At 42.9% G+C, this 144,179-nt stretch overlaps 3 protein-coding genes and 2 pseudogenes across 13 annotated transcripts in view; all 5 read left to right on the top strand.

Moving 5' to 3' along the window:
• Positions 1 to 23,777, top strand: part of LOC102790489 (uncharacterized) — a 120,205-nt gene extending 96,428 nt beyond the window's left edge. For 2 of the 10 annotated variants that reach the window (XM_087845821.1, XM_087845825.1), the window contains 11 exons: positions 5,728 to 6,629; positions 7,201 to 7,455; positions 8,636 to 8,810; positions 8,898 to 8,960; positions 11,584 to 11,873; positions 12,546 to 12,602; positions 14,428 to 14,520; positions 15,193 to 15,274; positions 15,399 to 15,511; positions 18,997 to 19,189; positions 19,346 to 19,473. In XM_087845821.1, coding sequence (XP_087701947.1) covers positions 5,728 to 6,629; positions 7,201 to 7,455; positions 8,636 to 8,810; positions 8,898 to 8,960; positions 11,584 to 11,873; positions 12,546 to 12,602; positions 14,428 to 14,520; positions 15,193 to 15,274; positions 15,399 to 15,511; positions 18,997 to 19,189; positions 19,346 to 19,353 — 2,231 coding nt within the window. In that variant the 3' untranslated portion in view covers positions 19,354 to 19,473. Of the gene's footprint in view, positions 1 to 5,727; positions 6,630 to 7,200; positions 7,456 to 8,635; positions 8,811 to 8,897; positions 8,961 to 11,583; positions 11,874 to 12,545; positions 12,603 to 14,427; positions 14,521 to 15,192; positions 15,275 to 15,398; positions 15,512 to 18,996; positions 19,190 to 19,345; positions 19,480 to 19,512 lie in introns of those variants that run through there. The other 8 variants (XM_087845822.1, XM_087845829.1, XM_087845824.1 and 5 more) reach the window with 8 other exon arrangements.
• A 19,084-nt stretch (positions 23,778 to 42,861) lies between these two features.
• On the top strand, positions 42,862 to 73,326 carry LOC148101133 (NLR family CARD domain-containing protein 3-like). The gene is made up of 9 exons (XM_087845736.1): positions 42,862 to 42,991; positions 46,588 to 46,714; positions 46,799 to 46,897; positions 46,966 to 47,079; positions 56,267 to 56,345; positions 56,506 to 56,692; positions 56,850 to 58,650; positions 59,386 to 59,559; positions 73,128 to 73,326. Exons 2-9 carry the CDS (start codon positions 46,626 to 46,628, stop codon positions 73,324 to 73,326), a joined length of 2,742 nt encoding a protein of 913 aa, XP_087701862.1. The 5' UTR covers positions 42,862 to 42,991; positions 46,588 to 46,625.
• LOC148101134 (uncharacterized) lies at positions 70,710 to 71,466 on the top strand (annotated as a pseudogene).
• Positions 73,327 to 81,424: 8,098 nt separating the features above from the next.
• On the top strand, positions 81,425 to 108,281 carry LOC102792843 (ribonuclease inhibitor-like). Its single transcript, XM_087845735.1, has 6 exons — positions 81,425 to 81,669; positions 93,596 to 93,697; positions 98,201 to 98,377; positions 102,209 to 102,382; positions 106,842 to 107,015; positions 107,640 to 108,281. The coding sequence occupies exons 1-6, from the start codon at positions 81,425 to 81,427 to the stop codon at positions 107,647 to 107,649; spliced, it is 882 nt and encodes a 293-aa protein (XP_087701861.1). The 3' UTR covers positions 107,650 to 108,281.
• Positions 108,282 to 133,208: 24,927 nt separating this feature from the next.
• On the top strand, positions 133,209 to 136,819 carry LOC118455944 (E3 ubiquitin-protein ligase TRIM21-like; annotated as a pseudogene). The gene is made up of 2 exons (XR_015719598.1): positions 133,209 to 133,357; positions 134,891 to 136,819. The product of XR_015719598.1 is annotated as an E3 ubiquitin-protein ligase TRIM21-like (transcript).
• The last annotated feature ends 7,360 nt before the right edge of the window (positions 136,820 to 144,179 follow it).

The following is a 144,179-nucleotide window of genomic DNA, read 5'->3' as shown; positions in this document are numbered from 1 at the left end:
CCCGTAGTGTTGTTGCTACCATGTGCTTTTTGTTTAGTTTGGTTATTTTACCCCTGCTTTTAATGTCAGTGCCCTCGACCTCGATGCAATAACTGAAGAAGGAAGTAATCTAGGATTTTCAAATTAATACCCCCATATGGAAAAGATATATATAAATCTTATAAAGTTTGTATCTGTCTTGCGGGAAACTTGTATGAAAAGCACACAAGAGTGAAAACAGATATAAGATCCCTAGAAAAATTATATAAATGAAACTTGTATGTTTTGGATAAGCCTTATATGATTCACTATATGAAGCAAGCTAAAGCTGATGCAAGTCTTTCATAAAAGGAGGCTGGGGGGTAGCACAGGTGGCCACCAGCATTTATTTATTTATTTATTGTTAAATGAGGCAGTAGTAACGATATTTAGACCAGAGGATGGAGTGCTAAATTCTTTATTAGCATTAGCATCGACTCCACTTTCACAGGTGGTGGTTAGAGGAACTGCAGTTGTTCCTCTTCCGTGTCATATGTGCATATACAAGCAAACTTTTGTATGCCATAAGAAATGATTTCAAACAGGTCCTTGACAGCAAGTGACAGGATGTGAGAGCAACCTCATTTATGCCAACAGTTAACCTACGCTAATGTAACACGCAGCGGTTATGCCGCAAGCCTGTAAAGGAGTTAAAGCCAAGTGCACACCGTGTTCATTGATTAAGTGGTGTTAGCCTGGACTCTTGTGAAGCCCAAATGTTGCAGAGTAAAATCACAAAGTCTGTTTTCTGTGCTGCTACAACTCCATAGCGTGTTTTCTACCAAAAGGCCGAACACGACACTAAAACCATTGTTGACGATCTCTCAGCCACAGAGCTTGTGCTGAGTAGTGAGGTGGAGCAGGGAGTTTTAATGAGGTGGCATCTGAAAGAGCTGATTTACATAATCCACTTGAGGAGCAAAAGGACGGCTTTACACATTAATGCTGAATCGTTTATTAATGGCTGAAGCCTCGGTTATTAACACGATTTCATCTTGAGCGATTCATTGGCTAAAGATTGATTACGTCTTATCTTTAACTTCTGAAGGTAAGAAACCTTCATGAACCTTCATGAACCATGCAGACCTGTTAGGTCAGTATCTCGCCAAAGTCCAAAGAGCCCGGTGGAAATTTTCCCAGTAAGGCAATTTGTGCATAAAAATTCCATGCAGATAAATCCCAAACGTGTCAGACGTTTCTGTTTTTACTCTTCTCTTTGAAATTCAGACACTGACTCGTTTTAAGAACTGGAGTGGGCATATTTTATCATATTAATAAGGCCAGAGGAAAGAGGTTTGAGTCGAGTCAGTTCCTTTCAGGAGAGTCTAAGCTTAACGGCCCTTAATGAGCTATAAGTGTTATCGTTATGTTAATGAAACCTTCAGATAAATTGGCTCACTGCACCCAGATGCTCATTGTTCTGTTGTCCCGAGCCGTGTGTTATACAAGAGTAAAAAGAAACTGCGGGCATCCTGGTGCCTCTGCAGCTCTGCTGATAAAGCAGGATGTAGCAAGTCGGGGCCGTGCAACGTAGGAAAACACATGAAGTGGTTTTACTCACTGTTCTACTTCAGGAGCTGGGCCTGATACTAGGGCTGCCACGATTACGTCGACAATCAGAATCGTCGACAACTGATTTAATAGTCGACGCGTCGTTTGAAGCTTTGTAAGATCACAAAAGACACAGGAATAAGTAGTAGGATTTAAGAGTGTAATAACGGACTGAAACAGAAGATGGCAGCACTGCATGTACAAGGATGCCAGCTGCCGTTAAACCCCGAAGAAGAAGAAGCTGCGTCCCAGAATTCATAGCGCAGCCCAGCTCAGTTTCCAACAATGGCGGCAGCTAGTTAGTTTTAATATTACTCTTATTATTCTTTCTGGGTCACAAAATAAACGTTTAACATATTTTCAGGCGAGAATGTAGCTGTGTAAACCTCAAATATCTGCTCAGTTTATCAAGACACCACATATTTTCAAAAGCGCTCCGACGTTTTCGGAGACGTCTGTTACCCACTAGCTCGATAGCTAGCCGGGGGCTAGGCTAACTAGAGCCGTGAGAACACCGGACTCCCGCTAATCGTTTTCAAACCCACCGCCGTCTTTCGCTACTCAGGTTAAACATGATATATAAGTCACTTAGATAAAATGTTATTGTTTGGCTTTTTTCAGTATTTTATTTGTTCCTGAGTAAATCGGTTTGGCTGAGATTAAAGTTATAGTTTTTACACAGCTGAATAAACGTCAAGCAGACAGCTGATTATCAGAAGTGTGAGATGCTCAGAATTTACTCCGGTGTCCTGTTATATTTTAGATAGCAAGGAGTTTATTAAACTTCACCGAAACAAAAAATGGCCGCCCCGTTACCATTGTTTTTTTTTGTTTTGGTTTGTTTTTCCTCATTTTTCAGGTCAGTTAAGTTTTATGGCGCTAAATCACAACAACAGTGTGCGAGAGCAGAGAAAAGAACGAGAACACTGAAGTCGACTGAAATACTACAACCATGCTTTGCTGTCAACACTTCTGTCTGTGCCTACAGTCATTTGTATCCAGCTGTGTTCTGTCTGCTGTGTTGACAACAGTGAAATAGTGAGTAACTATGGCACAATCAGCAGAAATAAATGAAATCGACTGAGGCCTCCTGTGGGAGAGACTCCCACAGTGGGCTGTGGGAGCGTGGGCTGGGAGTCACCTCCTGCTGGCTGATTAAATGAAGCTATTTTCACCACAGCTGTGAGACGGATCACATTTCTGCTCTAATTAGGGGGTCGGGTTGATCTCCTGAGTTGCTCGTTGTTTGCTGTATAGAAAATAGACTTTGGTTTGTTCTTGTTATCATAGCTCGGCTTTCAGTTGTGTATAATCACCTCTTTATGTTCTCTGGCTCTGCCGTGTCAACTTTCCCTGTCAGTCTGTTCACCCCAAAGCTGAACAGCCTTTGTTTGTGTTTGTTGAGTGCACTATGTGTCCTTAATTTAAGTCCGTATTTTGGGGTTTTCCCTTTTTTTGAGGAGACTATTTTGCTTTTCCGGCACCAAAACTCTTTGTTGGACTCTACCAGATTACGTCGCCTAGCTTTGCATGATTCCCAGTTTAATATATTCCTTATGTTTCCTTTCCCGGGTGTCAGTGCAGCCTCGTTTCATCCTGTCTGAAACATGCTCCTCCCCCTGTAAGCCCATCGTCTCTGTAGGCCAACCGTCTGCCGCTTGGCTGTCCCATAAAATCCCACTGGTGACCTTACTCTGTGCTAACTCCTGTTCTAGACACAGATCAGGCCTAGTCCCTCCACACTCAGGTCTCTACATGCTGACAAATGAGCTACTTATGGCTCCTGAATAATCAACATGACTCATTATCTGCCCATTAGCCTAAATGATGTGACATTTCTTCATGAATTGCCTATAAAACACGAGCGCGCTCCATCTGACAACCATCTGTGGCTGAGATTCAGTCACAGTGGCTTCAGCATGACGGCTGCTCGTTATGCTGCTCATGGATGACTGTGGCCTGTTAAAGGATTAATGCATTTACATGAGAACATTTTATATCAAGCTTCATTCCTTTCTGCTGTCAACACTGATTCTGAGCATATAAAATAATAATTAAACAGTCTTTTTGTGAGTACAGGCACTGATATAATATGTCTGCACAGGAAGCATCGCTTCTGTCCTCCACAGGAGGTTGGAGGACTGAGTCAGTTATGTCATGTTCATTTCATAAATGTGGACATGAAGGGATCCAGCTCCTCAGCTGGGACACTGAGCGGCTCTGATGAGTTCACCCCACTGTGGGGTCATCATCACTGGAGGTCAAATGATGCATTTTAGTGAGTCAGCGTGAGGGAAAGCAACATCTCTGCAGTCGGCTCCACGTTCACAAGTTCAGTTTGAAAGTTTTCAGTTCATAAGTTTTACTGTTGACTGGAGTTATTTTTCTCTGTTGAACGCTTAAACAAAAACAACATATCAAACAAACAGACCTAAGATTTAGTTTTTTAACCAAACTTAGAAAAGAGATCTGTCTTTAAAACAAAAACCAAACAAAAACTTCAGTTTATGAACCTTTTTAAAATGTTCGTTTGCTGGTGGTGGACTGTGAAGGCACCACAGGTGGGAAGTTGGAAAACTGGAAATTCTACATAAATTAGCTTTTTGAAAAAGTCACTTCCCAATGAAAATTCCCTTTAAAGGTGAATCCACTGGAAGCTGATACGAGGGAAACGCAGGACAGGTTGGATAAGCTGACCAAATGATAGTCGGGGAGCACAGAGCAGAGTAACAGATGAGACAATCACAAGGGCAGGAAAAGAGACAGGAAGTGAAACAGAATGCACAATTAAAGGTTACTGGTCGTGTCCAAATTCATGGGCTGCATCCTCAGAAGGTCGGGTAGGCCGGAAGTAAACGGCTGTGGAATTGGACGGTCTAGCCTTCAGATTAGCGTCACCGCTGTCTCGGTGGAGTTTAATAAACTTGACCGTCTGCTTCTTGCTATCTAAAATATAACAGGACACTGACGTAAATTCTCGACCGTCTCACACTTCTGTTTAATCAGTTTTCTGTTTGACGTTTAGTCAGCTGTGTGAAAACCACCCGGGGGATTAATAAAGTTTTATTTTATCTAATCTAATAACTTTAATCTCAGCCAAACCGATTTACTCGCGAACAAATAAAACACTGAAAAAAAGCCCAACAATAACATTTTTAGGTTGTCTAAGTGATTTATATATTACTTTTAACCCGAGCAGCGAAACTCCGCGGTGATCTGAACATGATGTGCCAGGAGTTGTGCCGTTCTCGGCCGCATCAGTAACCCTCGAGCTCCCGGCGAGCTATCGAGCTGGTGGGTAGCAGACGTCTCCAAAAACGTCGAAGCACTTTTGCAAATATGCGATATCTTGATAAACCGAGCAGATATTTGATGTTTACACAGCTACTTTCTCACCTGAAAATATGTTCAAAGTTTATTTTGTGACCCAGAAAGATTAGTAAGAGTAATTTTAAAACTTAGTAGCGGCCGCCATTGTTGGAAACTGACACGACGACTGTCAAAATAAAACAGGAAGTTACTATAACCCGTGAAACACACATAAACAGACAGGGAAGCTCAAGACTGAGAAATACAGAGAGACTGAAAAATCAACTACAGAGTGCTTCAAAAATCCTAAACCCGTGAATGAGTTTGTGTTTTTACTGCTCGGTGAAGTCGGTTTTCAGATGCATGTTTGCTTCTGTGATGATCTTTTTTCATGTTTTGTTCATCAACACAGTAACTTCCTCACCAGTGAACTTAAAAGCTGGAGTTCAGTTTTTATTCTAACTTGTGTAAGAGACTCTCTTCCCTCAGTGTCGTGGAATCAAATCACATATTTTTGTGCTTTCGTCCAGTAAAAGTAAACCAGCACTAAAGTTAAAAACAGATTTCTTTTGTTCTACAGTATTTACGGTCATCTCTGTGTCGGTGAGGCCGGAGGATTCAGTGAGAAGCTGCAGCTTTGAACCAACAGCAGACATGTTTGTTGGTTCTCTTCTTGCACTGTGGACAGATGTGCTGTTTACATGAGCCTCAAGTCTGTGGTGAATTCCTGGTTTCTGGAAGTCCTGAGCCGGAGCTTGTTGTTGTGGGACTGTAACTGTTTGAATGAACTCTGCTATTATTGACTGTCATTTTATTAAAAAAAAACATTTTTGTCATTTTTCTTTTCAGTAAAATCAGAAATGACAGAAAAGAAGGAGGAGAAGGTGGAGAAGAAGGAGGACAGCGTGAAGAAGGTGGACCTGTTTGACCCTGTGGATAAAGTCGAGCAGAAGAGTGTAAAGGTTGAGTTCACGAGCAGTGAGAGTCCGGTTAAGGTGCAGAAAGAAGGAGAAAAAGACAAAATGAAGGAGGCAGAGAAACAGGAAGAGAAGGTGGATAAAAATCAAAAGGAGGCAGAAAAACTGATAGAAAAGGTGGATGAAAAACAAAGAGAGACTGAAACAGAGAAAGTGTCGCCTGTGCAACAAAAGCCCGAGAAACAGGATGAAGTGAAAGCAGAGAAGATGGAGAAAGAAGAAAAAGTGGAGGTTACAGAAAAGCTGGAGGCTGAAGTCGAGAAAGCACACAATGTGGACAAAATTGCACAAAACGACAAGTCCAAAGTGTCCAAAGTGGAGGACAAAGCAGAGAAGAAGACCGCAGAGAAGCCCGAGATCACAGAAATGAAGGATGGCAAAGAGCAGCACATCAACAAAGTGGAAAAGACCCCAGAGCAACAGCCGACATCCGTCAAGCTCGACACCAGCTGTGACCAGACAGAGAAGAAGGCCGACACGGAGACAAAGGCGACAGCGGAGCAGGAAGACGCCAAGACAGAGAAGGCTGACGCAGGCGAGGCCAAGAAGACGGAGAAAGACGATGAGGCGGCGAAGCCGTCTGAGAAGCCGGTGGAAAAAACAACACAGAAGCCGGACAAAACCCAGGAAGACAAAAAGACGGTTGAGAAGAAAGATGAGAAGAAGGACAAGGCTGCAAAGGCAGACGGAGACAAGGCGAAGAAACCTACCAAACCCTCAGCGAACGGAAGCATTTCAGCACCAAGCAAAGACCTGGCAGACAGGAAGACCAAGGTAGGGGTCAGAGTGAAATGTTGCTCCTGACGTAAGCTTAGGATCATTCTGATGAAACACTGTATCACAGTTTAAAACATCACAGCGAGGGTAACGCCCACTCAGGGTGGGATTTAAAACGTAATACCTGAATGTTGGCGCGCTACAGTGATGCGGTAACAAGCAGAAATGACAGCGGTGTACAATGTCACGGCAGTTTGCATCTTACATCATAAATCGTCCAAACTGCTAATAAATATCAGGCTGATGATCAGACATGAAAGCATCTGAGACGTGCAGCGTGGGAGTGGACAGGACGGCATGAGCGCATTTTAAAAACCGAGCGTGCATGCTGCCTCAGCTTCTGTTGTGTTTGTGTTTGCTGCCGTGAAGCGACAGAGTAAATGCTAAGTATTCGTTTTTGTTTTCTGTGTTTTTTTGTTCTCACTTTTTGTGATGTAATTGCTGCTTGTGCTGCTCGACCCTGCTGCTGTTTCCATCCATTTTTGTTAATTTTATCCATTTTCCTTGGTTTCCTTGGTTTTACCCTCCATCCATCATCCATCTCCTGCGTGTTGGTCCTGCATCGCAGCCTGCTGCCGGGGCAACCAAACCAAGCGCAGCTGCCAAAATGCGCCCGAGCACTGCCGGTGCTGCTGGTCCTGCTCCAGGCCTGACTAAGCGTCCCGTATCCTCTGTCACCACCTCCGCCCCCCACACTACAGACAAAAAAACAACCACAGCTAAAGCACCTTCCACAACAGCTGCAGGGTCTAAGCGACCCTCCACCACTGCCAGCCGCCTCATATCCTCCTCCACCAGCACGACACGTGAGCTTAAACCCAAGGTAAGTTTTAGCTAACAGGAAGCGGTCAGGGCTGCACCATTCATCACAATGAATCCTTCTTATGTTTTGAAGTGATTTTATTAAACCTCATCCATATCGATCAGGACAACAGATTTCTTACTTCTTCTAACTAAAGTTAGGATCAGTGGAGTTTCTAACAACCGTCTGTTTCCCCCTCGGTCATGAATCTTTGCCATCTGGTCTGTTTGCGTGCACAGGCTCGCAGAGACGGTGAAAATGTAAATGCATGTAAAGTTTGTGAGCTGGAAATGCAGGAAAAAAGCCAGGAGGGTTAAACATGCTGAAACATTTATCTGTGCCTCTCGTTTGAATGAACAGGAGTGTTTTACTGTAGCCGTCTGTGTTATATGCAAACACACGAGTGGTTTTATAACTATGCAGATATTTACTTGTTTGTATCCACCGCAGGAGCTGCAAACATGCAGTTATAAGAATGTCTGTATATGGAACTGATATTATGTCGAAGCTGTGACACTAACCTTTCATGGCGAATGGCCCCGCCCCTCCCTGATCCTGGGTCTGCTGGAAGTTTCTTCCTGTTAAAAGGGAGTTTTTCCTTCCCACTGTCACCAAAGTGCTGCTCATAGGGGGTCATATGATTGTTGGCCTTTTGTATTATTGTAGGTCTTGTTGTTGTGAGTTGGCAATAAAATAGAATAAAAAGTTCCATTTATCAATCGGCTTGTCCAGTTTAATGCCTTGTTCCCCAAAAAGAGCAGTCAACCTTCTGTCAGCCTCTGCTGAGCTCCTTAAAGGTAAACACTGTTGCACCAACAACATATTAACAGCCCTGATGGAGCTGCTGAGCACCCAGGGGTGCAGGGTGACGGCTCGGCTGAATGTGAAGGTTAGCCTGCTCTGAGGGTTACAAGAGGCAAACACGCTGCTGAGTGAAATGTGTAATCATCGTTGAGGACTTTGGGTCCATATCTTCCGCCAATTGGGGCAAAATCCTTGACCTGAATATCTCAGCGAACATTTGCCTGGACTGATCACAACATCCAGGCACACTGAAGATGCTTTGTGACCTAATTTGCTGCTGCCTGTTTTGTTGATGTGATATCCCTCCGCAGATGCTTGCTCATATTCATTAGCTGCTTCTCTCTCTTCCTGGATGACATATCACCTCGCCCAGATTTATTTCTCTCTTTCTTTTCAGACAACAACAGAGAAGCGCCCCCTAGTGACAAAGTCCAGCACTGCTGCCTCAAATCAAACAGGTTCTACCAGCAGAAGCACGTCTGCTGCCACAGCAGCCAGTAAAACCACTGCACCAGTGCGCACGGCAGGATCTACTCGCACCACTACCACTGCTGCAGCCAAAAAGCCTCTGGGTATGTGTGCGGCTTTCTTTACACTCGGTTTATTTATCGTGTTGATAAATGACACGACTGACAAATGTTTAAACATTTTCTTTTTAGCCTCTAAGACAGAAAGCAAACCAGGAGAGGAGAAGAAACCCAGCACCCCGAGGACTTCAACAGGTAGAAACCACCACAGTGTGCGACCTTATTACACTTTGACTTTGTCGTTAGTACGAGCAGCGCAGTTTCATTAGGCTCACAGTATTAGTTATATTCTATCGGGCACAGACGCCTTTGTGTAGTCAGTTTATTTTCCTTTGTTAGTACATGTGTAAGCACATGTTTGTGGTTCAGTCATTCTAAGACTGCAGATAATACATTTAAAAATAATACAGTTTATTTATAGGCACCTTTAAAGACCCTCAAGATCACCTTACATTAGTGCAACAAAATAAAAACATGGTAAACAAACAAAACAAGTATTAAAGCTAAACAAGGTAAAAATAGACTAAGACGCAGATAAGACTGAAGCATGAGGACTCAGGTGTGATGGGGCTGAGCAGAACTATCCATGGCCACACTTATATATATGGGTGCAGTGAGAATCTGCCTGTGCCACCTTAGAGCTACCAAGTCTTCTGACACGTGGCACAGACGAGTAAACCACGGCCACTAATCAGCGGAGTGCAGCGAGTACGGGCTCAGGTTTGGGTTACAGCACTGCTTTAAGATTCAACAAGGTTCCCGTTCAGCTGGAAACGCTCCTCTGAGGTTTTGGTCCTTTTTTAGATGACAGCATCATACAGATCTCCTGCTCCACATAGCTCAGAACGCTAACACTAAGAGCAAAGTGTGCTTCAGCTATGAACCGCTGATACGTATGGATCCAACCCGATGCTGTGTACACCTGTAGTTTAATCCTGACCCTTCTCAGTCTGTTTGTGAGCTCGTGTGAGCTGTAGCCTCTGTTTTGTGTTCGTTGCTGACATGAGGTGTGGTCTTCTGCATTTTTCAGACCAGTCTCTGTAAAGGCCACCCCGTCTGGCACCGACAGCCAGGTTCAAGGTCACAGTCGATCATTTTTATCCACATTCTGATTCTCAGTTTAAACTTCAGCTGCTCATCTTGACCATAGCTGCTGGGCTCAGTGCTTTCAGTTAGTTATCTGCATTAACAAGCTGTTGAACAGGCGTACTGAAGCCACCGTGTACAGCTCGTCTGCTCGGGGGTCGACACTGCGGTGCATGTTCTGTTCTCAAGATGGGACAATACTTTAGTGACAGTTAAAGTATCGCACAGTCCAGTGTAGATACAGACAGTTGCAGTTGATATAATGAGGGTACTCCGCAGTGCCCCCTCCCATCTGTGCCGTCTCTTTGCATGTTTCTCTCCTGTTTCTTCTTCCCTGTAATCCTCTCCTCACTTCGCCTCAGTCTGTCTCCTCCTGTTGACAGAGTAGTTTCTGTTTTGGCACCAGGAGAGCTGTCAGCAGGACTGTGACACCAGAACGCGCTCATTGTGTCCGACCGCGACAATGCCGGGCAGGCTTATGCAGAGGGAGGCTTTACTGCTGAAAGGCTCTGGAGAGTTAAAAAGCTTCACCACAGCAGCCTGTGGATTACTGTCCCCTTGCTGTTGACAGGAGTTTGCAGCTCTTTGCTGATGCAGCCGCAGCTCGTCTAATCTGCCAGGGTTCATGCAGAAAGTCAAATTACTCTTTAGAAACATGAAGGCGAGGGGGAGGATTTCCTCCGTTAAATATGTCTTAACGGGAGCCGGAGATATCCGACAGGCTCTCGGGGAGGACTGACAGCAGGACACGTGGTCCAGGACGCCTCAGCGCTCTGAAAGAAGAGTTGGCATACGGTCCAGCCCAAAGTGTGTGAACTGACAGATTTGAATTGGTGCAAATGTTGCACTGCACCGTGCAGGCTGGCTTAGGATGCTGGAGCTAAAGTGTCTTTACTCAGAGAGGATTACAGCACTGAAAATCAATGGTGTTTGAAAAGCGTGTCTTTCCCTCACTTCAAAGATACGTGTGGTGCCTCTGTGCCAGAGAAAAGGATGCAGACGGGTTTTTGCACCGCTGGATATTTTTCTGTAATGTTAATTTTAGGTTTTTATGTTAAGGTTGATAACAGGCAGCGTTGTGTGTTTGTTATTACCCCTCGAGCAGCTTTGAGAAGACGCGGAGCAATAATGTCGAAACTCTTAGATGCTTAGCAGAGAGTTTAACATCATTGGAAATAACCAAGAGCTTCACATTAAGAGCTGTGCATTAAATATAAAGCCAGGAGGTGATTATCCTAGCTTACAATAGAGACAGGAAGTCGGCTTTTAGCAGTATTTATACACTACTGAAATTCAGGGTCACCTCGTCAGATGCTCGACCACCTCAACTGGCTCCTTTCCAGTTGAGCCCTCCCAGATGGTTGAACTTCTCACCCTCTCACCCGTCTGTAAGGGAGAGTACCCACGATCTCGTCCTTCACTACCCACAGCTGGTGACCGTAGGTGAGGGCCGTAGATCGACAGGTAAATTGAGAGCTTTGCTTTCACACTCAGCTCTTTCTTCACCACCACAGACTGGTGTAGCGTCCATGAATCACTACCTAACGTGGTGGAGTGCTTTGTGTGTCCCGGGGATCCCAGGGGCTGTGTCGTCCGGGGGCCCCTGCCTTGGATATGCATGCCCGCCATATTTTATTTTGCTTTTTTCCCTCTTGTTTGAAAAAGCTGCCATCATAATTCTAGTTTGGCAGAGACATCTATAAAGCTCTGTATCATTATTTTCTCCCTGTAGCTGACTCAAGCAAGCCTAAGACCACCACCACCCGCAGCACTGCCTCCACCACCACCACTGCCTCCCGCACACGAACCACAGCAGCCAAACCAGCAACGCCATCCTCCGCCGCAGGCACGGGGCCAGAGAAGAAGCCCCCGGTGCCCCGCGCCCCACGGGCCGCCTCTTCGACCACAGCGACCGCCGCTTCCCGGAGCACAGCTCGCCCCGCCACAGCTCCCGATGTCCGCAACGTCCGCTCCAAGATCGGCTCTACGGACAACATGAAGCACCAGCCCGGAGGAGGGAAGGTAGGTCTTCACCGCTGTATGAGTGTGGCGTGTGCTCTCTGACACCGACCGCACATGGACTAACAGGAAGTGGACTGTGCAACTCTGATTTCACACCTGACGCTGACCTCTTGTGGGTTCCTACCTGTCCAACCCACTAAAAGCCTATCAGCTCACTAACTGAAGGAAAATGGTCTCCATAGTTCTGCTTCTTCTCTTTTTCACTGTTTGTCGTTTTGCGTGCGTTTGTCGAGTAGATTTCCTCTGCATGTACATCTACTGTCATTGTAGACACACAACTTCCATCAAGGCTCTTTAGGTGTGCTTTCATTGCTACAGGAAGTCCAACATTTATTTGATGGACAAAAGCTGATTCATTTGCAGTAACACAGAAAATTAACCTTAAATGATCATTTTAAAGATGCCATTTTATTCATTGATTGTGTTGTTGCCCTGGTTTCACAGTCCAATGAGACAGCAGAGCACTGAGTACTGTGGAGTCGATCGGGTTGATCGGGGTCTGCTCGTGCATGTACTCTCCACTCTTCCTCGCTCCCCTCCTTCGTTTCACCTCCATGTCCCCTCACTCCTTACCTTCACTGCTGTGCGTCCAAACAATCTCTGCACTCTGACCTCCTCCTGTGTTTTTTAACGAGGTGTTGTTGTTGACCCTGCGTGGACTTGTCTCCCCAGGTGCCTCCTTCCTCTCAGAGCAGGGGTTTCACCTCCAAAGAAAGCAGCCAGGGCAAAGTGAGTTCCCTCTCCATCCTCCCACCACGACCCTCTTTTCTGTTGATATATTTTCCGCTTGCCTTTCTCTGCTTCTCATTTCTGTTGTTTGTTTAATAACTCGACCCAGTGAGAGCACAAGAGCAGGCTAGCCAGTATACTGGAGGCTCTTGAAATTGTACACGCCTCCTGTTCTCTCAGTTTCTCCCAACACGGACATCAGACGTGTCTGTGGGGAAATTAGTTATCAGATTGTTTATGGTTAATTTGTAATTAAATTTGAACCCTCTGCTCATTAATTAACCAAGATAATTAACCTTGGCCTGGGGTTTGAAGCAGCTTGTGAGTTAACACAATGCAGAGAAGCTGTTTGAAGCAAGCCGCTGCTCTCCCAGTCTAAATCTTTAGTTTGTGGACAAAAATAAAAAGTCCAGATAAAGATCAGTCACACATGGACACAGTCACCTGCACATGATTGGTACGTGTGATCATTAACATAGACTGTATATAAAAGATGGGCATGGCCAGTGTGGGTCCACCCACTGATCATAATTTACACATGAACACCTGTGTTTAGTAGGACTTTAAAAATAGACGTTTACAGCATAAATTCATCTGGAACGTGCTTACTGAGCTCACAGACCAAACTATGTTCTGGACCCAGACAGCTACAGACGTCATCTATGGATCTTTCAAATGCAGCTTGTTGCTCTTCTTCTTTTGTCTCCGTCTTATTGTCGGTCAGGGTGACAAAACAAATAGAAAAACACCAAAAAACACAAGTTGAATAAAAAACAACAATTGTAGGAAAAAATGCAGCAAAAGCTTAAAATTGAATCAGAAAACAAAACACGAGTGTTTCTGGGACACGAAACAAAACGAACTGCACTCATTACAAGTAAAATTCAAACATGCTTAATAGAAGCAGAGGACTCATCGGTGCTGTGAGGGAGGTGCAGGTGTGTTTTATCGATGTGTTTCATATGATACTGTAGATACATGTTGACCTTTAGCCTGTTAGCCTGTTAGCTTGTTAGCCTATTAGCCCTTTAGCCTGTTAGCTTGTTAGCCTGTTAGCCCTTTAGCCTGTTAGCCCTTTAGCCTGTTAGCTTATTAGCCTGTTAGCTTGTTAGCCTGTCACTTCTCGTGTCCCCAGAAACGCTTCTGTTTTCCTTCGTGATTTAGTTTTTAGCTATTTCTGCATTTCTTCTATTTTTCACGTGTTTTATTCGACGTCTGCTGTGTTTCATGAGCTTTTGCATTTTTCTGTCTACTGTTGTTTTGTTAAGGTGTGTTTGACCTCTCAGGGCCACCGTACTGAACTCATTTGGATGCAGAATGTGTGTGTTGGGTCTAGCAGTCTAACCTGACGTATTGTAAATAATATGTGTGTTTAAATTCTTGGTGTATGTTTAGTTCAGCTAACCAACGTGTACGGCAGCGTCTCCATTTAAAGAGTTTAATGAGGGTCCGAGACGTTGACGTGAGCCGGCCCGGTGTCTGTATGCTGTGCTGCATGTGTGCGCTTCATAAAGCAGGTTCGGTGTGCTCTTTGGGGCCTTCAGCTGTCCTTTTCTCCAGGTGCTCTGTTTCCATCTCTATTTAAACAGCAGCGATGCTGAACGACCGGCTACGTTTAGCTAAAGTAGTGTTTGTAGCCAGAGAGCCTCGCTCTGCCTTCTATCCTTTCCTTTCTAACCCTACCTGTGATGGTGACTTCTTCCTCCCTGCACTTTCTCTTCTCGTTTCTGCTTCTGTTCTACCTCACCTCTCCTCTATCATCTCCTCCCCCCTTTTCCCTCGCTCTTCTCTGCTCCCCTCTTGCTGCTATGCTGTATCCATATAGGTTCAGATAGTCTCCAAAAAGCTGGACTTCAGCCACGTCACATCTCGCTTGGGCTCCAAGGACAATATGAAGCATGTTCCTGGTGGAGGGAATGTAAGTACTGTCTGGCCCACAACCAGAGCCCACATGTCCCGGCCAGTTAGTCTGATATTTAGAGCCCATTAAAATGGCTCGAATGAAGGGAAGGCCACAGATGAAATGCTGTAAGAGAAGCACAGTGTAAAGAAGAGAACTGTAAGACGATGTTCGTAACGTAAATGCTGCTCTTGGCTGGAAAATGGAGCTTTGTAGTTGTTGGCATGCTGGCCAAGCTTAGGTACAAGCCCCTCCCCAGAACCTGCTTCACACTCCCGCTCGCTTCCTTAAAGTTGTGTTGTCCCGCCCTCCCACTAACCTACTAAACCCTACTCAACCCAACAGGAGCCTCTGCCCTCTGATTGGCTGTCTCGGTTCTGTAAGGACAAAATCACTGAGAGAAATCTTGGGTTTCTGGTTTCCTGCAACGATGCTGTGCCAAGCTCCTCCCTTTAGTCTCTGTCGTGGGTTCAGCACAAACATATTTCACAAAAAAACATTTTTCTACAACATGGACGAAGAAACTAGAAGATACGGTTTGTTCAGCGTGCTGTTTGTCCTGATGCTGGTAGCTCAAAGTAATCAGGACGTTAGGTTTCTTTTTTCTGATTGGTCCTTTTATTCAACCCCAGTCGAGCATTTTTACACAAATCTGAGGATTAAAGAAGAAACATTTGTGACATTCAACAGGTGCAGATTCTCAACAAGAAGGTGGACGTCAGTAAGGTGACGTCAAAGCTGGGCTCCAAGGACAACCTTAAGCACAAGCCTGGTGAGCTAAAAACTGTGTGCTCTGAGTTTGCTGTCATAAAACAACAACAATGAATCAACACATCAGCACTACAGGCTGTCTGTGACTGCACGAGCTTGCATCTGTGTACATGTGTGTGTTGCAGGAGGCGGCGATGTGAAGATCGAGTCCCACAAAGTGAACTTTAGGGAAAAGGCTCAGTCCAAAGTGGGCTCCATGGACAATGTGAGCCATTCACCTGGAGGAGGAAACATCAAGGTGAGATCACGAGCCACAGCCCGACACAGCCGTGTTTACGTCCCTCTGAATCCACTGAACTGTTTCTGATCAGTCAACAAATTAAAGAGTGAAAACGATGAACACTCGTGTCCTATGCTAGCTACAGCTGGGGTGACTCGCTTTCATGAATAAAGAAAGTAGCGCTGTAACACAACAGTTACACTTAATATGAAGGATAACTGGTGAGTCAGGGTTTGGTTTCTGCACAACTTCAAGTGGTATCCATTTACGTTACAGTGCTCATATTAAACAAAGTAACAAAAGTGGTTCTGGATGTCAGCGACAGGGTACATGACCTCGCCATGGTCATCTCTGACTGGAAGCAGAGAAGCCCCGCCCACCTGCTATTCAGCAGACCTTCAGTACAGAACGCTGCGGCACCAACAGCTCACACATTACTCCAGTTTTGGCTTCTCTTCATTGGTTGTCAGTAAATTTTAGGTTTCATTTTAAAATTGTAGTTTTATCTTTTAGAGCTCTGCACGCTGAAGCTCCCCAGTTTATCTCTGACCTGCTGAAACTTCATCCTGAGCACTTAGGTCGTCAGGTCAGGGGTCACTGTTGGTCCCGGGCACCAAGGCTGTGGAGCTCTGTGGTCTTTACGCTGTACAGACACCATCGACTCTTTAAAAAGCAGCTGAAGACATTTCTATACAAACAAGCTTTTAATTAATGTTTTATATTATTATTTATATTTCTGGTTGTATTGTGAAGCACTTTGTGATTTATAAATACATTTAACTTACTGACGAACTGGGGTTGGTTAAAAAAACAACCTCCGATTGCTTCGTATGTGTTTCGGGGGGGGGGGGGGGGGGGGGGGGGGGGGGTTACCCTCTGAAGGCCCAAAATAAAGAGAATATTTCAATCATGCAAACTGACACACTGATGTTTGTGACACACAGTTTCCTGCTGATTTCATCCACATTTAACGGTGGAGAAAAAGCTCTTGGTATTAAAATGAAGCGACTGCACCCGTGTTTCTGAATCCCTCATGAGACCAACGACACTTATGATAAATGAATAAAATAAGAACAATATAGATTTTTTAACCTTATGTATGAAAGCTGCAGTTCAGTTTCACAGCTTTTTGTGTGAGCTGTAACTGTCAGTGGGCACAGGATCCAGGCAGATATGAATCCAGAAGTAAGACTTGAGGCAGGAGCATCAGCCCTGGTCTCAAGGCTAACTCTGCTTGTAGCTTGTAGAACAACAACTGTTGTGGAGTTTATGTTCTGGGAGCTCAAGTCGACATAAATCAACTTCTCCTCACAGGCGAAGCAAGGACATTTCAATAAACAGTCACAAGTGAACTTAAGTTTAAAAAAGACCAAACCTGCTTCTTCAGGATTGTGTTGGCTTCACTCTCACAGATGTAGGATCATTTCATCAGAAGAATAATCAGAATAAAATAATAATTTATGAAAAAATCCCATCCTGAAAATCACTGACATGTGACATCTTCTAAAACTGCTTTGCATCTGATGTCTCGCAGCATCGCCCTCTAACCCTGACCTCTGTCTGAAGGACGCTGTTGTGAATTCAGTTCCTTCCGGTCTGCATGCGTCTGCATGTTAGTGTTTAAAAATGCGTTACATCGTGGGATTACTTGTGTATCAGGGCAAAAAAAGAAGACTCTGGCTTTTTCCGTTGGTCTTGTTCGGCCTCTGTGTTGGTAATGACATGTAAGGTGCTGGGATGGCCTCACACACCGGCCTCGAACCCTCCTCCCTGCAGCCAGCTTCCTGTCTCCTGAGCTTCCTGTTGTGAAAGCGTCTGCGCTCCCCCAGCAGAGACACAGAAAGCAGCCGTGACAGATAAAAGGCCCATTTTTTGGTTTTGGATTCTTTAATAAAAACTGAAAACATTCAAAATGTTCATGTTACATAAAAGAATGGATATAAATTCACCAGTTCATCAAATGATAATGATGTCACCTGTCCCCTCAGCCTATGGCAGCCTGTCTGTGTTTCATGGTCACCACATCGTCACATCTTCATCCTCATTCACTAGTTTGCCCGCTCATCGTGATCTTCGTGATCATTGCTACAAATAGAACAAACATCAAAATAAGAGAGCCGAGTTTTAGCACTGATTTGCACAGTTTTGTAAAATGTATCTTTATTTTGGAAGGAATGAAAGGATACAGTTTCCCCTTTTTCCATCCTGTGTCACCATCTACATCTGCAGAATCCAGATTCATGCAGAACCTGAACCTTTTCTCCTTTTCAACGACCGACGGGTTCTGCATTTTCTTATTGTTGCACAATCCCATGTTTAGTGTCTATTACTGCTCTGTGTGATGTGCTCCTTCATTACAATGCACACACACACACACACACACAGTTCAGTTTTTATTAGTAGCTCCAAATCAACAGTCAGCAACAGTCTGCTCATGGATCCAAACTGGGAGCAGAAGAGGAAAGCTGAGAGCTCGACTTCAAAAACTGTAGGACCCACGACTAAGGCTGCAGTGTGAGAGTGAAATGCTCTGTTGGGTTGACCTTTAACCTTATTATAAAAGAACTTGTGTGAGAGGAGAAGGATTAACTGGGAGAAGCTAATGTTGGCACTTTGTAGAGACGTGTCCTTCACATTACATCAGCTTTGTTCGGTGATGAGTTTGACTTTCAGTTGTATTTCTATCATTGCATTCATTGGGCATGCTCAGATGTTATTTGTAATATTGTATTCTTAAGTTGTTGTTTTTTGGGTCTTTTGTATTTCCATCTCTTTTCCACTATGAAAGCTCTGAGGTCCCACCCAAAGGGGAAAGGATCCACTTTCCATTACTGATCCAGTAGCTCTACCTCAGAGTGCAGCACTGGGGAACAGGTGAACAAGGATTTTGCCGAGATCATTCCTGAAGCTGTTTGCACACATTAACACGCCTCAGGACACTGCAGTGGAGTCCTCACTGACAGTCATCAGGGACAATTTCAGGTTCATAACCTGGTGAATCTTTGGGGGAAAGGACGAGCACACGTCTGGTTCCACTCGTGAATTGATTCCCTTCATCTGAAAATAAGTCACCTGCTGGGGAGACCCAGTTCAGTCCTTCACTGAAGATGCTAACCTGCACAAGTCTGAGGACTATTTTACAGAATTTCCTGGCAAAATCGGTTATTTCCACCTGTTTTTAAGTCGTGAGACAGCAATGTAGGTCAGACGTAGAAAGTGGATCACTAACAAGTAGTTTTTCTGGCTGAACCTTTCAGAGCTTCCATACCTCACCTCAGTCTGGCTCCACATCCTTCTAGCTGCATTAGTCAAATTCTTGTCATCCAAAAATGTGTAAATAAATTACTCATAAACTGATGTTTGAAGAACTTCATGTTGCCGTTCACAAAAAAGTTCTAATAATAATTCAAACGTATAGTTTTACGTCTCAGTCATGATGATGGAGATTTGGAGCCAGGTTGTTCCATCCCCACCAATTGACACATCCTGCTATGTGTTTCTAGGCTGAGGGGGCACAGGAGGCAACAGAGGGGAGTGGGGACCCCCTGAGTGGCAGCCCGGCCCCGGCCCCAGGCTCCGAGCCAGGGCAGGCCGGGGGCCCCGCTGCCCTGAAGAATGGGTTGAAGGACGGGGCTCCCTGTCATAGTGAGGGCCTCCAGGAGCCCCAGGCTCTGGACTCACACATCCCAGAGACAAGTAAGTATGTTGGTGTGTCAGTTTGGGTGGATCCCCACATAGTGAACCAGGAGGAGGCAGGAAAGGTTGGATCTGCTTGTCCTGCCGAGCCGAGTGTCTGATTGTTGTGCTGTGTGCAGTCCAAAGCTCCTGATCACATCATCTTTTATCTTACAGGCATCTAATTCTGCTGTCCCTCTGCCCTCCTCATTTCAACTCCCCCCCTCAACGTCACCGCCTCCCCCTCTCCCACCTTCTCTTTCCCGTCTTCCTTCTTTGTTCTTGTTCTCTCCCCCTCTCCCTACCTGTCCTCCCCTCCTCCCCCCCAAACATTTCTGCTTTAGATTGAGTCTTTCAAGCTCAACTTCCGCGAGAATGCTCGCTCTCGCACGGACCACGGCGCCGACATCGTCACCTGGCTAGCCCCACAGGACAACAACAGTAACAGACCCCACCCACACGGCTCCTCTTATTCCCTACACACCAACTACCACCAACAACAACCGACAACTCGTAGTGTCTCCCTCATCGAGTCGCTGGCTTCGGTCGGCTGCGTCAGCTCCCCCTCCGCCCCCTCCTCGCTGCAGCTCCAGGTGGAGGTCCAGGGGGTCGACCGCAGCAGCTCCTTAAAGGGATCGTGACCTTTGTGACCCCTCTTAATATCTCTAACCTGCTATTGCTACATTTTAACCCATCGAGTAGTTCCATCATGCTTTTCCTCTCACACTGATTGTGCGCCGTCACCCTCGCCCTGCTAGATTTGGCTGAGTGACTGTAGACTGTGCCTGGTGAGAGGCGAAGGGGAAACGAGGGCACGGTAAGGTTTTTGCTTGGATCCTCGTCACCCCACAGCCTTGTGGCAGACTGTGCTCTCCATCACCCTCCCCCAGTATCGTCCGCACCCACAGGCGTCAGCAGCAAATCACTCATCTACTAAACAGCATGGACACCCTGGCTTCTCTTTCCTTTGTGACTCTAGGGGCTGTTTGTTACCTGCATCCACTCACTCTCTGCTTCAGTGACATCATAGTAACTCATCTCGCCGTCTCCTCCTCTCTCTTCAGCAACACTTACCATAAACGCGCCGACAAACAAAATAAAGCTAGACAACGTGTAGGCTGTTTAACTCTTTATTCTCTGTGTTTGTGATGATGTGTTTGAGTGACACAAATCGTGTAAAAATGAGCTTTGGTGTTCTGCTCATCTTATTTCTTGCGTCTTTCTTTTTTTCCTTTCCTCCTCCTTCATTGATTTTAAAACAAAGTTGTATTTATTTATAGTGTCTTCCTGCATAAGCAATACAACAGGCGGTTGTTTTTTTTTTTTTTTGTCTGATCAGAAAACCTTGGAAACACGCACAGGTTTTTGTAAACCAAGACACACAGTGACGAAAGAGATTCAGAGGGAGAGAGGAAGTTGAAAAAGCAGGCGTGGCTAGAAGCGTGAAAAGGGTTGTTTTTTTATTAATGGCAAAATAGCAAGAAGCCTGTAACCTGAACGTAATAGAGGAAGATGAAGTTCAGTCTGCAGCCCAAATGTGGATGAGGAAATATGAAATATGTCTGAAGTCGAAGGAGCTGTGTGTATCGTATGTGCCTCCTGTCATTTTGAAGTACAGCGAATGAGGCTGACCCAGGCTCTGACCTAAAACTGCTCAGAGGAAGTGAAAGGAAATGCCTGGAGAAACCTGGTGCTGCTGTTAAAAGGAAATCCTGTAAGTGGCCCTTTCCTGGTAGTGCTTCTTGTCCCATTCAGGTGTTTCTATGAGGATCGTGGTAGCATGTTGTTTGGCATTTGGCTAAAGCTTCAGCTGACACTCCTGTGTCCTGTTGGAACAGCAGCGGGGACGATGCGGCTTTATCCTCTTCTATTGTAGCAATGTAATCAAATGTTGCCTTTGTAATGCATGGCCAGATAATATGACTCTAGGTTAAAGGCTGATGTCCATTATCAAAGTGTTGTGGTTTGGTCAATTTACGTGTCGAGATTAGCTGATTTATATTTTAAAGGAAACAGAGAGGAAGAACCAGTTTGTAATCTTTGTTTCCCCTTTTTAAAATCATGATTGAATTTCACAGCTGACCACAGATTTGTATGCACCAACTCTGTGGCTCAAACACACACACAGGTCAGCCACTGTCAGGATTTAAAGAGGGTTTCTTTTGTTTGTTTGTTTGCTCTTTTGGCTTTGTCAAACTGATTCTGTCAGCAGTCGTTAAAGTAATATAACAAGGGCTGGGTATCATCTGACACTGATACCATACATCTAACTGACTGGCAAATGAAAATATGATAGATCAAAACATCATCTCATAAAGTTAGGATGGGGAACGTGTTAGCAAACGTAGCATGCCCTTTTCAGTCCATGTAATACGTCTTACCTTAATAAAAGAACAGCATTTTCTTTTCATCTCCGACTCAACCAACTCTTTAGCTGCTACATGCTACAGTTAACGGCTAGCTTTTTTCACCACTCAGCTGCTAACTGTACTTGCCTCCCATCTGGTGCTTTTTTCTTAAACTGCAAACAGCTGTCTGCTGTTGTGTCTGAAAACAGGGTTCATGACAATGAAGTAAAACAGCAAATTATAAAACCAAAACAATGCGTTGAAAGAAGCTAACAAGCTTCTGGTAGCTAGCAGTAGCTACCAGAAGCTAACAAGCTTCTGGTAGATGGCAGTAGCTACCAGAAGCTAACAAGCTTCTGGTAGCTAGCAGTAGCTACCATGTTTGAAAATGTTACCTCACTAGCATGAGAGGTTTGTTTGTAATTTTCTGTTGATATCACAATAAGAAATAGTACTGTTAATCCTTTTGGCCACAATAATCTAAGCTAACATTGTGACGCCGCGAGGTGAAACTCATCGTGTAACTGCCAAAATGTTTGAGGTATACCCGACAGTTTTCTGAAGAACAGTACTTACGTTTGAACTACTCACACAGTTGTTTCCAGTCTGTGTTTGCAAAGTCATTGTTTTTGTCAAATGTAGCAAAATTCCCAAAAAGCAAAATGCTAATCCAGCTTCGTAGCAATAGCATCCAGCTACAGAAACACAGAGGTTTTCAGTGCAAGCTAAAATCAGTGATTTGTATAAAAGCTCTGATGACTTTAATTAGCACCTTAAAGCTTGAGTGTATCAGCGAGGGTTGACTGTTATGGAGTGGAAATAATGAGGAATAAGTGATCCTTCATTCTGAGTGAGCTTTTGCAGTAGTATGAATGCCCTCTCTCTTCTTCTTCAGCTGTTAATTGATTTAGTCATTGCTAATTTTTAACAGAAGTACAGGGACGGGAAGTCAACCAATGTCTTTGGGAATATTTCACATGCAGATGGTGGCGCGTTAATAAAAGCTGTCATCAAGCAGTTGAATTGCTTTGTTTGCGCCGCAGCAGCTGTCTCCTAGCAAAAAGCTTCCTTGTGCCTGTCCCAACTTCTTCTAGCTTTGCTTTTCTCCCAGAGTTTCTACTTACCACAACACGGGTGTAGAGATGTGCTCTGTAGTCCTCTTTATGGCCCCTAAAATATAAGAAGTAAACAACGTAGATACCAAGCAGGGTTGGTTGGTGGGGAAGCTTAAGGAAGCATCATAACTATTATGGCTGTTTTTAAGAACTGCAAAAATAAAAAGGTCTACCTGTTTTTATTGAAAGGGGCCACCGAAGTAAAGAATGTCTTTTGAGCTATAAGTGCAGTAAAGACATAACGTATGGGCTCCTGTAGCTCTGTGGGGGGCGTGCTCGTCTGATTGGAGGGTGTAAAATATCAAATTTATCACAGCCACTTTTACAGACTGCATCTCGCCCAGAATTGAGTCTCCCAGTGCAGCACTTCTTCAAGTCTTTCAAATATTATAGCAGATGATTTTATTTGGAGTTGTGGCAGCAGCTCGATTTAGAAATATTGAACAGGAAACGTATATATGCTTAATTATTTAACTGCAGCCTTTTTAACAAAATGTATAGTGCACGCACATGTATGTCTGCACACTATGAAATCATGCTTGCAAGCCCAGTCCTAAGAGATGAGAAACGTTTCTGTAAGGATACAGTGACCTCTGCAGGTTCATATAATAAAAGAATAAAGCTAAATGGGAATGAAGCTAATGCACCTGAATCACATGCCACTGCATAACAGTGAGCACAGAGGTCCACACACAGACCTGTCATTTGGACATTCTGCATATCAAAGCCTATTAGCCGCTCTGTTACGGCACTCAGAGGGCAGACACCCTAAAACGTTCTTATTTGAGGCTGAGAAAATGAACCGTAGCTAACATTTTGGCTTATTTAATAAAAGCTCCTCTGAAATCTGTCCAAGGAGCCTCGTAGTGCTTCATCGAACGCTGCCACACTCACACCTGACATGCAAGTGTAACACTAGCTAACAAACACCTACTGTACCTGCAGAGCATGCTGAAAAACTATGGGATGTGTTAGGTAGACTTACTCTGTCATTTGAAGAACCTCTTTGTTTTTGTTTTGTTTTTTGCGTGTGTGTGTTTGTTTTTCATAATTTGAATTTTATTTTTCGGTTTGGAAAAAAATTTATTGTGATTACTTGTTAATTAGTGATGTGATAATTAAACAAATAAATTGGACTAAAACTCACATTTGATTTCATGTGTTTTGTGTGTATTTCATTCCTCTCGAGCAGGTACGCCGAAATTAAAACAACAGAATATGCAGAAAGTTTAAAACATGAGAAACATCCAGGCCATTAAAGTAAAAGTATGTTGCTTTGTAGGCTTTGTGTGAAATGCTAAACGAAACAACAGCTCACAGTGGACCTTGTTGTGTGGTTGTACCAGGACAGGTAAGCAGACAGCTCATTTTTCTAGTAAAGTAATGAAGATCAATCTGTCACTGGATGGGAAAAGCCAGATCGATGTGAGCAATGTGTTCAAGGGGTTAAAGCCACGATGAGAGACGCCTGCTTATCCACACTGGAGAGACACTGATGTCAGCAATGTGGGAAAAGTTTCAAACACACAAAGTGTTCCTGCCTGTCCCCACAGGACAGAAGCCATACCAGCGCTTCCACAGTCCTGTGGAAACAGTCCATTGACGACTAAGTATACACATCGCTTTAGGACAGATCGTTGTTGTCGGTCAAGTTCAAGATTCAAAGATTCAAAGCGTTTATTGTCATGTGCACAAAGAAAAAACATTTCTCTGTACAATTAAATTCTTTCTCTGCTGTCAGACACAGATACTGGTTACTATGTACAAATAAGATAAAATACAAATAGCATGAATAAATAAAATTGAAGTGTTAAACAGATTTATGTGCAAAGAGCTATGAGCTTAACATTGTGGTTTGATATGTGAGATGACCTGATGTGCAAAAATGATTACTGTTAAAATCGGTCAGCTGTTCCAGCGTCTGATGGCAGCGGGGAAGAAGGAGCTGCTGAGTCTGGATTTCACACGTCTGAACCTTCGTTTTGAGGGCAGAAGTGTGAACAGTCTGTGTTGAGGGTGTGTGGGGTCTTTGAGGATGAGAATCTAGCCTGTCCTGTGGCATGAAATGCCTTTGAAATGTTCAATGGCTTCTTGCAACAGTGTGTGTGTTGTTCTGTGTATCAGCATGAGCACTTTTTATTAAAGCATTCTTCATTGCGTCAGCGTGTGTGTGTGTGTGTGTTTTTGCATCAAGGAAGTGATGCAAAAACACACACAGACAGCCTGAAGCATCTCCTGGAGTCCTGCCCCCTCCCCTCAGTCTGCTGCTGGTCATCGCGTTGTCCACTTTGAGTCTGGTCTCGGTCAGGGCAGTTCTTGTGCCAGCGTCCGTGCCGGCCGCAGGTGATACATGCATCTTGGTGGTTTGGCTTTTGACCTTGCATTGTTTCTTTTTCTGTCTTTCTTTTCATCCAGGCAGTTTTGGGCATGATGGGCGTCACGTCGCAGCTCTGCCAGGCAAGGCTCCTCCCACTTATGAGCGTTTCACTTCAACTGCAACACCAGTGTTGGGTGTAATGCGTTACTAAGTAATGAGTTACTATAATTAAATTACTTTTCCACTGAAAAAGTAGAGTAACTGATTACTGTTCATTTTTAGGTATTTTAATTACAGTTACTTACAATGTACTTGCGTCACATTGTAAAATAATTAAACTCGCTGAATATCATTATTTAATTTCAATAATTCGTCTTCTAAACGTAGAAGTAAACTCTGCTCTTTAACATCGCTGTAGTGCAGCTGTGCGTCATTTGGCGCCAGTTTGCTGCACAGTCATATTCTAAAGCGGAAGCTATCGGACTCGGCTGAAGCGAGTGGCTGTTTTATGAAATGGACATATTCCCGTCTCTTTACTTTTCTGAAGCAAGCAGACAAGAACATTACAGTAATATGTAAGCTATGTCCTGGGGAGAAAAAACTATGGCCGCTGTTAATAGCACGAGTAACGTACTGAAGCGCCTGACACGAGAGCATAGACGAACACTTCTGAGCGATCCTTGTTCATCATCCATGGAGAACACCGCAGCAACTCCTGCTAAGCAGCAAAACCTGATTTTACTTCAGCAGCATAGAAAGCGTCTGAAGGTGAGCTTAAAGAATGATTGCAGGCTACAATGTGGAAGAGATGCTATCACTGCTGTAGAGTCTCCGTCTTTAAAAAATGTATTTATTATTTAAAGAGTTTAATTTCTATTGTTTGCCCACTCAAGGTTTTAAAAAGTATTTAGTTAAATTTCTTATTGAGTAATTAAGTTACTTTTCTGACACAGTAATTAGATAAGTATTTTAAATACAATATTGACTAAGTAATTAGTAATTAGTGATTAATTAGTTTTTTAAAGTAACTCAAAAAATAATAAATAATCAGGCCCCATCTTATCTTAATGACCTTGTAGTACCATATCACCCTATTAGAGCACTTCGCTCCCGCTCTGCAGGCCTACTTGTTGTTCCTAGAGTATTTAAAAGTAGAATGGGAGGCAGAGCCTTCAGTTTTCAGGCCCCTCTTCTGTGGAACCAGCTTCCAGTTTGGATTCAGGAGACAGACACTATCTCTACTTTTAAGATTAGGCTTCAAACTTTCCTTTTTGCTAAAGCATATAGTTAGGGCTGGACCAGGTGACCCTGAATCCTCCCTTAGTTATGCTGCAATAGACGTAGGCTGCCGGGGGATTCCCATGATGCATTGAGTTTTTCCTTTCCAGTCACCTTTCTCACTCACTATGTGTTAACACAAAGTTACGCTGATGCCTAGGACAAGCTGATGGCATAAGATATAAGTACAACTCCCCCAGTTTCATATCCAAAAAAAATTATTGCGCTAGCTTATGTGGTTGCAGTTCTACAGGGATTTAAAATAGTTACGCAAAACTAGACCGGTCTTAAAGGGATGCGTTATACCTCCTCCCTCACAGAGAGAATTATGACCTTATTTTCCGCTTGGCCGTCACCTAAAGATTTACATCCCTGATAAGGAGAAGGAGTCCCACTATCTGTTCAACGTCACCCATTACCATGGCCTCACTGTGTTAACTTTCCATATGCATCCAAACTGGTGACAGGAGTGCTCTTACTATAGTAAAGTGAGAAAGTGATATTACTATAACTAATGTGATATGATTAAATACGTGATTAATACATGAGAAAAGAAATCTGCTTCCACAGGACGCATGTCTGCTGAGCTCTCCATCAGCACAGGATCTCCACAGGGCTGCTGCCTCAGCCCCAAACTCTTTAGCCTGTACACCTATGACTTTGTCTCCACCCAGGAAAACTCCATCTTCATCAAATATGTTGATGACACCACCATCCTGGGGCTCATCAAGCGGGGGGACGAGTCTGGGTACAGGACCCTGGTAGACAGCGTGCTTGCCTATGGTATGGAAAACAACCTCATCCTCAATACAGAGAAGACCAAGGAACATCAGGAAGAACCCCCCGCTCCCCTGCAGCCTCCTATCAACAAAGGGACACAGGTGGAGAGGGCCAATGGCCACAGATCCCTGGGACTGCAGGTCACATCAGACCTGAGCTGGACTCTCAACACCACAGCAACAGAGAGGCAGAGAGGAGGGCTCTGCAAAGAGTCATCAGGTCTGCAGAGAGGATCATAGGTACAAAACATCCTTCCATGTACTCGCTGTACACGCAACGCTGCTAAAAAAGAGCGGAAAGAATTATTAGGTACCCACAATGTGCAATATAGTAACAAACAGATTTGTGAAAATGTGCAATATTCTGTGTGCAATTCTAGGATCTGTATTACCACCCTCTCTTTAGTGTGTATTTGTACATAGTAAATACTATAATTGCTCCATTCTTTGCAATATTTCTATTTTCTTTTTTGAGTTGCTTTGTTTTTACCTTGTAAAAATGTAACTTGACCTGAGGAGCTCTTCCAATGTGCATTGACGGTTGGTCCTGTGCGCAAATGGCAAATAAAAATCTTGAATCTTGGAGCTATTAAAACAGAATGTGTTCATACTAAGAAGCCCAGAAGTGTCCTGCCTGCAGGCCAGACAGTTCACCAACTGAAAACACTAAATAAATAAATGGCAAAAGAAAAACAAAACAGTTGAGCAGATAGAACTCTTCATCAGACAAAGAGCAAAAGAGTCATCTCCCAAAGTTCTCCAAGTGGTGTTTTTATGTCCCACATGTTTACAGGTATTGTTAAAGGAGGAGGAGAATAATACAAGATTTCTGTACTCAGTTAACTCTTCTAGCTAGATGCCTAGCAGTTTATACCATGATTAGACTTTATAGAGATCTGCACCTCGAATGCATCACAAGGACAAGAAGAAGAAAGTAATGTAAGTGTGTAAGCAGCCATGGGATGTCATTATGTTCTTATTACTGAGTAAGTATCTTTGTACTGGAAGCTTCTCCAGGCTGCAGCACATGAACAGTAATATGCACTAATATGCTTATCATTATTCAGTAACAAGCTACTGATTGCTCATCACTAAAGATAACAGAATGGTGTCCTGGCTTGTTTCGCTTGAATATAACCCTCATGTTATACCTTTTTAGTAGAGATACAGACAGAATAGTGATGCTAGCATTGTAGATATTGTATGTATGGCTGTGATGTTTTGTCAGGACAAGCAAGACCAGCTCTGCTTGCTTGTCAAATCTAATAATAGACATGAATAAAATTTGTACCACAGTAGAGTCTGTCTTTTCATAAAAACAAGGAAAACTTTGACAATAATGGAGAGTGGACAGCAGCTCTGATCATGTCCGATCCAATCGACTGGGCAAGCTAACCAGGTGCAGGTTCAGCCGCATTTTCAGATTAGCAACCAAGTGTCTAAATCTAATAGCTTTATGGGCTGTTTCACGAGCACTCTATTCTGATTACTATTTTTATTTATAGCTGTAGATATTGAAAGGGTTTGTTTTAAAATGTATATTTTAAAAACCAAGTTGCGGCCTGTGTTTCTGAGCAAATGAACAACAGTTTTTTTCAGAGACACGTGGTCCTCAGCCAATACAAATATCTTAATATTTTTAATGTTTGCAATTCTTCATCAAGAAAGGAGAGCAGAAAAGTGAAGCTCTCCATGTATAGTTCAGATAAGCAGTACAAATTACATGTCTAAGGAGCTTGAAAAGAAAAGTGTCTGGACTTTTTTCTGTAGCTTAAAGTAGTCCAGATGCTTTTCTTTTTTCCTTAGACTACGACAACTGAGAACCTTCACAGACACACAAACTGTATGTTTTAATCTGATCTAGTGAAGGAAGCTGTTTTGTGAATCTAGAAAAGAGAGGCATCATCTCTGCTTGCGTTTCTGTAAAACTTACCACACACACTGTAAAGTGTTTGTAAAAAGCAAATCAGAAGTTTAAAAATAATGTTTGGAATTGAAGTTTATTATGTGCAGAACAACATGAAGAAATGCATGGTCATAAACAGGTTTCTTTACTTAAGTACTTTGTGTTTACACAAAAATAATGTCAGACTAATACAAAAGAAATGAACATTAAGTATCCATTAATTACTCTTTCTAACTACAATCTGTTTCCTTTCGTTCTAAATTTGGGCTACTTTAAAAAACTGAATGAATTGACAAAAATGAATCATTTTATACACACTGATTGGCTTTCTCTTGACATGAAAGTAACAACAACAAAAACCACCAGATGGGTGGTCCCTCCGCGAGAGCGTTGCTCCTGAGATGACCAAATCAAAAACATCAAATAGCCCGGTGTAGAGAAAAACCAGAATCAGTTTGTTTGGATCAGTCTGAACGCTGACCTCGAATAGGTTATTTCTACATAACTTACCTCATTATTTAAAACTATTGTGAGGTTCAATAAGGGCATCCACTTTTGTACCAATATATTTGATAGAAAATGAAAGCGTGAATGATATGTAATACAATATCTATAGATTACTTTTTTTTAAATGTAACAGATTTTTGGATCATCTCTTATTCTACAGTCATGTGTTCATATGTTCATTCCTACTTACATTTTACTTCCTGAATGCACTCTTGCAAAGTCTTTTTCTGTAACAAGTAAAGATCTGTCAATATGTTGCTCTTAAATATAAATTCAGTATTTATAGTTCTCCAAGCTAAAGTTTCTCAGCTTCATCAGTGATGGAGCTGAACTCTGACCATAAGAGGGCAGCCATGGTCAGAATAAAACAAAACTAAACCTTTTAAAGCTTATATACCATCTTTCATAAGTCTATGTACAGAATATACAGAGAACAAATATTTTCCTTAGGGACAATATCATTTGTTACATAACTTGGTGGCAAACTAGGTTTGTGGTTTTTGGTTTAAGGACTTTGAATAATGAAGATATAGAAGTTTATTTGAGTCCTAGACGCTAGTTCCTGGAAACAAAAAGTTTCACTCTTGATGAACTCATCCCTTCCTTCAGTTGGTTGTAAAACCATGACTTGCTCATTCATCCATTCACTTCCGCTTATCCTTTTCAGGGTCACGGGGGCGCTGGAGCCTATCCCAGCTGTCGTAGGGTGAGAGGCAGGGTACACCCTGGACAGGTCGCAGAGCTAACACAGGACAGGACACAACCAATTGCACTCACATTCACACCTATGGGCAATTTAGTGCTTCCAATTAACCTATCCCCACTAATTGCATGTCTCTGGACTGTGGTGGAAGCGGGAGTACCCGGGGAGAACATGCAAACTCCACACGGAAGGATCCTGGTGGAACTGAACTCGGGATCTTCTTGCTGTGCGGCAACCAGTGTTGGTCAAGTTACTTGAAAAAAGTAATCAGTAACTAATTACTTAAGCGTTATGTTCATACATGTTAAAACTGCCTGTAAATCAAATGAGTTCAGCGACAATTACTGTTTGTTTGAATCAATTTATTAATAACATAAAACCTTTAAACTAATGCAACACATATAACAATGTAACAAATATATTCAAATAAATAAATGTCTCAATACTTAACTCATTTTGGAACTAATCTTTCTAGAAGTGAAAACAGTCGGTCCATCCTCTCTCTGCTCTCCTCTCCTCAGCCTCTCTTTGCTGCCTCATGTCCTCTCTGATGAGGTCTAGCAGCTCATCATCTCTGTCTCTTTTCCTCTTCTTCCCTGTCGTAGGTGGCTGACCCGCTTCGTCATCGCTGTCGTTTTGGTCACCCACTGCTGTGCTTGGCTCTGGAGTGTCCTCAGTGTCCTAATATTTATACACATATTTATTTAATGAGAATAAAAGAAGAATATTTATAATACATCAACAATAAGCAGGCCTGGGATCCTCCTGGTTACAAACAGGGTCCAGGACTGGGACACTTAAGTGGATCCTGCAGGGTCTGGTTCAGGAAAAGGTGGAGAACAACTGAAACAGTTTTAGTAGAAAGGTATGATTTCATTTATTTGATGAGATCAGAGCATATTAAGCTTCAGTCAAATATACTAATGTGCACGGCGCACCCCGCTGTGACCTGTTATTGTACATTTTTCACATGTGTGTATTTGTTGTTGTATTGTTGCTGCCATGATAAACCACCAAGATGGCGCCGCGTATGGATGCCCTGGTACTTCAGTTTTGTTTTTGTGCATAACTTGTGTGTCTGGGCACTCCTCTGGATATTCTTACACCAGAGAAGAGCTTCTTAACTGCAGGACTACAACACCTGTGGATTTACTTCCAATATTTGTTGCATCTGCTGCAGATTTACTACAGACTTTGATCAGGAAAGTGAGACACCGAAGGAGAGGAAAACGAGCCGGCGCACTTGTGCGTCTGAGGAGACGCGGACTGCAAACTGCTCTTCCTGGGATCTTCCTTTCCAACGTACGCTCACTCCAGAGTAAGATGGACAAGCTGGCCCTGAGAAGCATGAACAGAGACTTTGCCTCATTCTGTGTCTTATGTTTTACGGAGTCGTGGCTCTGTGAGGACATCCAGGACTGCGTGCTAAGGTTGGAGGGTTTTCATCTTCTGCGCGCGGACCGGCAGGCCTCTCTCTCTGGTAAGACCACAGGTGGAGGTGTCTGCTTCTACATTAATAGTGGCTGGTGCACAGATGTAACAGTGATTGCTCAGCACCGCTCTTCCTCTCTGGAAGAGCGGTGCTCTGGATACTTTTTTATTCACTGCAAACCGTTTTATTTTCCGTGGGAGTTTGCTCCATTCATCTTGGCCGCTGTTTACATCCCGCCAGATGCGGATGTGCAGGCAGCTCAGTGCGCCCTCGCGGAGCAGATACTGCACATGGAGCGGACATTCCCGGACTCTCTCATTATTGCTCTTGGGGACTTTAACAAAGCCAATCTGAGCCAAGAGCTTCCCAAATACAAGCAGCATATTAAATGCCCGACCAGATAGGAGAGGATATTGGACCACTGTTACAGCACGATCAGCGGGGCCTATCGTGCGGTGCCCCGCGCTTCACTCGGACTTTCTGACCACGTCATGATCCACCTGATCCCCACATACAGACAGAAGCTGAAGCTCTCCAAACCTGTCGTGAGGACTAAAAAACTGTGGAGCAACGAGGCTGTGGAGGAGCTTCGCACGTGTTTGGAGTCTACAGACTGGGACACAATGAAGGCTGCTTCTAACAGCTTGGATGAGTTTACGGACACTGTCACCTCCTATATCCACTTCTGTGAGGACAGCATTGTGCCATCACGCACCAGGGTGAGTTATAACAATGACAAACCCTGGTTTACTCCTAAACTCAAAAAGCTGTGGCTGGAAAAGAGAAAGGTGTTCAGAAGCAGAGACATGGACTGCTACAGAGAGGCCAAGTACAGGTTCACTAAAGAAGAGGACATTGCTAAACATCAGCACTCTGAGAAGATGCAACAGCAGATCTCAGAGAATGACTCGGCGTCTGTGTGGAAAGTTTTAGGAATATCACCAACTACAAGCCTAAAACCCCCTGTGAAATGCACTACACACAGGCACACACACGCCCAGGTCTTTGTCTCCAGATGCCAAGTTTATTTATTATTTCCTTTGTTATGACCGACCACAGTCTGACAGCTGTCGGTCTCAGCTGATTTCCAGGCCTCCTCCGCTCCTCTCCCGTCTCACTATAAAGGGGAAGGAAACCATCATCAGTCCAAAACGCCATCAGCTGTTCTCACCTGCGTCTCCAGCACCGCCCCGTTGAGCTCACCGCACCACTCCTCCCCTGCAGCCGCGCCCGGGACCACACCTCCGTCACACCCCCCACTCCACTGATGACTTGCTCTTGGCCAACACCCTTAACAACTTTTACTGCTGTTTTGACGAGCCATCAAGCAGCCTTCACATCTCCAACGGCCCCAACAATAGAGACACTCATTCCCCCACCTCTCCCCCCTCCATAGAGCCATCACCACCATCAAACACTTCACCTACAACACCCCCCTCCACACCCCACACCAAGGAGGATTTCACACCACCTTCTCCCACTACAACTCTTCATATTCATAAAGCAGATGTGAGGAAGCAGTTTAAGAGTCTGAATGCTCGGAAAGCTCCTGGCCCAGACGGTGTGTCTCCTGCCACTCAGACACTGTGCAAATGAGCGTGCCCCAATGTTTTCTGGCATTTTCAACTCCTCACTGCAGGCATGTCTACCATAATCCCTGTCCCCAAGAAACCTAGGATCACTGGACTAAATGACTACAGACCTGTGGCTCTGACATCTGTGGTCATGAAGTCATTTGAGCCCCTGGTTCTCTCCTACCTCAAGACCCTCACGGCCCCCCTCCTGGACCCCCTGCAGTTTGCATACAGAGCCAACAGGTCTGTAGACAATGCTATCAACATGGCTCTACACTTCATCCTGCAGCATCTGGACTCCCCAGGAACCTACGCCAGGATCCTGTTTGTGGACTTCAGCTCTGCCTTCAACACCATCCTTCCAGACCATCTCCAAGGCAAGCTTTCCCAGATGAATGTGCCTGATCCCATCTGCCGGTGGATCACTGACTTCCTGACGGACAGGAAGCAGCACGTGAGGCTGGGAAAGAACGTCTCGGACTCCCGGACCATCAGCACCGGCTCCCCTCAGGGCTGTGCTCTCTCTCCTCTGCTCTTCTTCCTGTACACCAACTGCTGCACCTCCACCCACCAGTCTGTCAAGCTAATCAAGTTTGCAGATGACACCACCGTTATTGGACTCATCTCGGACGGGGATGAGTCTGCCTACAGGAGGGAGGTTGAACGTCTGGTGTCCTGGTGCAGCCACAACAACCTGGTGCTGAATGCCCAGAAGACAGTCGAGATTATTGTGGACTTCAGGAAGCACACAGCCCCACTCCCCCCCATCATCCTGACTGACACCCTCAACACCACTGTGGACACATTCCGCTTCCTGGGTACCACCATCACCCAGGACCTAAAGTGGGAGCCCACCATCACCATAATTATAAAGAAGGCCAAGCAGAGGATGTACTTCCTGAGGCAGCTGAAGAAATTCAACCTGCCAACACGGACGATGATGCAATTCTACACTGCAATCATCGAGTCCATCCTCACCTCCTCCATCACCGTGTGGTACGCTGGAGCCACCATCAGGGACAAACAGAGACTGCAGCGTGTTGTGCGCTCTGCTGAGAAGGTGATTGGCTGCAGACTCCCATCTCTGCAGGACCTGTACACCTCCAGGACACTGGGGCGTGCAGCTCGGATCACAGCTGACCCTTCTCACCCTTCATGTTGTAAACCTGTTCAACATTTGGCAATAAAACCCTTTCTGATTCTGATTCTGATTTAGAATGCATTTTACATTTAGACTGTTGCTGTTTAATTTTTTACATTGTTACTGTGTTATGTCATGAATAAGGTTCACCCGCTGGGGGTTTGATGGATCAGCTGAACAATACAGTCAAAGACAGACTTCATTCATCATATGCAAGAATCCTAGTTGGATTTTTGTTTTCACTTATATTTTTGAACCAAATATTGAAAACAACTGTGACAGACTGGATACCTGGTCAGGGTGTACATTACCTTTCACTCAAGCATCCCAGGACAGAGCCCTGCCCCACCATGAGCCTGGGTGGATATGTGGTTATAATATAAAAGGACCGATACTGAATATGAATATTTCATGAAAATCGAATTATAATACCAATTCCTAGGTGTCTGTTATATCCAGCAAGAGTAATAATGTTTACATATGTCTGAATTGCTAACCCTAACCCTAGCTCAACAGACCACAATGCCTTAGACTAGGGATGCAACGATACCAATTTTTTCAAACCGATACGATACCGATACTTGGATCTGAGTACTTGCCGATACAGAGTACAAAAACCAATACTTCTACCACACACACACACAAATGCAATGAATTGGAAGACAGGTTTTATTTTATTTTCTGCCGATAAAAAATTTAATCTTAATAAAAATGACCACAAAAAAATTTCAAGTGAAAAATAAGCACTTCTGTTAAATTATTGCAGAGTCTCCACATTGTAATTCAACAAAATATCACTGAACTATTGGCACTGTCTCGAGCTTTCAGAATAATAAATAAACACTTCTGTTTGGAATAAAATAAATACAAATTAGGTTTGAGAATAAAATAAACTTTTAAATTGTTGCAGAGTGTCCATAATGTAAACAAACAAACAAAATAACGAAAGTATTTGGCATTGACGAACGAACTCCCCATCTGCCCGTGGATCATCAGTCCACTGTGCCGTTAAACTGAGGACTGACATCGCGCACACACTGCTTGTCTTTACCTCTTCAGAAAGTTTTGGCACCATTATCTCCCTGATGTATGGGCAGCTGGGAATTTCATATCGCAGCTCGAGTATGCTGAGAAGACAGTGCAATCCTACGTTTTCCATGGCCGGCATTGGCTGGTCATCCAGAGCGATAAAATGAGTCGAGCCTCTGTTATTTTAACTGCCCGTGGATTTTCTCTTGACATGTTTCATCGCTTTTCCAAAACCTGAGTTAAAGTTGGCTGTTCCACACTGCTGACATTTTGTTTAGCCTAGCTACAGCAGCCTCCAGTTTCTCTTTTTTATCTGAAGCCGCCAGTCTCTCTCGCCTAACCCTGTGCCTGTTTAGCGCGGAATGTCCCCCTAGTGGCCAATCTAAAGAACTTTAACAGAAATGACAAGCCACCCTCTGATTAATGAAATAAGTTGGTATCGGTTCATGGTATCGGTCAACTTTTATGAGTATGAGTACACACACATTTTACAGTATCGGCCCCGATACCCGATACCAGTATTGGTATCGGTGCATCCCTACCCTGGACTGTCACTATTATTACATGCTGTGAACATAAATAGCTTTGATCACAGTTTATGTTGTAAAAGAGAAGGAATATTGAAAAAAGATCAACATTGTGATATTATTTCTTCCAAACTGATCAGAAACATGCTTGTCAGACTCTCACAGCAAAGGATAAGACTCACTGTGCATGACGGCTCAGGCCAATGATGTCTGTTAGATTGTCAGCTGTTTAGTGTGGTTCTGTACAGTTAGGGTCACCGTCTTTATTTCAGTATAATTAATATACAGAAAACACTAAAAGTAGATTTTCTTCCAATATTCTAACATAATTAGAAAACTTTGACTTTGTAAGTACATATTGTTAGTCCTAATTCCAATATGATTCTTCCTAACTCCTGCTTTGAAATACTTTCAGATTTACCTGATGAAAGATAATTTACAGTGGCATTCTGTCAGGATAATTCTGACTATAAGATCACTGTATTAATCTGAATCCTTCTGAAATGTGCTGTGAATGAATGCTGATGCAACTCACTGTGGGAAAGCTGTTAATAAAATGAATCTGTGACACATGCAACACATTCACAGAGGAAGAGGACACAAAGGGAGGACACGCAGAGGCTGTGTTAAAGTCAGGAATCCAAATCTTTAGTCACAAACAGGCGGCGGTTACAAACAGGAAGACAAGCAGTCCATCAAACAGTCTACAGGGTCAAACATACAGAGAATTCAAACAACAGTAAAAAATAACTGGACACTGAAAAACTTAAAGCAATGTGAGACGCAATAAAAAGAAGCAGTGCAGTATATTCACCGAATTATCATCAATTTAAAAAAAAAAAAAAAAAGAAAAAAAAAAAAACACAGACAAAAACTCAGTATTCATTAACAGTTAGAAACATTCTGGTCGTAGATTTTTACAGTCTTAGTTCCGCTCACCGTCATCATTATAATCATCATGATCAATGGCGAGGTCCTGAGGTGGGCGGGGCTGTTTCTGGTGATGTCACCATGAAGGAACAGCATCTGGCACGTGTTGCTGAAACATCCCAGTACACTGGTGTAGTTTCCTCTCCAGCTGTTTGGCATTTGACACTTCAACATTAAGGGGAATAAGAAGAAACAGTGTTAGGTCAGGTGACCACATGGTTTCTAAAATAACTGACAGGAAGTAACCAGGCCGTTAGAAATGGATGGCATGTGTTTAGAGTTACTGTAGTTGGGTAACTGTACTTACCAAAAGCAGAAGCACACAGATGACAGATCAGATGCTGAATGTTGCAGGAAAATGCTCATGTGTGGTGGCCATTCAATGCTGCTCTGACAGGTTAGACTGATTTCCTGCCCATCTGAGAGTTTGAAAACACACATGCAAAGATATATTTGTATTACAGTCAAAGTGGGATGTTCATTTTTGTCCTTTAAAAATGTTTGTGTATTTGAAAGAGTATCTCCTTTAAAGGGGAGACAAGTGTATTCACTGATCCATGTCACTGGATGATGACTCCTCTCTCCCTCACTCGGAACTCAGAAACACTCCTAATATAACAAAGCAAATACATAATATTTAAGATTTACTTACATCATTACAAAAACATCTACCTTTGATTCTATTTCTCCATTCCTGCTGAACATCAGGCAACAAATATCCCAGTAAATCACATTAAAATGTAAAGCACATATTTTCTCTACTTCTCTAACCTCTGCAAAGCCTCTGTCAAGAAAAACATATCTGTAAGCATAAAACAAATATACATTTCATAACACGTCACTGGACAAACCTCGGTCAATTGATTTCCTCTGTGCAGTGCAGACGAGCATCAGTCAGCAAGTCAAGGTGGTGAGATGGACTGGTGTCCTTTGTGACTCTGCTGGTTCTTCTGAGGAAACACCACCGTCTCTCCAAACCGTCACCATCTGTGAGCATAAACTGCTGCTCTGCCAGTATGTAGGAAATCACATACCACACACACAAGGGTGAAGAAACATCAGAGCTCAACTTTGGAGACTTTAGATCTAAGCAGATCAAAGTAGCTTTTAGTTTCAGCAATCAGTGAACAGACAAACAATATTACCAAACTGATTCTGTATGAATACAATATGGTATTTTAAATACAGGTGTCAAATTAATTTATTAAAACTAATACAGATATATGTATATATATTTTTTGATAAATTAGTTTGCTAAATTATAAGAATATATATATTTTTTTTATTTAACAATTGCAACTGAAAGAAATTAAATATTGAACAAAAATATTGTCAGCATGCTGAGCAGTCTGCAACAGATATATTAACCCAATATATCTGTTACAGACTTGAAGTTGCAACAGATTTTAAGAAGTGATAATTACAGGGAAGAAACTTCTCTTTTTCATCTATATAATCAAACATTTGATGCCTCAGCTGTCTCAGTCCTATAGCATTCAGCAACTACAACTAACCTGAAGCTTGGATTTGGCTGCAGGTGCCCCTGTACATCCTTCTCAACATGTGGGTACCATTTAATCACACTTCTTCCTGAGCTTTGCTTCATCACAAGACAAAAGGTGGCATCCCGTGTCACGGTCTTATCATCATCCAGAAGAAACATTTGAAGAAACATCATGGAGAAGAAAAATTTACGCGCCTCCTGGTTTTGTTTTCTGATCCTGCAAAAAGACTGAGGACAACAAAGCCCAGAGAACACGAGATACACAACATCCAACATTCAGACTCTGCAGCCTCCATAAATGAAGAGCACCAGGTTGGTCCAGTTATACTAGATATGAGCATACTTCACATTACTGTGTATGAATAATAATCAAGAGACAAACTTTGAAGATGCAGAGCATGATGTCCCATCATCAGACTGCAAACAAACATCCACCAGGCTCCTTTGTTGGCAGAGGTGATGATTCTCCCATCAGGGATCTGTAGAGTGCATTAACCTGTGGTATAAGCAGCAGTCGCTGAAATATTACTGTTTCAGATAAGAAATCTAGCACATAAAAGCCAGGGTGGGAGGGATCTCTGCAAACTGACTTACCTCTGCAAGTGTGAGGCTTTTCCTCCAGCCTCAACAAAAACCTGACTCTCCAGTCACAGACAAACAAAAAACTCCAGCAGGGAGATAAAAAACGCTCTCTGGGTCTTGCTGGATGTTGCTGGTCAGAGTGCAGAGTGCTTCTTGGTCCCACTGACCCATGTGGACAGCGACTGTGGAGAACTGTTCTGGAAAACGGAAAAAAGAATTAAAATAACAAAAAGTCAAACAGAATTTCCACAAAGATTCTCTTCTCTTCAGAGAACTAGATTCTCTTCAATCAGAAAATCATTGGTTCATATTTCAGTTAAATATGACCAGGCTCCTTAAATGTAAGCAGTTAAGATCTGATTCTTCACACAGCACATTTGTCCAGCTGTCAGCTAAACATAGAATTAATCTCAGGTAACATGACTCATAGTAGAGATTCAGTAAGAAAAATTGACAGCTCTAATATTATTACCACACCAACAGCTCAGATTTCTAGAAGTATTTAAACAAATGTCTTCTGAATATTCAATTCAGGTTCACAGTGGGAGGGCGGGGGGTGTCGTGGAATTTTGTAAATAAAGTCTGCAACACTTTACTGCGCGCAGGAGAGCCAACACACATCAAACATCACAGTTCACAGTCATGCCAGCTCTGCCACAGAAGTGGTTCCCCAGATAGCAAGGAGACATTGAACCGATGTTGATTTTTCATCTGATCCATCAGAATCGTCAGGATTGAAATGTCAATGCAAAATCAATATTGAAACAACATTAAAATACTGATGAAACCTGACATTGAAATTGAAATAACATTGATTCACTGTTGTTCTGTTATCATTGCTGTATGCAGAGTTATTTCCATAAAACGATTTGTGTGCAATATGATCCAGAAACATAAAGTTGCCTCTATGAATGTGTACATTCCGTGTGTTACATTTGAAGATTTGCCCGCACCGGCTTCCATTTATAAAAACCTGAAAGAGTCATCCGAGACCGAATGATCACGTGACATGCCATGTGACTTTCTGTTTCTGTGACTTTAATAATGAATGTTCCCTACCTGGAACTTATCTAGAATATCATGTTTTTCCTCTTTTTATTGACGCTGTGGTTCTTTTTTAAAAAAAAAATTTTATTTTCTCATTTCAGATCAGTAAAGTACAATCCAACCATAAACAAGTAAGATACTCGTGTCTTCAATTTTTTTTTAGTTTTCAAACATTTTTGTGTGATGTTGTAAATTTTACTGTAACTTAAAGCAAAATAAGCAAAAAACACAATGCAGTTTGATACTAATGTTTTGTTTTGTTTTCTTTTAGACCAAATCCCTTATACAGTTACAGACTCTTCTTTTGGAGGTTGCTCATCATCAAAGGTTCCACCAGGCCCCACGTGTGAAAGTACCAGGTAATAATTTAGTGTGTGTCATTTGATCTCTAGAAAATTAGGCTTTGAGCTTTTCAGCTAATGGCTCTTTGAGAATCAAAGTGAGGCAGTCTTGTGACTTTCATATTAATCCCATAAATTCTCCCTGCTGACAATTGACAAGAGGTTATTATTATTTAAACTCTTATTTGGCCTTTTTCCTTCTTTTTGTGTTTGTGTCCTAGATGGCCTCACTCAGCAGGTGGGAGTGTCATCTTTTATTTTCCTGGAACTGTTTTTATTAAGTGGGCTTACCTTTCTTTGGTCCGCCTGGTTTAATTCTATTTTATTCTGGATTGCTGCTTGTACCCACGCCTCTGTGATCGGGCTAGAGCGAGCCTCTGCCCAAGTGTCGTGCTGGGAACTTTAAACCGCCTCAGTTGCTGGTTCCAGTCTGTGGGGAGCCAGACTGGCCTGTGATCGAGGCCTGAACAATTACCACCAGCACAAGCTGTAGTTTGACTCGTGGGGTGTAAGCCTTCCAGTTTTGGGTGTGTGTGTGCATGTGTGATTTCTTGTATTAAAGCTATTAAAGATTGAAGTTTTAGTTTTTTACAATATGTAGCGAGCCTGACGCTCAGTGTCCTTTTATTCTTTTAACGTGTTCTGTGTTTTATTTCAGTAAACAGAGGACGTGCCAGTGGCCCTGGGACCTCAGGTGGTGGGTCGTTTTCACACTTTCTTTTGTACAGCACTGGGTGCTGGCTGTAGTGATTTTCTTTTTGTGTGATTTTCTTTTGGGTCCGCGGCTGCTGGTAAGTCCAAGTTCCATGATTGTTTTATTGTACTTTTAGGACACTGTCAACCATGACGCTACCTTTTGTTTTCCTAATATTTTACCCTTTATTTCTTTTACTATAAATAAAACTGTTAATATTTGAGCCAACCTGCCTATTTGTGCATCCTTGAATCTGTGCGGCCTCTTTTATTTGCTTTTATCTATTTTTCTTAAATATATATTTCCTGGAGGTGAAATTCCCCTAGGTGGCATTGTCATTTTATTACTATTTCTTTTATAACCCCACTGACCACTTGGTCACATACTCAAAGAGCCAGTGGTCTGAGAACATCTCCACCTCCTAAAAACAAACTCTCCTATTAGCAGCTGTCACAACCACAACAGGCAGAAGACTGGATTTCTTCAGGCTCAGATTTCATGCAGTTTGCAGTAAATTGTATGTCACAGAGTTTGTAATTCACATTTGTGACTCATTTAAATCTTCTCCTCCTGAAAGGGAAACTCTTACAACTGTTACAAACACATCAGGCCCCAACCAGCTGACCTTTGAGCAGGAACTTGAGTCTTTTATGGTGTTTAATGTTCACAGTGCTGAAGGCTGCAGACACACCCACATCATATTATTTATTCTCAGGTTTGTTCGGTGTGGCAGAGTTAGAGCAGAAACCTACTGCAGGTTAATTATTGATCAAACTAAAGTCATACTAGAAAAATTTGCACTTCCTGCGAAAATGCTGTGTGGATGCCTTAACGCTGAAGCTGTCTGCTGAAAAAAGCTGAAAAAGTTGAAAAAAGTTATATGGTGGTGAAGAACTGAAAATTCTGCTGAAAAAAGGTGAAGAAGCGGAAATTTTTGCTGAAAAGTGGTGAAAAGCCAAAAATTCTACTGAAAGGGGTAAAGACGGAGAAATTTTTTCTGAAAAGCGGTGAAAATTTTTTTCTTTTGCACTGAGCAGGATTCGAACCTGGCCCTCCTGGTCTCAAGGCAGCTACTCATCTCACTAAGCCAAACTCATTCTCAGAAATATGTGGTGGAGAGACTGACAATTTTGCTGAAATGAGCAGAAGCTGCTGAGAATTGTGCTGATAAGGGGTGAAAAGGCTGAAAACTTTGCAGAAAAGAGGCGAATCAGCAGAATTTCTGCTAAAAAGAGTTTTTTTCTGAAAACAGCTGAGATTTGTACTGATAAGAGGTGAAAAGGCTGAAAATTCTGCTGAAAAGGGGTGAAAAAGCTGAAATTTGTGTTGAAAAGAGTTTGATTTGATATACCTTTATTAGTCCCATTTTGCAGAAGAGGTGAATAAGCAGAATTTTGGCTGAAAAGAGGTGAAAATTCTGAAAATTCTCCTGAAAAGAGTTCAATCAGCAGAATTTCTGCTGAAAAGAGGTTTTTACTGAAAACAGCTGAAAAAGCTGGGATTTGTGCTGAAAAGGGGTGAAAAAGCTGAAATTTGTGTTGAAAAGAGTCATTTAAAAGGTAAAAATGAATCTGTCTGCATTGATCTACATGGAAATATATAACCTAAAACCAAACCAATAATAGAACCAAATCACTCCCAGTTCAGCACTTTGGTTATTTACAACATTTGAGACAAACAGTATCGCTCAGTCAAAACACCCCAAGGCCAAGGGAATGTGCCGAGGGGGAAAAGATAATGATTAATGATTTATTTAAGCTCATAACTGGGTGCAGCAGCTGAGCTTTGACCTGTGAGCTGCAGCTTAAGACTCTTTTATGGTTTAGTGTTTAATGTGTAAACTGTTTATGGCTGCAGAGACAGTCAGGCTATCTACTGTTGAAGCAGCTGACCTTTGACCTGTGAGCTTCAGACTTCAGACTCACTGCTGGTGTGAAGTGTTTAATGTGACACAGCCTGCAGACAGAGGACTGTTTACGGAGAAGAAGCAGAGGATTTTCTGTTTCTACACACACCTTGTCCACACAGCAGAGAGCTGCAGAGTGAAGACGTTCATAGGAAGATGCTGAGTAAGTGCAACGTCCTCTTTGAGTCCTGGATCAGGAAGTGACGCCAGTGAATATTGGGTGTTTAAATAAGGTTTCTGTCTTTGACTCAGTCTGGTGTCACTTTGGATTAGAGAGAAAACGAGATTTCAAATTAAAAGGTGTTCCTCCTGCTGCACTGCTAAAGGACAGTATAGGTGACCATGCTGATGGGTGTTCATAATTTACAAAAGCTAATAAACTGTTGGCTAAATGTTCTTGTTGTCAGAGGTAAACAGAGGTGACAGGAGCAGATAATAAGGATTAAATATAATGCTGAATAACTAAATGCTGCTGTTACATCCTGTGAGGCTGTGGGAGTGTGTGGGGTGTTTGCCCGCTCTCTCCTCCTCCTTCTCTCTTGCCATTCCTACCCCCTCTGTCTCTCTCACTCTCCTCTATCTCCCCAGGACAGCTGCTTTTCATTAGCCTCGTTTGCCACCTGGGCCCAGTCAGCAATCACCTCTGAGGCTATATAAGCTGGGGATGGGCTGTGAGCGAGGGTGGCTTTTTCCTTCTTTGGCTCTTCACTAGGGCTGGGTATTGTCACTGATTTCTAGAATCTATTCCATTCCGATTCACAAGGTCCCGAATCGATTCGATCCACGATTTGATTTAATTCGATTCGATTCGATTCGATTCACTTCGATTTGAATCTGGGAAATTTTGACAGTCAGAAATATTATAATTCAGATCAGTACAGTTACATATTTTTGTATCTATAAAAAGGAAGCTGACACATGCAAGACTTTATCAAAGGTGTGAGCGTCACAGCAGATGCCTTTGTGTCAAAGTAGCTGAGGATAAAGCACAAAAAAACATGAAGGCGATTTTCCTGGCCTGGGATTTTATTAAAAAATTTTGCAGTACATCAAAAACAAAAGAAAACCATTAATCAGCACATGAACATTACCTCTGAAGTTACAGCGGTTTTATTAGAGACACGGCTAAGCGTTTTGCATTTTGCATAATTCTAAAAAGGTTAAATTTGTTCAGTATTGAATGGCAGAAATTAGGTTTTCTTTTCGGAAGTATATAAAACAACAAAAAAAACGATCGGCCGACAGCGCTGTAAACAACAGTAGACTTGTGCGTAACAAGCAAGCGAATAATGCAGAAAACAGTACAGAGAGAGAGAGGGGGAGAGCGAGAGAGCAAGAGAGAGAGCTGTGCATCGTGGTTGAAACAAAACAGTAAAAGTAAGAGTGAATACATGACGATGTTTATGTGAAGGGTAGTTTGGATCTTCTTTTGCTGCTGGTTCGGTCAATATTGTTTGGAGGGAGATCAAACTAACAGCTTTAGAATCAGCGCATAAAGGGCGTGAACACAAAGCGCGGACCCGCCGACAGATCAGAATCAGCAAGCTGTCGGCTTTCAGTCCCGACCGTGTCCGTGCGGTCAGGTGAGAAAGGCGACATCTCACTGATTCTGATCCGCGGGTCCGCGTTGTGTGTTTAAGTCTTTGTGCAGAATCCGTGTTCCTGCTCTCATTTACTGTCTTAGCTGTTTGGTGGTTGTTGAAATTTTGTGAGATTTCACCAGAGATTCTGGCATTTCGGGCAAAATAAATTTATATAAAAAAATCGATTCAGGATTTTAATGAATTGATTTTATGTTATCCAAGCCAGAATCGATTTTAATCGATAAATCGATTATAAAAACCCACCCCTACTCTACACGGTTTTCTGCTAGGTTTTGGACAGACAGCCTCCTTGCGAGTAGTGAGTAGATGGGCTTGTGAGCCCTGGAAGTGTCTCCCCATGGTGAGGACTAAAATATGAAGTGGGAAGTGCCTCTCTTATTTGTTTGGTAGTTTTTCTTTTGTTGCTGTGATTGTGATTGCCCTAGACCTCTTTGTGGGGACGTAACAATATGGGGGCTCGTCTGGGATTTCACCCCGGGACCTCTCGCAAATGTAACAGCTGCTAGTCTGTGACCTAACTACCAGCAGCATCACCTCATTTCTTTACTCTGACCTCTAACATGAGTTAGCTTAGCTAGCAGAGAAACTCGCAGAGCAGCTAGCAGAGCAGTCACCATCTTTGCTGTCTGTCATGGGACCGAGTCGAGTGTGTGTAGGCAGTAGACTTGTTAGCATAGTTAGCAGGCTGAAAGAAGCTAGCAAACTGTGTGAACACTTTGTAAGAGGTGAGCAGTAAAGAGAAGGATATGGAGCTCCTCCAAATACTGATAATGCACTTAACCTAAATTTAGTGCTCATTACATTATATGTGATGTTCAGTCAAAAACAATTACTTAAATATACATTATTATTATTATTATTTGTTTATTATTCCTAACAAGGCTCTATACTGTAGTGGTTTTCACATTTGATTTGAGGTTATTGTGTCCCTGCAAATTTATCAATAGGCCTCAATGCAAAGCATGAAACATATTTTTATTATCAAATCATTCAACTTACTGGATGAATCATTGCAGCCCTGACAGTAAGGTACACTAACTTTTAATGGTAGTCACCATAAGTGCAAGATTTTAACTCTCACTGATGAGTAAAACTTTCAATAGAAATATCTGGGAGCAGTGAGTGAATAAAATGTCTGACAGCAGCAGCAGGGACGATAGTGTCATAGATTAATTTGGAATCTGTTTGCACTCAAACAGTGAAGAGCAAAGAAAAGTACTGTGATGGTTCTGGGTCTTCTTGACCACTCCGCACAGCACACTACGGCAGAACATCCCATTAACATTCCGCTTTAGCATACAGTTTTACACAGTAATAAACAAATGAAAAGTACATAACATTGGTGTTGGACATGTGTCCACTAAGCACTTATTACACTCGGTGCCCATCAGCTAATCAAATATGTTTTATGTGTCTGTACTACTTAGCTATATTGTGTGCGGAACAACACAACTCACCTCTCGTATGGCTACGGCAGACTGGCAGCAATTACTGCAGCCAGCCTCACCTAACCAGCCACACCGAAGGGGGGGGGGGGCGCTGTTTCCCCATTACACTGACATTTGTGGCAAGTGGAATAATACCAGATATACACTGTTACATTCAGTTTCTTATATTTTTTGTTTAGTTCCTTGATTATTAGATTCCCCCGTGTCTGTGTTTATGTCCTGTGTGTTTAAGCCCTTTGTTTCCTTCTGTCCACTGTGTTCATCCTTGTTTCTAATGGCTGTTTATTCTATGTGTGTTCCTCTGTGAGTTTAGTTTATTATTACTTTTTCCATTCAGCAAATAAACCTGTGTTTTATTAAGTTAACGTCCTGCCGATGAATCTGCATTTGGGTCCTATCCTGCCTGCATTACACAACCGGTTCATGACAAGAACGTTTTTCTAGTTTCCAAAACAGTGAATCTGTGTGCAGTTCTCTCAAACTCAAAGCATGTCAGTGAATGCATCGTGTGTGCTTCACGGCTCCATCTAGTGGACTGATAGTAGAGCAGCTAATGGCAGCTTCCTCTGCCTCACACTGCTATCTGACTGCATTCAGCTGACACTGAGATGACGCAGGAAAGAAGCAGCTGATATTTGGACAGCACACATGATGGAAAGGAGGATTTCAGTTGATGTGCACATGAATGATTTGTGTTTCCTCTGCAGGTGAAGGTAGAAAGTGTGTGTGAGCTGAATTGAGCAGCATGGATCAGTGTGAGGACAGAGAGGAGGGAGTCCCTCCCTTTAAAACCACTCTGTGTGGGGAACATGAGAGCCAGACCAAAGCTCAGAGGTGAGATGACCATCTCTAACTGTCCATGACTCTTCTCCATGTCACAGTTCAGCACTCATATCACTGCTCCATCATTATTCACAGGAACCAACCTGGACCTCCAACCAGCTCTGTGTCCTATGAAAGTAACCAATTCAAAGATGTCATTAAGAAATTTGAGCAAAGACTGTCGTCTGAGAAAAAGTAAGTTAATGTCAATAATATCAGCTTACATATGATCAGGATTTTACTGAAGATTTCAACCTTTTTAGGATCCATCAGAGACTCAAACCTGCACCTCCACCCAGCTCTGTGTCCTTAAAGAGTGACCGGTCCAAAGGTCACCCAATTGGTTTTAAAGTCCAGCCTCTGTCTGGTTCAGAGAGGTGAGCTGTTAGAAACATGAACTCTTTGATTTAACTACTTTATGTTGTTGGATATAAACTGCAGTGCAAACACGTCATTCCCTCAATCCCATTTAAACTGTCTCTTAAAAACAAGCCTTTGGTTTCTAAACAACTGAAAATCCACTTCAGAAAACAGGAAGTGAAACATGTACAAACATTTTATTCTAACATGAACTAAAGTAGTAACATCTTATTTGAAAAATTCTTCATTTCACAAAAGTAATAATTTGATTTAATACATAAAATCCTGGGGAAAATATATTTGAAAAGAAACAAATCTTTGCTTTGTAGGCAAACAAAATCAAAGTAAATCATCATTGACTATCTTTATGAGTTTAGTCATGGTCTAAAGGTCGCCTCATTGATTTTAAAGTCTCTGCTGCAGAGAGGTGAGCTGTTAGTAGCATGAACTCTCTGATTTAAATGATTTTTGATGTTTCCTGGTTTCTAAAATGCATCTCTGTAGGAGAGCAGTGTCTCAAAGGACACACAGGCTCAGCTGTAACTGTCAGTTTATCTGGTTTAAGACACATTTGGACATATTTGGTTGTTTTTAACTATTTATTTTAATCAGAGGTATAAATTTAGAGCTCACACATCTGGATCCTAAACTATGATAGAAACAGCTGCTAGCAGTGGGTAGTTTGACTTTAGCCTGGTGGCTAAGCTAACAGAAGCAAGCGTGCCAGCTGTGCTCTGTGAGGATGATACGCTGTTCATACCCAGTATGAACCTTCCAGATCCCTCAGGTCATCTGGATCCGGTTTTTTATCAGTTCCCAGAGTCAGAACCAAACACGGAGAAGCTGCATTCAGCTTTTATGCTCCATATATCTGGAACAAACTCACAGAAAGCCTCAGATCAGCTGAAACACTCAGTTTATTTAGTTTATTACACTATTACCAAAAACGGTGTAAATGTGATATAAACAATTATGCTACCAGGTTAAGCAGAGGACCCCAGACCTCCCTCTCCTTAAAGTTCCGCATGATCAGTATAAATGACACTGATGATTACTAATATATTGGAAAACCAAAATACTTATCACTCAGTTATGTCTTTCTGTCCAACGGCTTCTTTTTTAGACTTGTAAGAGTTTGATGTAATGTGGGGAGTGCTGGTCAGAGCCTCAAAGAAAGTAATAAAGAAGCAGAGGGAGAAAAACCAGAAAAATATTTAGAAGCTGATTTGATTCTTAGCACCATCTACTGTTTTGTCTGAATGTTTATTACTGATGGAGATATGTGATTTAAAAAGAGATTACCCAAATTAATTAATAAAAACAATAAAAACATAAAACTGTGGAAAAACAATCAGTTTAAATATTAATGGAGATTTTTCACACGTGGAGTTATTTACAGTTCTGTTAGTGAAATCTTAGCGATCACAGGAGGGAAAACAAATGTATATAATTCAGTGTTTGAATCTGCCTATTCATTTAAGAAGTCAAATTAATTATGATGAGAAAAGCGGATCAGGAAAAAACGTCCTGTTTTTACAGGATCAGCAAATAGTTTTAAAATGTTTAAACACATCATTGAAGCTGTTTGAACGTTCAGCAGTTATCTACATGTATGTGAAAAGTGGCAGACAGAAATATTTCTCCTTGTTAATAATGTGATTTAATTTGGTTTTTTTGGCTCTTAAAAGTGAGATTTTCCTGGCCTGGCTTTTTATAGCAGAACAAAAACAAAACAAACAAAAAACTGAAGAAAACCACGAATCAACATATGAACATTACCTGATGATGCTGAAGTGAAGCAAAGCAAAGTTACAGAGGTTGTATTAGAGGAACAGCTAAGAGGTTTGTAAATTGGCATTATTTATTTATTATTTGTTATTCATTTTGCTCTCTGTACATTTTTGTGTGAAATCAGTCGACCCGCTTCCCTTTGCTCTTTTAGCTGTTTGGTCGTTGTTGAAATATTTTCATTAGCTTTAACCTGAGATTGTGATGTTTCTGGCAAAATACATTTACATTTAAGAATCTATATAGGGATTTATTTAATTGATATCACGTTACTCAAACTAAAATTGATTTGAATTGGGAAATAGATTTTTTTAAACCAGCTCCTAGGAACTTGTCCAGTTTCTCTGAGAGCAGGAAAAAGAATAAGTGCAGTTCTGGTTCAGCTGTGGATCATTCAAGCAGTGCGCTTAACCAACCTGATGGACTCTAAGATTCAGAGGAAGACCTTAATTCCTCTATTCTCTGTGTAACAGGATACATGGGAGACCTGCTGAACCTGGACCCAGCTGTGTGTCCTTAAAGAGTGACCGGTCTAAAGGTCACCCAATTGGTTTTAAAGTCCAGCCTCTGTCTGCTGCAGAGAGGTGAGCTGTTAGAAACATGAACTCTTTGATTTAACTGCTTGCTGTTGTTGGATATAAACTGCAGTGGAAACACGTCATTCCCTCAATCCCATTTAAACTGTCTCTTAAAAACAAGCCTTTGGTTTCTAAACAACTGAAAATCCACTTCAGAAAACAGGAAGTGATGCTCGTGCGCATTTTTTCTTCATCAGTCATGTTGTGCTGTATGTTGGAGGAAGTTAGAGGAGGTAACACTAACTTTGCTGCACAGATTTCACTTTTACTTATAAAACTCAGAGCATCAAAAATGACTCAAATACTGGTTATTAATTTAACTTCTACAAACTAAAGTCACTCTCATCTTGATTAGGGATGGGTACCGGTATCCGGTGCCATGACGGCACCGGTTCTGACACAAACGGTAGTAACCAGACCGAAAAGCAGCGCACATTTCTGTGCTTTATTTCGGTGCTTTTTTTCCTGAGATGTCATACACTTTGGATTCTAGCCAATCATTTTACCTTTGCAAGCGTACTAGGCGGGCCCAGGTACGAACGTTCTTTTAGAGCAGAGCTACAGATTAAAAATGCCCAAAGGTAAAAGTCTGGCTGTACTTCAAAGCAAAAGATGCAAACTCAGCAGCCTGCAACAAGTGCTTTAAGCTGATACTGTGCAAAAGAGGTAACTCCTCAAATCTTTATTCAAATCTATTTGATAGCTTGCTGCGAGACCTCACACCGTGCACATCTACTGCGGGTGTGGTGCCTGTTATCGGACCCGGAGTTAGCAACATCCCCCAAAAACCCAAAGAGGAGAGTCCTGGCCCCTAGCCCTGCCAGTGTAGCAGAAATGATGAGGATGATGATGCAGCAGCAGCCGTTCTTCTCTGGGTCAGTAGCTTAATGTTGTTTGTGTGTAATTTACGTTGTGTAGGCTAACCACGTTATTAAATTAATGCACGTAAGGTGAACTAGCAAACACCGTCGTAGTTACATGCGGCTGTCTTCTTGTTTGATGGCAGATACTCCCTTCACCCTGGCCAAAAAGATTAAAATGACCAAAGAAAAAGTGGAAAATAGCTAAAAATGAGAGGGTTTTGGACAAAGTTTGTGTTTTTTCCATTGTTTAAGCACTGCTTCCAGCCAAGAGTGATACCATATATGCCCCATAGCTGCAGAAAAGGCTAACATTGTTATCTTTTTACAAAAAAAAAAGCTAAACATGAGAGGTTTTTGGACAAAGTCTGTGTTCTCCATTCTTTAAGCACCGCTTCGAGCACCGCTTCGAGCACCGCTTCGAGCACCGTTTAAGCACTGGCACCGTTTCAAAAGTACCGGTTTGGTACTGGTATTGGATAAAACCTAAACGATACCCATCCCTAATCTTGATGCATTCTCAATTATCCAGGTAAGTAAATCTCCAAAAGTTCATTCTGTTCTGTTCAGGCTGAAGAAGTCACTTGGATGAGTGACGAAACATTTCTCCGACTGAAAATGCTACGTCAAGATGAACAGAATCAACTTCTGGAGATAAAGTCATTCTCCATATCCATCAAATAAAACTCAAACTGTAATCTGCTAAAATGTAGAAAAGAAACTTTCCTCCCTGACTTTGAGCCTTTTGGAGATCAGGTCATCTTCTGCTCACTGAAGTTTAATAATGCATACTTTTGTTTAATAATGTATTACATTGTTTCCCCATTAGATTATGGCTTAATATTTATTTTTATGGATCTCTTTAAATCACAGTACTGTGCAAAAATCCTGAGCCATCCTTAAATTACCCTTAGTGTTTACACTGCAGTCTGCCTTTGTTGCCTTTTTGGCAGCACCTGTGACATTCAGCAGTCGCCTCATTGTTCTGACACACAAAACAAACCAACAATTACACAACACATTAACTAAAATCCAAACACACTACACGTCACAAATCTGAAAACTCGCTCTCTCTCACCACTGTCACTCCAAAACGTCACCCTTGTCTTGGGTTAACATAGCATCTTCTTGCTAATCTTAAATTGGTCATGTGATTGGTTTATCATGACCACTTTGGTCTTCCTCAGCCAAGCAGCGCTTTTGCGATTGTTTCGCACATTTTCTTGTTAGTAATGGTAACAGCGTTGTAATGATAGAAATAATAATTAGTTAGATTACTAGTTACTGAAAACATTAACGGCATTGCCTTTAATGCTGCTATTCTCATCACTGGTCTTAGCTGTTCCCAGGTTAGTTTTTTAGTTTAGTGTTGTCCCAGTTCACCTTGCCTTGGTTTTGTGTTTTTATTGCTTTCAGCCTAAATAAACTTGTTATACTTTAGTTTTCGCTCCCGTGTCTACTTTTGGGTGCACACCTCAAACATGTCTGTCCACAAGACCGTAACGTTGGAGGTCAGCAGAGAGGTACAACAGTGTGAGTCCAGCTGTAAAACATGGTAGAGGCTCTGCCATGGTTTGGGTTGTATTTAATATAGTGGTGTTAAAACTGGTGAAATTATGAACTCTCCATCAGAGTTTGATCCACCATGAAATCGGTCGTGTCCAAATTCATGGGCTGTATCCTCCTGAGGACCCGGCCTTCGCGGTCTACGTGGGCTGGGTCCTCAGAAGGTCGGGTAGGCCGGAAGTAAACAGCTGGGGAAATTGGACTGTTTAGCCTTCTGATTAGCATCACCGCTGTCTCGGTGGAGTTTAATAAACTCAGCCGTCTGCTCCTTGCTATCTAAAATATAATAGGACACTGGTGTAAATTCTCGACCGTCTCATACTTCTGTTTAATCAGTTTTCTATTTGACGTTTAATCAGCTGAGTAAAAACCAAGGAGGAACCCACCCGGGGGATTAATAAAGTTTTATTTTATCTAATCTAATCTAATAACTTTAACCTCAGCCAAACCGATTTACTCACGAACAAACAAAACACTGAAAAAAGCCCAACAATAAAATTTTTAGGTTGTCTAAGTGACAGTCCGCGGTGATCTGAAAATTATGTGCCAGTAATTGTGCAGTTCTCGGCCGCATCAGTGACCCTCGAGCTCCCGGCTTGCTATCGAGCTGGTGGGTAGCAGACGTCTCCGAAAACGTCGAAACACTTTTGCAAATATGCGATATCTTGATAAACCGAGCAGATATTTGATGTTGAAAATATGTTAAAAGTTTATTTTGTGACCCAGAAAGATTAGTATGAGTAATTTTAAAACTTAGCAGTGGCCGCCATTGTTGGAAACTGGAGTTTGGCTGGGCCGCACTATGAATTCTGGGATATGGTGGGCCACGAAGGACACACCCGACCCATCCTTCAAATTCGGGGAAAAGGAGGATGCATTTGTCGGCCGCATTCGAAGGAGTCTACGAATTTGGACAGCCTTCGGCGCGTCGGTGTGACGTAATCGGTCTACAAATGCGGCCTCAGGAGGATGCAGCCCATGAATTTGGACACGACAATCGTATCTAAAAACCATGTGATTGGCAGCAGCTTCAAGTTTAATCATTAAAACACACAGTGACAGTGCGGTAACATTTCTGGCTCCACTTTGTGTTTTTTCTCAGTCATGGTTGGCCTCCATGACTGTCAGCCTGTGAACTGTTTTCTCTGACCGAGCAGATTTAAATAAACTAAACAGGCATAGCATGATGTCACAGAGCTGGTGTCCCGCATTTAGAAGGAGGGATCATATGAGGGGTTTTTTCGGTATTGCTTTAAAAACAAAAATGCAGATATTTAGTAGATGTCTTAACATCAGTTTTATCAATATACTCTTGGTTGGATTTTTTAAATTTAAATACAGGATTTAAACAGTAATCTAAAAATCAGACAAATCTTTTGTGATTAATTTTATGAAGGCTCATTAACATAAAAACACAACAACAAGCAGAAATTATTGATTAGCAGGGCTGTTTGAATGGTCACCTGTTATGTGAACACAAAAGCATCAGTTATAATGCAGATAATCAGCTCTTTTTTTGGAGCTCTTGTCTGTCAGCAAAATCAGAATTTTTTGCTTTAAAAATAAAAACAAAAAAACCCAAAGCGATTTACTAGAGGTTTGCTGTGATAGGTTTAGCTCCATCCTACAGCCGTCTCAGAGTCTTCACCACAGATGTTAAGAACAGTGCCCTGTATTTCTGGTTGTTTCTGCATGTTACTGCAGCTTATTCCAGCAGCCTGTTGTAATTAACCTGACCTCATCCAAACTCCACACAGAAAAGCCCTGGCCAGATGGTGGACTTGAATATTCAACGTTCTCCCTATGAGGTGATGGTGCTAAACACTGCACCCATTCAGGATTGTGACAACAGGATTCAATTATAGAAACTGTGTGCACATTTAAATTACATGAAGGCAGGCAGGGAGTAAATGAGCTTCTATTATAGGTGCTCCCCCTGGTGGAAACAGTAGACATTACGCCTGCATTTTCCTACATGCTCCTTTGAAATGTTATCACTTGTGGCTACATTGATGACATCACTGGCGGGTATTCTGATTCAAATTTTGAAACAATCATGTATATTATGCCAAATAATTATTATCATCTTGACAATAATCGTGCAGACCTAGTTGCTCTACATCCCAGCGAATGTTTCAGAGAATTTGGACTGGTGCCTATCAGGAACAAAAAGTAGTACAAACAAACAAACAAACAAACAATAACAACAACAATAAATAAATTATTGAATCTCAGGCAATGGTTATATAGAGTGGGATGACTGAAAGCTGTTTGTAGTACCCTCAAGGATTGACATAGGTACGATGTAGAGTTATAAAACAGGGTTTATTCTTGTCTTGACAACCCGTGAGAACTGCTCACGGACAAAGACAATAAAACAAAACATCACATCAAAATGCGCTCTTGTACGTAGTTTCAATCAATGAAAAGTCCTTAATTACAGAAAATAAAACATTTAGCAGCATGCAGACACCATGTGCGCTAGCATAAAGTGGCTGGGTGGAGACTCAAACTGCAAACAACTGAACCCTCTATACTTCACCACCAGAGGGTGCAAAAGAGGAAAATCTAGACATACAGCTCAACAAAACAAAAATGCAAAAGACCGTTACACTGTTATCAGTCTAAGTTGTTATAGAGTTTGTAAGTTTGGGTGAGAGGTGATGGAGTCCAGAGCTTTGAAGAAAAATCTGGAAAAAGCTCAGGTGGTTGTTGTAGACATCCTCTAGCTGTGGGAGCTCCAACCCTGCCACACGCTATGCAGTGTTCACCAAAGGGTGGAGGTCCTTAGCTCGGCAGCTGTACAGCTACCACTATCTCTATCGAGTGATTTTCCAGATAAACAGACTGGTATTTGTCCAGGTCAGGGGGTAAAACTGATATAATGTGGGACAGTACCAGTTTTTCAGAGAACTTCATGACTATCAATGTCAGTGACACTGGGCCATAGTCATTCAGACATTGTTGGTTTTGAGTAATGGGATGATGGTTGAAGATTACAGGCATGATGGGACAGCAGACCATATATTGTTTGTTGGGTTGTTACAGCAATGCGTTTTAACTTGAATTCAGTTTTATTTATATAGCTTGAAATCACGACAGTAGTTGTCTCAGGCAACAGTGGGAAGAAAGAACTGCTTTTTAACAGGAAGAAACCTCCAGTACAACTAGGCTCAGGGAGCCACGACTGGTTGGGGTGAGAGGAAGAAGACAGGACAAAAGAAAACCTGTGGAAGAGAGCCAGAGATTAATGACAAGTATGATTCGATGCAGAGAGGTCTATTAACACATAAGAAGATCATTTGTAACCTAGTTGTTTCTGTGCTGTGATGAGCTCTGAAACCTGACTGAAACTCTTCAAATAAGCCATTCCTCTGCAGATGATCTGTTAGCTGTTTGACAACTACTCTTTCAAGGATTTTTGATATGAAAGGAAGGTTGGAGATTGGCCTATAATTAGCTAAGACAGCTGGGTCTAGGGATGGCCTTTTAAGTAAAGGTTTAACTACAGCCAGCTTGAAGGCCTGTGGTACATAGCTGATTATTAGAGAGAGGTTGATCATATTTAAGATTGAAGTATTAATTAATGGCAGGACTTCTTTGAGCAGTCTTGTAGGAATTGGGTCTAAAAGACATGTTGATGGTTTGGAGGAAGTAATTACTGAAGTTTACGCAGAAAGATCAATTGGAGAAAAAGATTAAATCAACATCAGCACTTTTGAAATTAGCTGTGCACAATGATAAATCTGCGAGATACTTATAATTTTTTTCCGCTATTGGTTATTTTTTCCCCTCAAGAAATTCATGAAGTCATTACTAGTTAACGTTAAAGGAATCTTTGGTTCTGACTATTTGTCAGCCAGGCTGCAATCTTTTGACCTCATTTGCATTTGACCTCAGGAAGTCACACGATAGGGTGGGGCTAGGTTTGACAATGGGTTCACCCAAAACCTTGGCTGATTGTGACCCACACCTGTTTTCACACCTTGGCTTGTGTCATCTGGGACTCTCCACCATTTGCTCTTAGAACTAAAGAAGCTTCTCAGATGTAACGTCTTCAAAGACCTTAAAGAAGTCCAGACGCTTTTATTTCCAAGCTCCTTAGACTAGACCTCAAGTAGTTGAGGTGATGCTTAAGGTTGAGGTCTGTAAAGCATCAGATTTCTAATGTATCTGAGATACAATTTAAAGATTGAAAAACTTTTGACTCTAAAGCTATCTGGTGATTGATGCTCAGCGGAGCAAACAAAACTCAAGCAAAACACAAAACTGAACAGTTAATTCTCTGTGGGATCAGTTGAACTTGTGAATATTTACAACCATGAGTAGTCACCTAAATCACTCTTTGCCAAAATATCATTAACTGGATCACTAATCTGTCCTTGAACTAATTCTTGATGATTCCTCCACAGATTGAACCAGGAGAGCTCAGAGGTTCCCAGTGGTCAGTCTGCCCAGCAGCATCAAACACACATGGACTCCATATTTATGGTCTGTACATGTACAACAACTACTTTTCAATCTATTCTGTTCAGTCATCTCCATGCTGTTCTTTGTAGACCAGTGGATTGTCACTCTGTCCAACATGGATCTGATGTTTCGCTCCATGATTTCAGTCTGATTGGGTCATTCATACAGTATTCTGTTCCAGCTGCTGGAGGACAACATCATCACTTTTGTGAAGAACGAGCTGAAGAAGATCCAGAAGGCTCTGAATCCAGATTACCCGGAATGCTTAGAGAGAAAGAGAAGCAGCAGCAGACAGGCATTTCTTAAAATCACAGTGGACTTCCTGAGGAGAATGAAGCAGGAGGACCTGGCTGACCATCTGCAGAGCAGTAAGAGGATTTCTATAAAGATTTAAGCTGCTGGATGAATGAAAGATTTACTAATGTCTCAAGAGATGGAGAAGCATGTTTTAAAGATTCATTCTTTTTGGAATTAAGTGTTTATTTCCACATTCAAATGACATTCTACATATTTCTTCTCATTCAGAACTTCAAGCTGCAATCTGTCATGGTCACCTTAAATCTGCTTTGAAGAAGAAGTTCCAGTGTGTGTTTGAGGGGATCGCTAAAACAGGAAACCCAACCCTTCTGAATCAGATTTACACAGAGCTCTACATCACAGAGGGAGGGACTGCAGAGGTCAATGATGAACATGAGGTCAGACAGATTGAAACAGCATCCAGGAAACCAGACAGACCAGAAACAACAATCAGACAAGAAGACATCTTTAAAGCCTCACCTGGAAGAGATGAACCAATCAGAACAGTGCTGACCAAGGGAGTGGCTGGCATTGGGAAAACAGTCTTAACACAGAAATACACCCTGGACTGGGCTGAAGACAAAGCCAACCAGGACATCCAGTTCATATTTCCATTCACTTTTAGAGAGCTGAATGTGCTGAAAGAGGAAAAGTTCAGCTTGGTGGGACTTGTTCATCACTTCTTTACTGAATCCAAAGAAGCGGGAATCTGCAGCTTTGAAGACTTCCAGGTTGTGTTCATCTTTGATGGTCTGGATGAGTGTCGACTTCCTCTGGACTTCCACAAAACTACAATCCTAACTGACCCTAGAAAGTCCACCTCAGTGGATGTGCTGCTGATAAACCTCATCAGGGGGAACCTCCTTCCCTCTGCTCACCTCTGGATAACCACACGACCTGCAGCAGCCAATCAGATACCTGCTGACTGTGTTGGCATGGTGACAGAGGTCAGAGGGTTCACTGACCCACAGAAGGAGGAGTACTTCAGGAAGAGGTTCAGAGATGGGGAGCAGGCCAGCAGGATCATCTCCCACATCAAGAAATCACGTAGCCTCCACATCATGTGCCACATCCCAGTCTTCTGCTGGATCACTGCTACAGTTCTGGAGAATGTGCTGGAAACCAGAGAGGGAGGACAGCTGCCCAAGACCCTGACTGAGATGTACATCCACTTCCTGGTGGTTCAGGCCAAAGTGAAGAAGGTCAAGTATGATGGAGGAGCTGAGACAGATCCACACTGGGGTCCAGAGAGCAGGAAAATGATTGAGTGTCTGGGAAAACTGGCTTTTGATCAGCTGCAGAAAGGAAACCTGATCTTCTATGAATCAGACCTGACAGAGTGTGGCATCGATATCAGAGCAGCCTCAGTGTACTCAGGAGTGTTCACACAGATCTTTAAAGAGGAGAGAGGACTGTACCAGGACAAGGTGTTCTGCTTCGTCCATCTGAGTGTTCAGGAGTTTCTGGCTGCTCTTCATGTCCATCTGACCTTCATCTACTCTCGACTTAATCTGCTGGAAGAACAACAATCAACCTCCTTGTGGTTTAAATTAATTAGCAAACCAAACCTACAGTCCCTCCACCAGAGTGCTGTGAATAAGGCCTTACAGAGTCCAAATGGACACCTGGACTTGTTCCTCCGCTTCCTCCTGGGTCTTTCACTGCAGACCAATCAGAAACTCCTACGAGGTCTGCTGACACAGACAGGAAGTAGCTCACAGACCAATCAGGAAACAGTCCAGTACATCAAGGATAAGCTCAGTGAGAGTCTGTCTGCAGAGAAAAGCATCAATCTATTCCACTGTCTGAATGAACTAAATGATCGTTTTCTAGTGGAGGACATCCAACAGTCCCTGAGATTAGGAAGTCTCTCCACAGATAAACTGTCTCCTGCTCAGTGGTCAGCTCTGGTCTTCATCTTACTGTCATCAGTAAAAGATCTGGATGTGTTTGACCTGAAGAAATACTCTGCTTCAGAGGGGGCTCTTCTGAGGCTGCTGCCAGTGGTCAAAGCCTCCAGCAAAGCTCTGTAAGTACATTTGTAGTCATCCCTTTACTTTTAACATCCAAATCCTAGATACATTTCTACTGCAGGTCTATTTTTATTCACAAATGTTGGTAAAACACTCTCTTTTACATGTGCGGTGGCTCATGCATTAAACAAAACATTTGCATTGAGAATGTTTTATAATTGAGTTCTTGGATTATTCAGTGAATCATTGCAGCCATAGAAGCATCCTTAGTTTCACTTTTTAAGCTTAGATTTCTGGGCACTTCCCAGGATCTACTGAGCATTACTTTTTCACCCACTTCTCTCCGCTTTCCATGTGTTCATGCACCACTGTTGAATTGAATTGATTGTTGAACTGCAGTTTACTGGATGGCTGCAACAACCAGAGTTTTACCTACATTTGGTTTTTCTTGACAGCTTGAGTGTAATATTTACTGAACAGATTCGTCTTCTCTCATCTTTGCTACTGTGAATGTCAGTGCTGTCCACTGCTATATTTCTGTATCAGGCTCTAAATGTACAAAAGGATCTGAGGATACTAGAAATTGTATTTAAACTAGATTTACAGTTTGTTTTCATATCTTCTGATCAGAAAGTGGAGCAGGTGGAGCTTACAAGGAGTAAGGGCTGATATAGAAGGATAGTTGTTTTAACGAAGCTTTTTAATTAACCATTAATTGTATTGCATGCTGGCTTTAAACAAAAATGTGTCATTTGAATTATTTAATTAATTTGTTTGTTTGTTTTTTTCAGACTGAGTCGCTGTAACCTCTCAGAGAGAAGCTGTGATGCTCTGTCCTCAGTTCTCAACTCCCAGTCCTCTTGTCTGAAAGAGCTGGACCTGAGTAACAATAAACTGCAGGATTCAGGAGTGAAGTTTCTGTCTTCTGCACTGCAGAGTCCACATTGTACACTGGAAACGCTCAGGTCAGGATCCAAACGTTCCCACTGCTGATCATTTAAAGTCTGAATGATATTATTCTATAAGCAACCGAGCTTTTTAGAATTGGCAAGTGGCCTTTTATTTATCTTTGGATGGTTTAGGAGATTCTTCATTACTGTCTGAAGGTTTTTTACAGTCACATATTTTTTTTAATCGGTAGCTTTGTTCGGTTCATGTTTTCTGTGGCATGTTTTGTTTGACACATCGATGAGCAGGCCATTTGTTCAACAGCAGTCAATATAGCCAACAAGAGGCCTGCTCCGCTCAGTTGTGTCACGGTGTCACTGATTCCCAACTGATCCAGAAATAAATGATGTGGGTTCTGATGGTGCTGTAGATAGTGAGGACAGCCAGGCGGTCAGAGATGGGTTGGAAGACCAGAACGATATTCAAAGCCTGAGTATCAACCACAAAACCAACTTCTCATTTCTCACTCCCAGAGTTGAAAAGAATCAATGTCCCATCAATGTCAGATGTGTTCAGAATCATAGTGCCAGGTACACAAATACATAATTCAGATTTTGCTACAATCCAAATATTGAATTTGAGGCTTTTGTGAGCACTGATCAGGTTGAGCTCTTTTTCCACATATCAGATATTTATTGTGGCCACTTTTATCTGCATTTTTGGTGTAAAGTTTCAGTCTATGGCCAGTAATTCTCTTGTTAACACTGTGGGGTTCCCACTGCTGACACATTGGCTCCTCCCGATATTCTATATGATCAGATGACCTTGATGCAATATCCATGTGGTTTCTTGCCAAGTTTCCCCAGTTTCCTGGTTCTCATCATTTCAGTTGGTGGTCACTTTCCGCATTTCATGCATGGAATGAAAACTGTGTCCAAATTATGGTATGGTGTCTACCTGCATTAATTACTATGCATATTCAATAGTATTTAATAATGTAAATATCCATATTTCAGGAAACTTAGGATTTAAATTTCTTTCAGTCATAATGCTTACCTGTGTAGAGAGATATTAGTTCATAGTTTTGTTTTGTTTTTGTATCAAATTATCTGTAATTTTAAAGCACATATTTTTAAAGTTAAGTTCTTAAGACAACTTTGTAATCGGATCCTCTGAGAATACGTCTTCACGTCTGCATCACTTCCATCAATCAAAGCTTTGGTTTCCTGTCTGTATTGGTATTTACAGAACTGTTTGTTCATATATCAGGCTCTGATTGATTCTACTTTCTTTTTCATACTTATCAAGATGTCAGATTTAGCATTACCAGCTGAAAAAAACCCCAACAAAACAAAACTGGGCAACTGTTGTTGTTTTCCAAGGGGAGAAGTGTTTAATGTCCCAGAAGTTGTTACAAAAACAACATTGCTCAAGAAGTGTATAAAAAACACCCAGCACGCCCCTCTGGGCGGTTTATCTTTCAAGCTCGGGTCCTCTACCAGAGGCCTGGGAGCTTGAGGGTCCTCCGCAGTATCTTAGCTGTTCCCAGGACTGCACTCTTCTGGACAGAGATCTCCGATGTTGTTCCTGGGATCTGCTGGAGCCACTCGCCTAGGTTGAGAGTCACCGCACCTAGTGCTCCGATTACCACGGGGACCTTCATCCTCCACATCTTCTCTGAGCCCTTGGTATTTCTCCAGCTTCTCGTGTTCCTCCTTTCTGATATTGCTGTCATTCAGGATTGCTACACCGATCACTACGGCCGTCTTCTTCTGTTTGTCTACCACCACTATGTCTGGTTGGTTAGCCACCACCATTTTGTCCGTCTGTATCTGGAAGTCCCACGGGATCTTAGCTCGGTCATTCTCCATCACCCTTGGGGGCATCTCCCATTTTGACCTCGGGACTTCCAGGTTATACTCGGCACAGATGTTCCTGTACACTATGCCGGTGACTTGGTTATGGCGTTCCATGTATGCCTTGCCTGCTAGCATCTTGCACCCTGCTGTTATGTGCTGGATTGTCTCTGGAGCATCTTTACACAGCCTGCACCTTTGATCTTGCCTGGTGTGATAGACCCCAGCCTCTATGGATCTTGTACTCAGAGCTTGTTCTTGTGCTGCCATGATTAGTGCCTCTGTGCTGTCTTTCAGTCCAGCTTTGTCCAGCCACTGATAGGATTTCTGGATATCAGCCACCTCCTCTATCTGCCGGTGGTACATACTGTGCAGGGGCCTGTCCTTCCATGATGGTTCCTCGTCTCCCTTCTCTTTCTTGGGTTTCTGCTGCCTGAGGTATTCACTGAGCACGCTGTCAGTTGGGGCCATCTTCGTGATGTATTCTTGGATGTTCGTTGTCTCATCCTGGACTGTGGTGCTGACACTCATCAGTCCCCGGCCACCTTCCTTCCGCTTAGCGTACAGCCTCAGGGTGCTGGACTTGGGGTGAAACCCTCCATGCATGGTAAGGAGCTTTCGTGTCTTTATGTCAGTGGCTTCTATCTCCTCCTTTGGCCAGCCTATTACCCCAGCAGGGTACCTGATCACGAGCAAGGCGTACATGTTGATGGCCCGGATCTTGTTCTTACCGTTCAGCTGACTCCTCAGGACTTGCCTGACCCTCTGCAGGTACTTGGTGGTTGCAGCTTTTCTAGCGGCCTCTTCATGGTTCCCATTCGCCTGCGGGATCCCCAGGTACTTGTAACTGTCCTCTATGTCTGCAATGTTGCCTTCTGGTAGTTCAATCCCCTCAGTTCTGACTACCTTCCCTCTCTTTGTTACCATCCGACTACACTTCTCCAGCCCGAACGACATTCCAATGTCATTGCTGTATATCCTGGTAGTGTGGATCAGTGAATCGATGTCTCGTTCACTCTTGGCATACAGCTTGATGTCATCCATGTACAGGAGGTGGCTGACAACTGCTCCGTTCCGTAGTCGGTATCCGTAGCCAGTCTTGTTAATGATCTCACTGAGGGGGTTCAGGCCTATGCAGAACAGCAGTGGGGACAGAGCATCTCCTTGGTAGATCCCGCACTTGATGGTGACTTGTGCTATGGGCTTGGAGTTGGCCTCTAGTGTTGTACGCCACATCCCCATTGAGTTCCTGATGAAGGCTCTTATGGTCCCATTGATCTTGTACAATTCTAGGCATTCCAGTATCCAGCTGTGGGGCATTGAGTCATAGGCCTTCTTGTAATCAATCCAGGCAGTGCACAGGTTGGTCAGTCTGGTCTTGCAGTCTCGGCTGACTGTTCTGTCTACCAGTAGCTGGTGTTTTGCACCTCTGGTATTCTTGCCAATTCCTCTCTGTGTCCCGCTCATGTATTGACCCATGTGCCTGTTCATCTTAGCCGATATGATGCCTGACAGGAGCTTCCATGTAGTACTGAGGCAGGTTATTGGTCGGTAGTTGGAGGGGACTGGTCCCTTCTTGGGGTCCTTGGGGATCAGGACCGTCCGACCTTCGGTTAGCCATTCTGGGTGTCCCTCGTTAACTAGCAGCTGCTTCATTTGTGCTGCCAGACGCTCGTGGAGTGCAGTCAGCTTCTTTAGCCAGTAGGCGTGAACCATGTTGGGCCCTGGTGCTGTCCAACTCTTCATACTGGACACCCTTTCTTGGATATCTGCCACTGTGATGGTTACTGGACCCTGTTCAGGGAGGTCGCTATGGTCTGCCCTCAGATCCACTAGCCACTGAGCATTGCCGTTATGGCTTGCGTCCTTCTCCCATATGCTCTTCCAGTATTGCTCCGTCTCCAGCCTTGGTGGTGCTGTTCTCTTATTATTGTTCCCTTGCCACTGAGAGTACACCTTTGCTGGTTCTGTGGAGAACAGCTGGTTTATTCTCCTGCCTTCTATCTCTCTGGTGGACCTCCTCAAGCGGCTGGCCAAGGCTGTGAGTCTTTGCTTGGCAGTTTCCAAGGCCTCAGGTATGGACAGCTTGCTGTATTTCTTATGCACCTTCTTTGTCGCACCTTTCTGCAACTCCGTTAGTTGGCTAACCTCCCTCCGTGCTACTTTGATCTTGCCCTCTAGCCTCCTTCTCCATGGAGGGTACTATATATGTGTGTGTGTGTGTATATACTGTAAGTCACTTTGATAACTTAAAAATGTTATTGTTTGGCTTTTTCAGTGTTTTATTTGTTTGTGAGTAAATCGGTTTGGCTGAGAGTTATTAGATTAGATTAAATTAAATTTAACTTTATTAATCCCTCGGGAGGGTTCCTCCAGGGTTTTCACACAGCTGAATAAACGTCAAACAGAAAATGATTAAACAGAAGAGTTTACGTCAGCGCCCGGTTATATTTTACACTTGTGGTGGGGCATGGCCTGCGGTGCCTTGCAGGGAGGGCGGTCGCACCTGCACGGCATCCTTTTTTTTTTTTTTTTTTTTTTAACCTGTCCCGTTTGGCTCTTTTGCCATCAGAATTATTGTCTAAAGGCGAAGAAAGATGCCCAACGGATTTTCTTTCCCAAATTGACCATCCCAGCTTTGCCGTAATGGTCCATTTGATTCACCTTTTATTCTTTATTTTATTTTCACTTGCTGAATACGGGACAGACTTGACTGGGGGAAAGAAAAGGGAGAAAGAAAGAGGGAAAGAAAAACAGTTGAGAAGAGGGACGGGGGAGAAGGGCATAAAACAAAAACCAACAGAATAAGCAGAAAAAAAAAAAATACATATATCGATCACCTGGATCACCTGTTGAGAAAGAAAAAAGAAAACAAGCAGAAGAAAACGAGAGTAATAGAATAAACAACATCACAATGATATATGGGAATATGACAGTAAATACTAAATATTAAACATTATTGTGCAGCACGTAAGATCGACAGCACAGTGTGCTTTGAGGTAGGAGCCAAAAAGGGTGTAGTTTGTGTGTGTGATCACCCGTGTGTACACCTGTGAGCATGGACGCGCTTGTTTTCTTAAAAGGTTCCTTCATGTAATGATCTGCTAGAGCAGGGGTGTCAAACTCAAATACACAGTGGGCCAAAATTCAAAACTGGAGCAAAGTCGCAGGCTAACATTAATATTTATTGAAATATATTTATTCCTCCAGATATAAGAATGAATCTTTTCTTATGGACTCAAACACGTTTTGCTGAAAAACTGAATATGGAACAAGCAAAGCTTAATACTAAACAATATATATATTAGCTGTATAATACCAGTAGGCCAGCTCTAATAGTAATTTGGTATGGCTTCGCGGGCCAAATGTAATTAGGCTGCGGGCCAAATTTGGCCCGCGGGCCAGAGTTTGACACCTATGTGCTAGAGGGTGTGGGGGGCCACTGCCCCGTCCTCCAGGGCATGAAGCAGGTATGGAGGAAATCAAAACACCAGACATCCAGAGGCCCCCAGAACACAAGAGACCAAGGAAGACCAACAGAGGGGCAGCCGTGCCACTGTCCCAGAAAGAGCTGAGGAGAGTCCCAGATGAGGGGTCACCCAGCAGCCACGGAGCAGAAGCCAGGGGGGGTTGCAGTGACGTGCCCGTGAGCCCCGCCGGCAGCCAGCTGTGCCTGAGTGACCGAGCCCCAGGCCGAGAGGCCGGGGGCACCCCACCTCCGAAGTGGCCCAAGCGAGCCCCAGGCTCCAGGCCCCGATAAGCAGCCGCCAAGGAGTGAGCCGGTGTGTACCTGGACGCCCACCCCCGGACACAAAGAACCACCAACGCACCGATGCCTGAGGGAGTCCGCCCCCGGCAGGGGAAGTGGTGGGGGGAGATAGGCCTCTAAACCTTGGAGGGCCTGAGATGTCCTCAGAGAGATGGCGTCTGATACTCAACCTGACATATAGACACAGACATACAGGCACACACAGATACAAACATCCATTCCCACCCTCATGCTCTCATATGCACTTACTCCACACTCAACCAACGTGGAGACAGACATAAAGAGACGCTGTACACACAATCACACTCCCTAAGCGTACTCTACGAACCGGGTCTAGGTACCCTTGCCCCTGGAGGGGGGAACTGCACCCAGACCCAGGTTGTGTTACCCTTTTCCCTGCAGTGGGGAGAAGCAGACCGCCCCGACTCCGCAGCAGCAGGGAGGCCCCACATTCCGGACCCCAGTCGGACGGCCAACTCCTCCTCCTAGCCCCCCTGCTCCAGCAGGCCGCAGAGAACGAGGGTGAGAGAAGATTCCTAACCTCCCTCCACCCGCTCATTGTAGTGTTGATGTATGTGTGTTCTAAGGTGCCTTTAAAACCCAGGAGGGCATGGAGCTACCTGCCAGAGAGCAGCAGGTAAGCGCATAGTCCCTCCTGCTAGCCCTCAATGTCTACGTGTATTTAAAATTGAGAGGTGGGCAACAACGCCAGGGGTGAGGTGTACACCCTGATGGTAATTGGGATTCCGTGTAACGTGCCCACCCCCAAGATCCTATATGTATGTGTAATGAGAGTGTGAGTAATGTGAATGTCTAAGTTGTGGGATAAAATTGAGGCAGAGGCAGCCAGAAGGGGACAGAGGGGGGGGTTACCTCCTCTGCACCCTGGTGACACACCCCTACTCCAAGGCCCTGCATGTGTGGGTGGTTGTGGTGGAGCGGGAAGAGGGAGGCAGCTGGAGATGGGGAGGGAAGGAAGGGAGGGGCAAGTGACCCCTCCCTGGGGCCAGCTCCCCCGCTGACCCCAGTAGGCACCCCCATACCCCGCGGTCCGCCAGGGAAGGGGGGCCCAGGCCCATCCGAACCGGGGCCCAGTGCAGTGGCGCCGCCCGGCCCCACAGAGCCCGGGGCAGTCCACCCAACCCCACCACAGAGAAAACTGCGCCCACCCCATCATCCACTCATCTTCCAGACTACATAAGACAATAGACGCCCAGGCTGAGATCTTCCTCCACCTCTCCTGTATCTCCCCCTCTTGCAGAGAGAGTTCCTGAGAGAGGAAAGCTCCTGCAAGATGTGACAACCCCCCCCCCCCAGTTGAAGAGCCCCCCAGGTGGCTCGATGCACCGGTGGCACCCCGCGCCAGGGCCGGGCCCCCATACACCCACCCGCCCACAACCCCGGCAACACACCAACCAGGACCCAGGCCCCCGAGGCCCGGCCAGGGCCCCAGGCCAGAGCCGGAGCGCCCCCAGAACCTCACGCCCGTCCCGGACCCACCCAGGGGCAGCCAGGCTACCAGGTCAGTAACCCCCGTCCGTCAGCACAGACCCTCCCCTAGCCCCGCTGCACGTAGCCACGAGGAAACCGCCACCTAAGAGCCAACAGAGCCCCTAATTGGCCATGGCCGCTACCCCGGGTTGAGCCCCCCAAGGAAGATGCTCCCGGGGAACCCCCTGACGCCCTAAGCCTGACCCTACCCCCACACCAATCACAACAGTGAAGGCGAGACCAAAATATGACCCCCCACCCCCACTAGGTGATGGAGCTGATCAGAGGAGCCCAGAGCGATTGATCTGATGTGGTGGCAGAGGCTGTATCAAGACTGATGTAATCTAATAGATAATTTCTATATTGGTTAGAATTAAGATTGTTTTTATTTTTCCAGTTCATGAGGACTGTTTTCTTGGCTATGCATAGGGCAGTGAAAACCATATGGGCTATATTCTTTTCTGAAGTGACATTATCTAAGCTGCCCAACAAACACACCAAGGGGGAAGTTGGAATGTTACATTTCAGACACTTTGATAAGTCTTCACATATCTCACGCCAAAACTTCTGAACTGGTGGACAGAACCAAAGAGCGTGGATATAATTGTCCGGTGAATTGGTTTGTGTCACGGTCTCTGGGGCAGACCGTGGGGATGAGGGGAATGAGGACCCAAGATGCAGGACTTGTGATGAAGGCAGTGCGTTTATTTACAACAGTTCACAGAATAAACCCCATGTTTTCCCCTTGACTTCCGTGTCGTGTCTTCACCCACAAGTTCGTGCTCCGTGGTCTTCGCTCCAGTGTGTCCCCGCACCCCGTGCTCGCTGCTCTTGTCTTCCCTGCTCCTTCCTGGAGAAAAATAACAAGAAGCAACTTGTCAGGACACTCGACTACCGCGGGCATGTACTCACTGGACTTGGTGCTAATGACACTAACGTGGAGTCAAACTCAATATTCCAGCGACGAATGGCTCAGAGCCCCAGCCTTAAAAGCCAGAGAACTGCAATCGCTTGATCAGCAGCAGGTGCGTGGCCAAGGGCAGGAGCCCAGTCAGAGCTCCGCCCAGGCAGACAGGTAGGAGAGAGAGAGCGTGAGAGAACAACAACACTTGTGGCCACACTGGGCTGGCCGGGGAGGCACAGGGACCATGACAGTTTGGCAGTGTGAGCAGTTGGTGGTAGATGCAAAGCCCATCTTGAACATCCGATGACCTGTATAGTGCACTCTATGTAGTATTTTGTATTGAATTAATTGAAGACTGGGATTTCTGATTAGATGAAAGGTTTTTAAGCAAATCTGAGACCAGAAGTTTTGGTCTAAGTTAACTGATAAATCCGCTTCCCATTTTGCAATAGGAAGTGATATTGATTCATCTGTTTTAGAAAGCATTCTGTATATTTTGGATAGTAATTTGGGGGTTTTAAGAGTAAGAAATTGAACCACACTTGGTGGTGTTTGTAGTTCAACTTGACCCGGTTTAAATTTCTTTTTTATTATGGATTTAATTTGTTGATATTCTAAAAATCTTTTCTTGTTGATCCCATATTGTGTAACTAGTCTGTCAAATGAAATAAATTCTGTTCCTTCTAGTATATGTTCTACATATTTGATTCCTTTACCATTCCAATCTGAAAAGTTTATCATATTATTGTTTTGTAATATGTCAGGGTTGTTCCAGATAGGTGTACGTTTGCATGGGATTAATGAAGACTCTGTCAATTTCAGAAACTCCCACCATGCTGTCAGAGAAGAGCTGATGTTGATGCTTTTGAAGCATTCATGTCGTTGGATGTTTGAGCTGATAAATGGTAGATCTGAAATCTCTAGATTATTGCAAAGTGCTTGTTCTGCATCTAGCCAAGGTTCATCTAAGAGGGTATGTTTTAGCCATCCTGAGATAAACTGAAGCCTGTTGGCTAAGAAGTAGTGCTGAAAGTTAGGTAGTTCTAATCCTCCTTTATCCTTGGTCTTTTGTAGTGTTTTTAAGCTTATACGTGGGGGCTTATTTTTCCAAAGGAATTTGGACATATATGAATCTAGAGATCTGAACCAATCTTGTGGCGGTTTAGTTGGGATCATTGAGAATAAATAATTTATTTTTTGGTAATACCATCATTTTTATAGCAGCAACCCTTCCAATGAGTGATATGGGTAGACATTTCCATCTAGCCAGATCACCTTCTACTTTCTTTAAAAGTGGGGTATGGTTTAATTTAGTTAGATCTGCAAGCTTGGGAGAAATATTAATACCTAAATATTTTATATTTCCCGATTGCAGTGGAGTAGAAGAGGAATTATGGAAGCAGCAATTAATAGGAAGGACTGTAGATTTTGACCAGTTAATTGAGTAATCTGATATTCTTGCAAAAGAGTTTATCAGTTCAATCACCCCAGAGATATTGGTTTGTGAATTTTGGAGAAAGAGTAACACATCATCAGCATAAAGGCTGATTTTATGTTCCACGTTCTTGCATTTTATGCCCTTAATTGCTGAATTCTGTCTAATTGCTGCTGCTAGTGGTTCGATAAAAATTGCAAACAGTGAAGGGGAGAGTGGGCATCCCTGCCTGGTGCCCCTCAGGAGACATAAGCTGGAGGATGTCTGGTCATTTGTTCTGACACAAGCTGTTGGGGAATTATATAATATTTTTAACCAGTTGATGAAAGAAGATCCAAAACCAAATTTGTGTAAAGTCGCAAATAGAAATTTCCAGTTAACTCTGTCAAACGCTTTTTCTGCATCTAAGGAAAATATTGTAGTTTCAAGGTTTTTACTGTATGAGTAATCTATCAAATTAAGTAATCTACGTGTATTTGTTGATGAGTGCCTACCTTTTATGAAACCAGTTTGGTCAGGATGAATTAAAAGGGGGGTTATTTTCTCTAGTCTCTTCGAGAGAGCTTTGCAGATTATTTTGAGGTCTACATTAATAAGGGATATTGGACGATAGCTTGAGGGATATACAGGGTCTTTGCCTGGTTTTAGCAGGAGATTAATGTTTGCAGAATTCATATTTGATGGAAGTCTGCCCTTTTCTTTGATTTCTAACAACGTTCTGTAAAAAACTGGTGCTAGAATCGTCCAGAATTCTTTGTAGAATTCTGCAGGAAAGCCGTCTGGACCTGGAGCCTTATTATTGGACATACTTATCAGGGCTTCCTGGAGTTCACCTGATGTCAGTGGCGAATCCAGTGCCATTGCTTGAGAGTCTAATAATTTTGGGAGAGTTATGTTGTCTAAAAATTGATCAATTTCCTTTTTAGATGGGTTTATTTGTGGTGAATACAACGTTTTATAGAAATCCCTGAAAATGTTGTTTATTTGTTTCGATTCATATATTGTTCCCAGATGAATCTTGAACAGCACATATAGTTGTTTTTTCTTTATTTATTTTTAGCTGGTTTGCTAGAAATTGACCGGATTTATTACTATGTTCATAATTTTGTAAGCGTAGTCTTTGTACTAAGAATTTTGTTTTTTTATCAATTATCTCATTTAATTCTAGTTTTGTTTTGCGTATTTTGTTCAATGTTTCCTGATCTTGGTGGGACGCGTAGGCTTCTTCTAGTGATTTGATGGTTTTTTCTAATTCCTGAATATTTTTGTTTTCTTTTTTCTTTTTATGTGATGAGAAAGAAATTATTTTACCTCTCATCACAGCTTTCCCTGCTTCCCATAAAACAGAAGCTGATGTTCCGGGAGTGTCATTAAAGTCTAAATATGAAGTCCACTCTTTTTTAAAATATTTAATAAAGTCTTCATCTTTAAGCAGTGATGTATTAAATCTCCAGTTTTTACTTGGCATAGTATTATTCTTGTGCATTAGTGTTAAAGATACAGGAGCATGATCGCTGACAGTTATAGGGTGAATCTCAGTGTCTGAAACGTCACTCAGCAGTGAGCTGCTGACCAAAAAATAATCCAGACGAGAGTAGGAGTGATAAACATGTGAAAAAAAAGTATATTCCTTACTGGTGGGGTGAAGGGAGCGCCATGCATCGCAAAGACCAAAGTCGCTCATATACTGCACGGCATCCTTAATCACGTCCACCAAGTTTAAAAACACGAGGACTCAGGGGTTGCGGGGTGGTGGTGGTGTCGTAAATAAAATGTCTCAAAACGCTGATCCCTGGACCCGCCGTGCCTTATTCACACCACACTGGTGCCGAAACCCAGGAGGCGGCATGGCGGGTCCTTACCGGAGCCAGGGAAGGGAGGAGCTGGCCCAGATGGTGGCCGAAATAGCGGCCACCCAGCGGGAGCAGGCGGCGGAGGTGCGTCGCCAACAGGAAGAGCTGCGGAAGGAGAGCGAACGCCACCTGGGGAAGATGGCGGAGCTGGCAGCGCTGCTCCAGGCCTGGGCGACCTCGACGCCGCCACCCCCACCGGGGTATACTGACGGTGGTAAAGCGGTGGAGGCACCTCGGCAGCCGGAGGTGGTGGACGAGTCACGCGGGGGGTCCGAGCCTGTCGAAGGAGGAGGAACAGCCGGGTGAAGGGCTGCAGCTGCCGGGAGCGGTGGAGGAGCCGCTCCAATCGGAGGCGGAGGACGAGACGGGCGAGGGTCTGCGCCGGCTGGAGGGAGAGGAGCCGTGGGTGGTGACGGAGGAGCCATGCCAGGAGCTGCTTGAGGCGGCGGCAGCGGAGGCGGCGCCCGAGGAGCCGCTCCAGCCGGGAGAGGCAGCGGAGGCGGCGCTCGAGGAGCCGCGGGATAAGTCGGAGGTGCCCGTGCAAGGGGAGTCCGCGCCACCGAAACCCGAGGTCGGCGGGCGGAGCAGAGCGGCCTCGCCTCCACCAGAGGCCGGCGTGTGGTGTGGATACGTGGGCGACCCCCGGACCCACCTCATCACCGGCGCCACTGGATAAGTGGGCGGCCACCAGAACAGACACCTCCCTCTCGCTAGGCCAGGGCCCGGGGGTGCCGACGGTCCGGGCTGATCCCCTCTCCCGCTCGCGGTGGGGGGAGTAGGTTCGGCCGGATGGCTCCCCGGCCTCAGTCGGGTGATGGGGGTATGTGGTGGGGCGTGGCCTGCGGTGCCTTGCAGGGAGGGCGGTCGCACCTGCACGGCATCCTTAATCACGTCCACCAAGTTTAAAAACACGAGGACTCAGGGGTTGCGGGGTGGTTTTGGTGTCGTAAATAAAATGTCTCAAAACGCTGATCCCTGGACCCGCCGTGCCTTATTCACACCACAACACTCTTGGAGCACTTTTTTGCCACATGTATCGCAAACCACGTCTCAGCTGTTTGTGGGGGTAAAATAAGTCCACACGTGACTACGATTACGCTCAACTATTGTTGTGAGTGCGCTAAGGGGCTACGAGACATTTATACAGCCATATTTTGCACATGACTATGAAAGGCGGAAGAGGAAGTAGTTCCTTTGAATGTAGACAATCCGAATGTTATAGTTTCTTTCCATTGTGTTCCTGTTAATGATAAACTACAAATTTACTTTAAATTACTAAAATATCGATATTTTAATGTGAGAATCGATTCCAGAACATAAATGACTGGTATCGGAGGAATCGATATTTCAGGATCGATCCGCACATCACTAGTCCCCAGTCACAAACAGTAATGTAGTGTACGCTGTTAAGTGCCAGGAGGATTGCCATGACTTATAAATCGGGGGAACAAACAAAACCTGGCAAAGCAGATGGCACAACACAGAAATAACTCATCAGGCCAGGACTCTGCAGTCTATTTACACTGTGGTGGAATTTTGATTAACAAAGTCTACAGACACGTAATCAACACCTTTTATTAACGTGTGAATGGGAAAGCAAACAGACAGTATCCACAGTTATGTGAGGTCTGAGCTCTTGAGGCGTCGCAGTGCATCTGTTAAACTCTGATAACCAGAGCTACTTCCTCTTTCAGGTACCGCGGTTTTCCCCCCAGGATTTTCAAAAACAGACAGCTAGTTCCATACGCATGGCGCAATTCCTTATGTCAGCTGCGTCTGAAACATATATATACTCATGTTTTTAATATGTTTGGCTTGGAGACCTGAAATGTTAGAAAATCAAATAGTGCTCTTTATTATTTTGTTGGTTCTGTTTCCTGTCTCTTGGATGGACCCCATCTTTGGTTTCAGATGATCAGATGTTCTTTCAGTGTTGCACTTTGTAGACGGTCCCTGAGCACTGGTCTCACAGCCAGCTGCACATAGAAACCAGTGTTGTTAGTCCAGGTCAGAAGACGACTTGTTGGAATGAAAATGAGCTTGCAGTTTATCTGCTTTAATAATGTGACTGGAAAAAGGTGTTGTTGGACTTCAAATATGTCCATTTCTTTCACACTTCACCTTTAAAAGTGAAGTCATGTGGTTCCTGGAAGGAAAAACACAACTTTTTTTCTCTTGTTGTGTTTGTCTGAAGCTGCTTCCTGTTGGCTTCAGCTGTTTGGAGTTTCCATTTTCTAAACTTCTACATTCTGAACCTTCTTCAGCTCTAAACAGATTATGAAACACTGAATGATTTCAAGCACAAACTTCTAATAAACATCTTTTATTCTTTTACAGATTGAGGAGCTGTGGTTTGTCAGAGATCAGCTGTGATTATCTGGCAGCAGCACTGAAGTCCAACCCCTCCCATCTGAGAGAGCTGGACCTGAGTGGAGACTACAACAAGCTGCATGATTCAGGAGTGAAGCAGCTGTGTGTTCTTCTGGAGAATCCACGATGTCGATTTGAAACTCTGAGGCCAGTCAGCATGTTTTAGTTGTGCTGAGATGAATATGATGTGAAAGTTGTGCTGACACTGTGGGTCAGTAGGCCCACAGACCTCTATACAGGAAGTCTTGTTCTACTCTTTGTAGAACTTCTGATCCCTGACCCTCTGAGTCCTACTCAGTAGATAATGCAGCATTCTGAGCTGATGTGGGTGAGGGGACTGGGGTAGCCTGACAGACTTGATGTCCATAACTTCCCTGCTCATCATGATATAAATAAACATGAGTATCCGTGTGCTATAAACTGTGTGGGGCAGGCAGGAATGGAGAACCCAAAATGCAGACTCCAGGATGTGAAAAGTAAACTCAAAACAGCCAGATTGCCAGACACAAGGAAAAACTAACTAATGGATAAAAAATAAACTAGGCAGGCTGGCAGGGAATGAGGGAGATTGCGACACAAGACTGAGGGAGACACTGACATAAATACACAGAAGGATAACGAAGGAAGTGAGAACACATGGGGAATACAGCTGACACAAATTAACATGACGCCACAGGGGAATCAAAACTAGACACACCGAACATGTAAATACGAGACCTTCACAATAAAACAGGAAATGGAGGAACATGACGCAGGAGTGAAGGTAAGGCAGACGAGAGGGAGCGAGGGAAGATGAAGGAGCATGAGGGAGAGAGAGAGAGGAGATGAGAGAGACATGGCGGACTGGGGGAGAATGAAACATGAGGAGGGAAACAAGATATAAGAACTCGCACAACATATATAAACACAGAAAGCAAAGACACAAGGAGAAAATACTAAATAATGAAGGAACTAAGCAGTGAATATAAGAAACTCAAAAAAGACCAACTAAGACTGCTACTGAATCTGAATATGAACCATAACACAAAACATCAACAAAACAGTAAAACACCAGAAACTGACAAACAATTTGTCAAAAAGACACAGGACTATGACACCTTGCAGGTCAGATCTTATCAGTCACACCTGTTAGTGCAGCTCTCCTCTAGATTGTAGTACTTGTTAAGCTAGGATGGTTTTAGAAGCCTGGACCGCAGACTCTAACGGAAGATATTACTTGGAAGGATTAAAGCAACCTATTAGAGGCACTAACATAGGTACTCCAATTTACACCTTAATTGTTTCACAACGGGTTAAAAAGTGAATGTACACAGAGAGTTTGGTGGTGAGATGGCCACTTCCAGTACTGTAGATGTGTTCCAGCTTAGTGTTCATGGAAATAATCCGGAGAGCAGGATTCCTTGATAAATGTCACATCTTCTTAAAGTTATAATCCACAGGGAAAACTTTGAAACTGTCGGTCTGATATCTAGTCCACCAATCAGGCGTTTACATGACATTCTCTGATCTTCAGCCCCACCTTATTATCATTCTCTCTCTCTCTGTTTCACATCTGAATAATCTTCACACATTCACTTAGCATAATCCATTTTAATCCAAACACCTTTCTCTTTAAAACTCTGTTTGTCAGTCACTATATATTCAGTACAATCCTCTTTTTTCACTAAGTCACACACATTCAGAGATCAGAGTGTCCTGTGTGCTCTCATTCACTCACACTCATATGGCTGAAGTCTGTTTGTACACAGGCTGTCAGCTGGCCTTTATATTTACTGATTATGTTCTCATCAATAATTAACAGGCAGTACATTTACATATGAATCATAATTCAGTGTTTAACATATTATCACAGATAGTTATAGTTTATTCATTTACATAGCACATTTAATTACAACAGGAACGTTGATCAAAGTGCTGTACAGAAAAACAATATACCTAGTAAAATAACTTATAATATTGGTACCAAGCATCAAATATGAAATAACAAATGACTCTCATACTGTATTAAAAGCCAGTAAATACAAATGTATTTTAAGATAAGATTAAAAAAGACTGAGAGAAGGAGCCTGTCTGATGTGTAGGGATAGATTATTCCACGGCTTAGACGCAACGACTGCAAACGGCTGATAAGGCTGCAAGTACCCGGGAGTCTCTCCATTTAGGGCTTTGTAAGTCAACAATAAAATTTTAAAATTCAAAAAAAAAAAAAATAAAAAAATAAAAATTAATTCTGAAGTGAACAGGGAGCCCGTGAAGAGAGAGACAAGCACCGGGGAAATATGTTCACGTCTTTTAGTACGTGTCAGAAGATAAGCTGCAGCATTCTGGACCAACTGCAGTCTTGCCAGGCAGGACTGGCTAACTCCAGCATATAAGGAGTTACTATAATACAGCTGGGATGTAATAAAAGCATGGATTGCCCGTTCAAAGTTTTTAAATGATAAAAACAATCTCACCTTAGATAAAAGCCTCCGTTTGAAGAAAGACCGCTGTACAACTGAGCTAATCTGTTTTTCAAAGGTGAAATTGCTGTAAAATATAACCCCCAAATTTCCAGATGGACTCCACAGGACATCTTCTTTATGAAGAAACTGTGAAAGTTTTTCCAACAGTGGGAAACATTTCAGAGAATATCTCAGAGAATATCTGTGAAGCATAAGCTAGACATAATAATAGCAGAAAAGCAAAATAATGATCAAAATCCTGCTCTGAGTCATCGTTTAAACATCACTATTAGACAGTAAAGGCTTCCAAAGACTGCTCACCTCTCACACTTAGTTAAAGATGCCGGTGCTGTCCACAGATCAGCTGACCTGGTGGGTCTCCATGAACTTCATGTTTTTGAATGTACAGAAGATGATCATCAGTGACGCTGTCTTTAAAATACTCTTGTTAGAAATGTTTGACTTTAATGTGAAATATTCATTGTTTTTTCTCTTGCTGTTTGTTTTCAAGCTGCTTCCTGTTGACTTCAGCTGTTTGGAGTTTCCATTTTCTAAACTTCCACATTCTGAACCTTTTTCAGCTCTGAACAGATGATGAAACACTGAATGATTTCAAGCACACACATTTTCTAATAAACTTACATCTTTGATTCTGTTTACAGATTGAGGAGCTGTGGTTTGTCAGAGATCAGCGGTGATTATCTGGCAGCAGCAATGAAGTCCAACCCCTCCCATCTGAGAGAGTTGGACCTGAGTGACAACAACAAGCTGAATGATTCAGGAGTGAAGCAGCTTTGTGGTTTTCTGGAGAGTCCAGGATGTGGACTTGAAACTCTGAGGTCAGTCAGCATTTTTTAGTTTGCTGAGGTGAATATGATGTGAAAGTTGTGCTGATATTATACCTGTCCACACTGAGGATCTTCATGGTAAAGTCTGTTGTCTTCTTCTCTGGTTTAGTCCATTGACTGTAGCAGAACAATGTTCACATTTCAAACAGTGATATTCAACATAAGGCCCGTGGCGCACACGCGGCCCGCCAACCTTTCCTAAGTCAGAGAGAGGGGACTCTGATGAATTGTGTAGCGTTTCAAGTATCAGGCACAGCAATGAATAATCCACAGCTGACTCTCTTTAGCAGGTCAAAGATCACAGCACCCAGAAATCTGTGAAACATAACAGTTTGGAGCAGGAATTATTGCACATTTACAAACTGACACTGTTGCACGACATGCTGGGTAATGCTAGCTGGTCAGGTAGTCAGATGCTGTCATGTGAGCAAGAGGCTGAGACATTTACTGACGACATCACACTGATGATTGGTGTAAGTGTTTAAACTTTTACTTTTTAATATCCCAGGAAGCATAAGTAAGCCTGCAGTCTGAGAGCGCAGTGCTCTATGAGGAGAATAAGGTATTAATAATAAGAATCAGCTCATATTAGATAATAAGGTATATTCCAGGAAGCAGCTTCCTGTTCCAGATCAGCTGATCAGAGTCAGGTCAATCAGCTCTGAGCATGCTCAGTTTGAGTTATGGAGCCCGATACTACCATTCACCATGCCAACGGGTAGGTAGATAAAGAGCAGATGCTCCGTGTGGATCCAGAGGAGCAGGAATATGAAGATGCGTCAGTGCAGAGCGTGATAATAACAGGAGGAAGAAGAATTTGAATCAGTGTGGGTCACTCTGTCATTATCACAGACTCAGTAAAGGCTATACAAAATCCATCATTTATTATAATGTCCATGCTCATCATTGAGCAGCTTGAACTTTGATCAGATGAGTCCTAACTTTACATTTGAAATCTCATGATTCAGCTGTAATCTGATTACAATCAGAGGGTCTGAATCTGCTTTTGAATTGTTTGAGTTCAGTTTTAGTCTTAAAGTCATTTCAGCTTCATCTTCACTCAGATATTTACATCATCTCCCTATCACAGCAGATGGCCGCCCCTCCCTGAGCCTGGTTCTGCCGGAAGTTTCTTCCTGTTAAAAGGGAGTTTTTCCTGCCCACTGTCGCCATATTGCTTGCTCATAGTGGGTCAAATGATTGTTGTTGTTTTTTTTTCTGTATGTATTATTGTAGGGTCTACTTTACAATATAAAGCACCTTAAGGCGACTATTCAGTTTCAGTTTCAGTTTTATTTTTCATATGCAAGTTAGCACAGGGTCAACATTGCAATGAAATGTGTTTGACGAGCAGCAGTCACTCAGCAGCATGATACAGTAGGAGAAAATATAATAAAATATAATAAAATAAAATAAAATAGAAAAATAGTAAGGAGCAAAATATTAGAGAGACATGGTAAAAGAGAAAAGATGACTAAATATATATGTATCTATAAATATAAATATAAATATAAATATATGTACACTAGTGATTAAATAAGAAAATCTTGAAAAGAAATATGATGGGAGGGCAGATGGGATATTGCACAGGAATGAGCAGCAGAAAATTACAGTATTGAAAATCACTATTGTGATTTGGCGGAATATAAATTAAATTGAATTGAATCTCCAAAATCCACCTGTGACACACACGTTTCGATCAGTGTGATTGATTCTAATCAAACAGTGATTGATCGCTGATCACTGAGAGCCAGGCTCAGGGAGGGACGGCCATCTGCTGTGACCGGTTGGGGTGAGGCAAGGAAGACAGGATAAAGACATTCTGTGGAAGAGAGAGAGATTAATAACAAGTATGATTGATGACTGTGACAGTGATATGATGACTGTGAGGAACCTTGGAGTCATTTTTGACCAGGATATGTCCTTCAACGCACATATTAAACAAATATGTAAGACTGCGTTCTTCCATTTGCGCAACATCTCTAAAATTAGAAATATCCTGTCTCAGAGTGATGCTCAAAAACTAGTTCATGCATTTATTACTTCCAGGCTGGACTACTGCAATTCATTATTATCAGGATGTCCAAAAAACTCACTGAAAAGCCTTCAGTTAATCCAAAATGCTGCAGCAAGAGTACTGACAGGGACTAGAAAGAGAGAGCATATTTCTCCTGTTTTGGCTTCCCTTCATTGGCTTCCTGTTAAATCCAGAATTGAATTCAAAATCCTGCTCCTCACATACAAGGTCTTAAATAATCAGGCCCCATCTTATCTTAATGACCTTGTAGTACCATATTACCCTATTAGAGCACTTCGCTCCCACTCTGCAGGCCTACTTGTTGTTCCTAGAGTATTTAAAAGTAGAATGGGAGGGAGAGCCTTCAGTTTTCAGGCCCCTCTTCTGTGGAACCAGCTTCCAGTTTGGATTCGGGAGACAGACACTATCTCTACTTTTAAGATTAGGCTTAAAACTTTCCTTTTTGCTAAAGCATATAGTTAGGGCTGGACCAGGTGACCCTGAATCCTCCCTTAGTTATGCTGCAATAGACGTAGGCTGCCGGGGGATTCCCATGATGCATTGAGTTTTTCCTTTCCAGTCACCTTTCTCACTCACTATGTGTTAATAGACCTCTCTGTATTGAATCATATCTGTTATTAATCTCTGTCTCTCTTCCACAGCATGTCTTTTATCCTGTCTTCCTTCTCTCACCCCAACCGGTCGCAGCAGATGGCCGCCCCTCCCTGAGCCTGGTTCTGCCGGAGGTTTCTTCCTGTTAAAAGGGAGTTTTTCCTTCCCACTGTCGCCAAAGTGCTTGCTCATAGGGGGTCATATGATTGTTGGGCTTTTCTCTGTATCTATGAAGCGCCTTGAGGCGACATTTGTTGTGATTTGGCGCTATATAAATAAAATTGAATTGAATTGAATTGAATTGAATGATTCAGTGCAGACAGGTCTATTAACACATAGTGAGTTAGAAGAAATACACATTGCATCATGGGAATCCCCCAGCAGCCTACACCTATTGCAGCATAACTAAGGGAGGATTCAGGGTCACCTGGTCCAGCCTTAACTATATGCTTTTGAAGAAAGGAAAGTTTTAAGCCTAATCTTAAAAGTAGAGATGGTGTCTGTCTCCCGAATCCAAACTGGAAGCTGGTTCCACAGAAGAGGGGCCTGAAAACTAAAAGCTCTGCCTCCCATTCTACTTTTAAATACTCTAGGAACAACAAGTAAGCCTGCAGTGTGAGAGCAAAGTGCTCTAAAAGGGTGCAATATGGTACAACAAGGTCATTAAGATAAGATGGGGCCTGATTATTTAAGACCTTGTATGTGAGGAGCATGATTTTGAATTCAATTCTGGATTTAACAGGGAGCCAATGAAGGGAAGCAAATAGAGGAAAAATCTGCTCTCTCTTTCTAGTCCCTGTCAGTACTCTTGCTGCAGCATTTTGGATTAACCTTCCTCTCGTGTTAGGGTCAACACCGACCCATTTTAAATTTCAAATGTATTAAAAAAATAATAATAAAAAAATTAAATAAAATACAATAAACAAATTTATGTGATTTGTTTTTTTAGTCAAGGCTTTTTGACATTGTCAGTGTAACCCCACTCAGCCTCTATGTCCGGTGCTGTATGAGTAAAACTCCCTGGACTCGAGATGGGTAGAGCTCAGGCGTGGTTTATTCCCCTTTTGTGGGTCTCTGCAATAACATGGGACATGAGTAACCATGGGTTTCCAGCAACAGGATTCTGGCCAAACACAGCAAAAGCTTCATTGCTACTAATGGGATAAGCTAATGATCGTATAGTGGAACTCTTAGTTTTCTTAAAATAAATAAAAACCAAATATTGATTGAAAAATAAAATGGCAACAAAACTTATTACGGAAAATAAAATAATAAATATTACTGCATTGTGGTTTAGGTAAAAAAAGAGAAATTAATTCACTTAAATTCACATTCATGTGAAAATAAATAAACTTCCAGACCAAAGCCAAAATTTCCTTTCATGTACAATAGTAAATGGAACAATGCTGTCATCTACTGGGCAAAACTTAATAAGCAGTATTTCTTAAACAGAATTAGCCTGCAGCTCAACCAAATACATGTTTCAAAATACACATACCTGCAATAACATGGGACATGAGTAACCATGGGTTTCCAGCAACAGGATTCCGCCCAAACTATCAAGAGAAGTTTCAAATTATTAGACACGACAGTCTCCTCTAGCTGTTAGCTGCTAGCTCAGCGTGTCCATTTTTCCCTACCGTCTAACCCAGTAATTTCAAAACAAGATCATAAAACTGAAATCTCCTCAGATGCTACTGTATGAGCAGTTCATGCTGTTAATGCACTGTCATGTTAACCTCAATGAGGATTTTTCAAATATGTTTTAAACTCATGTTCGGTCAGCGCGGACTGAGGAAGAACTTACCACAGCAAAAGCTTCATTGCTACTAACGGGATAAGCTTAGGGAAAACCAGTTTACCAGTAGCAGACTTCCACTGCGGATTTTCAAAATAAAGGTTCTAAAATCAAATCTTTCAAAATAAACCCATGGTTCCGATCCCAAGTTTAACAGGCATTTAACCACAACAAAACCATGTTCATTCTTTTACATAGTTAAATCAGGAACCTCTATTTCTACAAAATAAAACAAAAAAAATTCTTTTCACTTAATTATAAAATGCTCTAGTTGAAATTATGGTCTTTGTGTCGTTAGGGTCTGTTTCAATCCAGTTATAATATTATGAGTATAAAGCAATAATTAGAGCCAAAACTGAAATCATAAGTGCACTGTCAGCTGACACACTGACAGCCAGCTCCTCTCCTAATCCTATGAGCTTTAGGAGATTCTCGTTTTGCATGTTGCCTGCACAAAAACAAAACAAGATATCTGAGGTGAATTCACTTATTTAAGTGGCCATTTGACTTCCAGAGTGCACATTTGTAATTTGCAGCATACAAAAATGAGAAGAAGATTTACAGTGAGCCAAGTTCTGGATCATATCTTTGGTGAAAAGGAAGGAGAGGACACAGAGCAGCATTGCGATTCAGATGGGCAGGTTTCTAAGGAGGAAGACAATGTGGACTATCATCCAGAAGACACAGACAAGTCCAAAAATGGTAAGATCTTTTGGAGCTCAGTACCTCATGATGTAGATGGCAGGGCAGCTGCTGCAAATGTCATCAAAATGACCCCTGGAATCACAAGGTTTGCTCTGACCAGAGTCAGTGACATCAAGAGATGTTTTGAGCTATTTATGCCATTGTCACTAAAAAGGATCATTATTACTATGATGAACCTTGAAGGAAAAAAAAGTCCATGGCAAAATGTGTTAACATATTGATGAGGAATACCTGGATGCTCTCATTGTTGTTCTTCTTGCTGGAGTCTACATATGCTGCAGTGAGGCCACTGATAGTCTATGGGACGCATCGACAAGCAGAAGCATTTTCCGGGCAACAATATCATTTCACACATTTCAAATGATATCAAGAGTCCTCGGATTCGACAACAGAGAGACCAGAGTGAGATCTGACAAGCTTGCTCCCATCAGGGATGTCTGAGAGAGATGGGTGCAGCTTCTTTCCGCTGATGTTCATCCCAGGGCCAGAGGTGACAGTGGATGAACGTCTTGTCCACTTTGAGGAAAATGCCCCTTGTGGCAATACATACCCAGTAAGCCAGGGAAATACGGAATAAAAAATCTGGGAAGTCTGTGATGCAAAAACCAACTATGCCTGGAATGTACAGCTTTTCACAGGCAAAGCTGCGAGTGGCACCCCTGAGAAGAACCAGTGAAAATGTGTGGTCCTCAATATGACGACGGGACTGTAGGGTCACAATATCAATTGTGATATTTTTTTTATTATATATTTTTTTCCCGGTTATGACCTCGGACAAGAACTTCACAAAGGAAACTTCACAAAGACGCAGCTGTATCATCGGGAAGTGATAAAAAGCCCACAATTACCCACGACTATAACCAAAACAAAGGAGAAGTGGACTTTTCTTTTTTTTCAGTTTATATTGAAGGTCTACTGCTGGAAAAAAAAGAACCTTTTTTGTATTTTCTTGATGTAAATATCTATGGGTCGAAATTGACAAGTAACACCATAGATGTCATTTTAGTTATTAATATTAAAATGAAAAAAAACATCAATAAAACAGATTTATTTAAGATCTGTATACCCCTCAATAATAGTCAGATAACACAAAAACCTTTTATTTATTAATATGATTCTCTTGAGGTTAATTTCACTATTGTTTATTTTTATTGAAATGTAAGACATTCCTGCAGTTTAAGTAATTGGTGTGTGTTATCTGGCTTATTGGAGATAGGTTGATCATATTTAAGATTATATAATAGACCTCTGTTGGAGTAGTGTTCAGGTAGCTGCTCTACTTTGTGTTGGTACAGAGCATTGATGATGATAACACTGGGTTGATTATATTCTTCAACCTAGTTACAGCACTTTCAGAAAGTCATCTGTGATGAAATCTCCCCACTGCTGTGTAATTAATTATTGTAAATGTAAATGTTATCAGGAAATGATCAGACCGGAGAGGGTTTTCAGGAAGCACTGTTAAATGTTCAGTTTCTATGCCATATGTTTAAAACAAGATCTAGAGTGTGATTAAAGTGGTGAGTGGGTTCTTTTACAGATTGAGAGAGGCCAATTGAGTCTAATAACAGATTAAATCCCATATTGAGGCTGTCATTTTTACCATCTACATGGATGTTAAAAATCACGCACAATAATTATTTTATCTGAGCTGAGCACTAAATCACATAAAAAGTCTGAGAAATCAGAGGGAAACTCTGTGTAAGGCCCAGGTGGAGGATATATGATAACAAGTAAGACTGGTTTCTGAGTTTTACAGCTGGGGTGGACAAGGCTAAGCATCAGGCATTCAAATGAATTAAAAGTCTGTCTTGGTCTTTGGTTGATTAATAGGCTGGTGTGAAAGATTGCTGCCACACCGCCCCCTCTGCCTGTGCTTCGAGGTTTCTGGTAGTTAGAATGACTCGGGGGTGTTGATTCATTTAAACAAACAGGCAAGTAAATCGATTTGTTGATCAATTGTTAAGTCATGTACTAACAGAGACTTTGAGGAGAGAGACCTAATATTTAATAATCCACATTTCACTGTTTTACTCTTTGCTTCAGATGTGGATACTGTATTGTTCTTTTTCTGTGATTTATGTTTAGGTGGTTTTTTTGCTGGTTTTTAAATTTGTTTGTGTCTTTTTGGGAGCTGACACAGTGTGTGTGTGTGGGGGGGTGTAACAGGAGGAGAGAAGCTACAGAGGCGTGCAAGACTGCAACTCTGCTTGGTCTGCCTGGTCCCAACTCTGAATAGTCATATTTTTGGGGGTTTAGTAAGTTTTTCCATATTTCTAGAAATGAGAGCTGCTCCATCCAAAGTGGGATGGATGCCGTCTCTCCTAACAAGACCAGGTTTCCTCCAGAACGTTTGCCAATTATCTATGAAGCCCACATATTTTTTTTGGACACCACTCAGACAGCTTGCAATTTAACCCTTTAAGACCTACCATAGAACCAAGTCCGCCAGAGCTTATACTATATTTTTAAATGCTGTGGAGCCATTTTTGGGAGCATTTCAATTTGCTATACATCAATACAACCATTACAGCCTAAATTTTAATAATATGTCTGCATTAAGTGCATAGTAATTACATAAATTGCAAAAAAGTGCAATAAACTACAAGAAAATTTAAAATCATTTTTGTTTTTTTTAACATATATTTCTAGTTAGAGAAATTTAAGAGGCTTATCCCTCAAAACTGTAAATATAAAAAAGTTGCACAAAATAGTTTCCCACCACAGGAAATTTATTTTGAGTGTCTTCATAGTTTTATTTTTGAAATACACCAATTTCTATACACTGCAGGAAAAACGAAAAATATTATAATGCAAATTTGCAAAAAAACAGCATATGCATCAAAATAAACTATTTCCAGCAGTGCAATATGAGTCCTAAGCTTCCCAGAACAGACACAAAAAGTCATAAAGTCAAACATAACTTTTAAAAACACCAGTATAGGCTCATGAGGCCTTGATGGTACAAAAAAAAAAAAAAACAACAACCCACATTTCCGCGAAATGACGTCACTTCCGGTTTCGGGCAGGTCATGGCGGACATATGATAGTTCACGCTGATGGACGTAGGAAGTGTTACAAACAGCTGATCGGATCGGCAAAGCGTGTTTGTAGTGTTGGACCCAATAAACATATGCTGGAGCGAATATATTGACAGCAGAACTTTTATTGGATGTTGTGGTTTCATTGACACAGACACTCCCGCTCTCTCTCTGCTGTCACATCCGCTCCCCCTCCGACTGTCACTGCCAACATATAAAGACACACAATCAATGTCAGATCCCAGCACACCTGTTCACCCCAACCCTGCGCCGCCCCGGGAGCTCACTGTGTCACCCCTCCTCTGCAGCTGGCCAGAGACCACACCCACGCCACAGTGTTTCTGGAATATTATGTTTTTGTTGCTGCAAGCGCTTTTTATGTCGTTTTTGCAAAGCCATATGTGGAAGGAAACTGACCTAGGACAAGCTGATGGCATAAGATGTAAGTACAACTCCTCCGGTTTCATATGCAAAAAAAATTATTGCGCTAGCTTACGTGGTTGCAGTGCTACCGGGATTTAAAAATAGTTACGCAAAACGGAGCGTGCCCGCTCTGACCGGTTTTAAAGGGTTAAGGAGAACATGTGGCTAAACATGTCACTCCTGGTCTGATTGGGGAGGGGACCAGAGGCAACTGGTCGACATCGTTTTGGCAAAGTTAAACACAGATTCAATATTGATTTTAGTGACCTCCGATTGGTGTAACCGGGTGTCATTACTGCTGACGTGAATTATGATCTTACTGAATTTACGTTTACCCTCAGCCAGCAGTTTCAAATTTCCCTCAATGTCGCCTGCTCTGGCCCCTGGAAGTCAATTGACTATGGTTGCTGGTGTCTCTAGCTTTACATCTCAGAACAGAATCTCCACTTATCAGAGTTTGATACCCAGCGGATAGGTCGCAGAATGGGGGGGGGCAGTTAGATACATGAACAGGTTGGTGGTGTACCTGTGGCTTTCGTTTAAGACTATGCTCCCTCCTCTCCATCACCAGCTGTCCTTTTTCCCCAGCTGCTTGGGGTCTGCCGGGGAAAAGCTAGCGGGGCCTACGCTATCTTCAGCTGCACCAGCTACAGGGGCCTGGCTAGCTATGGGTTTTTCAAGGGTGCAAAGCAGAGACTCCAATTCAGCAATCCAGGCCTCCAGATCTGCAAATATGCTACATTTGTTACAAGTATCATTACTGCTAAATGAGGTCGAAGAGTAACTAAACATCTGACACAATGAGCAGGAAAGTGCAGGAGGGACAGGTGAAGAGGCCTTGCTAGGCTAGAAAAACAGTGAAGACATTGAGTGAATACATTTGTCACGACTGGGCAGTCACAGGGAAGTGGACTCAAATGCAGATTTTGGCAAAACCCCAACCTCTAAAAATAAACTTAAGCTGGGTCACTTGCTCCTCCCTTCCTCCCCCCCATCTCCAGCTGCCTCCCTCTTCCCACTCCAACACAATCACCCACACATGCAGGGCCTTGGGGTAAAGATGTGTCACCAGGGTGCAGGGGAGGCATCTGTCCCCTTCTGGCTGCCTGTGCCTCAATTTTATCTCACAACTTAGACATTCACATTACTCACACTCTCATAACACATACATATAGGATCTTGGGGGTGGGCACGCTACACGGACTCCAAATTACCATCAGGGTGTACACCTCACCCCTGGCGTCGTTGCCCACCTCTCAATTTTAAATACACGTAGACATTGGGGGCTATCAGTTGGGGCTATGCGCTTACTTGCTGCTCTCTGGCAGGTAGCTCCATGTCCTCCTGGGTTTTAAATGCACCTTAGAACACACATGCAACAGCACTACATATGAGCGGGTGGAGGGAGGTTTGGAGTCTTCTCACACCCCCGTTCTCTGCGGCCTGCTGGAGCAGGGGGGCTAGGAGGAGGAGTTGGCCGTCTGATTGGGGTCTGGAATGTGGGGCCTCCCTGCTGCTGCGGAGTCGGGGCGGTCTGCATCTCCCCACCGCAGGGAAAAGGGTAACACCACCTGGGTCTGGGTGCAGTTTCCCCCTCCAGGGGCAAGGGTACCTAGACCCGGGGCTTAGAGTACGCTTGGGGAGTGTGATTGTGTGTACAGTGTCTCTTTATGTCTGTCTCCACGTTGGGTGAGTGTTGAGTAATTGCATATGAGAGCATGAGGGTGGGGATGGATGTTTGTATCTGTGTGTGCTTGTATGTCTGTGTCCATATGTCAGGTTGGGTATCAGACGCCACCTCTCTGGGGACATCTCAGGCCCTCCAAGGTATGGAGGCCTATCTCCCCCACCACTTCCCCTGCCAGTGGCAGACGCCCTCAGACATCGGTGCGTTGGTGGTTCTTTGTGTCTGGAGATGGGCGTCCAGGTACACACCGGCTCACTCCTTGGTGGCTGCTTATCAGGGCCTGGAACCTGGGGCTCGCTCGGGCCACTTCGGGGGTGGGGTGCCCTCGGCCTCTTGGCCTGGGGCTCGGTCACTCTGGCGCAGCTGGCTGCCGGCAGAGCTCCCGGGCACGTCACTGCAACCCCCCCTGGCTTCTGCTCTGCGGCTGCTGAGTGACCCCTCATCTGGGACTCTCCTTAGCTCTTTCTGGGATAGTGGCGTGGCTGCCCCTCTGTTGGTCTTCCTTGGTCTCTCGTGTTCTGGGGGCCTCTGGATGTCTGGTGTTTTGATCTCCTCCATACCTGCTTCATGCCCTGGTGGACGGGGCTGTGGCTCCCCACACCCTCTAACATATCATTACATGTAAGAACCTTTTAAAAACAAGTGCGTTCATGCTCACAGGTGTACACACGGGTGCTCACACACACAAACTACACCCTTTTTGGCTCCTACCTCAAAGCACATGGTGCGCTGTTGATCTTGTGTACTGCACTGTCTCAGTTTGCCTCGGCAAACTGGAGTGGAGTGTGAAGAGTGGACCCAGGTGCAGACATTCTAAAACTCAAACTTAACTGATGAGCTGTTTATTATTATTATTTACAGTACAAAATAAAAGGGCAAAAACAATGCAAACTAAGCAATAACCTAAACTGGGTAAACTAGAAAGGAAGCACGAACTATGAAAAACCCTGGCAGAAAAACAAAGAAAACTCTAAATATGGCAATGAAGATGAGAGCGCGCGCATATATATATATATATATATATATATATATATATATATATATATATATATATATATATATATATATATAAACGCAGGACTTGACATGGGAACAACACAGACGATCCGACAAAGATTGAATGAGAACGCACAGACTAAATACACACAGGAGGCTAATGAGAGAGGTGGGAACACATGGGGGACAGCTGACACACACATGAACATAACGATGTCACAGTGGAAGAGTAAAACTAAACACGATGAACACAGGAACATAAGATCTCTTCAAAATAAAACAGGAAACATGAGAGGCAGACATGACAACATAAGACACACAGACATGAAACACACGAAGGGCAAGGGAGACTTCACAGGGGTTGAAAACACAAGGGGGAGCTAATAAGCAAATGAACATAAGAAACCTAATAAGCTTAAACAAACACTATAAACATCAAAAGAACTAAAACTCAAAACACTGGGTCATAAGACCCAGGATCGTGACACTGCACAATAACATTTAATATTTAGTATCTACTGTTATCTACTGCTAGCTAGTTTATTGTAATGGTGTTGTATTTATTATGTTGCTCTTTTTTGTTTGTTTTCTCTTCTGTTTTGTTTTTTCTCCATACAGGTGATCCAGGTGTTTTGTTTGTTTTTCTTTCTTTCTTCCCCCCTTTCTCACCATCTCTTCTCCCCTCTATTTTTCTTTCTCTCCCTCTCTTTCTTTCTCCCTTTCTCCATGTCTGTCCCATCTGTAACAACCAAAAGTAAAATAAAATAAATACATAATTATAAAAAAGAAAAAGAAAAAAAGAAAGTCTCTTTTAGTCGGCTGGGGGAAATAGCCAGCAAACCCGACACCGGGTATTTTCCAGAGCAGACACTCTAATATGGAGGATTACTGAGTCACTGTAACGAAGGAGAGCAGAGTCAGAATGAGCCCCAAGCAGCAGTCAAGGGAGTGAGGGCAAAAAAGCATTAATCTTACTTTTACAAGTGGAGGCCAGGCTTGGAAGGGAAGTAAGGTCCGGGTGAGGCTAAACCAGTCCGTGTTCACTCACTGTGAAGAACTGGGCAGGGAGGCAGGCAGGTGAGTAACGCCGAAAACAGCTAGCGGACCACTGACTGTGAGTACGGTAGGGTAGGTGAATGATGGCGAGAATCAAACGTCTGTGCAGCTGCTGAGAGCGAGAAGACAAGATTAGCTCAAAAAAACTACTAAGGCAAGTACGCATACCTGTGACTTTCACTAACAAGGGTTAGCTGACGTTCTGGCAAGGAGCGTTTGAGAGTGCTGGTCTTAAGAGCCTACCTGCTGATTACCTACAGGTGCAGCAAACGACACGAGGTGTAGCGACTCCTCCCAGTGATGGATTCACTTCGCATGCTGGAAAACCCAGCACTCACCTGGACCATGATACCTTTGGCTATAAATTAGGTAGTGAGTACACAGAGTATGAAATAAGAAGTTATCTAGAGGTTTTTAATTAAATTGCTATGCAGGTAAGCTACACACAAACACCACTGTGAGTTGGAACAGGAAGTGATACTCTAACGCAGAGAGTGTGAACACCAAGTGACAGCGCGACCACAGGTGTTTGAGTGAATCTGTGACTGAACTGTAATAGGCTGTGTCCCAATTCAGCGACCACATGCTCCGGAGTATGCATTTTGAGACCTATTGCGTCACAGCGATGCAACGACAGCTGTCCCAATCCGAAGTGTACTTTAAATGCGTCGTCGATTTCAAGTGTGGTCCGGTGTACGCCTCGTGGTCCCATATATCCCACAATTCATAGCGCGGCGGTGGGTGCGGATAATTTTTCCGAAAAAAACAGCTGAAGCGGAGCGGCCAGAGAGTAAACTTTCAAAAGTAAGTACTGAATATTATGTCACTTATTAAATGTTCAATAATGAAGAACATTAAAACATTACTGTTGGCCATATGTCGGCAAAGTTATGTGACATTAGCGATATTTGTACTAACTTGGTTTTAAAGTCTTTACTGTAAAATATACGCCGTTCAATAGTCAACCTTAATCTTACAGAGAATGTGATAATTTTATGGATAATTAAAGTCAGTCATATATCCACAAACACAACAAGCTGAAAGTCAGTGAATGCTGCTCGGTTTGCAGTCCTGAATATCACGGCACAAGCAGGATTCACTGCACTGTTAATGTTAGCTATGTTATATTGCTGCCTCTGTTCGGTGGTGTCGAGCCAAACGGACTTTAATGTGTGTTTGAACGAGCTGACGGTTCACTCGTTAAGCTGAAAGAAAGATGCTTTAATCACAGGAGTCACACATGTGTCCACTGTACCATCTGGGAACTCTTCTTGTTTAGCATTCGTAATAACACAAACACTAAATCCTCCTGTATGTAGCAGTGTCTACACCTGAGACTGTCACCTGTCTGTCTGTCCTGCACTCTCTCTCTGTTTCTTTCTCTCTGATTGTGTAATAAAAGTATGACCATGTGTTTATAAGTTACACATGTGTTTGAATCCTGCAGCTTATCACACATTTGATTTCCATGTGTGTCGACTGCAAGTGTCCAGAGTGAGGACAGACTGAGGGACCCACTGCTGCACATCATCTGTGAGGCTTTACACCCCTGATGATCCACCACGACAAACTCAGCAGTGTGTGAGGAAGAGGAGGAGGAAGAGCCAGCAGCAGCTGACAGATGGAGAGAATAGACAGAATGTTCCCTGTTTGTGAAGGACTGCTAGAAAAGTTTAAACTAACTAATTGTCTGTCCTGAATCAGTCTTATTAGGTAATGTTCAAATCATTTTATCATTCCAGTGTTTTCAGTGTGGGAGAAAGTACTCAGGGCCTTCAATTTAAACCCTATGAAAGGCAGCAACAAGTTTAATGTTCAGAAACCTAAAGTATGTATCAGCAGCAGAATGGACCTAAAAATAAATGTTTGTTTCAGTTCTATGAAGCTTTGAGTATTTTGGATTAGTAGTACTGCTGTGTTTGTTGCATCATATTGCTGTAATTGTTTATATGCTTTATATATTCTGAGGTAAGTTGATCTATAGTGTTACATGATATTCTATAAGGATGTTATGTGTTTGTATACTTTCGGCCCAGTTTGACCCATTTAGCAGAAGTCAGCCTGTTTAAGGCTCTGATATCTATTCTGTGTGACTTAAAGCAGTTATGACATGGTCTGATTTTCTCACCCAATAAAGGAATATTTAATATATCAGTCTACTTTGCATTCTATCAGAAACAGTTATCACAGCTCGTACATTTTCTTTTTACACATATATGTAAGCATTGAGCCAAATGTAATAATGCCAACAAATTAAACAAACAATATTTGTCTCTTATGTATAATACAGCTATATAAACACTGTCAAAGATACTTGTCTTTGAGTGAAGATTTAAGGTGATAGGAAATATAAATAACTGCAACTTGAATCTTTGACACAGAGTTCAAGCTCACTGCTGTAATATATCATAATAATCTGACAATAAACATAATATTGGCCATATTATATTTACATTACCAAATTGAGATGACTTTAGTCTCATTATTTACTAACTAATCTTAAAATGACTGTTCAGCACAAAAATGAAGCCCAACAATCGTGTTTTTACAGTCCCGTGGTCTCAGCTTCAGATACTCAACTGATCAAAGTGATGTCATAAAATGAATGAACAAAAAACATTTTTTCTCCTTCATTTCTGTCAAACAATGCTGTATGAAACGTTTCTCGCAGTTAGCATCATGGTTGCTAGGCAACCTGAGCAGCACAACGAAGGCTAGACCGTCCCATTTCACAAGCCTCTCACTTCCGCACTTCTTGTACTTATAGTACGCATACTGCGCGTACTCCGAAGCGTGCGGTCGCTGGATTGGGACACAGCCATAGTGTTCAAAAGTAAATGTGATGAGGAAATGACTGAAAACACAGTGTGATTAATGATGAAGAATGAGAAGAAGAAGCTGAGACTCAGCTGTCATGCTGCTTATGTTTCTCAGGACCTGCTGTACATGTTGCATTTACAGTAAAAAAAAAACCTGGAAATTATCGTGGAGTTGTGCCCGAGGATTTCTGATCCATCCATCCATCCATCCATCTTCATCCGCTTTATCCGGGGCCGGGTCGCGGGGGCAGCAGCCTAAGCAGAGAAGCCCAGACCTCCCTCTCCCCAGCCATCTCCTCCAGCTTATCCGGGGGAACACCAAGGCGTTCCCAGGCCAGCCGAGAGATATAATCTCTCCAGCGTGTCCTGGGTCTGCTCCCGGGCCTCCTCCTGGTGGGACATGCCCGGAACACCTCACCCAGGAGGCGCCCAAGAGGCATCCTTGTCAAATGCCCGAACTACCTCAGCTGTCTCCTTTCAATGTGGAGGAGCAGTGGCGCAGCGGAGCAGCCTCTCTGTGAATCGCTACCTTATCGTGGTGGAGGGGTTTGTGTGTCCCAGGGATCCCAGGGGCTATGCTGTCTGGGGGCTTTTGCCCCCTGGTAGGGTCTCCCATGGCAAATTGGTCCTGGGTGAGGGACCAGACAAAGAGCTATTCAGAAGACCCTTATGAAGAAAACTTCGAGGGAACAGTTTACCCTGCCCGGGATAGGGTTATCGGGGCCCCGCCCTGGAGCCAGGCCCAAGGAGGGTGCCCAAGGGCGAGCATCTGGTGGCCGGGCCTTAGTCCATGGGTCCCGGCCGGGCACAGCCCAAAAAGTTGACATGGGCCCATCCTCCCCCAGGCCCACCACCCGCAGGAGGCGCCATAGGGGTCGGGTGCATTGTGTGCCGGGCGGCGGCCAGGAGCAGAGGCCCTGGCGGACTGATCCCCGGCTGCAAAGACTGGATTTCTGATCATCAACAATAATCTGATGCACGCTGATCACAACCATGTTTAAATATGTGTTGATGTAGAAGTGAGTGGATTGTTTTCTGATTTTACAAACTGATCATTAGAAAATGCTTCAGTTCTAAAAGTTCAAATGATCTCAGAGGAACCCTGGGACATGTTGAATAATAATATGATGGAGTTTCTTCATAACCACTTGGTTTGATTATTGTGGCAAATATCCAAATATGGCTGACTTTAAACATCAGGGTTATCCTGATGATCAAAGGCAAACACTGAGTTTGTAAAAACATGTTTGTCAATCATTTTGTTTGGTTTATGAGGAAAATGAATCAATAACTTCCTGCAGATACACAACATTTGATCATATTTCCTCATAAACCTCTTTTGTCTGACCATTTGAATCACATTCAATTTCCAATACAGGATCCACAGAGTGTGGTGAAAATAATGTCAGTAGATTTTTGTGTGAAAGTGCTGGAAGCAAATGTGTGTGTGATGTTCTTTCAGTGTTGCACTTTGTAGACGGTCCCTGAGCACTGGTCTCACAGCCAGTTGCACATAGAGACCAGTGTTGTTAGTCCAGGTCAGGAGATGACTTGTTGGAATGAAAATGAGCTTGTAGTTTATCTGCTTTAATAATGTGACTGGAAAAGGGTGTTATTGGACTTCAAATACGTCCATTTCTTTCACACTTCACATTTAAAAGTGAAGCCATGTGGTTCCTTGAATGAAAAACGCGACTTTTTCAAGTCTTTTTCATGTTTTTATGATAAATGTACGACTTTAATATGAAAAAGTTTTTTCTCTTGTTGTGTTTTTTTTGAGCTGCTTCCTGTTGGCTTCAGCTGTTTGGAGTTTCCATTTTCTAAACTTCTACAATCTAAACCTTCTTCAGCTCTGAACAGATTATGAAACACTGAATGATTTCAAGCTCACACTTTGTCTAATAAACTTACATCTTTCATTCTTTATACAGATTGGTGAGCTGTGGTTTGTCAGAGATCAGCTGTAATTATCTGGGAGCAGCTCTGAAGTCTGAGAGAGCTGGACCCAAGTAACAACAACCTCCAGGATTCAGGAGTGAAGCATCTGTGTGGTTTTCTGGAGAGTCCAGGATGTGGAGTTGAAACTCTGAGGTCAGTCAGCATGTTTTAGTTCTGCTGAGATGAATATGATGTGAAAGTTGTGATGACACTAAACTGCAGACATCAGGCTGTTACTCTACTGATCCACACTGAGGATCTTCATGGTAAAGTATGTTTTTATCTTCTCTGGTTTAGTCCATTGACTGTAGCAGAACAATGTTCACATTTCAAACAGTGATACTCAACGTATGGCCCGTGGCTCACACATGGCCTGTGAACCTTTCCTAAGTCAGAGAGAGGGGACTCTGATGAATTGTGTAGCTTCTTCCTCACAGTTCTAAGTATCAGACACAACAATGAATAATCCACATAATAATCCACAGCTGACTCTTTAGCAGGTCAAAGGACACGGCACACAGCAATCTGTGAAACAAAATCAGTTTGGAGCAGGAATTATTGCACATTTACAAACTGACACTGCTGCATCTGTTTCTGAGGCATTTGCCATCAGCGACCCCCACTACTAGATCTCACCCACAGTGGAAACGTATCACACAGTGTGAGAGGAAACAGAACAGGGTCAACGGCGGAGGCATCCGGAGTAGGCTAACGACTAATCCACACAAACCTTCTATTCCCACCATCGTACTGTTCAACGTGTGCTCCCTGGACAACACGCTGGGTCATGTACGCTCACTTTTGTCCACTCTGAAGTTAGTGAGGGAGTGTCTTCGTCTTTTTGGAAACTTAGCTTAACAATAACATTCCCGACGGCGCCATTAAACTTGACCGGCTAACATGCTTTCAGGCAAACAGAGCTCTTGTCGAAGGAGGTAAGACTCGCAGAAGGGGACTCTGTGTTTAAATCAACAATTCCTGGTGTTGTGACGCTGTTGTGGTTTGCAAACACTGTACACCTCTGCTGGAGCTTATGATCATCAAGTGCAGACTGTTCTACCTACCGATAGAATTTTCAGCCATACTGTTTGTTGCTACCTACGTCCCTCCCTGCTCCAATAACAACAACAACAGGAGTAAGGCACTGAATGAACTGTATCAGCATGTCAGTAAGCAGCAGACAGCCCACCCAGATGCTTTTCTCGTGCTGATGGGTGATTTCAATCATGCAGACCCAAAGACTGTTTCACAAACTACATAAACACATTACATTTCTACATGGGAGATCTTTAAACAGGCCGCCACACATGACAACACCACAGACCTACAGAAATATACATCTCAAAATGCATCGATGATGTCACAGAGACCAGGAATATCACTGTCCGGGCCTATCAGAAACCATGGCTCATAGGTGAGGTCTACAATTCAAATCAATTCAATTTTATTCAATTTTATTTCTACAGCGCCAAATCACAACAACAATCGCCTTAAGGCGCTTTATATTGTAAGATTGACCTTGCAATACTACATACAGAGAAAAAAACCCAACAATCATTTGACCCCCTATGAGGAAGGGGCTACAGTGGGAAGAATAAACTCCCTTTTAACTGGAAGAAACCTCCAGCAGAACCAGGCTCAGGGAGGGGCTGCCATCTGCTGTGACAGGTTGGGGTGAGAGAAGGAAGACAGGATCAAGACATGCTGATAAAGATGAAGAAGACAGCCAGAGATTAATAACAAGTATGATTCAGTGCAGAGAGGTCTATTAATACATGTTGAGTGAGAAAAGTGGCTGAAAAGGAAAAACTCAATGCATCATGGGAATCCCCCAGCAGCCTACACCTATTTCAGCATAACTAAGGGAGGATTCAGGGTCACCTGATCCAGCCCTAACTATATGCTTTAGGAAAAAGGAAAGTTTTATGCCTAATCTTAAAAGTAGAGATAGTGTCTGTCTCCTGAATCCAAACTGGAAGCTGGTTCCACAGAAGAGGGGCCTGAAAACTGAAGGCTCTGCCTCCTATTCTACTTTTAAATACTCTAGGAACAACAAGTAAGCCTGCAGTGTGAGAGCAAAGTGCTCTAATAGAGTGATATGGTACTATAAGGTCATTAAGATAAGCTGTGGCCTGATTATTTAAGACACTGTATGACTCCCACAGTGTTACTGGAGGCCAAGGCAATGCCATCCAGAGTAAGAATCTGGTTAGACACCATATTTCTAAGCTTTTCAGCGCCGAGTACAATGACCTCAGTTTTATCTGAGTTAAGAAGCAAAAAGTTAGTGGCCATCCAGGTCTTTATGTCTTTAAGACATTCCTGCAGTTTAACTAATTGGTGTGTTATCTGGCTTCATAGATAGATAGAGCTGGGTGTCATCAGCATAGCAGTGAAAATGTATGCTATGCCTTTTGATGATACTGCCTAAGGGAAGCATGTATAATGTAAACAGAATTGGTCCTAGCACTGAACCCTGTGGAACACCATAATTGACCTTAGTGAGTGAAGAGGACTCTCCATTTACATGTACAAATTGGAGTCTATTAGATAGATATGATACAAACCACTGCAGTACAGTACCTGTAATACCCACAGCATGTTCTAATTGCTCTAATAGGATATTATGCTCAACAGTATTGAACACTGCACTGAGGTCTAGCAGGACAAACACAGAGATAAGTCCACTGTCAGAGGCCATTAGAAGATCATTTGTAACCTTCACTAAAGTTGTTTCTGTGCTGTGATGAGCTCCTAAACCTGACTGAAACTCTTCAAATAAGTCATTCCTCTGCAGATGATCTGTTAGCTGTTTGACAACTACGCCTTCATCAACTTTTGATATGAAAGGAAGGTTGGAGATTGGCCTAAAATTAGCTAAGACTGCTGGTTCTAGAGATGAGCCCCACAGGCTCCTGAGGGGGAGAAATGCAGCCTTCATTGCTGGGGATATGGTGAGCCTAAGAACAGCAAGGGCAAAGCTAACACGTGGCATCAGAGAGCTGAAAAGGCAATACTCCAGGAGGATTTCACAGAGCTTCAGTGACAGCAGAGATACTCAGAGGCTGTGTCAAGGAATACAGACCATCACAGACTACAAGCCCCCCCAGTGACCGGGTGGTGACACCATCCCCGGACAGTGTGTGGAGATCCCTTTCCAGGATCAGCACACGCAAAGCCCCAGGTCCTAATAACATCCCTGGATGAGCATTGAGGGACTGTGCTGTGAAACTTACAGATGTCTTCACAGCCTTAACACATGACTGAGCCTGGCTGTCATTCCCACATGCCTCAAAGCGTCCACCATCATTCCTGTACTGAAGAAGTAATCTCCCTCCTGCTTTAACGAGGACCCATCCGGTTGCACTCACCTCCATCATTATGAAGTGCTTTGAACGGTTCAGTTCGTATACCGGTCAAACCGCTCGATTGATGATGCAGTTTAAACTGCCCTTCACTCAGCCCTCACACATCTGGACACTAGAGACTCATACGTTATAATGCTGTTCATAGACTTCAGTTCGGCTTTCAACACAATCATTCCCCTGCAACTCATTCACAAACTGGATCTGCTGGGGATCAGCACCTCGCTCTGTAACTGTCTGCTGTCCAGCAGACAGTACAGGTCGGCAGCAACACTTCCAGGACAAGAACGCTAAATATGCTCCCCAAGGATGTGTTTTGAGCGCCCTTTTCTCTTCACTATGCTGACCCACGACTACACAACATCACACAGCTCCAACCCTTCATCAAATTTGCAGATGACACAATTGTTGTTGGTCACATCAGCAACAATGATGAGACCTACTACTGGAGTGAAGTTAAACACCTGTTACAACGAATAGTGAGAGGAGCAGAGAGGATGCCAACTCTTGCCCACAAACACTCGGTTTGTGTTGGACGCTGTTGTGTATATAAGATTTTTATCTTTTTGTTGTTTTAGTGCAGGGGTAGGGAACTCCGGGCCTCGAGAGCTGTTGTCCTACAGGTTTTAGATGTGTCCTTGATCCAGCACAGCTCATTTAAATGCCTAAATTACCCCCTCAACAGGTCTTGAAGTTCTCCAGAAGCCTGGTAATGAACTAATCATTTGATTCAGGTGTGTTGACCCAGGGTGGGATCTAAAACCTGCAGGGCACCCGCTCTCGAGGCCTGCAGTTCCCTACCCTTTTTTAGTGTAACACTGACGACTATGGAAGCACAGCAATATTAAATTCCTATATATGCTGCAGTTCTACAAGTTTAAATGATCTCAGAGGAACTATGATGGAGTTTATTCATAAGCCCTTGGTTTGATTATTGTGGCAAATATCCAAATATGGCTGACTTTAAACATCGGGGTTATCCTGATAATCAAAGTCAAACACTGAGTTTGTAAAAACATGTTTGTCAGTCATTTTGTGTGGTTCATGAGGAAAATGATTCAATAACTTCCTGCTGATACACAACATTTCATCATATTTCCTCAAATTCTGAGTTTTTTCTCTTGTTGTGTTTTTTTGAAGCTGCTTCCTGTTGGCTTCAGCTGTTTGGAGTTTCCATTTTCTAAACTTCTACATTCTGAACCTTTTTCAGCTCTGAACAGATTATGAAACACTGAATGATTTCTAGCACACACTTTGTCTAATAAACATGCATCTTTCATTCTTTACACAGATTGAGGAGCTGTGGTTTGTCAGAGATCAGCTGTGATCATCTGGCAGCAGCACTGAAGTCCAACCCCTCCCATCTGAGAGAGCTGGACCTGAGCTTCAACAGCAACCTCCAGGATTCAGGAGTGAAGCATCTGTGTGGTTTTCTGGAGAGTCCAGGATGTGGAGTTGAAACTCTGAGGTCAGTCAGCATGTTTTAGTTGTGCTGAGATGAATATGTGAAAGTTGTGATGACACTAAACTGCAGACATCAGGCTGATATTATACTGATCCACACTGAGGATCTTCATGGTAAAGTCTGTTGTCTTCTCTGGTTTAGTCCATTGACTGTAGCAGAACAATGTTCACATTTCAAACAGTGATACTCAACGTATGGCCCGCGGCCCACACGTGGTCTGCCGACCTTTCCTAATTCAGAGAGAGGGGACCCTGACTAACTGTGTAGCACACAGCAATCTGTGAAACAAAATCAGTTTGGAGCAAGAATTATTGCACATTTACAAACTGACACTGCTGCACGGCATGCTGGGTAATGCTAGCTGCTCAGGTATGGGTGTGTTAACGGCTGTGAGGCTCTGTGGCTGCAGAACACTGAAGAAGAGAAAAGAGAGACGTAGGATGAAGAAAAGGGATGGAGAAGAAGGAGAAGTTTAGCTCCAGAGAGGAGCTGTCTGTGTGGGCGGGGTTCAGCCAGCTCCGCCCACACAGCAACAGTGAAGCAGATGAAGAGTAAAGACTTTAACAGCAGACAGGATTTCATAAGCTGATGTACAAACATGTAGAATGATGGTGGCAGCTACAGAAACAGGTCCATGGAGACTGAAGTGTGTCTCCTTTGCATATTCCATATTTTATACTGAGCTTCCAGAAGAGCAAACATCAAACATGCCTCCAAACATGTGACGAGTCAGACTGACATCATTTCTACAGAGAACAGTATGAAATCTCAGCAGGTCACTTCAATAAGAAGAAGGACAAACAGTGCAGCAGGAATGACTAAACCCACTAACAGTCTGATATCCCCGTGTTCCTGTTGTTCTACAGCATCATCATTAATGCTGCTCCACCAGCATCACTGCAGCTGACCAATCAGCTTCTGTCACATCATGTGACACTGACTCAGACTGGAGAAAATGCTAAATGCTAAATGGCTAACTTGAGAAACAGTCAAAGTACTGATGATTCCTACAAAGCGTGTGTGTTCAGTATGAGTTTGGTAGTACTGTGTGTGCACAGATGGACTCCACAGGAGATCTCCTTTATGAAGAAACTGTGAAAGATTGTCCAACAGTGGCAAACATTTCAGAGAATATCTGTGAAGCAGAAGCTAAACATAATGATAGAAGAAAAGCAAAATAATGATCCAAATCCTGCTCTGAGCCATTGTTTAAACATCACTATTAGACAGAAAAGGCTTCCAAAGACTGCTCACCTCTCAGACTTACTTAAAGATGCTGGTGCTGTCCACAAACCAGCTGACCTGCTGGGGCTCCATGATCAGCTTTGTTTCTTGGAGATAAAGGCTGAGCCCTTTAGAGTAGGGGTGGGTTTTTATAATCGATTTATCGATTAAAATCGGTTCTGGCTCGATAATGTAAAATCGATTCATTAAAATCCTGAATCGATTTTTTAATATAAATTTATTTTGCCCGAAATGCCAGAATCTCTGGTGAAATCTCACAAAATTTCAACAACCACCAAACAGCTAAGACAGTAAATGAGAGCAGGAACACGGATTCTGCACAAACACTTAAACACACAGCGCAACCCGCGGATCAGAATCAGTTAGATGTCGCCTTTCTCACAGTCGGGGCTGAAAGCCGACAACTTGCTGATTCTGATCTGTCGGCGGGTCCGCGCTTTGTGTTCACGCCCTTTATGCGCTGATTCTAAAGCTGTTAGTTTGATCTCTCTCCAAACAATATTGACCGAACCAGCAGCAAAAGAAGATCCAAACTACGCTTCACATAAACATCGCCATGTATTCACTCTGACTTTTACTGTTTTGCTTCGACCACGATGCACAGCTCTCTCTCTCTCTCTCTCTCTTTGTACTTCAAGAACAGTTTCCCGTCGGAAAATCTGTTTTCTTCATTATTTGCTTGCTTGTTGCGCACAAGTCTACCGTTGTTTACAGCGCTGTCGGCCGACGTTTTTTTCCCTTTTACATACTTCCGAAAAGAAAACCTAATTTCTGCCATTCAATACTGAACAAATTTAAACTTTTTAAAATTATGCAAAATGCAAAACGCTTAGCGTGTCTCTAATAAAACCGCTGTAACTTCAGAGGTAATGTTCATGTGTTGATTAATGTTTTTCTTTCGTTTTTCATGTACTGCAGAATATTTTTATAAAATCCCAGGCCAGAAAAATCACCTTCATGTTTTTCCGTGTTTTATCCTCAGCTACTTTGACACAAAGGCATCTGCTGTGATGCTCACATCTTTGATAAAGTATTGCGTGTGTCAGCTTCCTTTTTATAGATAAATAAATATGTAAATGTACTGATCTGAATTATAATATTTCTGACTGTCAAAATTTCCCAGATTCAAATCGAATTGAATCGAATTGAATCGAATTGAATTAAATCGAATCGTGGATCGAATCGATTCGGGACCTTGTGAATCAGAATTGAATCGATTCTAGAAATCAGTGACCATACCCAGCCCTACTTTACAGCTTCAGTTCTCCAGAGCAGCAGGATGTCTGAGGTCTGCAGAAACACAATAACACAGCAGCTAAAAATAGTTGTTCAAAGAAAACGAGGTGGGAGCTGCTGATTCCTGAGCTTTGATACTGGATTTGCTTCAGTAGTTATTCTCATCACTGCAGTAGGAGCTACATTTTCATTTACATTTCCAGTACAATAACCAGCTGTGCATGCGCCCCAAGCAGCAGCTTCAAGCTCACCTCAAAGAAGTTTAGCACGAAGGACGACTCGGTCGTCACGCGTCCAGCTGTTTGTGACCATGTCCACAGCAGCGTGTGACCAAGGCTTAATGCTAACACGCACACATAAAGCTAATACCACCACGAGCAGCTGCTCAGTGGATCTGGAAGAGAAATGTTTCCAGCTTCTCATAGGCAGTATACAGAATGTGGATCTCCACAAAGACTGTGGAGAGCTCGTCCCACACTCTAAATCCACACTTGTCTGCACAAAACTTCTCACACGTTCCTTTCACAAGTGTCGTCTAAGTGAAGCTACCAGGTTCAGGTCCAGCTTGTTTATCTGGAGCTGCAGTAGATGAGTGATCCATCCTCAAGTGCACATTTTCCAAAAAAACACAGACACCAGATATGCAAACACAGCATCATACAACACAACCAAGAGATCCAAAGAATTCTCTCTGCATTTCTGTTGCTGATGCTGCTGGAAGAAAGCTGTTTGAAACCTTGTTGTTCTGCACTTTGGGACCAGAAGAGGAAACTGAACCTCTGTGCAGAGGGTTCAATGGAAGCAGCCAAGTTCTGTAAGTGTCTGCTGTACAGGGATGCTGGTTCAGCTGTGGCTCAGCACAGTTTCACAGTGTGACTCAATAAAAGCAGCATGAAGTAAAAGCGTGATGCTTTCATCAATGTGGAAATAAGAAAGTTTCCAGTAACGTGACAGACGCTGGAGCTCTTTCACTCACAGCTTCACAGTTTCAGATTCAACTTCAGCTTTTTTGTGCAGCTTTAGTGTAGAGCCTTCACCGCAGTCCCACTGTTGGCCACCTGAACTGGGAGTTTGTTTTGTTTTGGACTCTGATGTTTCTTGTTCAGTTTTGTTGATTTCACATGGTGAAACTTGACAATTTTTCATGTTTTTATGATAAATGTACAACTTTAATTTTTTTCCCTTGTTGTGTTTGTTTGAAGCTGCTTCCTGTTGGCTTCAGCTGTTTGGAGTTCCCATTTTCTAAACGTCTACATTCTGAACCTTCTTCAGCTCTGAACAGATTATAAAACACTGAATGATTTCTAGCATACACTTTGTCTAATAAACATACATCTTTCATTCTTTATACAGATTGATAGACTGTGGTTTGTCAGAGATCAGCTGTGATCATCTGGCAGCAGCACTGAAGTCCAACCCCTCCCATCTGAGAGAGCTGGACCTGACCCACAACAACCTCCAGGATTCAGGAGTGAAGCATCTGTGTGGATTTCTGGAGAGTCCAGGATGTGGAGTTGAAACTCTGAGGTCTGTCAGCATATTTTAGTTGTGCTGAGATGAATATGATGTGAAAGTTGTGCTGACACTAAACTGCAGACATAAGGCTGATATTATACTGATCCACACTGAGGATTTTCATGGTAAAGTCTGTTGTCTTCTCTTGTTTAGTCGATTCTGCAGCAGAACAATGTTCACATTTCAAACCTTCAACGAAGAAGAAAAATCCTACACTGGATATTTCACTGTGAAAATCTAAAACTCGTCCTTCCACCTTAAGGTCTGTCTTACCAAAATGATCATTTGGTTTACAGACAGCAGGCCAACACAAAATCTACACACATCATCTAAAACAAAGTCCAACATCCAAATCTCCTCCACTGCAAGCATGAATGATGGGAAAAGAGAAGGAGGAACACTCTGACATTCAGGGTTAGAATGAGTTTCATAAAATAGACTGTGAAGATCAAAGCTGCATTAGATAGCTTAGATGAATGAATGAGTGGACATAAGTAGACAGAGGTCATCTGAAGCACTTCAAAGGCTTTAAATCATCACATTTCTCTCTATTCTTTATCAACTCTTTTAGTTTCTATCAGTTTTCTGTGTAATGAAGCTAACAGCAAGCCTAATAAGATGCTGACCAATAGGTTTCTATTTAAGGTTGTAATTTGTATATTGAACAGTGCTGGTGCTTTGGCTCAGCAGGGATCAGCTTACAGTTAGAATACAGCTGCTGTATGTGATTCGCATGTCATAGCTATCTACCAAATGCTAACTGAGGAATTTCAGGCCATCCATGAATTTTGCTAACTGTTTATTCAGATTAGGCCCACAGGGCAGGAGCCTGTGCCCTAGCTGTCATAGGGCAAGAGGAGTGGTGCACCTGCACAGGTGAGCAGTCCATCACAGGGCCAACGGAGAGAGAGAGAGAGAGAGAGAGAGAGAGAGAGAGAGAGAGAGAGAGAGAGAGAGAGAGAGAGAGAGAGAGAAAGAGAGAGAGAAGCACTCTCTCACATTCACACCTACAGCCAATTTAGAAGCACCAATGAACCTAAGCAGCATTTCATTGGACTGTGGGAGAACATCCAACATCCACAGAAAGGCCCAGCTGACCAACAAGCTTCAACCTACAACCTTCTTGCTTTAAGGCACTAGTGCTAACCACTTTTCCCAATTTCACCCCAAATCCTGCATTTTCCTGTTTCTGACTACAGCAGCTACACTAACACATTCTCATCAGACACTGCCACCTAGTGGAGGAAGTCTTAGTTCCAATTGAGGCTTCAGATTACAGTTAGTTCCTTTACAAAGAGGTGGAGGTGGTAGGGCCACGTGACCATCATCACTGAGTGCCATAAGACACTTAACCTTTGTTTCCATATGCTGGGAACTTCCTGATGTTCCAAGGAGGACTGGGAAATGTGTGAAAATCTCCCAGTCAGTTCCTCACTTCAATCCTTTCCCTCCCAAAGCATCAGGACCAGGGCTTTTTCTCTCTTTGATCCCACTAAGAGATTTACACACAAAAACCTCATCAGTGTGACTCTCAGAGCCTACCAGCCCTTTCCTAAAATCACAAAGCTCTTCATTGAAATCAAGCTGGAATCAAATGAGTCGAAGTCTTCTGCTGATTCAGCATCACATTCATCTATTGTCCTTGTTCTGCATCCCCACCATGGACTTCATTCCTTTCCAAGCCAGCCTTGAGTGTCCTTTATTCAGCTCATCCTCTGCTTTACTTTTAGACCTGATTTTAGCTGCTTTAACTCAGTTAGAGAATCAAATCTCCAGAATCAAACTGGCTGCATCGCGGCATATAGTCTGAAAACTCTGCACAATTTCCTGTTTGAAGCTGCTTCCTGTTGGCTTCACGTGTTTGGAGTTTCCATTTTCTAAACTTCTACATTTTTTTTTTTTTTTTGTCTGTACATTTGGTTCTTTTGCCATCAGAATTATTGTCTAAAGGCAAAGAAAAATATCCAATGGATTTACTTTACCAAATGGACCATCCCAGCCTTGCCATATTGGTCTATTTGATTCACCTTTTATTGCTTATTTTATTTTATTTTCACTTGCTACACACGGGACAGACATGACTGGGGAAAAGAAAAAGGAGAAAGACAGAAGAAAAGAAAAACAGCGGGGAAGAGGAATGGTGATAAAGGGCAAAAAACAAAAACCAACAAAACAAACAGACAAAAAAAAACATATATCAATCACCTGGATCACCTGTTGAGAAAGAAAAAAGAGAAAACAAGCAAAAAAAGAGAGCAATATAATAAACAACATCATCACGTTGATCTATGTGAATTTAACAGTAAATACTAAATATTAAATATTATTGTGGATCACATAGGATCGACAGCGCACAGCGTGCCTTAAGGTAGGAGCCAAAAAAGGTGCAGTTTGTGTGTGTGAGCACCCGTGTGTACACCTGTGAGCATGAACGCGCTTCTGCTTAACAGGTTCCTTCATGTAATGATCTGCTAGAGGGTGTGGGGAGCCACAGCCCCGTCCTCCAGGGCATGAAGCAGGTATGGAGGAGATCAAAGCTCCAGACATCCAGAGGCCCTCAGAGCACGAGAGACCAAGGAAGACCAACAGAGGGGCAACCGTGCCACTATCCCAGAAAGAGCTGAGGAGAGCCCCAGATGAGGGGTCACTCAGCAGCCACGGAGCAGAAGCCGGGGGGGGGGGGGGGGGGGGGGGGGGTTTCAGTGACGTGCCCGTGAGCTCCCCTGGCAGCCAGCTGCACCAGAGTGACCGAGCCCCAGGCCGAGAGGCCGAGGGCACCCCACCCCCGAAGGGGCCAGAGCGAGCCCCAGGCTCCAGGCCCCGACAAACAGCCACCAGGAGTGAGCCGGTGCGTACCTAGATGCCCATCCCCGGACACAAAGAACCACTAATGCACCGATGTCTGAGGGCGTCTGCCACTGGCAGGGGGAGTGGTTTGGGGAGATAGGCCTCCATACCTTGGAGGGCCTAAGATGTCCCTAGAGAGGTGGCGTCTGATACCCAACCTGACATATGGACACAGACATACAAGCACACACAGATACAAACATCCATCCCCACCCTCATGCTCTCATATGCAATTACTCAACACTCACCCAACGTGGAGACAGACATAAATAGACACTGTACACAAAATTACACTCCCCAAGCGTACTCTATACCCCAGATCTAGGTACCCTTGGCCCTGGAGGGGGAAACTGCACCCAGAAGCAGATGGTGTTACCCTTTTGCCTGGGGTGGAAGAGAAGCAGACCGCCCCTTACTCCACAGCAGCAGGGAGGCCCTACATTCCAGACCACAATAGGATGACCAACTCCTCCTCCTAGCCCTCCGCCCCAACAGGCCGCAGAGAACGGGGGTGTGAAGACTCCAAACCCAAAATGTGGTGTTAATGCATGTGTGTTCAAAGGTACATTTAAAACCCAGGAGGGCATGGAGCTACCTGCCAGAGAGCAGCAGGTAAGCGGATAACCCCTACTGATAGCCCTCAATGTCTACGTGTATTTAAAATTGAGAGGTGGGCAATGACGCCAGGGGTGAGGTTGTACAGCCTGATGGTCATCTGGATGCCGTGTAGCGTGCCCACCCCCAAGGTCCTATATGTATGTGTTGTGAGAGTGTGAGTAATGTGAATGTCTAAGTTGTGGGATAAAATTGAGGCACAGGCAGCCAGAAGTGGACAGAGGGGGGGATGCCTCCCCTGCACCCTGGTGACACACCTTTACCCCAAGGCCCTTCATGTGTGGGTGATTGTGGTGGAGCAGGAAGAAGGCGGCAGCAGGAGATGGGGAAGGAAGGAAGGGAGGGACAAGTGGCCCCTCCCTAGGGCCAGCTCCCCCGCTGACCCCAGTAGGCACCCCATACTCTGCAACCCACCAGGGAAAGGGGGCCCAGGCCAATCCGGACCGGGGCCCAGTTCAGCAGCGCCGTTCGGCCCCACAGAGCCCGGGACAGCCCACCCGACCCCACCACAGAGAAAACTGCACCCACCCCGTCATCCACTCATCTTCCAGACTACACAAGACAATAGACACCCAGGGTGAGATCTTCCTCAACCCTGCAGAGTGAGTTCCTGGAGAGAGGAGCCCTCCTGCAAGATTTAACAGCCTCCCCCACCAGTTGAAGAGCCCCCCAGGTGGCCCGATGCACTGGCGGCACCCTACGCCAGGGCTGAGCCCCCAAACACCCACCCGCCCAAAACCCCGGCGACACACCAACCAGGACCCAAGCCCAGAGGCCAAGCCAGGGCCCCAGCCCGGAGACGGAGCACCCCCAGAACCCAAAATTTGAAGTTTCTTCTGTTGTTGTGTTTGTTTGAAGCTGCTTCCTGTTTGCTTCAGCTGTTTGGAGTTTCCATTTTCTAAACTTCTACATTCTGAACCTTATTCATCTCTGAACAGATTTTGAAACACTGAATGATTTCCAGCTCACACTTTGTCTAATAAACTCACATCTTTCATTCTTTATACAGATTGGGGGGCTGTGGTTTGTCAAAGATCAGCTGTGATTATCTGGCAGCAGCACTGAAGTCAAACCCCTCCCATTTGAGAGTGCTGGACCTGAAACAAAACAACCTGAAGAATCCAGATGTGAAGCAACTGTTTGATCTTAGGGAGAGCCCAGACTACAAACTGAAGACTCTGAGGTGAGTAGAGTGTTGGAGTGAGTGGGTGGTGCTGTCAGCAGTATTGTACTAAACACAGTCAGTATGAAACAAAGATCCAGTGTTTCCTGTAAAGCAGCTTCTCAGTGAAGCTGTGGGAGGAGAATGGTGACAGACTTCAGGATTGGACACAAACACTTCCTGTTTCTGACCTTTATGGTCATCATAGTAACGGCTCACACACTCTACAAAGCAGCACGCAGACCAATGACTGCATTCATTTCCAAGTTTAAAGCAGTGAAGAACACAGTCTGTAGGTGAGGAAGAATTTAGTGAGAGCAGATGTTTGGATGGAATTCCTCCAGTTAACAGCTGGAACCATTCCATCTGGATTGTTGGGCTTGTTGTTGGGGTTCCTACAGAGCTCAGAGTGGACACAACAAGGTTCTTCTAATGAATGAAAGTCCAAACTAAAACTAGGAGAGAAAAACATTTTCATCAACAAAGATTAGAAAAAGTGAAACAACAATGAGTACTAGTACAGTCCCAGCACTGAAGTCCCTGTTGCTCTTTATACTGGATGTGCTGCATCACTGACTGACAGCTTATGAAGAGTCTCTGGAAACACTTGTTTATCTATTCTGCTCTTCCTTCTTCTCTCTGCAGGTGGAGCTGATGATGGTAAACAGGACGGTGTGTGCTGAGAGAGGAGGAGCTCTGTCCTGATGATCCAGAGAGGTTGAAGCAGCAGCAGCTTGTGTGTAGAGACACTCTGACTGGGCCATGTTACTGGGAGGTGGAGTGGACAGGAGAGCTTCATCCAGCAGTGACTGACAGAGAAAAGAGAAGAAGTGCAGATGACTGTCAGTGCTGCAGAGTGAACTGCTCTGAGAACAGCTCCACTGTCAGACACAATGTAGAGTCCAGCATCATCCCTGTGTATCCCTCTGGTCTGACAGAGGATCATCAGTGTATCTGGACTGCTCTGCTGCTGCTCTGTCCTTCTACAGTCTCTGTCTGACTCTGGCTTAGAATTAGAATAGAATTCAACTTTATTGTCATTGCACATGTCACAAGTACAAGGCAACGAAATGCAGTTTACATCCATTCAGTAGTGCTTTAGCCATAATATAGATATATTACAAAATATATTAGCAATAATATAGATATTTAGATATTCAGACCCTCCTGGATCAAACTCACCTGGAAAGGCTTTCAAACACCTTTGAATAATAAACATGTTTTTATAAGATAAATATCATGTTTTCATGTATGTGTGCAGTTTGAGCCTCAGTGGATGAATCAGTGCTCAATGTTTAATGTGGATACTAATGATCAATAAATGTGCTGATTGGAATAAAAGGAAGGACTCGGACTAAATCTGTTCCTGCTTTTCTCTCATGTGGATCCGATCCAGACCTCCAGCTTCTGCCCTCCGCCTCACATTAGTCACCCAGCACAGCAGCTTTCCCATTAATGTTCACTTTTCCCACCTCTAAAGGAGCCTCAGACACACCTGGAAACATGGATCGGAGAAGTGAGACGAGATGAAGAACAGTTGGGAGAAAAGACACAACGCGAGCTTCTCTGTGACTGAAATCTTTGACTCATTTTTAATCTTTGGGGTTAAACTGGGCAGTGATGCAACTTTGAACACAGGAGACTCACCTTTGACCTTTAAATGACCCCATGACCTTTCCTCCAGCGCCACCCTCAGTCCACAAACAGCGCTAGTGTGACATTAGGACACATCAGGAATATCAAAGAGCTCAGTGAACAGATGAAGACAAAAACAAAAACAATGAAGGGTTAGATCAGACACTGTCTCCTCTGCTGTGAGGACACACACACACACACACACACACACACACACACTGTAGAGGTCAGTGTTTTATTGCCTCTCTGACGGAGGTTAATCAGGTCACCATGTAAACAGTATCATTCGGTCACACAGGGCTGGGGTTGGATCAGAGATGTTGACCATGTAGAGGTGTTAATCTGATGAACGTAAGCTCTGCCTCCAACATGACACGAGGCTCTAAATCAGTGCTCCTCAAAGTGTGTGGAGTTCTGACAGGTGGAGCGCAAGTTACCTGGCAGAAAAGACACATAGAACTAATGTTTAACATCGGAATCACTTTTACAACGGAACAAAGAAATTTGCGGCAGTTACGTTAATAGTGTGCACATCCTCTGAAAGCTGCAGCCACATGTGTTAGTCGACAGCCGCAATAAAGAAGTGTGCATCCACATGTTGGCACTTTTCAGTTTATTGCAGCTGTCGACTTGCACACGTGGCTGCAACTTTTCGGCTACAGCCTATGCACATGAACAACAACAACAGGAGCCAGTTCATTCTGTTTTAAGCCGGGGGGACGTGATTGGAGATGCCGCTCGGGAGCGTCCGCCTCCCCCGCAGCCGCGCCGCAGACCACACTCCCCACAGCCCACAGTCAGTCAAAAACAGGCTGACTGCAGCCACTAAGAGTGAATAGTATCAAATTCTCACTAAATTATAGATTTTTCATCTCTGTTCACAAGTTTCTGGATTTCTTTTTTTTATGAGACTCAGACTGAACTTTATGTCAAAGTTCATATTCTGTTTAACTTGAAGCTTTTTTGAAGAAGTGCTGCAGACTAATGAAGCAGCCTGTTGACAAAGGTTACAAAGAGTTGTTTGAAACAAAAATGACCAAACGAATTACTGTGAATGAGTTTATTATCTAAATAAAGCTGCTGCTCGGCTTTTCTGTCATTTCGTTGCTTAGATGGGACGTGGAAATATTTCTTCATGCCATGTGGGGAATGATGTCAAAAGTTTGAGAACCACTGCTCTAAATGAAGCAGCCTGACATGATGACAGATGCTGACTCAGAGAAGCTGATGAAACTCTGATAGCAGCCCACCTGCAGCTGCTTTAACGCCTCGTCGTAACGGCCGTCATGGTCTCGGCTCCTCTGTTTTCTGACGTTGGCCTTTAAGGAGCACACACCGACTCACCTGGTCGTCGACCTTCACTCTCTTCCTCCTGGACCTCCCAGACCCCAGACCAGTTGCTCCAGTCAGAGCTTTTATGAGTGTGTGAATGAGGTCCAGTTGTGTGAGGCAAGTGCTCAGAGTAGAAGAATACTGTATAAGAACCATCCATCCTTTACCTGCCGAGCTCTCCTACAGGTAAGGTCTCAGACCTCCTGCTGGACTTGGATTAACTCCTCTGCTCTCTCATAGAGCTGTGACCTTTGACCTTTCCACTCATTAAATGGATGTCATACAGCACTTCTCTACTCTGAGTACTTTACACACACACATTTGCAGACTATCTGCTGAGCAGCCTAACCCCACTGACTGCATGTGTTTGGACTGTGGGAGGAAGCAGGAGTACCAGAGAGAACGTGCAAGCTCCACTCAGAGAGACCCGGACTGATGGTGGAATCAAACTCAGGATTTCTTGCTGTGAGGCCACAGTGCTAACCACTGCACCACTATGCTGCCATCAAGTGTCAAACGTGGCCTGCCATCACAGGCCTGCCGCTGGCACTTTCCGGTGGTCTGTTCCTCCGGCCTGCAGGCTCATCTCTAGCCCTGATTGGGATCCAGAGCAAGGGTGTAGGTGGTGGTTCCCGAATCTTTTCACCCACGCTTCCTCTTCCCCACCCCAGGTTGCCACATCTCAGCAGCCAGACCGGGCTGCCCGGTCTACCTCGGCCATCATAGCACGGTAGCTTCGTCACAGGGCCGTGAACCACAGTTTGCTCTCACAAAGTCGACGAGGCCCTTCCCCAAACATGGGTTTGAATTTCGAGATTTTTAATCCCCTTCCCCTGCCATGACAGAAAATGTAATATTTTCTTTTTCTGATAAATATCTGGATTGTTCTAAATAGGTGTTAGTTTACATGGAATAAGTGAATGTTTAGCTTTTGATTCCCACCAGGCTGTCACCAGGTAATGAAAGGCGGGCTAAAGATTTTTACGCTTTGAATCTTTATCTTAACTCTTGTTGTAGGTTTTGTTTACTTGTGTTTCAGTCTCCTGCCACCAGGTGGCACCTTGTAACCTTCCAATTGGTATCAATTGTGGGAGTTTGTGCAGCTAATGAGACACACAACTGTAGTAAGTGTGTTTTTGTGTTGTGGTTGTGTTGAATGTCTGAGCTCAGTGTGATTGGTTTGAACTCAGCATCAGTGAATCTGAACAGCTCAGTGAAAACAAACTGAGTCAGTGGTTTTAACCTGTCATTCATAAACAGGCTGAACATCCAGTTTGATCTGACTATGAAACATGGTTTTGTGTGTTTACTGTTCAGGAATAAAGTGAAAGGATCAGTATTGTGTTCAGGGAACGTTTGATAAAATCAGACACATTATCAGAGACATGACGGCTCCTGCCAGAAGGACTTTAATCAAAGTGACATCCTCTTTCTGAGTTAAACACAGACCTGAATGTGTTTGCTTTCACTTCTTTATTCAATCGTTCAGGTTTGAACGCTCTCAGCAGGTGTTTCTAACGCTCTCTGTTTGTAATGTTGCTGTAGCCAGACGTTAGTTTGGACCAGATCACTGAGACCATCACTGCTGTCTGTGTTTACACTCCTCTTTCACTTTTCAGCTTCCTGTTTAGGTCGTCTCTTTGTACTTTATTGTTTTCCACTTTGTGAATCCTCCTGAGGTGTGATGAAGAAGTGATCGACCTCCATAGCAAATAAAGCCAGAGTTAAGCATGAGGTTACCTGGTGGTGCTCTGGGGTGTAGATGGATCTGCCTGGAAGCACTTTGGGTCGACCTGTGCTGTTTGAAATGTGCTACATCAGTAAATGTGAGCTGAGCACTCAGAGCGACTCTGACTGAATCACTAGAAGAACTTCGCATGTTTCTCTGAGCATGACTCACAGACGAGACTCAGAGTCGCTGTCCTGCTTTCAGATTTCAGAGAGTATAATGTTTCATGACTCACATTTAATGTGTTTGCTTGACCTTTTCTAACCTTTAATCAGTGATTCTCAAACTGTTCACAATGAGTACCACCTCATAAAATATATGGCTCTTGAAGTACCACCCTTATGACTGACATTAAAGTATAGTAGTATAGGCCTATTTAACACCACATACAGTTTATACGAGACAATTTTATTTCTTATATGAATGTCATTTATTTTAACTGTCATAAACAGGATGACAGGAGTGATAATAATAACAACTCTACTGCATTAAAACATTCACAGTAGGTGGGATCTTTAAGCGATGGCCTGATGAAACCTGCTTCTGGGTCCACACTACTGTTTATTAAGGCTGTTGTGTTTTTAACATGTTTTAATGTTTTGTATCTTGTTCTATTTAATTTTAACAAGCCCCTAAAAACAGTCAGTGATCACTGTCGGCCTCTCAGTTTTAATCATTACTGTTCATTTTAATGTTTTTAAATCTTACGCTGTAACTACAGCCCAGCCCATGTTGTTGCAGTATATTAATGACTAACCTCATATTGTGGATGGATTATTTCAGTTGTTCTCCTGACTGAAGTTTGGTCCGTTTACAGCATCCCGCCATGCGATTGCATTTGTCCCTAACCATTGGGAACCCTCATGTTAACTTTTATCGAGTGGGAAAACGTTAGCGTTCATCTTCCAGTTTCACTGTGTTTATGTTATGCTAACATAGCTGTGTCGCTAGCGATCACGTAGCACATCATTATATACCAGCTAGCCCAACTTCAGTAACCCTACAAACGTCACTGCTGTTTAGTTTCCTGTCTTCACTTATGTTGGAAGTGATAGCAGAGCTGTATGTTATAATTTTTGATGTGACAGCTCAGTTTGGTCTTCATGGTGTTTCAGCTGATGGCACGAAATACCATCATGTGGTGGACTTGCTGGATCCACTGTCCACCCGTTGTGTGATGACCTTCCTCCGGCATCCCCTCACCCAAGGGAAATACACCGCTCTGAAGGCACTGCTGCTGTGGCGCTACTCCCTCTCCGACGTAGAGCGGGCCGAGAAACTCCTCTCTCTCTCTCAAGCCTGGGTGATGGTACCACTCTCGAGCTCACGGAGAATATGCTGTCCTTGCTAGGAATAGATGACGGCGGATTCCTCTTCACTCACGTCTTCCTCCGACAGTTGCCGGAGCGAGCTGGTCTCGCCAACTCCCCACTGCTGGCTGCGAAGGCTTACCGCTCACTCACAATAGAAGTGGATTTCTTCCTCCTGGCTGCCAGGAGCTTTGGCATGCAGGCAATAATTCCCAACTCACTGATGGCATCTCCCGTGCCCCCGCCGATTCTCCCGGGAGCCTCCGTCGATGGCAGCTGGGATCACGGCGCGGCGGAAAAGGGCTGTGTTTTTACCATCAGCATTTTGGCATCACAGCACAGCACTGTCTGCCATTTTAAGGCCCAGGGAAAAGATCCCGTCAGCACTCTGTAGAGGCGGCGACCACTGACGATAAGGAAAGGCTGCTCTTCATAGTGGAATCACAATCGGGGAGACATTTTTTGGTCGACTCCGGCTCCCAGAAGAGCCTCAGGAGCTCTTGTGTCGTCTTTGCATACCTCCACAATGGTATATTATTTAATCTTAATTATTATCTTTTTTTAGATTTGCCATGTACCACTACAGGGAGCTCAATTACCACCAGTGGTACCTGTACCACAGTTTGAGAACCACTGAGGTAGAGGATCATTAAGGGGTCCATGTCCCTCTTGGGAGGATACTCCCACAGGGCTTAAATCTGGGACTCTCCACCATTTGACCCTAGAACTGAAGAAGCTTCTCGGATGAAACGTCCTCAAGACACTTAAAGAAGTCCAGACGCTTTTCTTTCCAAGCTCCTTAGACTACGATGACCTGGATGACTGAGAACCTTCACAGACATGTCGACCATAATATCCTATTAGAACCATTAGAGCATGCTGTATGTTACAGGTCCTGCCAACCTCACTCACAGCCATTCAGGATGCTCGCTAACCTCTGTGCTGGCATCACTGGCTGCCTGTGTCTTTTAGAGTTCATTTAAAAATTCTTATGGTTGTTTTTAAATGCCTTCACAATCTTGCCCCGCCTTACCTCTCTGAGCTTCTTCATCCCTACACACCCTGTCAGTCTCTCAGGTCAGCTGACCAGCTGCTCCTGCAAGTACCGAGATCCAGGAGGAAGTTCAGAGGGGGCGGGGCCTTTCTATCGTGGCTCCTAAATTATGGAATAACCTGCCCTTTCACATTAGAGAGGCCCCTTCAGTGTCCACTCTTAAAACACGTCTTAAAACCCATTTTTATTCTTTGGCTTTTGGACTCAGCGAGACATAGCTTCTCTTTTAATTAAATTAGTTACTTAGTTTTTTTTTTTGCTTTTATTTATATCTTATGTAGTTTTATTATTTAGTTCCAGTGTACAGCACTTTGTGTCAGCTGTGGTTGTTTTAAAGTGCTCTATAAATAAAGGTGAAGATTATGGTAATAATGATGCCTGCTTAGCGATCCCCTCCCGAGGCACTCTCTGTGACAAAGTGAATGAGCAGTTGCAATGCTCTACATTTGTTCCATACAGTGGGGCAAAAAAGTATTTAGTCAGCCACCGATTGTGCAAGTTCCCCCACTTAAAATGATGACAGAGGTCAGTAATTTGCACCAGAGGTACACTTCAACTGTGAGAGACAGAATGTGAAAAAAAAATCCATGAATTCACATGGTAGGATTTGTAAAGAATTTATTCGTAAATCAGGGTGGAAAATAAGTATTTGGTCACCTCAAACAAGGAAAATCCCTGGCTCTCACAGACCTGTAACGTCTTCTGTAAGAAGCTTTTCTGTCCCCCACTCATTACCTGTATGAATGGCACCTGTTTGACCTCATCATCTGTATAAAAGACACCTGTCCACAGCCTCAACCAGTCAGACTCCAAACTCCGCCATGGCCAAGACCAAAGAGCTTTCGAAGGACACCAGGAAAAGAATTGTAGACCTGCACCAGACTGGGAAGAGTGAATCTACAATAGGCAAGCAGCTTGGTGTGAAAAAATCAACTGTGGGAGCAATCATCAGAAAATGGAAGACATACAAGACCACTGATAATCTCCCTCGATCTGGGGCTCCACGCAAGATCTCATCCCGTGGGGTCAAAATGATCATGAGAACGGTGAGCAAAGATCCCAGAGCCACACGGGGGGACCTGGTGAATGACCTGCAGAGAGCTGGGACCAAAGTAACAAAGGTCACCATCAGTAACACACTACAACGGCAGGGAATCAAATCCCGCAGTGCCAGACGTGTTCCACTGCTGAAGCCAGTGCATGTCCAGGCCCGTCTGAAGTTTGCCAGAGAGCACATGGATGATACAGCAGAGGATTGGGAGAATGTCATGTGGTCAGATGAAACCAAAGTAGAACTTTTTGGTATAAACTCAACTCGTCGTGTTTGGAGGAAGAAGAATACTGAGTTGCATCCCAAGAACACCATACCTACTGTGAAGCATGGGGGTGGAAACATCATGCTATGGGGCTGTTTTTCTGCCAAGGGGACAGGACGACTGATCCGTGTTAAGGACAGAATGAATGGGGCCAAGTATCGTGAGATTTTGAGCCAAAACTTCCTTCCATCAGTGAGAACTTTGGAGATGAAACGAGGCTGGGTCTTCCAACGTGACAATGATCCAAAACACACCGCCCGGGCAACAAAGGAGTGGCTCCGTAAGAAGCATTTGAAAGTCCTGGAGTGGCCTAGCCAGTCTCCAGACCTCAACCCCATAGAAAATCTGTGGCGGGAGTTGAAAGTCCGTGTTGCTCGGCGACAGCCCCAAAACATCACTGCTCTTGAGAAGATCTGCATGGAGGAATGGGCCAAAATACCAGCTACTGTGTGTGCAAACCTGGTAAAGACCTATAGTAAACGTTTGACCTCTGTTATTGCCAACAAAGGTTATGTTACAAAGTATTGAGTTGTATTTTTGTTATTGACCAAATACTTATTTTCCACCCTGATTTACGAATAAATTCTTTACAAATCCTACCATGTGAATTCATGGATTTTTTTTTCACATTCTGTCTCTCACAGTTGAAGTGTACCTCTGGTGCAAATTACTGACCTCTGTCATCATTTTAAGTGGGGGAACTTGCACAATCGGTGGCTGACTAAATACTTTTTTGCCCCACTGTATGTGTTGACCTTTTTTTTGCACATTATACACATTATTCTGTTTTTATTTATTTGCTATGATTTGCTATTTGTCAAGTAACATTGCTGCACTCACTATCCTGAGTTTGTTTGTGTAAGCGTTCTGTTGCCGGCAAATCAAACATTCTGCATATTAAGACAAATACTCAGTTAAATGTTTCTTTATATTTTATTATGTTACAGATTAAATCATGAGGGTCAGGTGTGGGGAAACGCCCGCCTAGCATTTCCTCATTTTAAAGTCCTGATATGTCATCAGCAGGTCAAACCAAGTGGAGGAGTTTCATTGTCAATAGAAATGCTTCCTTTTGTTTGTGTTAAGGTTTAAAGGGATTTGTTGAATCGTTTTCCTTTCGTTAATACCACCATTTAGTTGTGTAAATGTGCATATTAGAAGTATGACGAGGTTTTGTGTCTTTTTAATCATTTCAAGTGAGTGGTACTGGCTGGGCTAATTGGAGGGAAATTGACGACCCTATTTAAAGCCAGTCTCTACCAGATTCAGACAAGAGAGGAGAGGTGAGTTGTGTTACCAGGTCCATGGTCTGTTGAGTTTTGTTAATTGAGTTGATTTGGGGGGAAGTTTTGTTTTAAGTTTTTGTTAAGTTACACATTAAATTAAGTTCACTGTAAATAAATTGCTCACCTCTGGAAACCTGAAATGTCTGCGTAGTCTGCTTCCCTACCACCTTCCTTGACATTCAAGTCTGACTACTTCACACTCTCCACCTGATGTAACAACCCTTATTATTGTGGTATGTGGTATATTGTTAAAATGTTCTGTCCTATATCATATATAATGCTTAAGGACTTTATTAAGAATATTCATTTAAGTTTGTATCTCCTTTTAGTTCTGATAGCATTGTATTGGCTGTGGTTGGACATCACTTGGATGTCAAGACATGTTGAAGAATCCTCCTGTCCAAAATGAATGTCATTTCAAACGCAAAGAACAAGTTGAGCTTTATTAAAACTCGAGGGGAGTAACAGTCAGAACTCAGCTTGCTTCGTGCTGGAGGAGAGAGAAGGAGAAAGAGGTCTGCCGCGGCAGAGCCGAGTGGGGGCGGAGCGGAGTGGGAGTGGGAGCGAGAGCGGAGCTGAGCCGACAGCACGAGGGTCACTTGGTTAAGCTCGCATCTCTCTCAAGCATCAAAGAAACCCAAACACACACACAGACATCCCATAAGGCAACCAGAGCTTGGTTAAGTTACATTGAAGTAACCTGTTTATACAACTTAAATGTGGAGAGTAGATTTCCTAAGCTCATCTTAAAGGGACTCTGTCAAGCGATGAAAGGGGAAGTGTAGTGGGTTTGGAGTAAAAGTCCAAGTTCATGTTATTAGCTGTTTATATTAAGTAACTGTATTTAAGGTACGCTTACGTTGATTATAGGGGCCTTTCTGATATTTAAAGGTCACATTGATAGTATTTTGGTTGTCATTGAAGGTTATTTTCTGTTTTATTACAAGTGAAGGGCAATTCATGATTTTGGTTTAAGTGATGGTAAGTTGCATACAGTTAAGCTGACTCTTTAAAGTAAAGCATTTTAAGTTCATAGGTGCTTCATAAGGTGACTATTTAAGTTGACCTAGGTGACCCGAGTGTAGTAGTACAATACCCCTCGACTGTCTGTGTTACATCCCCACATGAAAGCTAGGCAAAGAGGGTGGGGGACAGTAACAATTGGATCCAGATTGGAATGAAAAGGACGCCAGGCAGAGGTGTTTAACACAAAATAAGTCTTTATTAAAACCAATAACCATAGAAACTGTATCAACAGAAAGAGGCAGCAACGCTGCATTGACGATAAATCAGATAGGCCAGCCCAAAGAAATGGTGGCCGTGTCAACTAAGAAAACAACTACAAGGATTCAACAGAAAAAGACAGCAACGCTGTAATAAACCAGGCAAGCCAATCCAAGAAATGGAGGCCGCTTCACATATGAGAAACAACTGCCTAGTTGAGAGCTACTCGTAAAGAGCCACGCACGGTGGGGCTGGTCACATACGCACAGCAGGCCTTTTCCACACCTAGGCCAGGATCACACACAGACCAGCACAGAGGTAATCCACCAGAAGCCTCTCCCACACCCACACTGCTCTCCTCTAGCTTATATCACCTCTGGAGGGTAATTGGGGCTGCTCATATGCTTTTGTAAGGTGACCTTGAGGGTCTGAAAGGCACCTATAAATAAAATGTACTATTATTATTATTATTATTATTATTATTATTATTATTATTATAAAATGAGGGCAGATGAGCAGCAGGTTTGACCTAAAGGAGAAGGCAGGGGCAGGGACGGACAAGGGGAGGGGCAAGAAAGAAGAAGGAGGAGGAGAGGGAGAGGACAACACCACGCCCACACTCTCCCGCAGCCTCACAGGATGTAACAGTCTGTGACATGGAGCAAGAAGGCTGTGACACTTAAGCTGTGGAGCAGCAAGAAGCTTTTGAAAAGCAAGAAAGTTTGCAAAAGCCATGTATAAGTAAAGCTGCTAAAGAAGGAAGCTTGAGGAAAAGTCAAAGAGTTAAGAAGTTCACTGAAAGGGGCTAGGCACTACATGATGAAAGGGTGAACAAGTTTCAAGCTCACTTTAAAGTTAGTTATGAAAGGTGGAAAGTTGTTGCAAAACAAGGCAGAAAGGCACTTGAAATCCTTGAGGCAGAGAATGCTGAGAAACATAAGGCATTAGAGCAAAAGTGAAGAGAGCTTGAACAGCTAGAAACAATAAAGAGAATCAATGCTGCTAAAGCACATCTGAAAGTGTACAATGAAGAAGGAAACTCGGACGAAGAAATATCAGACTCTGCACAAAAGGAGCAAACGGGGAAATGCCACGTCTAAACCAATGAATCAGTTTGCACATTCGCAACTTAATGCGAATGCAGAGCTGTTTGACATGCCACAAGCCACCTCAAGGTCACAACCAAGAGAAGGCAAACAGGAAGATAGTACCACAAATTGGCCCAAGCTCTAGCTGAGTCCATTCACATAAGTCGCCTACCAGTACCAGAACCTACAGTCTTCAACAGAGATCCTCTCAAGTACAAGGATTGGAAAATGTCGTTTCAAATGCTGATAGACAGAAAGAACATTCCAGTTAATGAGAAGATTTACTATCTTCACAAGTATGTTGGAGGACCGGCGAGAAAGGCTGTTGAGAGTTATTTTCTGTTGGAAACAGAGCTTGCTTATTACTCAGCATGGAGCACTTTGAAGGAAAGATAGGGAAGTTCATTTGTAATCACAAAGGCTTTCAGAGATAAGTTGACATCATGGCCAAAGATTGGTAGCAAGGATAGCGTTGAACTTTGAGAATTTTCAGATTTTCTCAGAGGATGTAAAGCGGCCATGCTTCAGGTTAAAGGTCTTGAAGGTTTGAATGACTGCAATGAGAATCGGAGAATGCTAAGCAAGCTACCTGCAAACCAAGGGACTGTGCTTTGGATGTCTATGCTTTGGACACCAATCAAAGAAATGTGAAAAGAGAAAGATGTGTGACACATGTAAAGGGAAACACCTGACATGTTTGCATGAAGAACGAGACAAAACCTCAAGGAAAAGGAAAGAAAAAGATAGTGACAAGGAACCACAAATGAAAGAGATGGAAGACAGTAAAGAGAGTAGAGAAACCAAACCCAAAGAAGCACCAAGTGAAGCGATATCAAACCGTGTGGTTCACAGTGACAGAAGTAATCTCACATCTACAATCATTCCAGTCTGGTTATCCACAACAAGCAATCCTGAACATGAGATTCTTCTCTATTCTCTTCTTGATAGCCAAAGTGACACAATACTTGTCTTGAAAGAAAAGGCAGATGCTCTGGATGCAGAGAAGAAATATGTGCAGTTAAAGCTCTCGACAATGTCTTCTAAAGATACTTTAGTACCAACTCAAAGGCTGTCTGGATTACAGGTCAGAGGTTTATATTCTTCAAGGAGAATTCCTCTTCCTGTGACATACACAGGAGAGTTTATTCCTGAGAATATGAGTCATATTCCCACACAAAGGACAGCAAGAGTGTGGCCACACTTAGGATACCTGGCATAAGAAATTGCTCCAATCAATCAATAAATAAAGGCTTTATTCGCCACATGCAGGTTGCCCTGCAGTGAAATGGGACCCCTAACTCCTCTGCACAAAAAGCACATAAATGTCCATGGCACAACATTATGGAGCACGTGACAAGCAACAGGGTTGGGTAGGGGGTGAGGAGTAATCCGAAGCAAACACAGCAGCCATCCTGCCCAGACCCGCCATATTCTCCAGGAGGGAACAAGCATGGAAGGCGTTTGGAAAGGGAGGGGGGATGAGTGAGTGCGTATCAGTGTATGTGTGTGTGTGTGCGTGTCCAGAGTTCAGCTGAGGCAGTGTCCTTCGCCCTGCCAGGCTAAGTAAACAGTCTTCCAGCCAACCCAGGTGGCCTTGCATAGAATGGGCCTAAACACAGTCGTTAAATGGGTGTTTTTGTACAGCTCCAGCCTTGAGCCCGCAGCTGGCGCCGAAGGGATAGCCGCATTATAATGATGTTTTTTTTCTTTAGTGCGAACAACTCATGAGAATTTCAAAGCTGTTCTTAACAGTCCGACACTGGTCTCTCAATCTCCTGTTAGACTGATTAAATGTGAAGTTCGCCTGCTCATTGGTTACAATTAGTGTCCACAAAAGCCTGGCAGAATAAGAGTGGTGTTTGATTGTTAGGCAAAGTACCAAAGAGTGTCATTGAACGACTACCTGCTTAAAGGGCCAGAGTTAACCAACCCTCTGGTTGGGGTTCTGTGCCGATTTCGAAAAGGTCCAGTTGCAGTGATGTGCAACATTGAACACATGTTTCATCAATTCAGAGTCAGAGAGGAGGATCAAGATTACTTTTGCTTCTTGTGGTTGGACAGTGGAGACTTCAACTCTACTTCATCTGTCTATCGCATGCTCATACATCTGTTTGGAGCTGCTTCTTCCCCTGCATGTGCAAATTTTGGACTCAAGTATATTGCTGCACAAGGTCAAGGCAAGTTCAGTGAAGCTACCATAAGGTTCATTGAGCGAAACTTCTATGTGGACAATGGTCTTATCAGCTTCCACTCAGAAGAAGAGGCAATTTGTTTGGTAAAGGAAGCAAATAGGGATGCACCGATACCGGTATCGGGTATCGGCCTCGATACCACATTTTCTAAAGTAGTCGTACTCGTTAAAAGTCCCCTGATACCGAGGACCGATACCACGGTCTGAGACCTGTCTATGTTTGAGCGGCATGTAAGGGGTTAATCACAGGCGCCGAGTGCCCGCCCCCAGGCGCCGAGTGCCCGCCCCCAGGCCCCGGCTGCGGCTCAGAATGGGGAGAAGGCGAGGCGAGACATAGCAGCCGTGTGGAACTATTTCAAAGTGAACAAGACGCGAAAACAAAGGCGGACTGCAAATTGTGCTCAGCGAAATTGTCCAGAGGAGGCTCTAAAGGTAGCGCATTTAACACAAGCAATTTAATCAAGCACCTAAAATCCCAACACGACAACGAGTACAAAGAGTTTACCCACGCTTATTTACCCATGCTTATTAGCACAGAGGAGCATAGCTGATGCTACAGCAGTGAGACGGAAAATAGTTGGGCATTTTAAACACTCCGCCTTAGCCTACTCCCGCCTCAAGGACATTCAGGGACAGCTCAACCAGCCAATAAAGAGACTGCAGCAGGACGTACAGACGCGCTGGAACAGCATGTATTACATGCTCCAGTCCCTCATTGAGCAAAAGCGAGAGCCAATGGGCTCTTATGGAGACGACTGTTGCCATCCTCGCCCCGTTTGAGGAACTAACTAAAAAAGTGAGCAGCTACGACGCACTAGCCTCTGATGTCATCCCAGCTAGTGAGACTTCACTAGCACAGTCACAGCTATGCTAGTGACTGTGCTAGACAGAGAAACAGACGAACAAATTTAAAATTAAATTTTGTTTTTTTATAATTATTTATTCTGTAATATGTTGCATACAACATGCTTTTCATTTTAAATAAATGTTCTTAATTCCAAACTAGTCCCTTGTTTGTTTGTTTTTTGTTAAATTATAGGACTAAAGCTGTTACCTGCAAATTTAAATCATGTTTTCATTAAGTACTCGGTATCGGTATCAGCGAGTACTGAAATGTAAGTACTCGTACTCGTTTCCAAAAAAGTGGTATCGGTGCATCCCTAGAAGCAAAGGCACTTTGCAATACAGGAGGCTCTCAACTTCACAAGTTCATGTCAAATAGTAAGCAAGTACTTAATTCACTGCTGGAAGAAAATTGTGCAGAAATGGGTAAGAAAAGACTTATCACTGGGCGAGCAACAGATTGAAAGAGCCCTAGGTGTCAAATGGTGCATTGAGTCAGATCATTTCCAGTTTCGAGTAGTTGTGAACGAGCGTCCACTTTCCAGAAGAGGAGTGTTGTCCACTGTAGCCTCTATTTACGATCCACTTGGCTTTGTGGCACCTTTTGTTCTACTTGGGAAGCAGATACTATAGCAAATGTGTCATGAGAAAGCAGATTGGGACAAACCACTCTCAAGCGATCTGAAATCACCGTGGGAGTCCTGGTTGTTGGATTTAAAAAATCTAGTGGATGTCAAAATTGACAGATGTTATGTGCCAAGAGATTTTCAAACAGTTCAGAAGTACGAGCTTCACCATTTCTCAGATGCAAGTGTTTCAGGGTATGGTGTTTGTACATACCCGAGAGCTGCCAGTGAAGCATGGACAAGTCCACTGCTCGCTTGTCTTTGCCAAGTCCAGAGTAGCACCCATGAAAGTTATTATGGTGCCAAGATTGGAGCTGTCTGCAGCAGTTGTAGCAGTGCGTATTAGTGACATGCTCAAAGCAGAGTTGGAGCTAGAAGATGCTCAAGAATTTTTCTGGACAGATTCTCAACAATGATGCGAGACGTTTCCATGTTTACATCGCAAATTGCATTCAGCATATTAAGGAAAGCACTCAACCGATGCAATGGAAGTCTGTGGTATTAGATGTCAATCAAGCTGACCATACGTTGCGTGGTCTCAAGGCCAAAGACCTTTGTATTATAGGGTTAGGGTTAAACCAGTTGGTTTAAACTTGGACGGCTAAACCACTGGTTTAGCCGTCCAAGTTTTCTTTGGCAAGAGAAACTTCCCCACGGAGAGGTCAAGTTGGAAAAACTTGATGCAGAGGACCCAGAAGTACTCAAAGCTGTTACACTCCATACAACTATGGGAACAGATTCTTTGGCAGAACGTTTTCTGAAATTCTCCAGTTGGTCAAGGTTGGTTAAAGCCATTGCAAGACTTCTCAGATTAGTGAAAGAGTTTTAAAAAAAAAAAAGCTTGAAAGGGAGAAGCAATAAAGCAACTAATATTGAAGAAAGGAAAGAAGCAGAGCTCACAATCATATCCATTGTACAAAGAGCAGTTTTCTGCAAGGAAATCAAGGCACTTCAAACGCGAAAGGATTTACCCAAGGACAGAACAAATAGACTCTATCAACTCAATCCCTTCCTGGATGAGAAGGGTGCTCTTAGAGTGGGAGGTAGATTAGAGCGTTCAACATTGCATCCAGACGTCAAGCACCCTTGACCAAAGACTTGCCACATCGCAAAGTTACTGATTGATCACTATCATCAGTGAGTGAAACATCAAGGATGGGACATGACAATAAATGAGCTGAGATCCAATGGAATATGAGATGCAGTCAAGTAGTATCATGTTTTATCTACAACTGTATTAAGTGCAGGAAATTCAGACATTGAGCAGAAGAGCAAAAGATGGCAAACCTACCAAGTGAGAGAATGGAGACAACTCCTCCCTTCACGTATTGCGGGATGGATTGTTTTGGCCCGTTCTACATTAAAAGAGGAAGAAAAGAACTGAAACGTTACGGGCTTCTATTTACCTGTCTATGCTCTCGTGCGGTGCACATAGAGCTACTCGATGATATGTCAACCAACGCTTTTCTAAACTCACTACAGTCTTGCCTGGACAATAAATAATAAAGATAAAAGTAAACTCTGTCGCTTTAACACCGTTGATGTGCAGGTGCGTGTGATTTCGCGCCAATTTGCTGCATAATCGTATTCTGAAGCGGAAGATGTTGGACTCGGCTGAAGCGAGTGCCTGTTTTATGAAATGGAAATATTCCTGTCACTTCACTTTTCTGAAACAAGCAGACAAGAACATTACAGTAATATGTAAGCTATGTCCTGAGGAGAAAATCTGCTGTCAATAGCACGAGTAATCTACTGAAGCACCTGACATGGCAGCATAGACAAACACTTCTGAGTGATCCTTGTTCATCATCCACAGATAACAACAGCAACTCCTGCTAAGCAGGCAAAACTTGATTTTACTTCAGCAGCACAGAAAGTGTCTGAAGGTGAGCTTAATCACATGATTGCAGGCTACATTCTGGAAGAAATGCTACCGCTGCGTACTGTAGAGTATCCGTATTTTAGGTGCATATTAAACGAAATACCTGTGTGTGGCAAAAAAGCAGCACTGCCCGATCGAAAAACGTTTTCTACTTACTTAGATAAGTGTTATGCTGACATGGAAATGGAGCTTAAAGGGACATTCGAGAGTTTGCAATATATTTCCACGACTGCTGACATTTGGACCAGCCATAACAAAAGTTTTCTCGGAACTATGGCACATTGGATTGATCCTTCTACTTTTGTACGAGGACATGCAGCACTAGCATGTAAAACAGTTAGAGGGAGACACACATATGATGTAATCGGCAATCGAATCGAGCAAGTACATTCGGCTTATGGACTGAACTCTAAAGTGACAGCCACCGTGACAGACAACGGGTCCAATTTTATCAAAGCTTTTAGAATGTTCCAAAAATCAGACTCTGATGAGGAATTCTGAGATGAAGAGGTGACATTTACTGATGTTGAGGGACGTTTATATATCCGATATTTATCCAGTTAAAGTCACATTGAAATTCAAAAATGTCTTCAAGAGTTGTCTGTCCAAGAGGAGCAGAAACTGCAACAAATATAACAATAGTTATTTAAGGTTATTTTAAATGGCCACAAAGGAGCAGATTAGTTATAATGCAGCTGCTTCAGAGGAATAAAGATACTTGAAAAACTATTTTTATTTCATGTATAACACCTTTCAATAATGTGTTGACTAAAGTCTATTGACCAGTATAAGTAAAGACATTACACAGACACAAACACATGGAAACATTGGAAATATGTTTTTGGTGCAACAGCAGTCCCAGCTGCTCGCCTTTATCTAGACTGGGTCGGCTGCTTATCTCAATATAATCAATGTTTAAAGTTTTGTTCTCAGTGTTTCTGTATTGCTTCGTATAGGATCTCCCAGCATCATCAGCTGTGCTGTCCAATCATTGTGTGCTAGGTTACCCTTATAGTGCAATGTCTGTTTGCAAAAAGAAGCATGTGTGTCAAATATAAATAAGCACAGAATAGAAAAAGCTGTGAGTTTCTTCTATTTAGAGTCAAGTTAGTGTTTTGTGTCTTTGTTTTAGGCCTAATGTCAAGCAGAGGTGTGTGTAACTGGACTGGTCTGTTATATGTGTGAAATGTGTGCTTCTCTTCAGTATCATCTTTGTCACTGCTGATTCCTTTGTGTCATCATTTGTTGAGAAGAGAGAACAGTTATAACGGAGGAGCAAAAGGAAGCCCTGAAATCTGCATCCAAATAGGAAGGACAAGTGTTGGCTCACCAGTGATACCAGCAGAGGCCACTGGTTTGGCTCCAGTTGTTATAGATTCAATGATGTTGTTCCTACAGATACATGTCAGCATCTTTATTGCAGTAAAGTCCTGTAATCTGAAGATAGAAACAAGGCAGAAAACAGCTCCATGATCTGATCTTAATGATGTTGTTTTGGTTTATTTCTGTCTTTCAGAACTGGATTGGAAACTATCAAAGGTCTAAAAACAGCCTCAACCCTCCCAAAGAGCAAACTTTACACATGTCATCTTTCAGCTACAATCGTTGTTGCAGGGATCTTCTGCCAAACAAGGCTGAGAGAAGATTTCTTACAGCTGTCATGTTGATGCTATTTCAATCTTTGGGCAAACACACTCATATATTAGGGCTGATATCAGGGCTCCACAAGTTCTTTGTGTTTGTGATCATGAATAATAGAAGTGTGCCTGTTGAAGATCATGTTTGCTACATTATTATATGTCCTGTTATTCTGTATTATATTCAGCTTTCACCATCCTTTCCAAGCCCCTGTTAGACCATCCATACAAAGCCAATCTGACTGTGAGCCAATGGGTTTGATAGTTTGTGTTGGATAAATAGATTTGACAGACTTGGTTCTCATCCAGAGGGAAACAGTCCAAATTCAGATCTAATGAAATGATGGAGGCTGTTTCCTACCACGGTGCTAATGTGTGACTGTTGGGAAACAACTCAATCACATTATGTTTCTTATATTTCTCGTACAACACTTAATATAAACATTAAGTATGATTCAAAAAGAATTAACATCACTTCCTGTAATGGAGTTAAAATCCACACTGGACACTGCTGCACAACAAACAAGCATATTGCCACCAGTGTAGCTTGTTTTATTTCATTATATTTTAAATATTATCAAATTAAAATTGTATATCTTTGTTTTGTCACCAAAAACCTCCTAAATCTAAAAACTTTTACAGGTATATTTGTGCCAGAAATGAAATGTCCACTGAAGACTGAAGCTGCTGAATCTCTGCGCTGTGCATTGATCTCCTTGTGCCTTCATCTAGTTTTGGAGACATTTATTTGACCACACTCTCACATGCTCTGTGCCTACATCACCATCCCTGACAGTCGTAGCTTGGCCCATCAGAGGGTGAACTTAAGTGTGCAAAATGTGTTATTTTGCAAAGTGCTCTCTAGGGTTCCTAAATCATGTATAGCATCGAGGTCATTTCTTTTGAATTCTTTTTAATAATCCCTTCTTCTGAAATATAAGATCCTCTCTTGGTTTTAATGGTACTTTGGATTTCCTTACTTTCTGTTGCACTCCCAATCCTAAATAGATGCTGACACAGTAACATGGAGGAGGGAGAGAAGTTGGCAAGGACTACTACAAATAAACCTAATGCCTAACAATGAAACATGTAAAATAAGAATAAAGATAAAAGATGAAGTAACACGTGTCTGCTTTAGTTCTTTGTTTACTCCAGACTGCATGAACACAATATGACTAGATAGAAATTCACATTCATAAAAATCATCTAATGTATGTGTATGTGTCTCTTCTTTTTATAAAAGCTGACTGACACTCGTCATCTAAGTGTGTTAAACATTCACTTAAACGGTTCGCATAAACGTGAGCCAATAATTTATAATCATTGCACAGAAGGGTTATGGGTCTCCAAATATCCAAAAGAAGTTTGTTTTTGTTGGGTTTTGGGATTAAAGTGATGAGACCTTGTTTCACTGATGAGATACATTCTAAGTATGTAAATAGTAAATACACCGTTAGTCCATCAATTCCTGGTGATTTACCCCTGGGCATTTGTTCAGTTACAAGTTTACCCTCCATACAATCCTTCACACTTTTGTCCAATGTTCCAATAAAGCCTCTAAGACACAGGTGTCAAACTCCAGGCCTCGAGGGCTGGTGTCCTGCAGGTTTTAGATGTGTCCTTGATCCAACACAGCTGATTTAAATGGCTAAATTTCCTCCTCAACATCTCTTGAAGTTCTCCAGAGGCATGGTAATGAACTAATCATGTGATTCAGGTGTGTTGACCCAGGGTGAGATCTAAAACCTGCAGGACACCGGCCCTCGAGGCCTTGAATTCGACACCCCAGCTCTAAGACTTTCCAGAAACACATTCTCTGCTGAATAGTTTGACTTGTAAATGTTACTGTCAAATTGAACTATTTCCTCATTTACTTTGTCGTGGTCCTCAGTCAGACCCCCTTGATACTCAGTGATTGAATCTTCGTTTTTGCTTGTCTGTGTTTCTCTAAATTAAAGAAGCAGGAAGAGTTTTTCTCACCCTCTTCAACCCATCAGGCTCTTGAACGAACATAGGCGCCGTTAGCTTTCTCTAAGAACAGTTTGCCCACTTGAGTTTGAAACTTGTTTAGATGTATTTGTTTGTCCAGTGATAAATCCTGTTTGCAGCATAACCTGTTAATTCTCTCAATAATGGTTTGTTACTCCTGTCTTTTCTCTTTAGCAGTGGATTTGCTCATTTGAATTGCCATCTGTTTAACTTGGAATTTAAACCATTCCCATTTGCTCACATGTGACATCTAATTTGTCGATTTGGGCCATTAGATTTCTCACTTCAAGGCAGAAGTTGTCATTATGCAGAAGGCTGTTGTTAAATTTCCAAATAAGGATGTTTCACCGTGGTTAATGAGATGGACAAGGAAATCAAACAGTGATCAGTTAGAGGGGAAGCTGAGATTTCCCACTTGGAGATGTCGTTGATCAAACTGTCAGAGATTAACCAGTAATCAATTCTGGAACACTGACCATTGTTAGATGAATGAAACCAAGTACACAGAAACACAGAGGATTATTCAGCCTCCAATAGTCACACAGACTGACTGTGTTGACCAAATTAAGAATACTTTCATCAAAACTGAGACATGAAGTCCTAGATGGAAAACGGTCTAAAGCGGGATCGGGAGCTACAGTCTCCTCCCACAATAACCTTGTCAACAAAATTAGCTTATCTTCCATTGCTCCCGTTTTCACAGAGGAAGATTAAAAGTTTCTTGTTCTGAGCTCTATTAGTATAACCATACACGCACAACAAAATGTAGTTAGAACCATTAATCTCTGACACTACCATCAGCCAGTGACCATCAGAATCACTTTCACAGTCTATGACATTTCCCAGAAACCTATTCAATAAAATCCTCACTCCAGCTGAGACGTACCCTTACTAAAGAAAACAGATTCACCCCACTGTGTTTTACACAACTTTGAGTCTGCCTCCGTCAAATGGGTCTCCTTGGAGATCTTTTTGGAGAAGCCTTCCTTGAAGCGGATGTACGTACTCACAGGACAGTTATCAAAAAAAAAGATGGAATAATTACGGTAGAGTTGGTGTCCTGTTAGTTCTTCCGTAGTTGGTTGACGTGCACAAAAAACGGTTATTGCTTTTTATAATTTCACAGTTTCAGGACAAAAGAAAACCAAAAACGTTCGGACCCCTGCAGTAAGGTTGCTAGTCACTCTGCCATCTTGGATCCTCCCCAGAAATGTAATTAATGACAAGAGTGAACGAGCACTGATAGTGTCATCTACAGCTGTGGCCAAACGTTTAGAGGGTCTCGAACTCCAGTCCTCGAGGGCCGCTGTCCTGAAGCTTTTCCATGTGTCCCTGTTGCAACACGCCTGAGTAAAATGAGTAAAATAAGCAAGAGTATAGAACTTGACTGCATGCTGAAGTCGCAACCCCTAACCCTACTCAAGTAAATTTAAGTTAATGTAAGTGTTTGGAAAAATATACTTCTAAAAGTACTTTTATTGCACCATGTTCATTCACTCATGAGCTGCTGTAACATGAATCCAATGGCTGAATCACCACCTCAGCATGCAGTCACGTTCTATAGTCTTGCTAATGACTTACTAATTGTATTCAGGCGTGTTGCAACAGAGACACATGGAAAAGCTTCAGGACAGCGGCCCTCGAGGACTGGAGTTTGAGACCCCTGGTTTAGAGAATGTGAAGTGTTGGGTTTTTTCACAAAGTTTGCTGCTTCACTGACAGTCGTATATCATATCATTTCAAACAGGGGTGATCCAGTAATGCTGCACTAATGAATTAGACTAATGTTAACTATTCACTTTAGCTAAAGTTATTAAGTTAGCTACAGAGTTGGGATGCTGTAAGACATAAATAAACCTAAATTACAATGGTTTGGATATTCATTTGCATGTCTCCCTACTGTAGTGGTCTCTGCAAGCATACAGGGCTCTGAGAGTGTACAAGACGCGCCTTTGGAAACAGTCGATCATGTTTGCAAAGCTGAACCCAGGGCTAACTATGCTAAATTAGTGTTTTAGCTAACAGCTACAATAAGCTTAACGGTTACTGTTGGGCTATCATTTGTTTACATGATGCTTTTTCTTATACAGATAATGCATTTATTATCAACCTGAGAGTTTATCTGCTGGTCATTTGAAATGACGAATGACTTCTGAATACTTAATCTGTGCCCTGCTCCAGCTCTAGATGCTGTAGGTCCGCTCAGTAACACTCAGCAGGTACAACGTAGCTCTTTTCAAACCAATACATTGGATTTCAAATTAGGCCAATACAAATTCAGTTTTAGAAGCTTTTATTCAAGTTGAGCAATTCAAATTTGAATTTAACTTAATCAAATTCGGTTTCTGATGGCACAAAGTTCTGCACATACAAGGAAAATGCAGTCAGTGAAACACAGATGACCCAGCAACAAACAGAGGAAGACAACGGGCTTTAAACATGGAACACAGGAGGAGCACAGAGACAGAAACCAAGAGGCCAGAAAGGTTAAATAATAATGAAATCAAAGACTATTAATAATTCAGAACCCAAAACACTGGGTCAAAGATCCAGGACCTTGACAGACAACTGTGGATCTGATTTTTTAAGAAAGACACAAATATCTCTTATTATTAGACTAAAAGCTTGATAGACATAACAGTTTATAATGTGTCAGCAGCATGACACCCCTGCACACCAGCACTGCACTTATATTATACTTTAATCAAGATGTAGTTGTCATTTAATCATATTAGCTCAATGGGGTCACAAAACATCACACTTACTAGAAATGAGATGCTCACCATTTCATAAATTACATTTTTTACATTTACATGTGCTGCAAAATAGACATAATGATAAATATGCTCAGCTTTAAATAAAATTACGACTGTAGTCTGTTAAACAGCAAACTAGTCTCTGCTGGTCAGCTAGCTAAAAGTCTTTACGTTAGCAGCCCAAATGAGAGGCTAACATTAGCAAATGTTAAGATCAGCCGTATGCAACATCTCCCATGCTTGCTTAAGTAAATAACTTCTAAATGCATTTATGGACTCACCTGTTTTATTGCATTTTCCTGTTTGAGCTTCCTGTAATTGCTGTCATACACTGCAAAAACAGGTGGATGATTACTAATGTCATTAATTAGGAGACCACTTATAGATTTCATTAGTAAATATTAGTGATGTGTAGATGAGGCCTCGTGAAGCGTTTCAGCACATTCCCCAAACTGTATCCATGCTGTGTCGACACAGTGTTGCTGTTTTGCTCCATACTGACACCTGCTGGACATGAAATATCATTGCAGGCAACTTACTTGAGACTTACAACAGACACTGATTGAATGACCTAGTCATACGTGTATACACTGTAAGGTACTTTCCATGGAATCATTTTATATCTTTTACATTGCAAATATTGTTGACATCTTTAAAATATATTGTGAATGTCATTAAGTGCAAATTAAAATGAAAGTATTGTGAATGTAATATTACCCATTTAAATGTAATTGACTCAGAGTTTATTATAAATTTCTATTCAGAAAAATAAGTTCATCCAATGTTTTTACATTCAGTCTATTGCATTTTTTGACACCATTTCCCCAGCTTTGGAAAACACGCTCACAGGGCACAGATGAAGCTGGGGTACAAAAACTGTAAAGCCAGGTGGGAAAGGTTCGGATAAGATGTCTTCCTATTCCCTCAGTATGTTAAAGGATCCTCTGATCTTGGAATGTTTCTCTCCGCCAAGTAGCGCTGGACCTCAATGATGGAGTCCGCTGTTGCATTGTTGGTTTGTCTGCCAACTTCTTCATCAAGCCGCTGCCACGGGTTTTCTGAAAAAATAAAAAAACGCATGGCTGTTTTAGTTTTTGTCATCTACTCCAAATTAGTACACATTAGCATCAAAATGTACCACTAGATTTTAAAATGCCAATGGATTTTAACATGTCTGACACTCATACGTTAAGACAAATGGTGGGGGGTGTAGTAAGGATGTTGGGGAAAGCAGACAGCTCCACAGGAAGAGTCTTTTGTCTCTTTGAGGACTCTGGGAAGTAGCAAGGGAGTGTGAACCTTAAGGTGTGAAACAGCTGTGTACTGCCTTTTGTTCCTGGAGAAGGTATTTAACTGAGAGCCATGCTAGGCTCAGTGAGACTCTGCTGACCGTCTGCCCCGCGGTCATGTAGGCTCTCCATCAAGCTGTTTTTTTTCTGTTCTTTGTGTGTTTGGATTAAAGAATGTTAGCTACCGCTCGTCTGCAGGCTTTATTTAAGTGGAAAACTTCCACAACACCAGCAAATAAACACTGAATATTTCATGTGTGACATTTGTGAGGTTACCTTAAACACAGTCCGTCAGTCTTTTTGCTCTTGAACAATAAAATATTAAAAACTGTCTCGAGTTTATTTGGTGATGTTCTCATGCACGAGGCGAAAACAGCAAACAAACGTCACAGTAAATCTTTCCAGCTGATGTTAGGCATCCTCCACCTGCTGAATCCACGTCAGCCTCTTCCTGCTCATGTTCCTGTTTAGAGGCACAGTCGGCCTGAAAATGGAGAAAACTGAACACAGGAATATTTGGATTTTCCTTCTTTTTCTCTGCTCATGTTCAACTTGTCTGATTCAAGCTGGGAATATTTATTAGAAATAAAGTGAATAATATTTTATTATTACGTTGATGCAGCACATGGTTCAGTTAGCTTTGTATAAACACATGTGTTAGAAATGTTCTTCAATCAGCTCTTTTTACTCTCTTACATTTCTCAGATAGTACTTTTTTACTTTTACTTCAGTAAAGAAGTTGAATTAGTACTTGGAGTATTTTTAACAGTAGTACTTCTACTTCAGTACAGACTGTGTGTACTTTCACCACCTGTGTCTGAGACCTCCTTCAGGGTCCACCTGAAGCTCTCAGTCTGCTGTGGAAAAAGGAAATCCAGGTGAGTTTCTCCTGATCACCTGAGGCCGTCATAACTGTGTGAACCCACACACCACTCCTCACTCCTCCCACCCGCTGCACACAGACACTGAGTACAGGCTGATTCCTGTAAAGCGAAAGGCAGCAAAACCAGACAAACAGCTGCAGGAAGAGGCGGAGCAACAGCTGAAAAACAAGAAGCTCAACGTCATTTTGCAGAAGTGAAAGTGTGAGAGAGCAGCAGCAGAGCTGCAGTCGAGTCCTGTTTGTCTCTAAAAGAAGATTCACTGGAGTCCATCAGGTTTCTCTCAGCAACAGTGGTGAGTGCAGCTGATCACACTTCCTGTTTCTACACAAATCTTCACTCTGTTCACTTCATCAGGACTCATCACAGTCACACTGGATCCATAGAAATCTGCTCATGTAACCACAGATCCACTGTAGGAACATCGAGCTGCTGCTTCAGTCTCACTGTGGCTCTGCTCAGGACTGTGGACTCAGGCTGTGCTCTGGACTTCAGACTGACTCCACACTTCCTGGTTATTCATCACTTCCTGTTCCTATTAGATTGATTCTGGATCTGATTGATCATAAGGATTACAGATGTGAAAACACCTATTATTCTTTATTGATATAAAGCCTTTGATACTGTAAACCAGTAGACTTCAAAAAGTCATTCACACATTTTACAAAGATTATCTGACTTAGTGTATCCTGTAAGAGTCACAGATGTTCCTAAATCATTCAGAAAACAGTCGATGCTGCACTTTATAACTTTGTGTGGAAACATAAATCTCATTATTTAAACAGATGTGTTTGAATCATCCTGATGATCAGGCTTTAAATATGTCCACACATCAGCTGTGATATTCAAGCTGAACTGGATCAAACATCAGACACAAACATAGATGATGGTGTTTAATCCCAAAGCTTATTTAAACAAACTGGAGGACAGAATTCCTCCTTAAATGTGATTTTGATCAAATCCACTGATCTCATTTACACACACAGGCTTTATCATGGTGGCTTCTTCTCTACTAACATCAATCTTTGATTTGGACAAACAAATATATGAAACACAAAAATAAATCAATGTTTTCTGAGGATCCAGAATAACATGAATGATGTATCCCAGCGAGTGACTGGAAAAGTTCATCTTCCATATCCTGAGTTTGTGAGGAGCTGTGATGTTCCAGTATCTGTGAGAGAAAACAGGACAGTTTTTAATGACGCACAAATGGACCAAATATACAGACACCTCTGAATAATCATGTTCTCATAAATGCCATTAAAATACTGGATCAACAGTTAATAACACATTTCTGAGGTTTATGATTCATCGTCCTCCTCACTGTCAGTTCTACTGGAACAGTCACTGTTTAATATTAATGGCTCGTTGATCTGGACAATAAGAAGTATTTAGTCACCAACAAGGTCGAAGTTTACGGATGGAATATGATGGAATATATCCAACAAACTGATTCATTCAAGTATACAAATGATCTGCATGAATCTTGGACCTTCTGTAAAACAGTCAGAATTTCACATCTTTTTAACGACTGTATTTATGTTCATCCCCAAACGTTGATCCTGTTCATCTGGACGCAGCAGACACTACGATGTTAGGTTTGTGTTTGGGATGAACCAGTTTGTGTCTGAGTGTGTTGCTGGGTCTCCACCAGTTACTCTGAGAACTGAAGAAGCTTCTCTGATGAAACGTCTTCAAGAAACTCAAAGAAGTCCAGACGCTTTTCTCTCCAAGCTGCTCAGACTACTGACGCTTGTTTCTCTCTTTTTAAAAATGAAATTTAAAGTGAATTTTGAATCAAATGTTTCTTTTCTTTCTCCCTCAGAGTGCAGACATGTCTGCTGCCAGCAATCTGCGATCTGAAGATCAGTTTCTGTGCTCCATCTGTCTGGATGTGTTCACTGATCCAGTCTCTACACCATGTGGACACAACTTCTGCAAAACCTGCATCAGTCAGCACTGGGACATGAATGTGAGCTGTCAGTGTCCCATGTGTAAAGAGACTTTCTACACTCGACCTCAGCTGAGGGTCAACACCTTCATCTCTGAGATGGTTGCTCAGTTCAGACGTGAAGCTCAGCAGAAAGCCAGCAGCAGCAGCTCAGAGCAACAAGATGCAAAACCAGCAGAAGTTCCCTGTGACATCTGCACTGGAACCAGATTGAAGGCCCGGAAGTCCTGCCTGGTGTGTCAGACCTCCTACTGTCACACTCACCTGGAGCCTCATCTGACACTGAAAGGCCTGAAAAGACATCAGCTGATTGATGCTGTGGAGAACCTGGAAGGCAGGATGTGCACGAAGCACGATAACCTTCTGCAGCTGTTCTGTAAGACTGACCAGACATGTGTCTGCATGCTCTGCTCTGTTTTAGACCACAAGAACCACGAGTTTGTTCCTCTGAGAGAAGAATATGAAGGAAAGAAGGCAGAGCTGGAGAAGACAGAGGCTGAGATTCAGCAGATGATCCAGAAGAGACGACTGAAGATTCAGGAGATCACAGAGTCGGTGAAGATGAGTAAAGATGCTGCAGACAGACAGAAAGCAGAAGGTGTTCAGGTCCTCACGGCTCTGATGGAGTCTGTTGAGAGACGCCTGAAGGAGCTCATGAAGGAGATCGAAGACAAACAGGAAGCTACAGAGAAACAGGCTGAAGGTCTCATCAAAGATCTGGAACAGGAAATCTCTGAGCTGATGGAGAGAAGCTCTGAGGTGGAGCAGCTCTCACGCTCTGAAGACCACCTCCACCTCCTCCAAAGCTTCTCCTCCCTGAAAGCTGCTCCACCCACCAAGGACTGGACAGAGGTCAGAGTTCATCCACCATCATATGAGGGGACTGTGGGGAGAGCTGTGGCTCAGCTGGAGGAGACAGTCTGGAAACCCATGAAGACGAAGCTGTTAGAGGCTGAGCTGCAGAGGGTCCAGCAGCATGAGGTGGATGTGACTCTGGATCCTGATACAGCTCATCCTTATCTCATCCTGTCTGATGATGGAAAACAAGTGTACTGTGGTGATGTGAGGAATAAACGTCCAGACAACCCAGAGAGATTTTCTAGGTATGCTATTGTTTTAGGAGAGCAGAGTTTCTCTTCAGGCAGATTTTACTTTGAGGTTCAGGTTAAAGGAAAGACTAAATGGGATTTAGGAGTGGCCACAGAGTCGATCAGCAGGAAGGGAAAAATCACAGCGAGACCTCAGGATGGTCTCTGGACTGTGAGGCTGAGAAATGGAAATAAGTACAAAGCTCGTGCTTCCCCTCCAGTTGATCTCTGTCTTCATTCTGGTCCTGAGAAGGTGGGGGTGTTTGTGGATTATGAGGAGGGTCTGGTCTTCTTTTATGATGTAGGTGCTGCAGCTCTGATCTACTCCTTTACTGGCTGCTCCTTCACTCACAAACTCCACCCATTCTTCGGTCCCTGTCTGAATGATGGAGGTAAAAACTCTGCACCTCTGATCATCTGTCCTGTCAATCGAACTGATCAACGACTGATTTAATTTGATGAATGATTGATTTTTCTTGAAGGGAACAAATGAACATATTGAGTGTAAATCCTCTACAGTCTCCATGTTTCTATAGAATCTGATCATCAGGACTCTGATTCACACTTTGATTCTCATGGAGTTTGATTTGAACAGAAGAAAAGTTGAATCAGGAAATGTTCCCACTGATGGAGACTCGAGCTGAAGAGCAAATATCAGAGAATAAATGTCCAAAAGCTTCATTTACAATAAAGTTTGTTCAATGCTTTGAGTGAATCCAGACTCATGTGTGGCTGTTATACGGAGCATCAGAGTCCAGCTGAGTTATGTTGGATACAAACTGCTTATTTTGGCTCTGTGAGGAGTTTTGTTCACTGAAAACTGATGAGACGGATAATATTCAAAGAACTCTGTAGAGATTCATGCATCCATGTTCTCCACCTTTCTCCTCCACCTGCAGGTGTGGAGGAGAAAGGTGGAGCACAGACTGCTGCATCCTTCCAGTCACATCATTTTGATGATTATATTTGCATGTTGTGATGATTTGGGTTAAAGATCAACAGAGTTGAACGGCTGCAGTCACAGCATGAAGACGATGCTGAAGCTGAGCTGTCAGTGAACATGTTTCACTGTGATTTGATTTGAAGAATAGAAAGTGTGTGTGGCTGCTGACAGCTGCAGTCTCTGTTAGTCTGCATAACACACACACAACTTTCCCCCTGAGGCAACGATCCAGCAACAACACAAAGAACAGCTGCAGACACACACACACATGATTGTGCGCTCCCTTTCAGTCTGAACTCTGAACTCTCAAACACACAAACAAACAAACTCTATCAGTGTCGTACTGTTAAAGAACACTTTACTGTTTAAGGTGGAATTCCTCAGTAACAATGATTTGAGGTCTCTGCCAGTGTCTACAGTGGTTTTCAACATACAATCTACTGAAACATGTGATTTTCTTTATGCCGTACAAACTATTTTAAAAGAGCTTTGATCACAACATGATTTGCATGATTTGCAACATTTTTTCCCCCAATCGGTTATTCCGATTCCGTTAAAATTTAACTCTTAACCTAATTTAAACTTGTTTAATTTCTCATTAACTCAGACTTTTAATTTATTTTCTTGTTTAATGTATTATTTCTTTATCCTTGTTTAATTTTTGCTGATCCTTTCTGTTCAACCGGTTTAATCTGACCTTTGACCTATTAATTTTAACTTAACAGTACTCTTGTTTTGACCTATTCATTCCTTATAACCAAAAAACCCTTTTATCTGATATTTTCACCTTATTTATTGATTATATATATATCTATTATATTTTATCACCTTACCTTATTTTGACCTTTGACCTATGTCCTTGTTAGCCTTGATAAACCTTGATCTTCCTTCATCAAACGTGAAATTTCTTTCACCTTTGAACTTAAAGCTTAAATTAACCCTTTGTTAAAAACCTTCTTACCAACTTGTAATTCCAACTTTCTGCATTAAACATGTATCTTATCATATAAACACTCGATCACTGAGAGAACTTTAACTTTAGGCAGAACCAAATGAAGCAGCTAATCTCGTCAAACTCATAGCGACAGTAACTGACAGTGAATTATTTTAATGTTCTTCATTGTATTTGTTAGAAACATTTTATTTTCCTTTAATTGCGGGACTTTGGTTAAGTTAAATCCGATGTATTAACCGACCTTTGAGGTGAAGTGCAGCTGCAAAGAACACTATGGCAGGCAATGAGGTGCGTTTAATGTCAGTCTGTTAATTTGTGCGTCCATAAATTGAATATCTTTTTTTTTTAAACTTTATTATTGCTAATTTATTGGAAAATTAGGCCATTTAATCAAGATAGATTTTATGTTGTTGGTTGTAAAGATCTGGATGGATATTTTATTTTATTCTGTATTTCTATTTTTCAGTTTTACTTTTCAAGACTTGGTGAATTGCCTTTTTCTTTATAACTTGGCCTCCTTTTTGTTTAGTTTTGTTAAAATTAGCAGCAGTGAGAAGTGTTACTGTCGGTCTTGAATATATTTGATGTAGCCCATACAATTAAGGTAAGTGTCATGTTTTTAGTTGTTAGAGTCTGATGAAGAATCTTTTATTTTTCTCCAAAAGTTGATTCTGTTTATCTGGACACAGTGTTTTTCAGTTTCAGCTGAATGCAGGTTTCCCCAGTCTTATACGTGTCAGGAGCATCAGCACAGCTGAAATGCATTTTTTCTAAGCACCGCGTCTCTGTGGCTTTTAAACCCCAAAACACGCTATAACAAAAATTGGCCCACCCCAAGGATCGGGTCTCCCGGTGTAGTTTCCACTGTGACAGACTGTGGGCTTCCTCAGAGTGAGGCTGAGAGCGGCAGCCCAGGTGGAGTCTGACCCGTGGCCCTTCAGATAAAGCTGAAAAAGGCCAATATATGATATTAAATATAAAATATAATTAAAACAACATCAGAACAAACAACGAGCTGCTGTTAAGAACTCCCGACGTCCATCAGAGGCTCGATTGTCTTACAGATAAAGACAAAGTCAAAGTTTCATCCCTCCGTTCTCCTCCTGTTTCACTTTAAACACTGTTTCCATGACAACAACCACCGTATGTGGAAAAGAACCCGACACCAAAAACTGAAGCGGTGAAAAATGTTTTGTTGCAGATAAACTATTAACTTTATGTTATTTATTTTCAGCTCATACCATCATTAAAGCTTGTTAGAACACACATGTAGGATTTCACAAATCATCGCTCCTAAATTTAATCGTATCCATAACAACTGTTTGTACGTGTTCGCTTTGAAAACATCACATTCTTTATGTTAGTTGGTTTAGATGAGTGATCTCCAGGATGAATGAGGGCAGAGTTTCATGGAGACTGTTTAAGTGTAAACCTGGATTAAAAACCCACATTTGAACACCTTCATCAGTGGCTGTGACCATGTTGAAGGACTAATGCTGACGTGCTCTGACACTCATTAGCATAGAAAACAAAGTGGTGAAAGCACAGAGCCCTGAGGAGCTCCACTGGACGGTCTGCTCACAGAACTTACATTTAATTATTTCACTTTTATTTACATGTAAAACACCCTCAGAGAGAACAGCTGTTTCAGAGCTGCCAGCTTTATTGGAAAGATGAACTGAAATCCTAAAATAGTCCAATTTATGACAAACTAACACGGTGAAATGTTGCAGGGTTAAAATGTGTCGATGGATCAACTCTTTCAGTATAAGATCAAATAATACAAAACACATGAAGGTGAGGAGGAATTCATTTTAAAGTGTGATTTAAAGCAGATTCTTTCCTCGTCAGGCTGAAGCTTTCACCGTCTGACGTCTGTAAACAAACTGAAACACGTTCAGTGTTTAGTTTTACTTCACTGACTCAAACACAGAGAGTCTGAACTACAGGCCGGCTGTGGGAGTTACACTTGACCGAGAGCCACACGTGTGACACAGCGCACCTGTTCAGGTACACGTGTCACACAGTGGAGGTCAAACCTTCTGTGCCACAAACACCAGATTAACCAGTTTCACTCATCATCCTTCTACTGTCAGATTTTACTGGTTCAGGTTTTATGAATCACCATCTGAGAACGTCTCTGATGTGGGCGCCACTCACAGGGATCACTTCCTGTAGAAGGGTCACATGATCTGTTATAGGCCCCTTTGTGATGACGACAGCTCCGCCCCTTTCGTGTGAGGTTAAACCCAGAGAGCTTCGTGTGACCTCTGACCCTGATCACCAGCGTTAGTGTCAGTGAAGGTGAGATACCGTGTGACAGGAGGAGGAACAATAAAGTTTTATTTGTACGAACATGTAGAACAGATGAAGTCACAACGAAGCAGGTGGAGCTCAGTCAGGGTGGAGGTGCAGACAGGTGAGCTGAAGGGGAGGAGCCAGTCTGGTCAGGAACTCTGTCTCCTCGAGTGAACCTCCTCACCTCTGAAACACACACACACACACACGCACACACACACACACACACAGGCAAGGTACTCTTTGTTTGTATGTAGACGTCATATGTTAATGAACCTATGCATATTCATGTAACCTCAATAAAAGAGCAGTGTTACGAGGAAGCAGACGAGAGCGACTGGGGTCAAGCGAAGGAACGGCGTTTGTCCGGTTCTCTCCCGTGCACGAGAAACATGAAGAACTTTGCCTACTTCGTGTCTTGCTTTGCTGTGTAATTATATTGTCTTCAACGTTCCAGCGAATTGGTTCAAGCTACAAACCTATCAGTGGGAGACAGAAGGACTCTGGCCAAAGTAACATCTCTGATGGACAGAGTCTCCCACCCCATGCATGTAGATGTTGCTGCAGAGCTGCTTCAGTGACAGACTGCTGCATCCTCGATGCATGAAGGAGCATTTCTGCAGGTCCTTCCTCCCTGCAGCTGTCAGACTGTACAATCAGAACTGCTCCCAACAAACAGATGTTTACATCAGCGCTGTAACTGCAATAAGTTAATTAACCGATTCGCACTACAACCTGGTTTGCCTCTTATCTGTAGTTATCTTTATTTTATTTAATAACTGTACAATACTCTGTATATAGTAACTATTGTCCTTAATGTAAATATGTAAGAAAGATTGTGTATGTTTCTGTTGTGTCCTGTGTACTGTTTGTTGTATATGTGTCTTTTTGGCTGCTGTTACAACCAAATTTCCCCTTGTGGGACAATGAAAGGATTAGAAGGTGCAACTGTCTTTCACTTGCAGAAACTGACTGTATCCTGGCCCAGCTGAAAGATATGCCTGAAACATCTGATGTCTTTCAGATAAGGTTTGGCAGATGTTTTTAAAGTTTTTCAAACTCCTGGCACATCTTTTGAAGTAACTATGTTTACTTTCAAAACGCATGGTCCATAACCTAATCAAGTGGCAAAATTTCAAAATAAGTGCAGGATAGTGACGGAGGAAATGGTGTTTAGGTTTTAGTACACTCTCTGGAAATAAACACTTTCTTGAATCCAAATATTCATGGATTATAATGTCAAGATAGGCCACCTGTGACAGGTACATGTTTTGTGCACAAATCATTTCAACTATGTCTTTAAGCTGGAGCATTAGCTGCCGTACATCATCCTTTGGATTTTGGACTTCATCACCAATTATAACAGGTAGCAACCTTAAGAAATTCCAGTTCTGAATGTCTTGACCTGAAAGCTTGGTTAAATCTGGGTTGATAGCACACGGCTTTGTTAGCGCAGCAGCTCCTTTGTACTTGAACTGTTTAATGCGCCGGTTCAAAAGTGCACATGTAAACTATTTCTTTGTCTTAATAAAATACTTCAAGTACAGTGCACTATCATAGGCTAAATATGTCAGGGCCTGAACAAGGTGGTAAATCAGGTTGGCAAACATGAAAAGATTTCAAGGTATTAAAAACAGAGTTTACCTTTATCCCTTTGATCTGTTGACTGCCTTCAGCTTGTAGATCGCCCACAGCAGAATTGTAGCTTTCAGGTGTGCGCTGTGGACCACAGACATTTGGATCATTACTCTGAATACTTTTGCAGATACTGTGAAATCACACGAAGTGAGTTTCAGAGCGACTGAAGTTCTCAGTAAACCCAATGTTGTGTGAACCCAAATTATCACCAGCAATGCTGTACAAAGCTGCTTTGACTATTTCATCACCAGAAATTATACCATTTTCCAAATTTTTTAAGGTCATTCTCTCCACATAGTAAGTCAAGGGACATGTGATCAGTATTGGACTGCAGATGAGCAAGCAAATTTGCCACTGACAGAGACTGCAACCACTTTGTGTTTTCTCGTAGCGGAGCCAAGAGGATTAACGATTTCAAATGCATCCTGGTACAGAATTAGCTTCAGGCATCCTGGATTTTCAATGAAAAACTTGGACTTAAAGCTTTGTCCATCACTTATGTCTCCAAAAGCCTCAGAGTCAGTTTCACAAGACTGCTGTGACACTGAATTCTTCCATAATTCTGATTCTAATAAGCTGCTTAGTGTTTGTTTCACTGGTATATAGTAGGCAAACCGTGGTGTCATATTTTCATCATTTCCTAATGTTAATTTTTCAGGCTCTACGTATTTGAATATCTTTTTGAATGTCTGAGTTCTTGTGTATGTTGTTCTCAGTGGGCCCTTATGACAGGTAGAAAACAGATCTGACTCCTTAATACAATCAGATTTTAACAATAGTGTCATCTGTTGGGCACAAGTCATTTGCATCTCTTCAACAATTGTCTGTATTGTGTAAGCTGGAAGAAGGAGGTGCCCTTGCAGTTTTAGGTAAAACAAACACACATTCCTAAGGAAGGCCTCACTGAAATTATGTGGCAGTTCGGTGCCTTCATTTGTTGTTGCCTCATTTAAGCTCTGGGGAGCATCTTCACCTGCAAATACAGCAGAAGACTGCTTTATATGTTGCTTATGCTTTCAACAGAGCATTCTCTATGTTTTCTGGACATATGCGCAGTAAATGATGATTTCACAGAGAACATACTTTTCCACCAGTTACTGGACATGCCACAGGTCGCCCCTCCACTATATGCTGTTTTAAGTGGGATATAAGTTCTTTCACTGTGTGAAACTGGCGCTCACAGAGTGTAGTGGCACATTTTAAGTCTGTAAAAATGGCGCTACCAGCAATAGGGGGTGCAGGTACATTGTGAACCCAATAGAAACTGGCTTTAAAGGCTGCGTAAGCATAAAATGTACGCCTGCATTCATTACGGACGCATTTGAAAAAATGATGGGGGTCGTTCCTGTGAACTCTACAATGCAGCACATAACCCCTCAACGTCTTCAGCGTTTTGTTGCAAAAAGAGCACAAAATCATTGTAGCTGTCGACAGCACATTTGTTTTAGGTTACTAACCTCCTATGACCTTCAATAAGCACTGCTTGAAAACAGCAAGGAAAAAATAGGACTAGCCTATCGCTCGGTCAGACGCCATGAATACTATTACTGGAAAACATACTCTCATGTATTTAAAGAAAACAGAAAATGCAATGTTAGCTTACCAAAACTTTTGCTCGTGTTAAAATAGCTGAATATATACACATCTCCACCACTCTGCTCGCAGACTGAGCGCGTAATGGCACGAGCCGCCAAGCGTGCTACTCCCGCAATAATTTAAGTAGTCCAATTAAAGAACAGAAACAAACTCTCACGCTCAATGATTTGCCAAGGTAGAGCTCGTGTAGTTTCAAATACTAACACACTTTGGGCATTAAAAAATAAACATTTAAGCAAATGATTAATTTAACTTTTACTAAATCTGGCTAAAATTGATTGAACGTGGTGCAAAAGTAAAGAAATGACTAACATGGAGGAGATGACCAGCTGTCTATTTGGAAGATAATCAGCCCAGCACAGACTCTAGTCTGGCCCACTGGCCAGCTTTGGATTTTAACAAGTCTTGGATTTTTCTCCCACTGAAAAAGACCTCCCCCATAACCATTCATACTACACCAAAGTAATAACAACTAAATGAAAGAAACGTTCCTGTCTTTTCATTGTCTATAAAAAAACAGGACATGAATCAACAAAACTGAAACCTTTCTATTTTATAATTACATGACAGTCTGGCCAGTGGGCTGTCATAACTTTTAGGTCATTTTTAACATTTATTTATTACAATTCAAGACTAAAGACTTAT

Source organism: Neolamprologus brichardi, chromosome 9 (assembly GCF_056152115.1).
Source record: "Neolamprologus brichardi isolate AB-2024 chromosome 9, ASM5615211v1, whole genome shotgun sequence".
NCBI classification, from domain to species: domain Eukaryota; kingdom Metazoa; phylum Chordata; class Actinopteri; order Cichliformes; family Cichlidae; genus Neolamprologus; species Neolamprologus brichardi.
The sequence above is the reverse complement of the archived record's forward strand: the minus strand, read 5'-3'. Positions and strand labels throughout refer to the sequence as shown.

Coding starts and splice junctions, on each gene's coding strand:
- LOC148101133 (XM_087845736.1), top strand. CDS start 46,626: ATGGATCAGTGTGAGGACAGAGAGGAGGGAGTCCCTCCCTTTAAAACC. Junction 46,898..46,965: donor AGACTGTCGTCTGAGAAAAA/GTAAGTTAATGT, acceptor CAACCTTTTTAG/GATCCATCAGAGACTCAAAC. Junction 56,693..56,849: donor GGCTGACCATCTGCAGAGCA/GTAAGAGGATTT, acceptor CTTCTCATTCAG/AACTTCAAGCTGCAATCTGT.
- LOC102792843 (XM_087845735.1), top strand. CDS start 81,425: ATGAGAAGAAGATTTACAGTGAGCCAAGTTCTGGATCATATCTTTGGT. Junction 93,698..98,200: donor TGTGGAGTTGAAACTCTGAG/GTCAGTCAGCAT, acceptor TTCTTTACACAG/ATTGAGGAGCTGTGGTTTGT. Junction 98,378..102,208: donor TGTGGAGTTGAAACTCTGAG/GTCAGTCAGCAT, acceptor TTCTTTATACAG/ATTGATAGACTGTGGTTTGT.